Genomic DNA, 137,488 nt, shown 5'->3' with positions numbered 1-137,488 from the left:
GAATGGATGCATCTGTGTGTCTAACCACCCTGGGGCGCTACACGCTCCCCAACGTCAGAGGGGCCTCCTCTGGACCTGGCCCTGTCCAGAGGCGGCTCTTCTGCACAGAGCATGTTCGGGGTGGGGGCGGGGGGCGGGGAGGTGGAGGGGTGTCAGGAATGACTGCACGCCTCCCTCCAGAGCTGGCCGAACAGACCCGGGTTGACTTTGGGTCCCTCACCTGGGCCTGTCCTCAAGGACAGCAGGGGGTGGAGAGGGGAGTGAGGAGAGAGGCTGGTTATTAATTAAAAAGCAAGTCATGTGTAGGTCCTGCCTCGTTCCAATAAAAAACCATCAAGGGTATTTAATTACCAGATCTAGTGATAGATGTGGGATAGGTTGACTCAGGCCAGGTAAGGATGCTGGCGGTCAGAATGTCAATGAACGCCGGGCCTCCGTGGCTCGGGCCTGGGCCAAGGCTGGGGGCTGGGAGCTGAGGGGCACCCTGGGTGGACGTTGGTGATGAAAATAACCCCCCACTGCCAGTTCCCTCCTGCCAAGGTTCCCGAGTTCCAGGCGGGGCCCACATGACCGCTTTTATGTGCTTTCTGTCATTTCACTCCCTCCAGCCTCGTGAGATGGGTTCTATTTTTATCTCCCTTTTTCAGCTGGGACCATTCGGGCACAGAGAGGTCTTGTAACTTGACAAGGTCACACAGCTAGCAAGTGGCCACGTGAGGACGCCAGTCTGGACTCTTAAGCATGGTGATTCGAGGACCTAGCATACCCCTGTGATGCTGGCTAGGGTCATCAAGAGGCCTTGTCACACAGGTGGGAAACTGAGGCAGGAGAGGGCATCACTTGCCAAAATCATACTGCACATTGGTGGGATCAAAACCTTGTCCCTGAATGCTCCGTCCAGGAGTCTCTCTCCTCCTCAACAGCTAAGTGCGTGTGGTGGGGGATCCAGCCAGGATGGAGGGGCTCCAGGGTCTGGGGGCCAGGGCCGCCTGTCCAGTCCTGTCTCCCTCCACACCTCCCGGCTCCTCCCCTCGCCACCTCCCAAAACCCTCAGCAGCCCAGTTGGACTGAACCAGCCCAGTACTTCTCTGGGTCAGGCCTGAAAGGCGGTCTCAGCCCAGCCCTGGTCCCAGTGGAATTAAAATAGGCCTGACCTAAATACAAGCACAATGCCAGTGCTGAAAATACAGTGGTGTCAGCAGAAACTCCAACTGGTAGGAAACCAATGTACTTGGGGATGAACGTCCCCAACCCCACCCCAGGAAGGGGGCCTGGCCGCCTGACCTGACCATCAACACTGATAGTTCTTTAAAAGCGTCCCCACATCTGACAAAGAGGTGGGCAATAGAGAAGGACGCTCCCCCCCGCGCCAGCCTTGCTGATGGCAAGTCCAGGAAGCAGCCATGTCATCGCGGCTCTCAGCTCTCATCTCACCCCAGGGAAAACGAGACCCAGAGAGAGGAGGTACCCTATTCAAGGATGCACAGCTCATGAGCAGCTGAGGCGGGGAGGCAGGTCTCTGGTTTCTGGGAAGGAGGACCAGCCTGGGGGCATGGGGAGGGTGAAGAGAGCAGAAAACAGGCTCCTGAAACCAAAGTTTGGGGTCCATGAGGAGGATCCAGTTAGAGATGATGCCTTTGACCAGCCTTGGGGTGGGGGCTTCAGGCAAACCCCCAGGGTTCTGCAGACTCCCTTTGGACACCAAAATGAACTTCAGGTGGGCACAGATGATATGTAACAGGCATAGGACCCAAACCTGCTCCCTTTGGCAGGACCCACATCCTGGGCCACGCGGGGCCCTGAGCTCAGAAGGGTTCCTCGCTCAGTTACACAATGCTCTGTTGTTGCCATCTTGAAATTCTTAATAATTCTATCTTTGGATGTGTGCGTGTGTTGTAAGTGAAGTCCAACAGGAAAATGAGCATGAGCGGGAACAGAGCGGGTACCCCTTCCACTTGGGTGTGAAATTCCAGTGGATCCACCAAGAGCAGGAGACTCGAAGCAAGTGCAAGGTGAGCATGCCAGTTGAGGGGGCTGCTGACAACCTGGAGAAGCCCTGCCTTCTGTTCAAAGCAGAACTTGTTTCAAATGCAAAAAGAAGACAATGACTTTTTTTTCCCCCCAGTTACTTATTGATTTATGGCTGTGCCGCGTCTGCACAGGTTTAGTTGCCCCGAGGCGTGTGAAATCTTCCTGGACCAGGAATCGAACCCGTGTCCCCTGCCTTGGCAGGCAGATTCTTAACCACTGGACCATCAGAGAAGTCCAAAGGCAATGATGTTCTAAGAATCACAAAGAACCAGGGAACCCTAACATACCCTTTCTTACTTCCCTGCATGAGCCAACCGCACATGCTAAAAATGATGACAGAAAAGATAGGGCAACTCAGAGTTTCTTTTCCTTTTGGTCCTTCCTTACACATCATAAAGCCGAAGGTCAAGGGAGTCGGTTGAATGTGCGTGTATCGAAAATTAAGAGAGTTGAGTTGGTTTTGCACTGTGTTTCCACTACTGGAGTCAGGATAAAATACACAAGCATGTGCCAAGCATGATATAAATTGTGTAACTGCAAGGAGATTCCACATATGAGCTAAATGTTCTCACAGCTGCATTTAAAGTTTTATTTACTTATTCTTTAATTTTTTGGCCATGCCTCCCAGCACGCAACATCTGAGTTCCCTGACCAGGGATCGAACCTGAGTACCCCGCAGAGGAAGCACAGAGTCTTAACCACTGGACCACCAGGAGATTCTCCCTTTCAGCTGCATTTAAAACTGGCATTGAACAAGATAAAGACGAATGGTAAAGAATGAAGTGGCACAATGCTGATCATTTAACGTTTTCTTAGAATGACATTAAAGAGCAAATGTTTTTAAACACCATGATAAGTTGAAAGAGAGACTGTGGAAGAAAGGAAAAAGTTTCATATTTTAGAACTCTTAAGGACACATTTTTTCCTGCTTGTTGAACAGCACACACCACCCCACTCCTCTGTCTTCATTCTGAAATTCTGTCACTGGCCCCAGCCCTAGGTGAGGTAGGAAGACAGGTATGTGCTGTGTGGCTTTCTTTTTCTTTATTCAAGTCTCTGCAAACCTTACTGAGCAGGGTCAGAGTGTTGTGGGTCCATGGGGGCCCAGAGAGGCCACTGACCAACTTGAGATCAGGGACTCCTTCCTGGAGGTAGTGACATGAGAGCTGAGCCAGGAGAGGTGAACAGAAGGCTGGCAGGCGGACAAGGGGCTTTGAGGATGCCAAGTGGCCACCCACCTTGGAGCCTTGGGGGTCTCTGAGTGCCTGGCTCTGGCACGTGTGCCCACCTGAGTGGGAGCTGCAGACAGGCTGGCACTGACCCCTGAGGACCCATCATAAGGCAAGCTGGAAGATGGTGTCCCAGGGACGGGGGCCCCAGCCCTGCAGGTCCATGCCCTACCATGGCTTCATCCACTCCTCATTCAAGGAATGTACATCTACTGCACTTCTGGCAGCGTTCCGGGCGCAGAACACAGAGCAGACTAGAGTCCTAGATGCGTGGGGACAGCTGATTGGAAATGATCAAGAGCCTGGGCAGGGCTTCCATGGTGGCTCAGTGGTTAAAGAATCCGCCCGCCAATGCAGGAGACCCGGGTTTGATCCCTGGTCTGGAAAGATCCCACATGCCACAGAGCAACTAGGCCTATGTACCACACTGCTGAGCCCAGAAACTGCAACTACTGAAGCCCACACGCCCTAGAGCGCTCAGCCACAAGAAAAGGGACCGCAACGAGAGGCCCTGGTACTGCAACTCCACTCACAACTAGAGAGAAGCCTGTGCACAGCAGCAAAGACTGAGTATAGCCAATAAATAAATAAATAAATTTATTTTTTTAAAAGAGAGAGAGCTTAGGGAAAGATGGTCTCAGCCATCGGTGGCAACAGGAAGCTCCAGGTCCATGCCTGGATGAGCTGGATCTCAGAATAGAAAGCTGTGGGAGTTCTCTGATGGTCCAGTGGTTAAGACCCTAGGCTCCCAATGCAGGTTTGATCCCTGGTCAAGAAAGATCCCACATGCTGCATAGCATGACCATAAAAAGAACCAGACATTGTTTTCCAGGAGCTTGGGCAGGTGACCCAGATTCCACAGGTGTCAAGGGTTGCCTCTCAGGAGGGCCCAGAGGGCAGGGACCGGTTGCCTCCAAACACGTGAGACCATGGCTCTGCTTCGGGCAGATGCTGTGCTGGGCGCTAAGCGTGATGAGTTGGCCGTGGAAGCAATCTCACACCACTGAGCCCGGGTGAGCTGAGGGCATCAGCCCCGGTCACCTGCTCGTAGCCTGTCCAGCCACCAGGCCTGGCTCGGTGGGTGTGGACCTCTGGTGTGTCTGTCCTACCAGGTCCCTGGCCTGCCTCCCCCAGAGGGCCCTTCAGAGGTGAAGGTGGGGGCGCTTGCAGATGATGCCATGGAGGCTTATGCATGCCAGACAGAGTGCTGACCACTCAGAGGCACTGACTCCTTGCCCTCCCTCCTACGGCACCACCTCGCGGTGGGCAAGCTCCTCATCCCCATTTGATCCGTTTGGTCACTGATGCACAGAGAGGTGAGGTCATTTGCCCAAAGACACACAGCTAGCAAGGGCCGCAGCTGGGATTTGCACTGTTAACCATCAGTCTGAACAATCTCTTTCTCTTTATCTCTTGGCTCCCTTAGGTTCTGGCTTAGATGGCCCTTTTTAGATCATTTCAGATGAAGCCCAGGGGAATGAATCCATTCGAGTGTTAAATAACTTCTCCTATTTTGAAAAAAAAGAAAGCAGGTTCAGAGAGGGAAAGGAACTTGCCTGCAGTTGCACAGCAATTCCTGACTCCCTACTCCAGAGTAGGGCCAACAGTCCCATGCTGGCAGCCAAAGGATGCTTCCCTATTGAGATCTCAAAGGGTCCCTCGGCCTCCTGGGACCTGGGAGGCGAGAACTCCAAGACTGGGCAGTTTGTGCTGACGGGGAGGAGGAGGCTGAGATCTCACCCTCACTCAGCTTGTTGGCAGCAGGACGCAGCCCTGGAGTGGGACCCTGGTTATGGGGATGCGAGAGGGAGGCTCTGAGGGTGAGACCCTGGCTCCCTGGGTCTGTGTATCCCCCTCGTCTCCTGAACAACAAGAACACATGTTTCGCCCACAGCTCTGCCTTCCTTGGGGGCCAGAGCTGATGAATTTGTTGAATGTATTCCTTCGAGTTTACTCCCCAGATGGCTTTGCCCTGCCCTCCCTCGTCCATCAGCCCAGCCCTGAAGATACAGCTCCTGCAGGTCTCCAACCATGCAAGGTCTGTACTTGAACTTCAAATGGGCAGTGCTCCATTTGCCCCCTTGCTGCTGAAGCCAAGTCCATTTTCTGTAACCTTGGCCTAGAGCACCGACCTCCTTTTCTTAATTACCATTGACGTGGGTTGAATCGAATTAACATTGCCATCTTCGATGCACTTTCTGGGAAGGGTCCACCCTGAGGTCTGGGCCCAGGGCCTCCTGGGTGACATTCTTTTCCTGAGGGGATGGTGGGGAAGGGCAGAGGAAACTTGCGGGGTCGGGGGAGTGCGGGAGCATCTTCCAGGCGGTGGAGACAGGAGGAGAGCGCTGCGTCTTTTTATTTATTCTTCAGGCCACAAAAGCAGCAGTTAAGTGTGTGTTCAGCCTGACCCTGGCAACAGGCCAAGGTAGTTCCTCTGGGTTGGGCCAGCTTCCAGTCCCTGGAGGATCCCAAGACTGTGCCAAGTGCCTGGGACCCAAGAAGTGCCAAGGACCAGAGAGTTACCTGGGTCATCTGGATTGGGGGCGGGGTGGACTCTCCCTGGGCTGGGGCAGGCAAAGTGGGCAGAGAGGGACCTCTGGCCTCAGACGCTCCTCTGGGCTCGACCCAGCTTCCCAAGTGTGTGGGTCTAGGGCCTTCCAGTCAGGGGCCCCGAGTGAGGCGACAGAAACAGGCCATCTGTGAGCTTTCCCAGGGCACAAAGGAGTCTCGGCCCACGGCCTCCGTGTGCGCTGGCATTCTCTGCTCATTTATTTATTTTCAGAGCAGGAAAGTGGATTTGCAATGCTCCTTCTGAATGTTTATCCCCGGGGGAATGTGGGACTCATGAATAACACAGCACACAGGGGGCGGGGGGCTGGGGGCCGGGCGGCTCTGTCCTGTCCGGGAAGGCTCCAAGTTGCCACAGATGGCAGGCCCAGGGCACCTCCTGGCTGTGCCCCCTGGCTGCCCTGTGCATTTGGAAAGTGTCTTTGAGCCTCCGAGGCCCCAGCTATAAGACAGGAGACTGGTCTGTTCTTGCCACCACCCTGGCCCTCTCCTGGGTCACCGCTGTGCTCACTCACAGCCTCACTCTGACTCTCAGAGCCCACTTGTCTTTCCTAGTGAAAGATGCTCAGTCATGTCCGTGAATTCTCCTGGACAGAATACTGGAGTGGGTAGCCTCCCCCTTCTCCAGGGGATCTTCCCAACCCATGAATCGAACCCAGGTCTCCTGCATTGCAGGCAGATTATTTCACAGCTGAGCCACCAGGGAATCCCTGTCTTTTCTAACCACGCACTTAATAGTGTCAGAGACGGACGGTCATTCCACGCTGCTGGAGGCTGTAGGCTTAGGGAGAGCCTGGCCCACTGAGACCAAGTGGGCTCAGCTCAGACTGGACCGCTGGGTGACTGCGGTGGGCACAACTCCTCCCTGTCCTTAGATGATCCGGGTGGGCTCCTTAAAATGGCTGTTCTTACGTCGAAGGCAGGAGGCATTTCCTGTTCTTGTTCCCACCCTGAGCCTCCGGCCTCATTTCCCCTGGGTAGAAAGGTGGTCCTCTGGATGCCAGAAATGTCCCCTGCCCCCGAGGACTGTGCTTGGGGCGGTGGCTCTGTCTTGCCCCTCAACCCTCTGGCAAGACCCCTTAGATCACCCCCAAGTCCTGTGAGACTGTCGCCAGTCAAACCCAACTTGGGAGTGGAAGGACCATCCTTCCTGTCTCCCCTCACCTCCCAAGGGCTTCCCTGGTGGCTCAGATGGTAAAGAATCGGCCTGCAGTGCAGGAGACCCAGTTGGATCCCTGGGTCAGGAAGACCCCTGGAGAAGGAAATGGCTACCTACTCCAGTCTTCTTGCCCAGAGAATCCCATGGACAGAGGAGCCGGGCAGGCTACAGTCCATAGGGTCACAAAGCGTCAGACACAACTGAGCGACTAACCCTTAACGCTCACCTCCCAGGTGAGAGCTCTGCAGCGCCCTCTACTGGTGGGGCGACACCTGCAGGCTTCTAAATGGTTACCACTGAGCCCAAAGCAGGAATGATTTAAGGCAGGTATGGGGAGGATCGCTGGGCTTAAAATAGATCAGCAAATGGCCGAGCAGAAGTTGTCTGGGGAGGGGCAGGTCGGTTTGGCTGGGAGCGGCCGGCGGGTAGCGACCACCTAACCCCTTGTGACTCCCCGTCCCCCACCCCTTCCTCACGCTCTGGGAGGCAGTGACCTCATGCTACTCTCTAGCATAATATTTACCAACAGTGCTGCAATCGAGCCAGGCAGCTCAGCAATTATAATCATGTTATCATTATTGCTGATAATTCCGATCATAAGCATAAATTATAAACAGGAGCAGGGCCCCGCGGGAGGCGCAGGGAGGCAGGGACACCTCTGAGCCAGGGCGTGTGGGAGCTCAGATTGGCCTTCCTCCCCACTCACCCACTCCTCTCTCGTTTCTGGCCAAGGCCGAGGATCCCCTCCGTAGCCTGGCCCTGTGGTACTGGTCGCTGCAGGTGGCCCTTTCCCGCCAGCGTCCCCGACCATCCTGGCCACCTCACTCCAAGCCCCACTTTGTCTCCCAGAAACTATTACAGTGCAATTATTACAGAGACGGTTGTTCCAAATTGATCTTTCAGTTACTCCACAGCTGCAACCATGGAGACGGCCCCAGCTCAATTACATGCCTCTCTCTGTTCTTGAAAGATTCCAGCGGAGGAGAGTCGGAGGAGGAGGCAGAGAGCAGAGACGGCAGAGACCGAGGTGCAAGGAGAGCTGCAGAGAGCAAGAGACACGAGGACCCCCAGAGACAGAGAGAGACAGAGACACAGAGACGCAGAGACAGAGAGAAACGACTGACCCCAGGAGAGCTGGGAGAGACACAGGCTCGGGGAGAGACAGAGAGGCCAGGGAGCATCCCACGAAGGAGCGATGCGCACAGAGAGATGGACACAGAGGCGGAGAGAGATGGAGATGATGAGGGAGAAGGAGAGACTGAGGCCAGGGCAGGCACAGGACGTAGAAACAGACTCACACGCACATTTTGCTGGAGAGAACTTCACGAAAAGACAGCAACGAACAGACGGAGAGTGAGCGAGAGAGCGAGAGAGAGAAAAGACCAGCAAGTCACGTAACAACACACAGATGAGACCCTTTTCATTCATTCATTCATTCAGCGAACGTTTGTAGAGCTCTACAGTGGCAGCTTGGGTGTGGGGGACCCCGGAGGCACACCAGGACCCTCCCCACGTCCACCCTCACATGAGTTTAATGGGTGAATCAGGCAGGGCTCCAACCATTACTCACCCAACGTACAATCCCAACTGGAGCCAGGGCTCAGAGTTTCCCTTTGCTCTTTCCTGAGGGGCTCCGAGAGTCTTGGTGGGGTGGGGCCCAGGTCAGTGTGGATAGGAAGACTGAGATCTAGAGGAGGGCGAGCTGACCTGGTGGGGCAGGCAGGGCGCTGGGTTTAGAAGGACTGTGTGTGCAAAGACCCAGTTGCACGCGCTGATGCACAAGCAAAGACTTGGCTTCAAGGCCTGGACCAGACCTCCCCCCGGAGGAGGGGGCGGTATGGAAGGGTGGTGGGCAAGACAGGGAGACCCTGTGTGATGCCTTTTCCTGGAGTTGAGGGGATGCAGCAGAAAATCCTGGGGCAAAAAGTACTATTTTAGCACCTGCTGAGGCCCTGGACCAGTGGGCCCATGGAGTGGAGGCCAGAGGGGGCTGTGCTCTTGGTTCACTATTTCCCATAGGGCCGGAGGACACGGCCTCAGCAACCCATTCCTCTTCAGGCTGAGCTGGGTGACCCTCTGGCTCCAGTGCCCAGGGCCGCTTCATTGCTTCACAGCCCACACTGTGCTCATGCCTGGCCCAGAGCTCCCAGGGGCCGGTGGCAACTGGGTCTACAGGATGCCTGCTACACGGAGGGTGTTTTCGTGTGGAATCCCCCATCACAGGCCTGATATGGCCCAACCAGATGTCAGGCCTGCCTGGCTGCTGGGCTGGGCACTGGCAGCCTGTGACAGAGGAGCCAGTGCGGAGTGCCATGTGGCACAAGGGACGTGGCTCTGGACTGGAACCGACGGGCTGAGAGTGGTTAAACCACAGATGCCGGAGCCCAGACGACCCTTCAGTTCAGTTCAGTTCAGTTGCTCAGTCATGTCCGACTCTTTGCAACCCCATGGACTGCAGCACACCAGGCCTCTCTGTCCATCACCAACTCCCGGAGTTTACTCAAACTCATGTCCTTTGGGTCGGTGATGCCATCCAACCATATCATCTTCTGTCATCCCCTTCTCCTCCTGCCTTCAATGTTTCCCAGCATCAGGATCTTTTCAAATGAGTCAGATCTTTGCATCAGGTGGCCAAAGTATGGGAGTCATTGGAAGGACTATTCAGGACTGATTTCCTTTAGGATGGACTGGTTGGATCTCCTTGCTGTCCAAGGGATTCTCAAGAGTCTTCTCCAACACCACAATTCCAAAGCAAAAGACAACCCTTGGAGAACATGAAAGCTGCTGCTGCTGCTAAGTCGCTTCAGTCGTGTCTGAATCTGTGCAACCCCATAGACGGCAGCCCACCAGGCTCCCCCGTCCCTGGGATTCTCCAGGCAAGAACACTGGAGTGGGTTGCCATTTCCTTCTCCAATGCATGAAAGTGAAAAGTGAAAGTCGCTCAGCCGTGTCCGACTCTTAGTGACCCCATGGACTGCAGCCTACCAAGCTCCTCCATCCATGTGATTTTCCAGGCAAGAGTACTGGAGTTGGGTGCCATTGCCTTCTTCGACATGAAAGCTAGTGCTCCTCAAACTTGAATGTGTTTCAGAAAGAGCTGGGGACTGGGTACTAAAGTACAAAATTCTGACCCCTCCAGTGTCTGAGCCAACCCACCTCTGGAAAAGGTCTAAGCCTGCGCTTTAAAAATATATATATTTATTTATTCATTTGGCTGCATCGGATTTTAGTCGTGGCGTGCGGGATCTTTGGCTGCAGTGCGCCGTCTTCTCTAGCTGTGGTGTGTGAGCACTAGAGCACTCGCAGTTGCGTTGCAACGGCTTAGGTGCCCCCACGGCTTGTGGGATCTCAGTTGCTCCATCAGGGATGGAACCCGCATCTCCTGCATTGGAAGGTGGATTCTTAACCACCAGGCCTCCAGGGAAGCCCCTGGACCTGCACTTTTAACAAGACTCAAGAGGGAAATTGAGGCCGAAGCCCCGCCATCCATCTGATCTGAGCTCAAACGGAAGATGCCACACACCAACCCCTAGTTCCAGCTGGTCCACTTGCCGCACCTGGGCCCGGCCCTTGTGTCAAGCACGGGCCTGGGGCTGAACTCACCGAAGGCCTTGGGCTGTGGTAGAAACCCCTTCTGCAGATGAGAAAACTGAAGCTTGGAGAGAAGAAACTACCCAAATGATGCAGCTGAGTTTCTGATCTTGCTGTGATCAAGACTTCCAGCGTGGGGTGGGGGTGGGGTGGAGAGCCCATTGGCTGCTCAGAGTCCCTCTCCCCACTGCCCTCCATGGACACATGTGCAGAGCGGAAGTCCCCCTGAAGCTTTTCTACTGACTTTGCTCTTTTCCTATAGTGTGTGGGGAAGTTGCTTTGAAGTGTGTTTTCCCCTTGTTTTTTCCTCTTCTGGCCCTGAAGTTGTTCTAAATCTTCACTAATTTATAACTCTAAATTTACTTAGCAGAGCAGCGGCCTGGTACTGCTGTTTCCTGCTGGGGGTCGAGGTCTGGGTGGGGTGGGGAGGCTGGCAGGCCAGGACCTAAGAAGCAGGGGCCCGTTGTGGGGGATGACATGAGGGGCAAAGGCTTTGCACCCTCCTTGTTCCAGCTCCTTCAAATTGGGATCACGGAAGACTGGCTTCTGGGTGGGAGGGTGGAATCCTAAACTTGACTGTGTTTCTCAGGGACCTCCCTGAGCCTGTGTTTCCCATGGAATGGGCATGATGGAAGATGTTCAGCACCATGCCTGGCTTGCTGTGGGCTTCCCAGGTGGTCCTAGTGGTAAAGAACCTGCCTACTCATGTAGGCATTATAAAAGATGCAGATTCGATCCCTGGGTCAGGAAGATTCCCTGGAGGAGGGCATGGCAACCCGCTCCAGGATTCTTGCCTGGAGAATCCCATGGAGGGGCCTGGAGGGCTGTATAGGTTGCAAAGCGTCAGACATGACTGCAACGACTTAGCGCACATACCGGCTTCCAGTAAGCATTCAGTAAATCAAAGTTACTGGTTTCTGTTTTTGTTTTTTTTGGTTTACAGGATCTTGGTTCCCTGACCAGGGGTTGAACCCAGGCCCATGGCAGTGAAAGCACCGAGTCCCAGCCACTGGATTGCCAGTATAAGTGTGAAATCGACACTGATTTCAAAGACTTTGGTAGAAGAAAAAGAATAAAAAATGTCTCCAAAAAAAGTCTCAATTTTAAAAAATATTATTACATGTTGAAATGAACACATTTTGGGTTGTCATTGTTGTTTAGTTGCTAAGTCACGTCTGACTCTTTGCGACCCCATGGACTGTAGCCCACCAGGCTCCTCAGTCCATGGAATTCTCCAGGCAAGAATACTCGAGTGGGTTGCCATTTCCTTCTTCCAGGGATCTTCCCGACCCAGGGATCGAACTCTCATCTCCTGCATTGGCAGGCAGATTCTTTATCACTGAGCCACCGGGAATCACTGGGTTAAATCAAATATATGACTAAAATGAATTTCACCTAGTTCTTTTATTCTTTTAACGCAGCTACTAGGAAATTTAAAATTTCCTCCGGGGTGTGTGTTTGTGGCTCACGTCCTATTTCTGTTGGCCTGGGCTGCCATAGACTATACACCAGAGCCAAACCCTGGGGCCTAGGAGCTGGGGTTGCAGATCTACCTGTTTGTGTTGTGAACAGAAGACCTCCTTGCATCCCAGGTGTCCATCCCAGCTTGCCAGGGTGCCTGAAATCCCAGGACTAGGGTTTTGCTTCTGGGGGTCTGTAAGATTCTAGTAGGTTCCTCTTCTGATCAGATGCCCCAGTGAGGGAAATGGTTTCTACCCTGAGCAGTCTGGGTGAGCCAGGGAACAAAAATCTGGGAGGATTGGGCCCAGGCAGGGGATGAAGGGAGATCCCCGGAGGCCTGGGGAATGGTCCTTTGTCGGTGGAGGGAGTTGGAAATCTGGGTCACAAACTTGGGAGCCTCAAGCAAGCCCATCACCAACCCTTTGTTCCTTCACAGCCCTCAAACCATCTGAGCACCCTAGCTGTGTGAGTGCTCAGTCGCTTCAGTTGTGTCCAACTCTTTGCGACCCTATGGACTGTAGCCTGCCAGGCTCCTCTGTCCATGGGATTCTCCAGGTAAAAATACTGAAGTGGGTTGCCATGGCCTCCTCCAAGGGATCTTGCTGACCCAGGGATCAAACCCACATCTCCTGAATTTCCTCTGTCCCCTGCACTGCAGGCAGATTTTTTACTGCTGAGCCACAGGGGAAGCCCCCCTAGCTGGTAGGGATAACATTCAACATCTAGACTTACAGATTCTCTGCTCACCTTGCTTGACCTTGGTTCATGGATCCTGCATGCTGCCTTGAAAGCACATTTCCATGCATTGAATCTCTTTTCCCTTTGGTTTCCAAGATGGAATAAGAGATAGGTGACTCTGAAGAGAAATTGGAGTAGTTAAATCCAGAAACCATTCAAGTCTCACTTTTAAAGGCTAAATAGTAATTATCAGATAAAATCATCATCCTGGAAATCCAAAGAAAGCCAAGGAGATGGCAGAAAAGAATGGCAGGTGGGGGACTGGGAGACCTTGAAGTCCACCCTGTCACTTACCGCAGGGCTGCTGTGGGTCAGTGCTGCCCGGCTCGGTACTGAGGGATGCTTACCTGTATGATGAGGGCATTGAGCTCACCGTCCTCACCTTTGATCCCTGTAGTCACATCCAGGGCAGCCAAGCCCCTGGCTTCCTCTGGGTTTGCCCCAGTGTCAAAGAAGATGGAGATGGCTGGGCTGACCTTCTATCCACATCCCCTCCTACCCCAGAGAGTCTCCATTTCAAGGAACAAGGAGCCAGAAGTGGCCCAAAATGATGGGAAAGGAAACTGTGCAAGAAGGTAGGGATCCAGGCTGGGCCCAAACCCCAGGGGAGCAGAGGGCAGAGTTCACACGGCAGTTCACTCTGGTGGCCTGTCTGCTGGTCAGAGACCCTGCACCACACATGCTGGGCCTGGGAGCTCCTGGGCTAATGGGGGGACAGGATGCCCAGACCCCCTGTCACTTCCACACATGACCCACCGTTCTATATTCCCATCTGTGAAAAGCAGGCCCACCTGGTTAAGTGAAAGAAAGTGTAGAAGGGCCTTGTAATGAGAGTAGTCTTGGGGGTTTTTTTGTTGCTGCTTTTTAAAGATTTTTTGATGTGGACCATTTTAATGGTCTTTACTGAATTTGTTACAATATTGCTTCTATTTTCTGTTTTGGTTTTTTGGCCAGGAGGCATGTGGGATCTCAGCTCCTTGACCAGGGATCGAACCTCCACCCCCTGAACTGGAAGGTGAAGTCTTAACCATTGGACCGCCAAGGAAGTCCCAACTCTGTGGCTGTGATGGAGTTAGGAGGAAGGAGGAGAGACGAACCTTGGTTTCCACATCTACATACATAGAAGGGGGACCTGACAGGGCAAGGATGGGGCAGGGCCAGGGCAAATGAGCTTCATAAAGCTGGCAGGAGATGTTCCTGTAGGTGGGAGGTAGCCACTGGCAAGGACTTCTCAAACAAACTCCCCTCTCTGCTTAAACAGCTGTTGCTGCCCTTCCCAGGAGAAGGAATTGAACTTGACAGAAATGTGAATGTCCATGACCTTGTTCTTAGAATCCCACCTCCTCATGAAGAACAGTTCAGCAAAAACTCCAAGTCTGACTTTGCCCCTAGATGAAACCAACAAATTTTAAAAATGAGAACTGTCTTTGGAAATTTCCTGGCAGTCCAGGGGTTAAGACTCTGCGCTTCCACTGCAGGGGGTACCAGTTTGATCCCTTGTCAGGGAACTGAGATCCTGCAAACTGATGGTGCTGCCAAAAAAAGAAAAAGAGGGGGGAATCGCCCTTTACTGAGCACCTACTACACACCAGCCTCTTTGATAAACTTTTCCTGTATAATATGTCATTAACCCTCATAGCAACCTATGAAGAAAGGACTCCCTTGGCTCCATTTTACAGGTGAGGAAGCTGAGGCCCAGAGAGGGCAACCGACTGGGCCTAGGTCACGTGGCCAGTGAATGTGGAGCCAACGGTCATACCCCAGTCACACCCAACTGAGTGGGATCTGGACATGGTAGGCCAAGGCCTTCTGCTGTATCACACTGCCCCCAGTCTCGGCCTGGGTGAGCTTGGGGGCAGGCAGGCTGTTGCCCCTGGGAGGAGGAGCCCAGAGGCCAGAGGCAGGAGGGCACCTTTCCCTCCCAGCGCTCCACTTACATGTCCGCCGCTCCCGATTCTGCCTGCAGAGGGCAGTCCTGAGCATGCACCAGGCTTCAGTTCCTTTAAGCCCTGGGGTCCAGAGGCTTCTGGCACTCTGCTCCTGGACTTCAGGTCCAGGAAGCGTTCTGTCCAGAAACCAACAGCCCAACCAGCCAGCCCTTCCTTCCTGGGACCAGCTTCCCCCAGCTGGGCGCACTGAAGCCATGCCTAACCCCCAAATCCTCATGGTAATGGAGGGAGCGTAAGTCAGTGGGACAAACAAGGGCTAAGGAACCAGACGCAGCAATGACACTCACATGCTGTATGTCCGGAAACAATCACTTCAGCTTATTGTGAAACGAGGCCAATAGGACAGCCCTTGCAGGGTTCAGGTCAGGAACAGACACCTAGGTAACATGCCTAGTAGACCCTTAACTAGCAAGCCCTTTGAAAGGTTGTTGCTGAACCACGAGAAGACGCTGGGATTCTTGGCCTCCGGAGGAGAGGAATTTAATCCGGGGCCAGAGATGAGGCTTGATCGCTCAGAGCTTTTGTGTAATAAAGTTTTATTAAAGCATAAAGGACATAGAGAAAGCTTCTGACATAGGCATCAGAAGGGGGCAGAAAGAATATCCCCTTGCTAGTGTTAACAGTGGAGTAACATACTCTCCAATGAATCAAAAGAATGTCTGGAGGTTGTAAAGACCTCACCAGACCTACTCCCATAATTTACATTTTAAGATAACAGGATTAGCCAGAAGGTTTAATCCAGAGTCTGTCCTCAGGCAGGATACTTTATTGTTATATAATCCTTGTAAAGACCTCACCAGACCTACTCCCATAATTTACATTTTAAGATAACAGGTTCAGCCAGAAGGTTTAATCCAAAGACTGTCCTCAGGCAGGATACATTATTGTTATATAACCCTAAGGAATGTAGAGAGAAAAAAAAGTTTGTCCTTTCTTCCTCCTTGAGAATTCCAGACCCCTCTCTCCTTGGGGACCCCTAGACTTCTTATCAACCTGCCTAGGAAGTGACTCTCTCACCATCATCACTGTTATCCATCGAGGCAACTCTGTGGTTGACTCAGGGGCTGCGGGAAGGGGAGAAAACCGAGGCTCTGAGGAGTGAACTGCCTTGCCCAAGGGCACAGGTGGTAAGAGGAAGAGCCAGGATTTGAGCCCACACGGTTAGGCTCCAGACCCTGGCCCTTCCCCTTAGACACTCTGCCACACCAGGGCCAGCACAGGGTGGATAGGGATGTGCATCTGAGGGGGACCACAAGACAGGGTGCCTGGAAGTGTCCCCAGGCGTCAGGGTGACAAGGGGGACGGCGGGTGTCCCCAGGAGGGCAGGGGTGACGTGGGATGGAGGGGTGTCTGTGGCCTCATTCCCAATCCCCTGCTATGGCCAATCCCCTCTGTGGGCAAAGTGTTCGGTGGGCACAAGGGCCCCTCTTGGCTTGGCTCTTATGGACTTCGCTGGTGGCTCAGACAGTAAAGCATCTGTCTACAATGCGGGAGACCCAGGTTCAATCCCTGGGTTGGGAAGATCTCCTGGAAAAGGAAATGGCAACCCACTCCAGTATTCTTGCCTGGAAAATCCCAAGGACGGAGGAGCCTGGTGGGCTACAGTCCATGGTATCGCAAAGAGTCGAACACGACTGAGCGACTTTACTTTCTTTTACTTTGGGTTGGGCACAGTGGATATGGGCCTGCCAGGGAGAAGCTCTATCTGGTGGGCTGGCCAGGGGGAAACCAGACCAGCCAAGGTCAGCCTTTACCAAGAGCCAGTTGTGTGCCCAGAAGGGCGGGTGGGCTTTGCTAGGACCTAGTAGATTCTCAGTCTGGCTCTCTCCCTGTAGACCAGGTGCTCCCTGGGGTGGCGGCCTGCCTGTCCCCCTCCACAGTGTCCAGCATAGCCAGGGTCTAGCACAGGACTCAGGACACTGTGGTGAATCTCCAGGCTCCTCCCAATGATTTAAGATGCATGCTCTGCAGAAGATGGGAGGTGTGCTTCTGACTCCGTAGGGAGGCTGGTATGGAGGGGAAGGGGGTGGCAGAAGCCTGGGTCCGGCGATCAGAAGGAGCGCTGCCCAGACAAGATGGGACCTGGCATGTCCAATCGGATCAGCTGCGACCTTGGGCTTGTCACTGCTTTCCTTCCCATCCCAGGGGACAAAGGCTGAAAGAAGCACCCGGGCCATGCCACGGGGGGAAATAACCTGGGCACGGCAGAGGTGACCAGCCGCTGCCACTTCAGTTTCCCCAGCGCGCGGGCCCCGGCACCTCCGGGGATCCTCCCGGCGCCCGCTGAGTGACCTTGACCCTCCGGGCCCGGCTCCCGCGCCCAGGGCGGGAGTGAGGGGGGGGGTCTCCGGGGACGAGTCCTGGCTTTCTAATCCGTCGGGGCGGCAGGGCGCTGAGGAGGCGGAGGGGCGCCGCGGGCAGCCAGGGGGCGCCGGGGCCGCCCCTCCCGCGGACCCCCCTGGCGGCGGGCGCTGGGGCGGCGCGCGCTCGGGGCGCCCGGCGCGGGGCGGGGGGCGCGGCGCTCCCCCCGCGGTGCCCAGGCCGGGGCGCGGGGCGGGCTAATCCCGTATGTAAATGGCAGCCAATGGAGGGTGGTGTTGCGCGGGGCTGGGATTAGGGCCGGGGCGAATGGCTGGCAATCTTACTGGGATTACAGAACAAAGAGCCTCCCTGCGCTCCCGCTCTCGGCTCGGCTCCCCGCGCCGCGCCCCGCCCTCCGCCGCAGCCCGCGCCGGGGGTGGGGGCCGCCGAGCGCCAGCCCCCCGGCCGGCCCGAGAGCCCCCGCCGGGCCCCCTCCCCGCCCCGCGCCCCGCTCGCCTCCCGCCCGCCCCCGCCGCCGCTCCGCGCCTCCCTCCGCCTCTCCTTCCCCCATTCTCCCGGATTAATTAAGGAGGCAGCGGCAGGAGGCTGAGTCCTGGCCGCGGGCCGGGGCCGGGGCGCCGCTGGCAGGAGCGCTTGAGGATCCTCCAAGGTAGGAGAAACTTTTGCGGGGGGTGGAGGGGAGGGCGGGCGCCGAGGCCCTTCTCCCCTTCTCCTCCCACCCTCGAGGGGGGGGGGGACCGCCCCTCCCCCTCCAGGTGTTCAGAATCTGGGTCCGGCTTTTGGGTGCCTCGGGAGGCACGTGACCGGGATTATAATTCGGGCCGGGGGCGGGGAGGGACGGCTGCCCCCACCTGCCGAGAGGGGGAGCCGGGAGCTGTCACCGCCGCCGCCCCCGCCCCCCCACCTCCGACTCCGGGGCCCTTCGGGAGGTGGGGGGCCACTCCGGACGGGCAGCGGGCGCCCGCAGGCTGCTGCAGTTGGCGAATGAGGTCAGTTGTGCTACCCGGGCGGCGGCGGGCGCCAGTGTGGGAGCTGAGGGGGGCTGGGCAGGCCGCGGCCCCCGCCCCCCCAACTCTCCCCCACCTCCGCCTTGCTGGGGCCGAGCAGATCTCCTGGCCGGTGCCCCCCCAACCCACTCACAGGCTGAGTTCCATACAGCCAGTACTGCTCCAACACAGTGGTTCCTGCTGGGGTCCCTGGGGAGGGGGGGCTGGCCTGAGTGGTGGCCGCTGGGCTCCTGATCGAGTGCAAGGGAAGGAGGCTCAGAGGATGGCAGTAGGAGGTCACAAAGGTTTCAGAGGAGCAAGTTGGGGATGCCCTGTCTGTGGGTGGTCTCTGAGTTCCCGCAGATGGGTGGGGAGGCCCCTGGAGCCGGCTAGATGCCTCCCACCACCACCACCACCATCCTGAGTCTCTGGGAATGAAGGGTCCTGGGTGCCCCAGCCTGTGGCCAGGAAGAGGGAAGGTTCCCTGGCCTGGGCCCAGGATAGAGAGGGACCGTGCCTCTGAGAGTTCTGCCCTCCTGGCCTTGCTGGAGAGGGGCTCAAGCCCTGGACATCTGGCCCTGTGACCCAGGCTCCCAGGACTAGACCTGAGGTGGGAGGCTCCTGGGTCCCGGTCACAGCCCGAGTGAGGGGGCCCGGCATGTAGGGGTCCCCTCGCCAGGTCACGCATGGATTATGCTGCTGATGAGGTGGGCAGGCCCGGACAGCTTCTCTAGGAGTGGGCATTTGCGGGGGCTCCTCTTCCTGCTCACAGCAGAAGGAAGGGGTGGCCAGAAGCCGCCCCGACCCCGCTGGCCCTCGTCTCCCTCATGTGTTGGGTTGCACCCCTGGGGGGGGACTGCTGCCCCCCGCTACTGACCCGGGGCCTCGGGACTGGGGAGGTGCCTTGGAGCAACCCATTTATTTCAGCAGCGTCATTCCCAAAGGGAAAGGGCATAAGCATCGATTATTTATTCAGCGAGAGAGGGAGGCAGTGGTGGCAGGCAGGCTGGTGGCTGCTGGCAGGGAGGGGCCGGGCACAAGGGCAGCAAGGATGGGCGCCGTCAGGTCAGGAGTGGGGGCCCAGGAGGGTGGAAGTCACCCTCTGCCTTCTTCTGAACAGAGACCTGTGGACCCAAGGGACAGGCCTGGCCGCGAGAGGACGGGATGTCAGAAGCCCCAACCTGCTTTGGGGATGTGGGGAGCTTCAGACCACACCCCATCCCGTAGCCTGCTCTGAGGGTGACCTAGAAAGTTGTAGCTCTGACTCAGAGGGTCCCAGAGGACCCCAGCGGAGGAGACGTGGGTGCCAGCTCGTTCAAAATGTGGGAGGACCTGGGGAGAAAGGTTGCAAAACTGGGTCTGGAAGATAGCACTGGAGGGGCAGGCTTAACCTACTTAGGAGGACTGTTTTCTGGATGCTGGAGGAAGGGTCATGTATTTGCAAGTGTGCTTCATTTGTTCATTTCAGGCAGCCTCTGCGAGCTGCCAGTTGTCGGTATCTGATGCTTGCAAATAGTCGGGAAGGCAGACGTCATGATAGGGGTCCGGGAGGCACCTGTTTGTGCAGCCTCCCCGTCTCCCCGACAGCCGGGGTGTCCCCAGTTTGGTAACGGCCTGTTGTTGGAGACCCCAGGTGATGTGGTGGGTGACAGCTTGGGGCTCTTGTGTCCTCAGCCTGACCTTGGAACCGAAGACCGTATCTGCCGGTCCATCCTCATTCTGGGTTCTGGTTCGAGTCCTCCGGCTCTCCTCTGGCCCCCACTGCCTCCTGGGCCCACTCTTTGAAAACTGCACCTTTCCTGAAAGGTCTTTGCTCCTGCTATTCCTCTAAACCTCAGGGCTTCCTCCCACCTGAGGGGGCGGGACTTCCTTGAATGGCCCTCCCTGCTTAGGATGAAGGTGGGTAGGGGCTGTAGAATTTGCCTTTCTCCCCTTCTCTGTCAGGACTCAGCTGGCTGTCCTGTCCTTGGGCTGGAAACCTGCCCAGGAACGTCCCCAGGACTGGCCAAGGTGCTACCTCTGTGTCCCCATGACATCCTGTCCTTCCCCATCCCGGTATTGATCTCACTTGAGAGTTACACGTCCCCGATTGTACTGGGGATTGGACGGGGACCGAGGCTTGCTTTTGGTTGCATGGTGCCCTGGGCTGCTGTTCAGTCGCTAAGTCGGTGTCTGATGCTGTGACCCCACGGACTGCAGCACTGCCAAGCTCCCCTCTCCACCGTCTCCCGGAGTTTGCTCAGATTCATGTGCGTTGAGTCAGTGACACTAACCATCTCATCCTCTGCCACTCCCTTCTCTTTTTGCCTTCACTCTTTCCCAGCATCAGGGTGTTTTCCAATGAGTCGGCTTTTCGCATCAGGTGGCCAAAGTGTTGGAGCTCCAGGGCTGCTCCCCAAATACTTACTGAGTGAATGAATGAATGAATGAATGAAATCTTGCCCCAGGGTCTGAATAGCTAAGCAGGCTCTCTCGTGTTGTTCTGAATTCCCATCTCTGGGGTAGGTCCCCACAATGGTGGGAAGTTTCCCTAAGCTTCCTGTCCCACATCCTCTGGGAGGTTCCTCCCCTCATTACCCCAGACCTGAGCCTGGGGCTCTGCTCCCCGAGTGTCATCCATGCAGTTTCTCTCGGTCCATGCCATCTGTGGGCATCTCTTTGATGCCCAGCAACCAGGGACACAGCCACATTCCTTGGGACAGACCAGCAGTGTGCGCCCAGCTCCGGGGGGCCTGTGGAGGCCTCGGGGGGCCTGTGGAGGCCTCGGGGGGCACCGGGAACAGGACCTGTAGGGTTAATTCACTAGTCCTGGCCAGCAGAATGGGACTGAGGACCTAGGGCTCAGGATCTCCTGGGGGTGTGTGTGGGGCCCGTGAGATACAAACGCTTATGGAGACCGGAAGGTGGAAGGATTGTTTTCTGTGGGAGAGGTGAAGGAGAGGGACCTGGTCAGAACACAGAGGCGGGTCACCCCGTTGGTGACAGGGTGACAAGAAGGACTCCTGGGTATAAGTGTTGAGTTGCCCAGCTGAGTCCCAAGGGGAGCCAGCCTCGATGGGCACCCAGGTTCCTCACTGGCAGGGATGTCTGGCTGGGACCATCTCACTGGGGTCAATAGTTTGTCATTTCAAGTGGTTTTTTTGCATTTGTGGTTTTCCCACATAGCGTGTGGGATCTTAGTTTCCCGACCAGGGATCCGACTCTTGCTCTTTGCATTGGACACCCAGAGTCTTAACCACTGGACCTGCAGGGAACTCCTGATATTTTGTCCCTTCAGCTGCAGTGCCATGGGTTATGTCTGACGACCGCAAAGGGGCTCAGAGCCCTGGGGAGGATGGCATCCAGGGCACCGCCGTTCTTCACTTTGGGGTGGGTTAGGTGTCCTGAGTGAGCTGGGGGAGGCTGTGCTTTGTCCAGGCGCTGGCTGGGGGTGACCGCTGGGGTGTGTCAGGCCGGGAACAAAACTCTCATTCCAGACACCCTTCCTCTTGGTCCCGAGCTGGGCCTGGCTGCCCCAGAGCTATTTGTGTGCCCACCTGTCTCCCTCCTTCAGGACCACCTGCTCCGGGTGGCCCGATTTAGCCAGTTAAAATAGGGATGTCCGGTTAAATTTGGATTTTGGTTAACTGACGGATAATTCGGTATGGGGGTTATGTGTATCCGTACTAAATCACTTCAGTCATGTCTGAGTGTTTGTGACCCTATGGATCATAGCCTGCCAGGCTCCTCTTGTCCATGGGATTCTCCAGGCAAGAATACTGGAGTGGGTTGCCATGCCCTCCTCCAGGGGATCTTCCCAACCCAGGGATCGAACTCGTGTCTCTTACATCTCCTACATTGGCTCCTCCTGGGAAGCCTGTGGGGATTATAAATGACACTACAGATTTACTTGTTTAGCTGAAGTGTAGACTGAACTGGAGATCTTGTGTTTCATCTGGTAACTCTGCCCCTGCAGCCTCTGGGCAGTGAGACGATTGGGGTTCGGGGGGAACTCGGGTGTGGTTGGGGCCTAGGCCGGGGTCAGGATTCAACCTGCGGCTCCGGGGATGGTCTAGAGTGAGATTGAATCAGGTGGTGCTGTGTGTGAGTTCCTCAGTTCTCCAGTCTGGGGTTCAAGCATCCAGATCTATTAGACCTGGGTGGTGTGGCAGGGGGAGCTCAGGGAACCCCAGTCTGGGAGGCCTTGTGTTTCAGAATCTTCTGTGCCACTGTGGTCCATGCTGCTGCTGCTGCTAAGTCGCTTCAGTCGTGTCTGACTCTGTGTGACCCCTTAGACACAGCCCACCAGGCTCCTCTGTCCACAGGATTCTCTAGGCAAGAGTACTGGAGTGGGGTGCTGTTTCCTTCTCCAGAACTGTGGTCCATACGGGGTATTAAGAGGAGTTTGCTATGTAGCACAGGGAACTCTGCTGAGCGTTACATGGCAGCCTAGATGGGAGGGGAGTTTGAGAAAGAATGGATGCACCTCTGTGTGTGGTGAATCACTTTGCTGCACACCGAGGCTAACACGGCATTGTTAATCAACATCGACCCCATGGATGTGAGTTTGAGCAAGCTCCGGGAGATGGTGAAGGACAGGGAAGCCTGGCATGCTGTAGTCCATGGGGTCGTGAAGAGTTGGGCGCACCTTAGCGACTAAACAACAACTCCAATATTAAATAAAAAGTTTGAAGAAAGAGAGTTTGTTGGGAGGAGCAGGAACTTGCTGGGGACACCCTCTCAGACACCAAATTAGGATTTGTGGTCCCAAGATTCACAGAGCCAACCCCCAGCACTGGGGGCTGTTTCTCTGATGCTCCCCCGTTGAGGCTGGGGTTATTGTCTCTGGGGGGGGGCCCCTGCCACCTGTCTGGGCTGTGTGCTCATACATAAGATGGCAGTGATGCCCCCGCTTCTGCTGAAGCCCCAGGCTGGCCCTGTGGGTTGGACCAGGAGCTTGGTGGTACATGCTGGGGGCTCTCCATTGAGGTGGGTGGGTCACCCCAGTGCAGGTCTGAAGTGGGGATGGGGTAGGAAGCTGGATGTGAGAGGCCCCAGCCTGAGGGGTTGGGGTCCTGGGCAGCTTGTAGATGCCTGGCCAGGCTGTGTGGCTGGGGGAGGAGGGCCAGCTCTGAGCTGGGGACAGCCAGGGCCATGTCCCTTCCTGGCCTGCAGCTAGAAGAGACCCTCCAGGCTGCTTCTCTCCTGGAGGCTTGGGCAGGGCCAGGCCTATTTGCTGGTGGGGTCTCAAGGTACGTTTTCCGACGCCTGGCAAGACTACTACCATATGGGGTGTGTGTATCTGTCCATCCGTTCATCGGTCTCTCCGAAGGCTGGTGAGAAACTTGGAAAAGCATATAGCTCAGGTCCTGGCATTGAGCCCCAGGCTAGCACATAGGAAGGGCTCACCCCACGTGTTACCATATATATTGTTGAGGGGTGAGGAATAGCTGGTGAAAGGCCCAGGTCTCAAGTGTGCCGTCCAAGGAGCTTGACCAGTGTCTGCATTCACATCGCCCAGCGCCTGTCAAGACATGGAACATTCCATCACCCCCCAAAAGTCCCCTCAAGCCTGTACACAGTCAGCTCGCTCCTTTTTGCCAGCCCCTGGCAACCACTGGTATGCAGCCCACGTCTAGCTTCTTTCACTCTGCATGATGCCTGGTCCGGGCACCTGGAACTGCTTTTTGGTGACTGAGTAGTATTCCACAGCACGGTTGGAGCACAGAGCCCTGCTGCTCTCGTGACGGAGATCAGGCCCTCCCAGCTTGCCGAGCCCTTACCTGGCTTGGGGCCGCCCAGCGGAAGGCGTGCCTTTTCCATCGTGTTCACAGAAGTACCCCGTCTCTGTCCCCACCTCCACTGAGAGCCGACCCTGAGCCAGGATCGCTGCACCTCTGTGTCCGCAGAGCTGGAATTTCATCCTCCGTTTCTGGTGACTTGCACAGACGGGAGGCTCCTGATGAAATTACACCTGCCTGAGGCCGCCCTCAGGGCTGCGGTCCTCCACCTGCCCGTAGTGCAGGTGGGCTCCGGGAACAGCGGATGCTCTGGGTGGGGGCAGAGGGCAGGCCTGGAGGTGTCTCAGCCATCTCCATGTGCCCCCCTCCCCGAGGAGCCTGGGAGTCCCTGGCCATGAGTCCCTGATCTCCACTTCTGTGGCTGTATGGTTTGGGATACATATTCTGTGTTTTCCTGAAACAAGGGGGTAGGGAAGGAGGGCAAACGGGAGCATGATTTAGGGTCAAACAATGGGGCTGTGCAGGAGACCCCGGTTCGATTCCTGGGTCGAGAAAATCCCTTGCAGAAGGGATAGGCTACCCACTCCAGTATTCTTGGGCTTCCCTGGTGGCTCAGCTGATAAAGAATCCGCCTGCAATGCGGGAGACCTGGGTTTGAACCCTGGGTTGGGAAGATCCCCTGGAAGAGGAAAGGCTACCTACTCCAGTATTCTGGCCTGGAGAATTCCATAGACTGTATAGTCCACGGGCATGCAAAGAGTTGGACACGACTAAGCGACTTTCACTTTCACTTCACTTTCACTTTCAACCGGGCTGTGTGACCTCCAGTGAGCTACAGTGTGTCTCTGTGCTTTGGCGTGGTCATCTGTGAACAAGAGAACAGCATGTGGTTTCCAGGGCGAGTGTGAGAGTCAGCTGGGGTCCCACAAACCCCTGGACTTCCCCAGAGCCCTGGAGGGCACGAGACCCCATCCAGGGGACAGAGGTGGGGCCGTGTGGGCCTCCAGTGACCGGTGTCCACCTCTACGCTGGGGCCACTTCTGTTCGAGTTACCTGTTGAAAAGTTTGAAAAATTCAGTTTCAAAAAACTGAAATTGCTCAGTCGCATCCAATTCTTTGTGACCCCATGGACTGCCCGCCAGGCCTCTCTGTCCATGGGATTCTCCAGGCAAGAATACTGGAGTGGGTTGCTATTTCCTCCTCCAGGAGATCTTCCCGACCCAGGTGAAGAGTTACCTGTCAGGGCCCTAAAGAAAACTTGGTTGACAAACAGCTGAGGTCCATGGCTGGCCGTGGCCGCTCTCCTGCATGTGCGCGTGGGCAGCGGCGCTGAGACTGAGGTCCATGGCTGGCCGTGGCTGCTCTCCTGAATGCGCGCATGGGCAGCGGCGCCAAGACTCTGGTTGGTCACAGACTAGTCAGGCCGATTCCAGGTCTGCTGCCTACCCACTGTGCGTGGCTTGGACGGCTGCATAACCGGCCGAGCCTCAGTTTGTCCCTCTAGGGAGTGGACACAGCTCTGCCTGTGGGCTCACGAATGGCAGCACCTGAGTGAAGCAAGTACCCAGTAGGCCCTTGGGGGTGCGCCAGGGGTTATGGCTTCCTAAGGGAACGGAGCACCGTGGGAGGCAGCAGCATGAGATTGGAGGTTTTAACGTCGTTTCTTGTGAGGATCGTGGACTTTTCCTGATGAGCTGGCTGCCCTCGCCTTTCTGCCATTGCCCCCTCCCCCGTGTCCTCAAAGGCCAGAGGCACCCTTGGGCTGTACTTGGTGGAGGGCCTGTGCAGAAGGGCTCTCAGGTGCCCCTGGGTGGCTCCCTGGAGCAGGCAGGACCCCTGCCTGCCCACCCAGCCAGCCAGCTCCAAGGTGGTCCCTTCGGGCTCCAAGGGGGTCTTGTGACGAGGCCGGGTGGTGTTTCACGTTGATCCAGGAGCTGGTTTTTCAGGTGTGGCCGCTTTCAGCAGAGAGGCCCAGCTCCGGAGAGGTAGGGCCTTTGGGACGGAGCTGGTTGCCCCTGTTCTCCACGGGTACCTGGCTTCCAGCTGGGGGTGCAGCCCTCCGGGCATGTGAGCTAACCACATCTCCCCTTTGATCCTGGTCCACTGCCCACCCGCCTGGGGCCAGTCACTGCCTGAGACACTCTGTTCTCAGCCCATCCGGGAGAGAGATGCTCTTGGTTGCCCTGGGTGGGAGACCAGTGCCCCTCCTTGGGGGTGGGCTCCTTTCGCTATGCCAGAGCTTCCCCGCTTTCCAGCAGGGTGCCTTTCAAACCAGACAGGCAAGGGTTTGAGGCCCACTTCTACCACCAGCCAGCTGTGTAGCTTCAGGAAAGTGACTTTACCTCTCTGAGCCTCATCTGAACAAAGGAGCGTGGTTGGGGTTTGGGAGGATCTGCGTGTTCAGTTGGGAGAAGCTGGTCCTCATCCCAGAGAAGAATGTTTTCTCCACTTGGTCAGATGCTGGTCCCAAAGGCTGGCCCTTGGAGAGCCCCAGGCCTGCCCCGAGAGGAGCTGGACACCACTGTCCTGTTCTGCTCTTAGCTACTGTGCTCACGGAGCATGGGTGGTGTAGTGCCTGAGTTTATGCAAGCTGGGAAAAGCCCAGAGGCCAAAGCGCTTAGTCCCAGCAGCCTGTCCACCCCTCAGCTCCTTGGAGTGGGTGATCAGGCTTCCCAGATGCCAAGCCCTACCTCGGTGCCGGGCTGTGGGCCCTGTGGCTGGGTTTTGGAGACACACCTACTCCCCCACTTGCTGAGGGCAGCCTGCAGGAGGTGGCTGGAGGGCGGGTGCGATTCTGACCCAGGAGAAGGCTGGCGTGGGCATCAGGAGTGGGGAATGAGCAATGTAAGAAAGGGTCTAGAGACGGGAAGTGGGACTCCAGATGTGGCAAGACCTTCCATGGGGACCCGTGGGACCTCATTTCAGGCCCAGGCAAGGACCTTCATCCATCCTACTGCCTCCCTCCCTGCCAGGCCCTGCCTCTTTCTGTGACAGCCATGCTGAGCTTCATCGTTTTCTAGAACATATTGCATTCCAGCTTGCTTCCCAGCGTGCTGTTGCTTCTCCTTGGAACAGGTTTTTCTGCTGCCCGTCCATCTCTCTCGGCTCATTCTTGCAGGTCTCAGCTTGGGTGTCACCTCCCTCTGGAAGCCCTCCCTGATAACCTCCTCCCAGGTCTGTGTTAGCCCCTGCGCTGCATTCCTACCGCCCAGTCTTCCTTACTTGCTGTCTTCCAGCTGCCCTTGTACTTGTCTGTCTCCCTTCAAGGGGTTGGGGCCATGCTGGCTTGTCCCCCCCACACCCCTGCCCCCGGTTCCCCCTGCTTGACACAGCGAGTGTCCTGGACCAACTTGTTAAGTGAATTAGAAGCAAGCTGAGTGCTGGGACATTCAGGGCAGGGCCTTGGAAGGGCAAGGGGCTTTCCCACCCTTCGATCACAACTCTCACTGGCCCACCCCACCATCCCCAGTTGCTGCCTCTCCTGGCCTGGCTGTGATTCTCAGAGGCATCTAGAGGGTGATGGTGGTGGGGGGCACCTTGTCTCCCTGGGCCGGGTGCAGCCCAGTTTGGGGGGTTCCCCCCTCCATGAAGGGCAGGTGGTGTGTGTGGAGAGCGCACAAGTGTGAAGCCTCAGAACAGTTAATCCCCTGGGCTATTTAGACACACGCTTTTGTGCGTGCACGTGTGTGTGTGTGTGTGCACGGCTGTGCGGTGATCCAGAGGCTGCGGCTGGTAGACCTCGCCCAGTAACTCGATGTTTGGCTGAATCCTGACCCCCAGCCTTGGACACCGACTGCCAAGTGTGTGGGGCCCCTCTAGTTGGTGGGTGGCACAGGGGACAGAACATCAGTTAGGAGCATGTTTGGCCCCACATAATAGAAGACCCGAGTGTAGAGGCATAAACCCCCGAAGGAGGGGTTTGGGCCTTCCCTGGTGGTCCAGTGGCTAAGACTCCACACTCCCAATGCAAGGGGCCTGGGTTCGATCCCTGATCAGGGAACCTGATCCCACGTGCTGCAGTGAAGGTTGGAGATCTCATGTCTCCCAGCTACGATCTGGTGCAGTCAGATAAAGAGATAAAAATAAATAGTTTTTTAAAAAATGAGTTTATGTACTCTCCCCAGGAAAAAGCCTGTAGGTTGGTCCCCAGAGCCTTAAGTAGGGGCTCGGCATGCCTTCGGGGACTTTGTTCTTTTCTTCTCTAGCATTGTTGGGTTTTTCTTTTAGTTTATTTGAAAATTATTTCCTTTAACACGTCCACTTCAGGACGTCCTTAGTAGTCCAGTGGGTAAGACTCTGAGCTTCTAGCACTGGGGGCACCGGTTTGATCCCTGATGGGGGAACTAAGAGCCCACGTGCCACATGGCATGGCCGATAAAAAGTAAAATGTACACTTCAGTGTGTTTTCGTATATTCCCAAAGTTGTGCAGTGTTCTTGTTCACCACTGTCTAATTTCAGAGCATTTCATCACCCAAAAAGAAGTTCTGACCCATTAAGTAGACGCACACACACAGACACTCACATACACACACCCATCCCCTGGCAGCTGGTTGGGGTCTGTCTGTCAGGATGGCTGATGTGACTTCTGCCTGGGGCTGGGGCCCAGGGCTTCTGTGGGGGTCCCCCTGGCACCTCCCTCAGGCACCCTTCTCCACTCCTGAGCCTCCTGGGTTGGGGGGTACCTAGGAGTACGTTGACCTCTTTTCCTTTTCAGATGGGGAAGCTGAGACCCAGAGCTGGGAAGACACATGGCTAAGGTCCCAGAGTTACAAAAATCAGGATGTGAAACCACATCTCATGACCCTCGGTCTGGGGCTCCCTGCCCTGCTGCAGGTGCCCGGGAGCCTCCCCTGGCTGCCTGATCCAGGAGGCTGGGCGGGAACTTGGAAGCAGAACAGCTGGTGGGAGGTTTGGGAGCAGACCATGGTGAATCGGGGGGCAGTAGAGGGGTGAGAGTGATCAGGGCTTTGGAAACACCCCCAGATGAGAGGAGGGAGAGTCCCCAGTGGGACTCGGTGACTGTAGATTCTGCCTGGAGGCGAGAGGCTGCTCAGTAAGTTGATGCAATGGACTGTAGGCTGATGGCCCCTGGGACCAGGCAGGAGAGAGGGGCTCCGGTTTCTGCCCCCTGGGAGCCCGTGGCGTCACCTCAGGGAACCCTCAAGCGTCATTACGTGCCCAGGTATATCCCAGGAGAGGCAGTCCTTGGGGTCTGTAGGGTGGGGCTGACGAACTGGAAGAACCACCTACAGGAGAGCCCCCTGGAGCCCGGGGTAGGGGGTGGGCAGATGGGGTGTTGGGGGTGGTGAGGCTCCCAGGGGAGGGGGACCTAGTCTTGGTGAAATGGGCCCTGCATTTATCTGGTGTGATGTTGAGTCATTGCCTGTGTGGGCCATGCTCATCCTCATGGCGCTGCTCAGAGCTCTGGAGGTGGTGGGCAGGTGGGCGTGGCATCGAGCTGGCTCACATCCAGGTGCCCGCCACCCACCTCGGGGAGCCAGTTCAGAACTATGTCAGCCCCACCAGGAGGGTTCTCTGCAGGCCTTGGGGTGGGGGGTACCTGGGAGCCCAGTGGGAGGGGACATACGGTTGCCAGGGGCACTGTCTGGGACGCTGACCTGCCCCATTGCAGGGACCAGAGAGGAGTGGTTTTCTCATGCCAGGCTCCAGACAGGTTGCTTTTAGAGCGTGAACCAGTGCCTCCTCGCTCTCTTTTCTTGGCTCGGCATCTCCTGCTTCAGACATGAGGACGCAGACTGGGTGACCCAGAGCCTGGGGACCACGTGGAGGGCTGGCAGCTCCCAGAATTCTCTGCTTTCTCCACCCTCCCTGCCCCCAACATCCTGGAAGCCCTGTGACCTTGGCAGCACCCTCTGCCCTGTTTTTGGCTCAGAGGATGACATCTCTGTATCTCTGGGGTCCCTTCTGGTGGTCAGGACCCCCAACAACTCCAGGAAGCCCACCCTGGGCCTCCCTGTGACCCCAGAAAGGAGGCCCAGCCCCTGTCCCGAAGCCCCTTGCTCTCTGAAGGGAGGCAGAAAAGACAGCTTGGAATGTTGAACCCTGGGAGAACCACTCAGCCCTTTCTGCAAACATCTACACAAGTCACTGGGCAGTGGGCTGTGCTGGGGGCTCTGCTCAGGGGAAGGGTTGGGGGGAGTCAGGCGAATGTTTGCTCCTCTGACAGGCTTTGCTTTGAAGTTGGCCCCTAAAGCTTCTGCTGTGTGCCCAGCATCACTTTCCTGGTGGGTGGGGAGCCTCAGCTGGACCCAGATCTCCCAGGGGCTGGACCCCTGCACACTCCTGAGATCATGGGCTGATGGGGGTCTGCCCATCAGCAGCGATCAGGACCTACGGAGGGAATGGTGTGACCTGGGCTGGGCTCCTCCAGGCTCTCCCTGAGTCTGGGGTTGGGCGAGGACAGCCATGGGTCACTTTATTGGATCACATCACCTGGCTAGAGCTTGAGGGGAGTCCTGGGTTGTCCCTGGTGGATCAAGGTAGCCAGGCTCACCTCACCTTACCTGAGTGAGGGTAGAGGTGGGGGTGATGAGTTTGGAGAAGGAAGTGGTGTCTGCATGAGTCTGAGTATACTCAGGAGGAGGGCCAGGGAGAGGAGCCAGAAGGAGGCTGGGAGCCCTGGCTCTCGCTGGCTTGTGTGATGGAGGGCAGGTCACCTACACACTGGGCCTCAGCCGTCCAGCATAGGGCGGATGATGGTCTAGATCCTGCCTCCCTCCATGGTGCTGGGGCCTCAGATGTGATGGTGTGTGAAAGCTTTGGCTGGAGAAGGGTGGTGGGTGTGCACTGGACCCAGTGAGCATCCAGCCTGTGAGCATCCAGCCACAAGATGCATGTCACCCCCCTGGGGACCTGGTTATTCCCAGATGGCTCGGTGGTAAAAGCTCCACAGGAGACACACGAGACGTGGATTCGATCCCTGTGTCGGGAAGATCCCTTGGAGGAGGAGATGGCAACCCACTCCAGTATTCTTGTCTGGAGAATCTCATGGACAGAGGAGCCTGGCGGGCTACAGTCCATGGGGTCCCAAAGAGTGGGACACGACTGAGTGAGCAACCCGCTGATCACCAGGACACCCCTGTGTCTCTGTCATGTTTGGTGGCCTTCCTCATCTAGAGACACCGTGGGTGTGCAGGTGGTACTTAAATAATTGTGAAAGGAATGGATGGGACTTGGGGCGTTGGCAAGTGTCGGCTAAGATGTGTGTGCGTGTAGACAGGGTGTGTGTACACACACTGGGGAGGTGGCAGGTGAAGTTAACATACCTGTTAAACGGACATCTAGATGGTGGTCACCTCCTCTCATGTGTGGGTCACCACTTACAACCTTTGGCTTCTCTTTCTTCACCTGGGAGCTCTGGGGCGGGAACTGGGCCTGATCCATCCCAGTTCTGGGTCCCGCTCACAGCAATTGCCATGAAGATACTGTGCAGTCAGAGTCCCAGGGCTTCCCGGGTAGCTCAGTGGTAAAGAACCCACCTGCTGATGCAGGAGCGCGGCTTCGATCCCTTGTCGGGAAAATCCCTGGAGAAGGAAATGGCAACCCACTCCAGTATTCTTGCCTGAAAAATCCAATGGACAGAGGAGCCCGGTAGGCTACAGTCCACAGGGTTGCAAAGAGTGGAACATGACTGAGAACACCCGTATCAGTCAGAATCCCACGGTATCCTTTTGGTGGATGAGAGGCTCAGGAGAGTGGACCGGAATGGGACTAGGGGGGCCCCCGGAATGGGGAGGTCAACGAGAAAGGGTCCTGGGGGCAGGGTGTAGTGTCAGGATTTAAAAGAGCATGAACAGGGACTTCCCTGGTGGTAAGCTTCCAGTGAACGGATCCTGAGTTCAAACGTGGTCTGAGAACTAGATCCTGCATGCCACATCTAAGAGTTAGCAGGCTGCAACTGAAGATACCGCATGCTGCAACGAAGATTGAAGAGCCCATGTCACGACTAAGATGCGGCACAGCCAAATAAAATATTTTTTAAAAATAAGTAAAATAAAGGAGCAGGAACAAGAGGGCTGGAGAGCATCCAAATTGGGGGGGTTGAGGCCTGTGGACAGGCCAGCAGTGAGGAGCCAGTGACTCTGGTGTGTGCTCTGGGGCAGATCGGAGCAGGTATAGAGGGCGGATGGCTGGGCAGGGCGGTGGTGCACCTTCCATCTGGACCTGAGAACTTCACACCCAAGGACTCGCCTTCCCAATGGGGAAACTGAGGCTCAGGGAGGGGGGTGGTGCCCAGGCTCCACTTCAGGGTGTCATCAAGAGTTAGAAGCCAGGTCCCTTCCCTGGGACCTTAGCCCTCCACCCCTGCTGGCTCAGAGGTCAGGGCAGTGGGTGGAGTGGGAGCCATAAAGAGGAGGAAGGAGGGAGCCGGCGGGCGGGGCCAGGTTGCCAGTGGAGGGTGGGAGCCTGGGTGCCAGCCCAGTGCCTGGGGGATTAGCTCACCCACAAGTGATTAGCTTTTTTTTTTTGGCTTAGTCTTTTCCTAACAAGAAAAGGCCTGAGGCTCTTCGTCCACATCCTTCTGAGAAGTCCCGTTTACGTCTGGTGAGGGAGCTCTCGGGAGATGCGGTCGCCGTGGGGGCTGGCACCACCCCAGTGCTGGCTTCTCCCCACCGTCTCCAGACACCCAGCCCCCCAGCTCTACACATGCCCGAGAACCAGTGCATATGGTACACAGCTGAGCTGCCCAGGGGCAGCTGAGTGCCAGGCCTTCGTTTCCCTCCCGCCCAGCACTTAGGGGAACAGAAGGGCCCTTGTGCTGCCTGTCAGGAGCCCCAGGTGAGCTCACCTGGAGTTGATGAGACAGGTGATGTCAGGAGAGACAGCCACTCAGCAGGTGACGTCAACGTGAAGTCATCCCGGCTGCTGCTTCAAAGAGCCTGAATGATCTCCAGGCTGGAGGCAGACACTTTCACATCTTATCTCACACATGGTCCTTACGATGCTAAGACCAGCAGATTTGGTGGCGCCGTTCTGCTCAGGAGGAAACAGGAATGGAGAGTTTGGGTGCCCAGTGGGAGTCATAGGCCGGTGATAGCTGGGTGGATACCAGACCCCAGCTTTGGTGCACCCTAAAGCCCCGGAGAAGGCACTGGCACCCCACTCCAGTACTCTTGCCTGGAAAATCCCATGGATGGAGGAGCCTGGTGGGCTGCAGTCCATGGGGTCACTAAGAGTCGGACACGACTGAGCGACTTCACTTTCACTTTTCACTTTCATGCATTGGAGAAGGAAATGGCAACCCACTCCAGTGTTCTTGCCTGGAGAATCCCAGGGACGGGGGAGCCTGGTGGGCTCCCGTCTATGGGGTCGCACAGAGTTGGACACGACTGAAGTGACTTAGTAGCAGCAGCAGCAAAGCCTAGGCATTTGCCCCCCCGCCTCCTCACACTGAGAGGGGCAGACAGGACAGCATGGGGACTCAGGCCAGCCAGCTGGATGCACATGGGACGTGCCGGGGGAGGGCCTCGGATGCCAAGGGTAGCGGAGTTTGGCTCAGCCTGGTTTTTGCCTTTCCCTCACTCTCAGACTTCTGCTTCCTTTTTGCAACTCATTCATCCACCCAGCATGTATTATGGACTGCCTGCTGTGGTTCTGGGGGACAGCCATGGGCAAACCAAAATCCCCTCCTTGGGACTTCCCTGGCAGTCCAGTGACTAAGACTTCACGCTCCCAAGGCAAGGGACCCAGGTTCAATCCCTGGTCAGGGAACTAGATCTCACATGCTGCATCTGTCCTGCTGCAACTAAACAGATCCTGCATGCCTCAACGAAGATCCCGTGTGCCAGAACTAAGACCCACGTGTGCATGTCCTGTTTGAGAGACTGGCAAAACCACTTTCTCTGCCTCCCGGGCTGGCCTTCCGATCCAGCCTCCGCCAGTTCGCACACACCTTCCCGTCCAATGGAATGAAGCGGCTGTGGGATCGGGACGCTTCGTTGTCCTGGATTGGTGGAGGGCTTGGCGTAAGGGTTCTTCTATCTGGCTCCAGAACTTAAAGGGTTTGGGTCCATCTGGAAGGACCCGGGAGGCTTGGGCCGCAGCAGAGACTGTGTTTCCTTCCAGCCGCACTGGTTCTGTCTGGGTTGCTGCTGCTCTCTGGTTGTCCAGTCGTGTCCAACTCTTTGCAGCCCTGTGGACTGTAGCCTGCCAGGCTCCTCTGTCCATGGGGATTCTCCAGGCAAGAATACTGGAGTGGGTTGCTATGCCCTCCTCCAGGGGAATCTTCCTGACCTAGGGATCAAACCTGTGTCTCGAGTCTTCTGCTTAGCAAGTGGATTCTTTACCAGTGAGCCACCTGGGAAGCCTCTATCTTGCTGTTACCTGAGCCTTGAGAGTCCTTTCCTCCCCTTTGGATTACCTGGTTCTGGGTTATCTCATCCTAAAGAAGGAAGCCCTGGGAGTTCCCTGGTGGTCCAGTGGCTAAGATTCCGCACTCCCAATGCAGGGGGCTGGGGTTTGATCCTTGGTCAGGGAACTAGATCCAATATGCCTCAACTGAGATCCTGCATGCTGAGACTAAAGATCCCACGTGCTTCGACTGAAAGATCTCACGTGCCTCAGCTTAAGATCCTGTGTGCCTCAACTAAGACCCAGCACAGCCAAATAAATTAAGAAAAAAAAGAATGAAGCCTTTTTGAGCCCACCCCACTTTCCGTTGGAGAAGGCAATGGCACCCCACTCCAGTGCTCTTGCCTGGAAAATCCCATGGGTGGAGGAGCCTGGTGGGCTGCAGTCCATGGGGTCTCGAAGAGTCGGACATGACTGAGCGACTTCACTTTCACTTTTCACTTTCATGCATTGGAGAAGGAAATGGCAACCCACTCCAGTGTTCTTGCCTGGAGAATCCCAGGGACGGGGGAGCCTGGTGGGCTGCCGTCTATGGGGTCACACAGAGTCAGACACGACTGAAGTGACTCAGCAGCAGCAGCAGCACTTTCCATACCTCCTTTCTCACATGGACCCCAGCAGCCTCCACCCACTTCCACTCAGCTCTTTGCCTCCACTCCCCTCAGCCCACCCATTTGCTGTCCGCCTTCCTTGTGTTCCTCTAGGCTCCTTGCCCAGCCCCCTGACCTCTGACCTCTGCCCTTCTCCCCTCCCCTGACTCTCTGACTCTCTGAGTCCCAGGTTTCCCTGATTTCTCCCACTGTGTTCTCCCAGGCACGCCAGTCCATGCACAGCCTTGGCTGCCACCCTACCTACCCCATATCAGATCTTGTCCCTCCCGCCTAGGGCTCCCAGTCAAGCCCTGATCATCCCTGGGGACGCCAGGCCTGCCCTCTTGGCCTCCTGTCCAGCCTTTTCCTTCTGTTCCCTGCTCAGCTGGGGGCACCGTCATCTACTCCATCAGCAGGATTAGAAACCTGGATGTCACTCCAGGTGTCTCCTTAGGCTTCCTCAGCCCCACCGCTTCCCCCAACCACTCAATCATGGAGCTCTGCCTTGCTTGCTGGTCAAATCACATCCATCCACTCCTTCACCAACCACCCCCACCCCCCCGCCTAGCCCTGAGATGTGGCCATCTGAGGCCTGGACTGTTGCAGAAGCCGGACAGCTGCCACTTCCCCATCTCTGGTCCTGCCCCCTAAAGTTCACCTGCCAGGACCCCCTAAACTTCCCAACCCATTGGTGGTTCCCATGCCCTGGAGCCGGATCCCCAACCCATGGTACCCGTCCGTGGAACTTAAGAACTGGGCTGCACAGCAGGTGAGCGAGTGAAGCTTTGTCTGCTGCTCCCCATCGCTTGCATTTCCGCCTGAACCATCCTCACCCCTGTCCATGGAAAAATTGTCTTCCACGAAACCAGTGCCCCGTGCCAAAAAGGTTGGGGACTGCTGCCCTAAAGGATGATGATCTGAGGTCCTTGACCTGACCCCAGTGGCCGTGCCCATATCTTCACCCACCACTTCCTGCCCAGCCATGGGGAGCCTGGCGGTTCCCCACCCCATTCACTGCTCTGCTCGGGCTCGACTGAGACCGAGACACGTGGGTGGCCCGGGCTGGTGGTTGGGTTTCCCGGGCAGCGGGTGATTTGGCTCTCCTTCAAACAGTCCTGCCTTATTTGCTCAGCATTTGATTCTAAGGAGGTGGGCCCAGCAGGGGGCAGGGCAGTGGTCCCCCTTGTTGATGAACAGTGCCTGGGTATTGCTCCCCTGGCTCTGCCCCTCCCCCGCAAACCCCTGCTCCCCCGTGACATGACCCCGCACTCGGGTTGGGTGTCACCTCCTCCAAGGAGCCTTCCCTGATTCCACCCCCTGCTACCCCGTACTTCTTACATGTCACTCATTTTTACCTTTGATGAAAGTATAATTTCCTTACAGCAAAATGCATGAATCTTAAGTATCCAGTGATGAATTTTCACCTGTGTATGTGTGTTAGTCACTCAGTCATGTCCTACTCGTTCCAGCCCCATGGACAGTAGCCCACCAGGCTCCTCTGTCCATGGAATTCTCCAGGCAAGAATAGTGGAGTAGGTAGCCAGTCCCTCTTTCAGGGGATCTTCCCAACTCAGGAATCGAACCCGGGTCTCCCACATTGCAGGTGTATTCTTTACTATCAGAGCCACCAGGGAAGCCCTTAACCTATGTATATAACCCCACGTAGTATGTGTTAGTCATTCAGTCATGTCCAAGTCATTTCAACCGCGTGGACTATAGTCCACCAAGCTCCTCTGGCCATGGAATTCTCCAGTACCCCATGTAACCAGCACTCAAATCAAGAAGTGTTATCTGAACCTATTTTAACTGTCCTTTCAACTCCCAGCCTGGGACTGTCTTCCAGAGCAGGAGCGCCTGCTGTCTGTCTCTCTACTCTATGGAAGGAAGTGTAATGGTTCTGGTGTGTGTGTGCGTGTGGTCACGTCCCCACGTGCGTGATCATGCCTTAGGGGTGGAGCACGGCAGGGGCTGTGGCCGTGGGAACCTGTGCATTTAGAGCCTGGCCCTGCTGCAAGGCCAGATGCCCCATCCTTGGCTAGGAGAGGGCCCGATCCTGCTCCCCGGCCCGGGGCCTCCGCAGGGAGCCGCCGCTCCGCCCGGAGAGGCCCCTACCGGCTGGCAGCCTGGAGATTAGTCTCCAAGGCCACAAGGCCAGTTGCCATAGGCACGCGGGCCCGAGTCAGGATCGCGATTGCTCATCCTGGTCACGCAGGCGGTGGCTGCCCCTGCCCGCCCGCCAGGAGCCGGAGCCGGGCTTTAAATAACGAAGTGGAAACCTGACCCTGGGGAGCTGTCTGCCCACGAGAGCCCGGCCTCCCCTCCTGCTGGGGCAGGCCCGAGGGTGACCCAGACACTCGACGCTGCCAACAGCACCCGCCCCGTCTCCTCTGGGGCACAGCCTGGGTTTCAGGGTTTCCCTTCCTTGTCTTAGCGCCCAGAGCACAGGCATGGCCCTAGCCTGGTCCTGGGGGCCCCCATCTGAGAAGAGAACACCATCATGAGCCCCCTTCCCCACCTGGGAGGGGTAAAGCCCTGTCTTCCAGGACCCAGGGCTCATCAGCGACGGGGCTTTGCTTGGCCAGGCCCCATCTCCTCCTCCAGGAACAGGGAAGGCCTCTGTGGTTTTCCCAGGAAGTGGCATGATGCACGTGTATCCCTGAGTCTGCCCTTTGCCCTGGCCTGGGCTGCTTTCCTGTGCTGGGCGTGGGTGGCAAGTGGGTTGGTTCTTTAAAAAAAAAAAAAACTTTTAAGAATATGGTTTCTGTTACTTCTTTCCAAATGGCAAAAAGTCATACTCCTCATCTCAGACCACAAAACTGCAGAACAGTAGAGGGGAGAAAGCCATTTGTGGATGCCGCCTGTTGGAGATAAAACGTCTAGAATCTCCATCTAGGCTTTTCCGTGAGATCGTCTGTCTATACGAAGCTGGTTTTCAGCCCCCGTGGGGCACTTAGGTTGCCTGCCATTTCTCATTCTTGTGTGCTGGTGTGTTTATTTACGGAGGTCCTGCTTGGGTGAAACAACTTGTACATAAATCTTTGTGTTTTGCGTAATTTTCTCGGGATACATTGATAGGGAATTCCCTGATGGTCCAGGGGTTAGAACTGTGAGCTTTCACTGTCGAGCCTGGGTTCAGTCCCTGGTCAGGGAGACAAGATCCTACAAGCTGTGTGACCAGGAAAAAAAATGACTAAATTGAGAAAAGGAACTGGGTCAAAGGATTGTTGTTCAATCTCTCAATTGTGTCTGACTCTGGGACCCTGTGGACTGCTGCACACCAGGCTTCCCTGTCCTTCACCATCTTCCAGAGCTTGCTCAAACTCGTGTCCAATGAGTCGGTGATGCCATCCAACCGTCCCATCCTTGGTCGTCCACTTCTCCCGCCGTCAATCTTTCGCAGCATCAGGGTCTTTTCCAATGAGTCGGCTTTTTGAATCAGGTGGCCAGAGTATTGGAGCTTCATCCTCAGCATCAGTCTTTCCAGTGAATATTCAGCATTCGGTCAAAGGGTGGCAACTCGGTTAAAGCTCTGGAGACTTACCCAGACAACTTTCTTTTTTTCTGGTTTTTTTTCTTAAGGTGTTTAAGAAATTATTTATGTTTATTTGGGGCTGTGCTGGGTCCTCGTTGCTGCGCATGGGCTTTCTCTAGTCGTGGTGAGCAGGGCTACTCTCGTGGTGCGTGGGCCTCTCATTGTAGTAGCTTCTGTTGCAGATCAGAGGCTCCAGAGCGTGGATAGTAGTACTCCAGAGCAGTAGTTGCGGCACTTGGGCTTAGTTACCCCTTGGCATGTGGACTCTTCCCAGACCAGGGGTTAAACCCGTGTCCTCTGTATTGGCACGTGGATTCTTAATCACTGAACCACCAGGGAAGTCCAAGACAACTTTGCTGTGTAACTGGGGATCCCAAATCTGTCTTTTTAAAAGCTTATTATTAAGGGGAAAAATAAAAACTATTTAAAAATCAGCAACTTGATGAATGTTAGAAACCAAGTCACCCAGATAACCACCCAGACCAAGGTCAGAGCATGCCCAGCCCCGCAGAAGCCTCTATCACGCCCCCTTCCATCAATCACCCTACCCTGCCTTCCTGCCAACATGACCACCATCCTGACCTGTAACATCAGAGTTCAGCCTGTGTTTGAAACGAACATAAAGGGGCTCCTACAGCCTGATCTTTCGCGCCTGGATTCCTTCATCATATTGGAGAGATTTCAGCCGTGGCGTGGCCTGTGGCTGTGGTTAGTTCATACGTCTGATGTCTTTTTCAACAGACCAGGCAACAGAGAGAACGCAGTGAAGGCAAGCACGTGATCAGTATGCTGAAAACAAGATACCATCTGAAGTATTGACCGTTTTCAAAGACATAAAGTATGTTTCCATAAAGGCCTTGCTCTGATGAATAGGAAGGACTCTGCAACCAGTGCAGCACTTAAGCTCATGGGAGAGCATGCCATGCTCTGGGGCAACCATGCGCTGGGTGTGCAGGGATCGAGGTACAGTCTGTGCCCTCTGGATCTTGGTTTCCCCAGAGACACATGGAGGTCGTAGGATGAGGGTCCCTCCTGCCCTGAATGCTTGGACTCTATACACTTAGGGACACTAAGAGAGCTTTTCTTAAGTGGGTGAAGTTTGCTCCTGCGATCCTATTTACCAGCTTGCTTCACTTTAAAAAAAAAAAATTTATTTGTCTGCACTGGGTCTTAGTTGCATAGGGATCTTCAGTCTTCATTTGGCTGCACAGGATCTAGTTCCCTGACCAGGGATCAAACCCGGACGCCCTGTATTAGGAGCATGAAGTGTTAGCCACTGGACCACCAGGGAAGTCCCACTTGCTTCACTTTCTACATAAAGTGGACGAGAACGGTCCTTGATCTCTGCCCTCGTTACCCCCAGGCCAGGTGACTTGACAGAAGGATCTTTGCAGGTGGTGCCCATCTGTTCTTTAAAAACATCCACAGACCCGAGTCTCTAAGAGGCCTTGGTAAGTGGGCAGCTTTCCCTTGAAAACCCCCAGGGATGGGGAAGCCCCAGGCCCACCATTTGGGAACAGCCCTCCCCGTGGGGAAGCATTTCCTGTATAGAGTCAAAGCCTGTGTCCCTGTACCCTCTACCAGAGTGACGTCAGTGCACCTGGACTAGTGTGGGGCTTCAGGAGCCAGCCACAGAACCAAGGACTGGGGGGACGATGGGCATCACCAGGCGCGCATCACGGGCTCCCTTGCTAGTGCTCGGTAAATGGTAGCTGCTGCTGTTAATCTTCTTACTTTTTTCTTAGTTGAGGAGATGTTTGTTGTGTGCGTGTGTGTGGTTCTTTTTTTTTTTTTTTTTTGGGCTTCACTGGGTCTTAGTTGTGGCATGTGAGATCTTTAGTTGTATCTTGCAAACTCTGAGTTGCAGCATGTGGGATCTAGTTCCCTGACCAGGGATCGAACCTGGGCCTGCCGCATTGGAAGCAAGGTTTGGGGAGGTGAAATAACTTACTTCCTGCAAGGCAGGGCTTTTCTCTCCTGGAGCAGTGCCCGGCACCAGGGCTTTCTAAAAGTTATTGGGGGACTTCCCTCGTGGTCCAGTGGTTGAGAATCCGCCTTGCAGTGCAGAGGACGCTGGCTTGATCCCTTGTCGGGGAACTAAGATCCCACGAGCCTCAGAGCAACTAAAGCCACACATCTCAACTAGAGAAGCCACCCATGCCGCAACTAGAGAAAGTCCACGCACCACAATGAAGAACTCACGCAGCCAAAGAAACAAAAGGATTAATGGATGGTTTTATTTTCATTGCTTTATATTCCACCTTATTTCAGAAGTGATTTGAAAGACTGATAAAGAAACATAAACTATACAGGAAGATGGTAGAAAGAAGACAGTAACACGAGAGTTGTATCCTAACGCGGAAGCAGAAGTGAATCTGAATTTGATGAAAATGCATGCCATGGAATCTGTTTCCGTCAGCATTGTGATTGGTTGTAGGTAATCTGATAAACAGAGACTTGAGAAGTGAGGGGTTTGTTTTCTCCTGTAATGAGGAGTCTGGAGGCGGGTGGCCCAGCCCTGGGGCGCGGCCTTCTGCGACTTCAGGGAGAGCAGTGCCTTCCCTGCCCTGGCTCTTCCATCCTAGGTGGTGGCTTTGGTCATCCTGGTCTCAAGGGAGTGCGGGCCACCAGGCAGCAGGGGTACGGGTGCGCCAGTCAGTGCCTGCTCCGTGGGTGGGAGAGAAGAGCATCAGGTAGGGGCTGAGTGAGCCGGCTGCACCAGTGGCCCCAGAACCCTAGATTCTTTCTGTTCGTTAATCACCAATGGGATGGCCACTCTCTAGTCACCAGTTGGAAAGGGAGTGTTGGTATGTTATATGATACACCAGGAGACAAAAACAAATGGATGATTTTTTTTTTTTTTTGGCTGTGACTTGTAGGATCTTAGTTCCTCCACTGGGACTCGAACGTGGGGTCCCGGCAGTGAAAGCACCAAGTCCTAACCACTGGACTGCCAGATAATTCAGTGAGTGTTTTTTTCTTTTTATTTTTTAATCACTGGTAAAGGTTGATTGAGCAATCCCATAGAAAGAGGAAGGAGCCTGGCAGGCTACAGTCCACAGGATCAGAAAGAGTCAAGCATGACTTACCGACTAAACAACAGAAAGTAAAGATTGACTTAACTAGGATGCTTTTAGCTGCAAGGAAGAGAAACTTCCATTGAACGCAGCTTACAAAACACAGACTTTTATCAGCCAGCTTGAAGCCCGGAGGTGGTGCATCCTGAGTCACGGGGGTCCCGGTTTTCCTACCAGTGAACTCTGCCGTCCTCTGCGTGATGGCTCCACCTCCTGGGTGGCCCCCCTCGTGGTCCTCAGATGGCTGTCATGGTTGGAGGTATCACTTTCAGACCATCCAGACATCCTCACTTCAGTCCCTTTCTAAGAGCAGGGGAAACTTTGCTACATGCTTCGTGTCTCAGTGGCCAGAAGTGGGTTCTGTGCTTCTCTTTAAACCAGTCCCAGGAGAGGGATTGGGATCGCTTTGATCTAAGCCTCAGAGCATCACCAAAATTCCCTGCCCTGGGCACCTGCCTTTAGCTGGCAGGACACAGTGGACACTCTCTTAGCAGGGAGGAGGGAAAGGACTAGGGGTCAGAGGGGGGATTGTGATTCAGGTGTCTAAGCCAGAAATCTGGGCTGGACATCCCTGGTGGTCCAGTGGTTAGGAATCCGCCTGCCAGTGCAGGAGACACGGGTTCCATCTCTACTCTGGGAAGATCCCATGTGCCTCAGGGCAACTAAGCCCGTGCGCCACAACTTGAGAGCCTGCGAGCCACAACTTCTGAAGCCCGTGCTCTGCAACAAGAGAAGCCACTGTGATGAGACACCCGCGTACTGCAAGCAAGAGTAGCCCCCCACTCAGTGCAGCTAGAGAAAGCCCGCGTGTAGCAACGAAGACCCGGTGCAGCCATAAATAAATACAATTAATTAAATTTACAAAGTCCAGACTGTCTTTCATAGTACAGCAGCCATTGTAAGACCCCTGGCTCCAGCTGTCCGAGTCGAGCCAGCCTGGGCAGACGGGAGTGGAAGTCAGGGCCGTGGCCTCTCTTGTTCTTTGCCAGCTGCAGCGATGTGTGGGCAGTGGGGAGGGGGCGAGAATTCAGGGCCCCGGGTAATTCCTTCCCCACTGGGGAGCCCCTGGGACAGGATATGCAGTGGAGAGTAGGGCTGCTGGGGGAGGGGGACAGGGATGCCCCCCCCACCTCAGGAAGGGAGAAAATACTTTTTGTTTGTTCTCTCAAGCTTCTTTTTCAAGAAACACAGGCATATGGCAGCGGATGGTGCGGGGGCCGTGTTTGGGTGGTGTATCTGCTCTTGCCTTTGCCTTTTGCGTGGTGATAGTATTTTTTTTTCCCACGGGCTCTAGTGCCCAGCTGGTGCATCGGGCAGTGAGACTTCAGTCAGGTGCTCCCCGGCATCCAGAAGAATTTTAGCTCTTCCCAGCAGTGGCTTCTGGCATTTCCCATAGGGAAGGGATGGGATAAGTTTCCAGCAAACCCAGGTCTGAGCTTTTTAGAGGTCTGAGCTGAGGAATGTGTCCAGGAGGTCAAGGATGGGGGCCAGAATTTGTGAGGGGGGATGTGGTGGCTCAGTGGTAAAGAAGCTGCCTGTAATGCAGGAGACACGGGTTCAGTCCCTTAGGAAGATCCCCTGGAGAAGGGAATGGCAACCCACTCCAGTATTCTTGCCTGGAGAATCCCATGGACAGAGGAGCCTGGCGGGCTACAGCCCATGGGGTTGCGAAGAGTCAGTTGCTCAGTCGCGTCCGACTCTTTGCAACTAACACACACTTCCCTGATAGGTCAGTTGGTAAAGAATCTGCCTGCAATGCAGGAGACCTTAGCTGGATTCCTGGGTCAGGAAGAGCCACCGGAGAAGGGATAAGCTACCCACTCCAGTATTCTTGGGCTTCCCTGGTGGCTCAGCTGGTAAAGAATCTGCCTGCAATGCGGGAGACCTGGGTTCGATCCCTGGGTTGGGAAGATTCCCTGGAGAAGGGAAAGGCTACCCACTCCGGTATTCTGGCCTGGAGAATCCCATGAACTGTATAGTCCATGGGGTTGCAAAGAGTCCGACACGACTCAGTGACTTTCACTTTCCTGGTGAGTGAAGGGTCCTGGATTCATTCCAGAGGGTCCTGTAATGGATTACTTTAAACTTGGTGCCTTGAAACAACCCGAATTTATTCTCTCGCCATTCTGGAGAACAGAACTGAATCAACACCACTCAGCCAAAACCCGTGCTCCCTTTAGCGGCTCTCGGGGAGCATCTGTTACTTGCCTTCTGGTTTCTGGTGGCTGCTGGCGTGTCACGGCTTGTGGCTGCATCACTCTGGTCCTCAAGGCCAGCATCTTCCCATCTCTCTGCTTTGTCTTCATGTGACCTTCTGTGTTTGTCACACCTCCTTATGTCTCTGTGTCGAGATACATGGGGACTTCCCTGGTGGTCCAGTGGCTAAGACTCCACGCTACCAAACACAGGGTGCCTGGGTTCGATCCCTGGTCAGGGAAGTAGATCCCATACGCTTCAACTAAGAGTTTGAGTGCTGCAACTGTAAGATCTTAGGTCTTCCCTGGTAGCTCAGACGGTGAGGAATCTGCCTACAATGCAGGAGACACAGGTTCCACCCCTCAGTGGGGAAGATCCCCTGGAGAGGGGAATGGCTACCCACTCCAGTATTCTTACTCTGAGAATCCCATGGACAGAGGAGCCTGGTGGGCTATAGTCGATGGGGTCACAAAGAATCGGACATGACTGAGCAACTTTAACTATAAACTATCCTCCACGCCCAAACTAAAAACAAAAAGATCCTTCGTGCTGCAACTAAGCTCTGGAGCAGCCAAATTAAATAAATAAATAAATATTTTTCAAATTAATTTAAAAAAAGTTTACATGTAATGGCATTTAGGGCCCACCCAGATAATCCAGGATAATCCCTGCATCTCAAGGTCATTAACTTAATCATATCTGCAAAAAATGATTTTTCCATATAAAGTGACATTTCAGGCTTCAGACATGACTGTTTTGGGGACCTACCACAGGTCCTTAAGGGCAAATTTGAGCAGCCATTCTTATAGAAGGACTCTCTGGTAATATATACCAACTAGGAAGAAGGAGTCGGACACGACTGAGAGACTTCACTTTCACTTTTCACTTTCATGCACTGGAGAAGGAAATGGCAACCCACTCCAGTGTTCTTGCCTGGAGAATCCCAGGGATGGGGGAGCCTGGTGGGCTGCCGTCTATGGGGTTGCACAGAGTCGGACACAACTGAAGCGACTTAGCAGCAGCAGCAGGAAGAAGGAGGGGGTGGAAATTCCCAGCAACCTCTCTTCTCCTCCCAGCTCAGCTCTGCCCCACACTGGCGTGGCCTTGCCCACGTGCCTGTGGACATTGTAAGTATATATTCAAGTTCTGTTCATTCTCCCAAACAGCTGCCCCCTGCGGATGCACCTAGAGCTTCATACTCTGCCCTCGGGCGTGTCAGTTACCTGTCACTGCATAACAAATAGCCGCAAACTTAGCAATATCAAGCAACAGTCATTTCTCACCTTAGTTTCACACAATGTGGGTTTTGACTAGACTCAGCAAGATGGCTCTTGTTTGGAGTTTCTCCTGCAATTATGGTCAAAAGATAGTTGGGGGGACTTCCCTGGTGGTCCAGTGCTAAGACTGTGCTTCCAGTGTGGGGGGCCCAGGTTCGATTGCTGGTCAGAGCACTAAATCCCACGTGCCACCCCTGAGAGTTTGCATGCCACAACTAAAAAGATCCTGCATGCTGCAGTTAAAACCCGGCACAGCCAAATAAATGAACAAACCAACCAATCCCAAACACTTCCCCTGACTCATAGAATGAGGGTTGTATATCTCCAAGCCAAGCTTCCTGCCTCTGCCTCTCTCCACAAAAGTGAAAATACCGTCTATCCAGAGTTCTCAGAGAACTCGTACTCACCCTTCAAAATCCTTTCAACAGGCATCAACTCAGGGAAACCTTGTTTGGAAACCCTGACTCCCCAAAGGCTAAACAAACAGAAAGTATTTAAATGAAAGAGAGATAGTCCTTTTTTCCTCGTGTCAAACCCTGTTGTCTGGGCCAGCAGGGAGGTTTTTCTAGGAGCTGTGGAGTAAATGAATGGGGGTGAAGGGAGGGCCAGGAAGCATCTCCCCTGGGGCCTCCCCGCAGGTAGCCAGCCCTCCAGCTTCTGTCATGCTGCTGCAGGCTGCCCCTGATTCCCCAAGAGCGCACTGCCTGGGTACTGCGTCCCAACTGATGGCTGGGTGGGTATGCTCTCTGTTCTCTCCCACTGTGGCTTCGCTGCGTGGCCGCCGAGCACCCAATGTAGCCCTTGGAGTTTAACAACTGTATGGAAGGGAAGGGGGGCGCCCACCACATGTGCCCCTGATATGGGGGGACCCGGACATGTAGGCATGTGGGAGGAGGGCTTCGGCTGCTGCACACCCAGCCCGTGGGTGGCTCGTCTCTCATCAGCGCCCCAGACAGGCTGTTTGCAGGAGGGCCGGTGGCGTTTGTATCTTGGTTCACTCCTAAGCCAGAGGGACAGGTGACCGTCCCCAGCCTGGTGGGGTCCAGCCTCTTGGTCTCACTCTGGCTGGGGGCTGCTCTTGTTCTGTGTGTGTTACATACACACTCTCTCTCTCTCTCTTTTTTCTTTTAACCCATCCCCTTTCGAACGCAAATGCTCACTCACCTCCACCCTTTTAAGGACACACTTTTCAACCTCTGGGGTGACTTTGAAGGTCTGGGGATTCCCAGTTGGGCCACTGGCCAGGGATGGCCTCTGCCAAAGTGGCCCTGGGTTCTGGGGACAAGCTCTCTTCCTGCAAGCCCAGGAAGGAGAAACAGATCGTCCTCTCAGATGTCTCCTCACCTGCGCCTGTGCTGGGGTCTCACAGATAAGGAAGCAGGGTGCCGGGTGGGCCCCCCTCTTTGCCAGCCAGCCAAGGCCACCGATCTTTTTCACTGCTCCAGGGGGAAGTGAGTTGAAGGCTCAGTCGTGGGGTGGAAGGAACCGGGCTTAGCTGGCGTGATCTGGACTCAGGCCCTGGCTTTGCTGCATCCTGGCTTTGGGACGCTCAAGCCTTGAAATCCTTCTCTGTGGAATGAGGACGGTTATACTGCTGTATTTAGAGTGGATCACCAACAAGGACCTTCTGTAGAGCGCAGGGAACTCTGCTCGGTGTACACGGCAGCCTGGATGGGAGGTGGGTTTGGGGGAGAATGTGTGCGTGCTCAGTTGCTCAGTCGTGTCTGACTCTGCGACCCCACAGACTGTCGCCCACCAGGCTCCTCTGTCCATGGAATTCTCCAGGCAAGAATACTGGAGTGGGTAGCCATTCCCTTTTCCAGGGGATCTTCCTGATCAAACACAGGTCTCCTGCATAGCAGGCGGGTGCTTTACTGGCTTCCCCTTTGGGGGAGAATGGATCCATGTGTGTGTGTGGCTGAGTCCCTTCACCTTTGACCTGAAACTATCACAGCATTGTTAATCAGCTGTTCCCCAATATGGGCTTCCCAAGTGATGCTAGTGGTAAAGAACCCGCCTGCCAGTGCTAGAGACGTAACAGACGGGTTCAGTCCCCGGATCGGAAAGATCCTCTGGAGGGGGGAATGGCTACTCACTCAAGTATTCGTGCCTGGAGAATCTTCATGGACAGAGGAGCCTGGCGGGCTTCAGTCCGTAGTGTCGCAAAGAGTCAGACACGACTGAAGCGACTTAGCATATACCCCAATACAAACTAAAAAGCTCCAAAAAAGATGAAAATAGTATAAGGACTGAGAAAAAAAGAAAAGGGGAAAATAAAAATGAGGATGGTTGTCAGAATTAAGTGCTTTGGGGTCTAACCCAGTCCTGGGACCTGAGAAGCAGCCCTGTGGCTCTCCCCCTCCCCCCGGGGCACCCCCTGCCCTGACTCTGGCCCCCTCTGTGTGTCCCCTGCTGGTGCCTCAGGTCCCTCATGGCATGGAGGACTGGCACCCGGGCTCCTGCAGTAAAGTTCATAAGCCCTGACCTGGTTCCCGCCTGCCTGCCTCCAGCCAGGGGCAGGGCCAGCCCACCGGTCTCATCAGCCAGCCACCCAGCTGGGCTGTCCCTGTGCCTGGGGTTCCTCTGAGTTAGGGGTCTTGCCCCAGGGAGGCACAGAAAGATGTGTGTCAGATGTCCCGAATCTCATCCTGACTTCACCACTCACTTTGAGCAAAAATGTCATCCCTCTGGGGCTTGGTTTTCTTCCACCTTTAAGATGGGCCCAGGGGACTTCCCTAGTAGTCCTGTAGCTAAGACTCCATGCTTCTAATACAGGGGGCCCGGGTTCAATCCCCAGTCAGGGAATTAGACGCCACAACTAAAGATCCCACCATACCCAAACCAAGACCTGGCACAGCCAAATAAATAAATATTAAAGGGCTTCCCTGGTGGCTCAGCAGTAAAGAATCCACCTGCCAGTGCCAGAGACACAGGTTCGATCCCTGGTCCAGGAAGATCCCACATGCCTCGGAGCAACTGAGCCCAACGTGCCACAGCTAGTGAGCCTGTGCTCTAAACCCCGGGAACCGCAACTAAGGAGCCCACGTGGCACAAATACCGAAGCCCGTGCACCCTAGTGCCCGTGCTCCGCAGCAAAGAGGAGCCACTGAAGTAAAAAGCCCAGGCACCGCCATCAGACAGTAACCCCTGCTCGCTGCAGCTACGGAAAAGCCTACATAGCAACGAAGACCCAGCACAGCCAAAAATAAATAAAATGTTTTAAAAGTGGCTAATTTAAGAAAGAATGGGCCCTGTTACACTCCAGGGATAGAGGTCATAGCTGTCAGCATGCTGGTAAACGGGCACTCCCAGGGGAGGTGGACAAAGAGAGGAGGAGGGAGCTGGAGGGGGAAGCAGGGCAAGGAGGGTTCAGTTCAGTTCAGCCGCTCAGTTGTGTCCGACTCTTTGCGACCCCATGAACTGCAGCACGCCAGGGCTCCCTGTCCATCACCAACTCCTGGAGTTTACCCAAACTCATGGGCATTGAGTCGGTGATGCCATCCAACCATCTCATCCTCTGTTGTCCCCTTCTCCTCCTGTCCTCAATCTTTCCCAGCATCAGGGTCTTTTCAAATGAATATGCTCTTCGCATCAGGTGGCCAATGTATTGGGGTGTTGAACCCCTGGACAAAGGGGCCACCCGTTGCTGGAGAAGGTCCGGTTCCCATCAGAGTGAGGTCTTCCCAAGCACCCAGGCCATGCACAACAGTAAGGACAAGTTCAAGAACAGCCCCCCACCCCCAGCCTTCCAGCTGGCCCTGAGCGCCCAGTGTGGGGCCTTTAGGACTGGAAACCCCTGCCAGAGTGCCGTCTCCTTGCCCTCGCCCTAGCCCCAGTGCCGGACAGAGTGGTCTTTCTGGGCCCGGCTCCCGTGGGGGCCTCCCTCCCAGGGGCAAGTCTGCCTTGAATCAGGGCAGCCGTGACTCAGCCGTGGACACAGCACTCAGCTAAGCTTTGGCTCTGACACCGGGCAGGCCTCCAGCTGTCGGCGGCCAGCAAAGCTGCCACTGTCTGGGCCAGGAATCCCGAGCAAGTGTGGGAGGCGGGCAGTGGGCAGGAAAAGCCAAGATGCTTGGAAACTTCCCCGGAGATTATCCAGGCCCAATACCCGATTGCCTGTCAGAATCCTTGGGACACTGAAACGTACAGTGTCCTGAGTTCAAGGCAGACCCCGGGACTTCTGGGGGGCGGGGCCTAGGAAGCTGGACTGGCAGGTGTGGGTGGCAGCTGGGCTGCCTGCCCTCCTCACTCACAGGTGGGCAGAGCAAGGCTGGGAAGCCGGGTGACGGGGACAGTGTCACACAGCAGTGTCCCTGCAGACCAGGGACCCAGGGTCTGCCCTCCACCTCCCCCAACTCCACCTTCTGTTGTCTCCCCGTGGACTGTAGCCCGCCAGGCTCCTCTGTCCATGACGTTTTCCAGGCAAGAATACGGGAGTGGGCTGCCATGTCCTTCTCCTTTCCCCACCCAGGGATTGAACCCAAGTCTCCTGCATTGGCAAGTGGATTCTTTACTGCTGAGCCACCAGGGAAGCCCGATCTGCTCTTAGGGGCTTCATAAAAGCCCCAAAGGTTGACCTGTCTGCTACCCGTGTGCCCTTCAAGCACATCAGGAGAGTGGCTTCCTCCCCGCTGCTGTGATCTCCTGGGTGAAGCAGCGCCCCGCTCCTCTGGGAGACCCCCTTTTTGTCCCCCTCCCCTGAGGAGCTCCCAAGACCATCTCTCGTCTCTAGGTGAAATTGGGTATTTTGGACCCAAAGGCAGGACCTATTGTCTGTGGCTTTGTGTCCCTTATTTGGTGTCTGTCCTTGTTCTCAGTGGCCAAGAGGGGTGTCTGGGCTCCTGGTCCTCCTGATGCCTGTGTCCTGGGGAGACCGTTCTGCCTGGGACTAAGGGGATTCTGTGCTAAAACCAGGACAGTCCCAGGCAAACCAGGGCGAGTTGGTCAGTCTGGCTGAGCATCAGCTGTCGATTTCATCAGGTGATCTTCCTGCTTCCTGCACCCTGGCAGGTGTGAGCAGTACAGTCCTCACGGCGCACGTCGAGGGGAAAGGACCAGGTTTGGGGTCAGAGAGACAGATGGACAGACCTCATCCTCACTACCCACTGACTGGGGCCTTAGGCGAGTCTCTGTGATGGAAGGATGATGTAGCAAGGAAGGATGCTCACGTGCAGATGCGCCACTCTGGACGTTCTGACAAGCTTTGAGGTGGTGCTGATGCTGCCAGTCCTGGGACCGCACTTGCAGGAGCACCTGTACAGGACACCTGTTGGATCCCTCACTTCAGTTCCGGGACCGTTCCTCCTCCATGATCCAAATACGTTCAAAATTGCAATCCCCCAGATTACCCGTTGGGAGCCAGGCAAGCCCGTCGTTGCCAGACAATAGCTTTTGAACATCCTGGCTCCCAGCCAAAGTGGCTGACCATCACATTTATTATTACCCCGTGCGCTTTGCTGGATCTTAGTTCCCCAGCTGGGGATCGAACTCATGTAGTGGGAGCTCAGAGTCCTAAACCCTGGACCCTGGAGCTAGGGAAGTCCCTAACTCCCCTAATATTCATTGAGTGTCCTTGAAAACTCAAGCAGGCATTTGAGGCAGTGAAAATACAGTAAAGCAGACACCCTCTGGTCTCCCGGAGCTGAATTCCAGTTGGGGAAATCTGGCAGGAAGCACATGAGCAGGTCGCTTCAGACACTATGAAGGAAATGAATGAAGAGATGGGGGTGGGCTGCCATGTGGCTGCCGGGTCAGGGAGCTGATGGAGTGAAGGGGGCAACGGGAGAAGATAGAGACCTGCCAGAACCTTCTCTTCCAGAGGAGCCGAGTCCACGGCCCCCGAGGGGCGCACACGGTGTGTCTGGGCAACGGAAAGAGGGTGGCGCTGGAGCCCAGTACAGTGGGGCTGGAGCGCCAAGGAAAGGGGCAGACGGGCCTGGGCCCATGGGCCTACCGCTCGGGGAGGCGACCTCCTGCCAGCGGTGGGAACCCCCTGGAAGCTTCTTACGGGAAGCCACGTGAGATGATGTAGCTGCTGTTTGCAGGGAGCCCGTGGGGGCAGGAGGAGGTCAGAGAGACCCGTGAGAGGCCATTGCCATGGAGTGGGTGAGCGAGGAGGGCAGCCTGGACGGGGAGGTGGCGAGAAGTGGGCAGACCTGGGTGCGTTCCGGAGCTGAGCTCATGGGACTCCCCCCCACCCCGGATTGTTTCAGGGGTGAGAGAGGTGGGACCCGGGGATGAGGTCCCTCGGTCCTCCTGCACCTGAGCTGATGGCGGGAGAGGAGAGGATCTGAGTGGGGAATGTGGGCCGTGTTGTGTTTGGATTGCTTGTTGGGCACTGAACAGTTGACGTGGAGGAGGCAGCATCCCAGGAGAGGAGGGAGAGAGGTGGAGAAGCACCAGCGAATAGATGATGTGTAAGCCAAAAGAAAGTGAAAGTTGCTCAGTCATGTCCCACTCTTTGTGACCCCATGGACTACACAGTCCATGGAATTCTCTAGGCCAGAATACTGGAGTGGGTAGCCTATCCCTTCTCCAGGGGATTCTTTACCAGTTGCCTGGAGAAGGAAATGGCAACCCACTCCAGTATTCTTGCCTGGAAAATACCATGGATGAAGGAGCCTGGTAGGCTACTGTCCATGGGGTTGCAAAGAGTCGGACACAACTGAGCGACTTCTCTGTAATTACCGCTCTTTACCAGTCGAGCAACAAGGGAATGGGCTTCCCTGATAGTTCAGCTGGTAAAGAATCCGCCTGCGATGTGGGAGACCCGGGTTCGATTCCTAGATTGGGAAGATCTGCTGGAGATGGTATAAGCTACCCACCCCAGTATTCTTGGGCTTCCCTGTTGACTTAGCTGGTAAAGAATCTGCCTGCAGTGTGGGAGACCTGGGTTCAATCCCTGGGTTGGGAAGATCCCCTGGAGAAGGGAAAGGCTACCCACTCCAGTATTCTGGCCTGGAGAATTCCATGGACTCTGTAGTCCATGGTGTTGCAAAGAGTCAGACCGGACTGAGCGACTTTCCCTTTCAAGGGAGAGATTGCCTCCCGGCCAGGGAGGGAGTGGGACAGGGGCAGGGAGAGGGCCTTGGACCCTCAGCCGGCAGCACCAGGAGGGTGGGGAAGCCAGGTGTGTGGCCCTGGTGCCCTTGGGAGAAATGTTTGCGGTGGGATGCTCACGGCCCCACTGCTGCCTCTCGGCCCCCGCTGACCTTGTCCCCCGAGGAACTGGGGCGTGAGTGGAAGTCCCTTGTCACTCAGGGCTTCCTTGCTACTTGTGCCCCAGGTTGGGAGCCGGTCACCCGTGATGTCACTTCTGATGGCCTCTCTGGGTGACACAGAGCAGCCCTTAGCTGCCCCAGCCTCACCCTGTCCCCATCCTCGCTGGCGTGTGACCTGTGTCGTGGCTCAGGCAGTGGCCTCCCATCCGTTCCCCCCAGGGACCGTCTCCTGTACTTTCGTCTCCTGTACTTTCTGAGTCACTTGCCTCCTGCTCAGCTAGCATATTCATGCTCTCTGTTCTGTGAAGTCTGTTGGTCTTATTGGGTGGTTTTCTTCTGCCTCATTTTCAGATTAGAAGTAGCCCCACCTGGCACATTTCTCACCTTATACCTTACATTGGGATTCCCTGGTGGCTCAGACGGTAAAGAGTTTTGCCTGCAATGCAGGAGACCTGGGTTCGATCCCTGGGTCGGGAAGATCCCCTGGAGAAGGGAATGTCAACCCACTCCAGTATTCTTGCCTGGAGAATCCCATGGACGGAGGAGCCTGGTGGGCTATAATCCATGGGGTTGCAAAGAGTGGGACACGACTGAGCGACTTCACTTTCACTTTTCCCATCTTGCACATGAGAAAATAGGGGGTCTAGGTGGTTGACCCCGTGTGGTCCTGGCAGCCCCAGGCCTGGGTCTCACCACATATGCATGATTCCCAGCTCATAGCTCCTGGCCCGTTCCAGCACTCTGGACCCTGCCTCTTCCACTGGCAGCAGCTCAAGCCGCAGGAACCTGCCCCTCTCAGGGGCTCAGGAGGATCTTCTCTGTCCTGCGAGCACGATGGACAAGAAATCAGGGGACGGCCCACAGCCCAGCCCCCTCCACACTCCCCTCCTCTTTCCCTAAGTCCCTGGCTCCTTCCTAAACGGATTAGGACCTTTGCCGGAAGGAGCCGGCAGCCGTCTGGGGCGACCTGGAGGCCAGGCCTGGAGCACTGTCTGGTGCCTCCTGCTTTGCCCTGATTTGATTTGCGCCCCAGCAGCTGGGAGGCTGGCAGCCTGAGGCCTTTCTGGAAGTGGCTCAAGGGACTGGGGAGAGCAGGGGGGTGGCTGAGAGGAGGGGGCAAGGCTCCATGCACCCCAGTCAGGCCAGCCTCTCAGCTGCTCTCGCAACACCCCCACGATTAGGCTTCGTGTCGCAGAAAACCCCTGGTTGCTTTCGTGACCATTCCCATGTCCTATCCAGGGCCCGGCATAACCCTCAGCATCCCTTAATGCTGCCAGTTTCAAGCTTTTATTGAAAAATAAGGCAAGAACTTGTCCAGTGGTTAAGATGCCTCGCATCTACTGCAAGGGGTGTGAGTGTGATCCCTGCTTGGGGAACTAAGATCCTACATGCCATGCGGCCAAAAAAAAAAGATGGTTGATAGTGTATTTCAGGTGTTCCATAGCTTTCCTGTCTGCTTGTTATCAAAGTTACTGAGAATGGGGTATTAAAACATTTGACTGTAATTGTGGATTTCCCCCCCCCCGCCTTAGGTAAGACAACCTAGGAGAATAAATACATTTTAAAACATTTATAAGTGAACCCATACTCACTTGGGGCAACTGCCGACCTGGCCAGTTATTAAAATTAATATTTATATACAACTAAGCAGCCAGCTTGGGCCAGGACAGCGTCCAGAGCCAAGCTCTTGTTGTTCCGTCACTAAATCCTGTCTGACTCTTTGTGACCCCCATGGACTGCAGCACACCAGGCTTCCCCGTCCTTCACTTTCTCCCAGAGTTTTCTCAAACTCAAGTCCATTGAGTTGATGACATCCAACCATCTCATCCGCTGTCACTGCTTTCTCTTCCTGCCTTCAGTCTTTGCCAACATCAGTATCTTTTCCAGTGAGTCGGGTCTTCGCATCAGGTGGCCAGAGTATTGGAGCTTCAGCTTCAGCATCAGTGCTTCCGATAAATATTCAGGGCTGCTTTCCTTTAGGATGGACTGGTTTGATCTCTTTGTAGTCCAAGGGACTCTCAAGAGTCTTCTCCAACACCATAATTCAAAAGCATCCATTCTTCAGCACTCAGCCTTCTTTATGGTCCAGCTCTCACATCTGTACATGAGTACTGGAAAAACCATAGCTTTGACTGTATGGACCTCTGTCAGCAAAGTGATGTCTATGCTTTTTAATACGGTGTCTAGGTTTGTCATAGCTTTTCTTCCAAGGAGCAAGCGTCTTTTAATTTCATGAGAAAAGCTCTAGCGCATCCCTGATTCCTTTGAATGTTTCCGTCACTGAAGTTGGACACGTCTCACCACGTCACGTGTGACAGGCTCTGATATCTGCTGTTCTGTGTCATCGATTTCATGACCCACTAAAAGGCCGCAGCCTGTGGTTTGGACCACGCTGAGCTGGGCCCTTGGGGTGCAGCGGGAATTGGCCGACCAGTCCCTGCCCTCATAGAGTTTATGGTCTGGTGGGGGGCAGCTCCGGTGGCAGAAGACACTCTGGACTTAGCACCAAGGCAGCAGGCCCAGCTGTCACTGCCGGGGCTCTCCAACCCCTGGCCCCAGTTTTGTGCACAGACTCCTTCCCCGCCAGGAAGCCAAGCGGGCAGGACTCACAGAATCCCTCTGACGCTTGCAGCTCTGCTCCCTGCTCCCTGGCCAGAACTGGCCACCTGGGGCCTCTGTACAGAGCACTAGAAGGCCTGAGCCTGGGGAGGGGATCGAAGGTCCCTGTCTCTGCTCTCTGCTCTCCGCCCTCTCCTTTGCTTGGACTGGTGAGGGGGCAGGTCGCCAATAGGAAGATGCTGGCACTGGGGCATTTTGGAGGAGGGATCCCTGGACCTGATTCCTGGGGTCAGGAAAGGGAGGGGCAGGATGGATCGCGGCAGGGGGCAAGGGAGGCTGACGTTTGTTATCCAGTGGGGCCCTGGCCCGGCCGGGTGATGTAGGGCCAGCAGGCCTGTCCCCGCCAGGCGCAGCCCCGATACGGGGCCCTGATCTGAGGACGTCCCAGCTCTGTCCTCCGGGAGTCTCATGACAAGGGGCAAAGTCCTGTCTTGGGGAAACCTCGTCTGGGATGAAGGGGCCTCTGCCCTCTGTATCTCTCTGCACCCCTGAGACTCAGTCCTGACAGCCAGGAAGTAGACTGCAGCTCCCAGCCTTGGGGCAGCAGCAGCCTTGCCCCTGGGAACTGTGATGGGGTCGGTCAGGGACAGAGGGGAGGCCAGTGGTGCCTGACCCATCCTGCGAAGGAAAGGGTAGGAGAGGGGGCAATCCAGGGAGCCTTCCCAGCAGAGGTGACAATTGAAAGCTAAGGGGGCAGGGGTTTTCCTGATGGTCCAGTGGTTAAAACTCTGCCTTCCAATTCAGGGGACAGGGGTTCAATCCATGGTTGGAGATCTAAGACACACACACCCCCACCCCCACCCCCGCCATGCTGTGCAGTGTGGCCAAATACTAAAAATAAAAATTGTTTTCTTTTAAAGCTAAGAAAGCAGTCAGTAAATGCCGAAGGGGCCAGGGAGGGTATTCGGAGAATAGAACCTGTGACAGCTGAGGACCCATAAAGGGTGGTCATATGTCTGGGGGATGGTGACTTTTAGAGGACTCAGAGCATGGGGGTATAAGGAGGAGCTGGGGCAAGGGACAAGTCTGGAACCTGGAATACCGAGCTGAGGAGTCGAGAGCTAATGTGGGCAGTAGGGAGCTATGGAGGGTGTGTGAGCAAGGGAGGGCCATGCCAGAGCAGTGTGTGGGGGGAGAGCTGGCATTTAGGGCCTGCCAGGCAGACTGCTCGTGACACTGGGCTTGGCTCCGGGGTGCAGACTTGGAGAGACAGGCCCTCAGTTACTCCGCCACACACCTGTAATGCTCTGTGCAGGCTGCAGCGGCTCCAGGCCTTTAGAGTTCAGAGTCCTTCATGCATGGAAGACTCTTGGGGGAGGAGGAGACCAGTCCTTGACTCGTCCCACCTGGGAGGTGGAGGTGGTCTCTGGGGCTCGGCGGATTATGGTGGGGACAGACGCTACATGTGCCCCGCCCCACCCACCTCCGCCTGCTCCCCGCTCCTCCTCCATCCAGGCGACCATGGCCTTGCTGGGAAAGCGCTGTGACATCCCCGCCAACGGCTGCGGGCCTGACCGCTGGACCTCCGCCTTCACGCGCAAAGACGAGATCATCACCAGCCTCGTGTCTGCCTTAGATTCCATGGTGAGTGCCCCGGGGGCAGTGGGACAGCTGGCCTTCGTAACTCTGGTGCTCACAGGAGCCCCGCCGATCTAGGCCTCAGTGTCCCCCGCCTGTCCCAAGGCCTCTGCCCTCACCAGCATGAGAGCAAGCCTGTGAAACCTCAGCCCTCGTCCCCTCACCCCTTGTCTTCATTTCGTCACCTCTCAGAGTTCAAGTCCCATCCCTGGGATGGTCACAAGTCTCCCTCCCTGGGGCTTCCCTAGTGGTCCAGTGGATAGGACTCTATGCTCCCAATGCAGGGGGCCCAGGTTCGATCCCTGGTCAGGGAACTAAAGATCCCACACGCCGCAGCCAAGATCACAGATCCCTTGTGCCGTAGCTAAGACCTGGAGCAGCCAAATAAATGTTTATGAATAACCAGATAAACTATTTCAGTGATTCCGTTACACTAAGCATCGTTTCTGGAGCTTGGGGGGCCACATGTGGCTAGTGGTCATGTTATCAGACAGTGTAGAAATAGAACATCTCCGTCACTGCAGAAATTCTAGGGGACCATCTCCGATGGCTCAGCAGCAAAGAATCCACCTGCAGTGCAGGAGACCTGGGTTGGAAAGATCCCCTGGAGAAGGGAATGGCAACCTGCTGCGGTATTCTTGCCTGGAGAATCCCATGGACAGAGGAGCCTGGCGGGCTACAGTCCATAGGGTCGCAAAGAGTGGGACATGACTGAGTACGGCTGGCAGTGCTGCTGTGGAGAGTGTTTCAGAGGCTCCCTGGAGGAACTGATGGCCCTCTGTCCTCGTGCCATGATCAGGACAGACTCCCCCGGGCTCCCCCAGGCCCTGCAACGAGGCCTTTACAGGTGTCCTGAGGGACCGTCGTGGATGACAGCAGCACTTGATTGACACTGCCTTAGCTCTGCTGGCACCCTCCAGGCCTTGGGCCGGGTCCTCGGGAGTCTTCAGTGGAGGGGGAGAGGGGGCAAAGTGCTGTCTGCTCATCACCTCCCCGCATCCAGTCTGCGACCCTTTTCCAGAAGCTTCCTTGTGACCCCCATTCTCTGTGCCTCTGGGCAAATCCACTCCCTGCTGTGACCTTAGCTTCTTCGGCTGTTGAAGTGACCACATAACAGAGGCTCACCTCCAGCCCTGGTGGCCTCCCCTTCAGTTCCATTCAGTTCAGTTCAGTCGCTCAGTCTGTGTCCAACTCTTTGCGACCCCATGAATCGCAGCACGCCAGGCTTCCCTGTCCATCACCAGCTCCCGGAGTTCACTCAGACTCACGTCCATCGAGTTGGTGATGCCATCCAGCCATCTCATCCTCTGTCGTCCCCTTCTCCTCCTGCCCCCAATCCCTCCCAGCATCAGTCTTTTCCAAGGAGTCAACTCTTCTCACGAGGTGGCCAAACTACTGGAGTTTCAGCTTTAGCATCATTCCTTCCAAAGAAATCCCAGGGCTGATCTCCTTCAGAATGGGCTGGTTGGATCTCCTTGCAGTCCAAGGGACTCTCAAGAGTCTTCTCCAACACCACAGTTCAAAAGCATCAATTCTTCGGCGCTCAGCCTTCTTCACAGTCCAACTCTCACATCCATACATGACCACAGGAAAAACCATAGCCTTGACTAGATGGACCTTTGTTGGCAAAGTAATGTCTCTGCTTTTGAATATGCTATCTAGGTTGGTCATAACTTTCCTTCCAAGGAGTAAGTGTCTTTTAATTTCATGGCTGCAGTCACCATCTGCAGTGATTTTGGAGCCCCAAAAATAAATTCTGACACTGTTTCCACTGTTTCCCCATCTATTTCCCATGAAGTGATGGGACCAGATGCCATGATCTTCATTTTCTGAATGTTGAGCTTTAAGCCAATTTTTTCACTCTCCTCTTTCACTTTCATCAAGAGGCTTTTTAGTTCCTCTTCACTTTCTGCCATAAGGGTGCTGTCATCTGCATATTCTGAGGTTATTGATATTTATCCCGGCAATCTTGATTCCAGCTTGTGCTTCTTCCAGCCCAGCGTTTCTCATGATGTACTCTGCATATAAGTTAAATAAGCAGGGTGACAATATACAGCCTTGACGTACTCCTTTTCCTATTTGGAACCAGTCTGTTGTTCCATGGCCAGTTCTAACTGTTGCTTCCTGACCTGTATATAGGTTTCTCAAGACGCAGGTCAGGTGGTCTGGTATTCCCATCTCTTTCAGAATTTTCCACACTTTATTGTGATCCACACAGTCAAAGGCTTTGGCATAGTCAATAAAGCAGAAATAGATGTTTTTCTGGAACTCTCTTGCTTTTTTGATGATCCAGCGGATATTGGCAATTTGATCTCTGGTTCCTCTGCCTTTTCTAAAACCAGCTTGAACATCAGGAAGTTCACGGTTCACATATTGCTGAAGCCTAGCTTGGAGAATTTTGAGCATTACTTTACTAGCATGTGAGATGAGTGCAATTGTGCAGTAGTTTGAGCATTCTTTGGCATTGCCTTTTTTTGGGATTGGAATGAAAACTGACCTTTTCCAGTCCTGTGGCCACTGCTGAGTTTTCCAAATTTTCTGGCATATTGAGTGCAGCACTTTCACAGCATCATCTTTCAGGATTTGAAATAGCTCCACTGGAATTCCATCACCTCCACTAGCTTTGTTCGTAGAGATGCTTTCTTTTTTTTTTTTTTTTTCGTAGAGATGCTTTCTAAGGCCCACTTGACTTCACATTCCAGGATGTCTGGCTCTAGGTCAGTGATCACACCATCGTGATTATCTGGGTCGTGAAGCTCTTTTTTGTACAGTTCTTCTATGTATTCATGCCACCTCTTTTTAATATCTTCTGCTCCTGTTAGGTCCATACCATTTCTGTCCTTTATCGAGCCCATCTTTGCATGAAATGTTCCCTTGGTATCTCTAATTTTCTTGAAGAGATCTCTAGTCTTTCCCATTCTGTTATTTTCCTCTATTTCTTTGCATTGATCACTGAGGAAGGCTTTCTTATCTCTTCTTGCTATTCTTTGGAACTCTGCATTCAGATGCTTATATCTTTCCTTTTCTCCTTTGCTTTTTGCTTCTCTTCTTTTCACAGCTATTTGTAAGGCCTCCCCAGACAGCCATTTTGCTTTTTTGCATTTCTTTTCCAAGAGGATGGTCTTGATCCCTGTCTTCTGTACAATGTCATGAACCTCAGTCCATAGTTCATCAGACACTCTATCTATCAGATCTAGTCCCTTAAATCTATTTCTCACTTCCACTGTATAATCATAAGGGATTTGATTTAGGTCATACCTGAATGGTCTAGTGGTTTTCCCTACTTTCTTTGATTTAAGTCTGAATTTAGTGATAAGGAGCTCATGATCTGAGCCACAGTCAGCTCCTGGTCTTGTTTTTGCTAACTGTATAGAGCTTCTCCATCTTTGGCTGCAAAGAATATAATCCATCTGATTTCGGTGTTGACCATCTGGTGATGTCCATATGTAGAGTCTTCTCTTGTGTTGTTGGAAGAGAGTGTTTGCTATTACCAGTGCGTTCTTTTGGCAAAACTCTATTAGCCTTTGCCCTGCTTCATTCCATATTCCAAGGCCAAATTTGCCTGTTACTCCAGGTGTTTCTTGACTTCCTACTTTTGCATTCCAGTCCCCTATAATGAAAAAGACATCTTTTTTTGGTGTTAGTTCTAAAAGGTCTTGTAGGTCTTCATGGAACCATTCAACTTCAGCTTCTTCAGCGTTACTGATTGAGGCATAGACTTGGATTACCGTGATATTGAATGGTTTGCCTTGGAAACGAACAGAGATCATTCTGTCGTTTTTGAGATTGCATCCAAGTACTGCATTTTGGACTCTTTTGTTGACCATGATCTCTACTCCATTTCTTCTGAGGGATTCCTGCCCGCAGTAGTAGATATAATGGTCATCTGAGTTAAATTCACCCGTTCCAGTCCATTTTAGTTCGCTGATTCCTAGACTGTCAACGTTCACTCTTGCCATCTCCTGTTTGACCTCTTCCAATTTGCCTTGATTCATGGACCTGACATTCCAGGTTCCTATGCAATATTGCTCTTTACCGCATCGGACCTTGCTTCTATCACCAGGCACATCCACAGCTGGGTATTGTTTTTGCTTTGGCTCCATCCCTTCATTCTTTCTGGAGTTATTTCTCCACTGATCTCCAGTAGCATACTGGGCACCTACTGACCTGGGGAGTTCCTCTTTCTGTATCCTATCATTTTGCCTTTTCATACTGTTCATGGGGTTCTCAAGGCAAGAATACTGAAGTGGTTTGCCATTCCCTTCTCCAGTGGACCACATTCTGTCAGACCTCTCCACCATGACCCACCCGTCTTGGGTGGCCCCACGGGCATGGCTTAGTTTCATTGAATTAGACAAGGCTGTGGTTCTAGTGTGATTAGATTGACTAGTTTTCTATGATTATGGTTTCAGTGTGTCTGCCCTCTGATGCCCTCTTGCAACACCTACCGTCTTACTTGGGTAACTCTTACCTTAGACGTGGGGTATCTCTTCATGGCTGTTCCAGCAAAGCGCAGCCGCTGCTCCTTACCTTGGACGAGGGGTATCTCCTCACCGCCGCCCCTCCTGACCTTGAACGTGGAGGAGCTCCTCTAGGCCCTCCTGCTCCCACGCAGCCACAGCTCCTTGGACGTGGGGTTGCTCCTCCCCTTGGAGACAGCTGAATCTGTTTGTTTGTTTGTTTTACCATGTTAACCTCGGGGAAAAGGATCGGCAGGGTTTGAGAGAGGAAATGAACACCATCCCCGCCCCAGGGGACAGTCTTGCTGGCCCTGAGATGTCTCCAGCTTCCTTACCAGGGCTACTCGTGGCCAGAGCTGCCACTCAAGGCTTGATCATGGCCCAGAGAGAGTGTAGAACCTGGCCTATATCACATTCCTAGCAGCGGAATTGTGATTAGAAGCCAGACTTCTGACTGTCCACAGAGCGCTAAATCAGATAAAAACCAGCACTTATCAGACACTGACTTCATGCCTAAAGGAAATCAGTCCTAAATATTCATTGGAGGGACTGATGCTGAAGCTAAAGCTCCAGTACTTTGGCCATCTGATGCAAAGAACTGACTCATTGGAAAAGACCCGGATGCTGGGAAAGATTGAGGGCAGAAGGAGAAGGGGATGACCAAGGATGAGATGGTTGGATGGCACCACCGACTCAATGGACATGAGTTTGAGCAAGCTCCGGGAGTTGGTGATGACAGGGAAGCCTGGCGTGGTGCAGTCCATGGGGTCGCAAAGAGTCAGACGCGACGGAGCGACTGAACTGACTGACTGACTGTACTGCACGCCACGAGCTTTGCAGGCAGGTTTCCCAGTGAGGTAGGTCAGAGGCCTGAGATGCTGGCGGTCTTGGTTGCAGGGCCCCCATGTTAGGACTTCCTATGCCGTCGGCCCACCAGTCTCAACTCTGGGGCTGCAGAAAGAACCTCTTTGCCTCATCCCTGCTCTGGCTGGCCTGATTTAGAGATTCTTTCCCACCAGCCAGGCCCCATTGAGTCCCCAGAACAAGGCCATTGCACCTCTGGGAGCTGGACGGTTTGTCTCCATTTTACAGACTGAGAAACTGAGGCCCAGAGGAGGGCATGACTTTTAGGAAGAAGCTGGTGCAGAATTAAAGCCTAAGTCTGTCCGAGCCTTGATTCTCCTAGGACCCATCCCACCTCCTCATCTGGGACTTAGAGCCCAGGACAGGGGCCTCTCATCCTGGCCCCTCATCTGGGACCAGGCCTGAGGCCAGAAGCCCACCAGGAGCAGCAGGGCCTGGGGGTGGGACACAGACCTTGTGCGCCTTTGTCCTCCTCCAGAACCATAACCTTGTCCTCTTCCCCTGGCCTTGGCCAAGCTCTGTGGGGGTCATTCATTCATTCCCACTGCAGCATCTAAGAACCAAGACGTTGAGCTGCCGGGGGGATCTCGGGCAGCTGGGGCCTCAGCTCTCACCCGCCAAAGCTGGCCCCGGGGGTGTCCGGAGTGGGGGGCCCTTTCCTGGGCTCACATCCCTGCTCCCCGCGCAGTGCTCAGCGCTCTCCAAGCTGAACGCCGAGGTGGCCTGCGTCGCTGTGCATGATGAGAGCGCCTTCGTGGTCGGCACCGAGAAGGGGAGAATGTTCCTGAACGCACGCAAGGAGCTGCAGTCAGACTTCCTCAGGTTCTGCCGTGAGTACTCGGGGCTCCAGAGGGCCAGGGCCCGCAGTCCTGGAGGACAGGAGAGCTGGCACCTCCCTGGGTCCCTGGAGCAACACCAGGTGGCCGGCCCTGTGTCGGGGGAGACACGGGGCAAGCAGGGTGGGTGCAGGCTTCCCAACGTGGCATTTTCGGGGTGGAATCACACCACAGTCCCTCGGCCAAGAGAGATGAGCCGACCCAACCCTGGGCGGTCCAGATGCGGCCACCTCCATCCGCTGAGGGACAGAAATGGACACTGAGGCCCAGCACTGTGGCCCCATTCCTGCGCATCCCTGACGCAGGGACCGAGTCCACGTGCTTGGCTGATAATTATTGAGCGCCTGCTGCGTGCTACACCCCTGAAGCACTAACTCCCTCATCCTGACGTCAGCCCTGGGAGGCTGGTGCTGACCCCGTCACGGTAAAAGAATCTTGGAGCCACCTACTGGAGGCCCCTGGGGATGAAGTGACTGAGGACTTGTCCAGCACGTAGGGAACGCTCTAGAAACGGGAGCAGTTAGGGATGAAGTGATGAAGAGGGCTGGGCACTGGCGCTCTTTGCTGTTCCCAGCAGGCCCAGGGGACAGTCGTCCCCGATATACAGATGAGAACATGAGATGCAGTGAGCATAACCGCGGGCCGGGGGAGGTGTGAAACGCAGCCGACAGGTGATGGAGGCAGGGTCTACCCTTTCTAAATGGGGGGTGCAGCCTCTGTGCACCCCCTGGGACCCCTACCAAGGACTCCTGGTCGCTCCCAGAAGAGATGAGCCCTCCAAGCTGTAAGCCAGTAGCCCCGATCCAGAGGGGTCACTCTGAAGCCCCCAACTCTTCAGTGCTACCTGGGCCTACAGGGCTCCTTGGAAGCAGGCCGGGCCTCTGCGTTCTCTCCTCCCCGCATTCCTGGTGCCCAAGCACACACCCCCGGCTCCGTGTGTGTCCCTGCTCACTGCCGCCTCCATCCCTGCTGTTCCCCTCTCCTGACAGGCCTTCCCGCCCCCCTGTGCCTGGCAGACGCCCCCCCAGCCTTCAGACTCACACCCCTCCCGGCCTCATCCATGCCCCTCCGCCCCAGCGCCCAGACTGTGGCTGCCCACCGCCCACTCCATGCACTCCTCCTGTGCCCACAACTTCCATCTGCACGCCTGGTGCCCCAGCTTGGCGGTGAGCTCCCCAGGAAGGGGGTTGGCTTCCCCTCTGTGGGAGGTTAGAGCCCAGGTGGGCATGCAAGCCCATGGTTTGGGGGACTCAGAGCTCTTGGGGGCTAAAAGCGGGCCCTGGAGCCAGACGCCTGGGGCCTCATCCCGGCTCTGCCACCTGCTGGGCCTCAGTCTCCTCATCTGTGAAAGGGGACCGTGGTGCTACCCTCTCCTGGGTCAAGCTGAGGATTAAACGGATTAATACATGGCGAGCACCTAAAACTGCTGGGCACGTAGTTCATGCTCCATAAACGCCAGCCATTGTTTTCCTCGCTGTTAGTAGCCCTTTCATTACCCCACCCCGGGTCCTGGACTCTGGGATTAGCCATTTTTGGGAAGGCTGACCCCCGGTGCTGGGACACACCATTGTATCCTTACTAGGGTCCAGCTGCTTCCTCAGCCAAACCCCTCCACCACCCAGCTCTCGGAACCTGTCTGCTCTCCAAGCTTGGGCAGGAGACCTGGACCTGGGTAGGGTGGGCAGTGGCGGGGGTCTGTGGCCCTAGTGGGCCAGCCTGGGAGCCAGCCCAGAGCCTGGGGAAGGTGCACCTGGCTTCCCAGAGCCAGGCAGAGCCGCTATTTATAGCGCCGGGAACTTGGCTGGTTTATTTCAAGCTTCACAGGTCCCCAAGGAGAGCAGACTCCAAGCTGAGATGGGGGGGCCCCCGGGCCCTCCTCTCATTCTCTTTCCAACGAAGTTTCTAGCATCTTCCCCACTCTCCCAGGCCCCCACCCTGGCCCAGCCTGGCATGAAGCACTTCACAGCCCCCTTCAGCCTCCTGCTGGAGTCCCTATCATCTCCCCATTTGGCATAGCAGAGAGGTAGGACCTCGATTGGTTAAGACAGAAAGGGGTGCTGGACCGGACATTCGTTGAACCCCAGTTCTGCCCCAGGCCAGCTAGTCTCCTGGTTGAGAGCTCACAGGCTGAGGCCCGGAGAGGGAAGGGACTTACCCAGGGTCAGCCGGTGAGTTAGAGGTAAGCAGGGATGAGTGCCCTGTGCTGGGCACTGGGCACTCAGATGACCAGCCTGGCCCTAGGCAGGGTGGCTGGGGCAGACCTCACTCACTCATTAATCCTTCCTTCATTCCTCCGTGGGCACTCTGTGTTGCGTGCCCAGCTGCAGGACTCGACCCAAGCCAGGGACATCCCCGCTCACTGGGCTGGTGGTGAGGTGAGAACTCACCACGGCCTCACATGCTCTGTGTCCCGCAGGAGGGGCCCCGTGGAAGGAGCCGGAGGCAGAGCACCCCAAGAAGGTGCCACGGGGTGAGGGTGGCGGCCGGAACGTCCCACGGTCAGCCCTGGAACATGGCTCGGACGTGTACCTTCTGCGGAAGATGGTAGAGGAGGTGTTTGATGTTCTTTATAGTAAGATCCTTCCTCATTCCATTTGGGGCCCCCAGGTGGGTGGGAGCCCCCGGCCCCACCCTCCCCAGCTGAGGAGGCCCTGCTCCCGCCACTGCAGGCCGTGGGCAAAACCTCAAGGCATGGGGGCCTTCTCCCCCTCACCCCCCAGCTCTCCCCCATTCTGCATCCCCAGGCATGGCTCCCCCATCCCAGCCCCATTTCCTTGAACCACCATCCCTGCCCTGATCTCCTAGCCTCCAGCTCCCTGTGCCAGGCATCTTCCTAAAACACAGGTCTGACCACAGAGCTCTTTCCTCCGCTCCCTTCTTGGGCTCCCTGTCACCCTGGGCGTGGCATCAGCCCCCACCCCAGCCCACCAACCCCGCCTCTAGCCCTTCTGACCCCCTTCCTCTTCTCCCACTCACTGCGGCTTCATTTCACACCTCCTCACCTTTGCTCTGCTGCGCCTGTCAGGCTGGCCCTCCCCTCTGTCTGGTGGGCACAACATTGCTCTCTGAGGCTCAGCTTCAGGAAGCCCCCAGTTCCGAGTTGGGTTAGGGTCCCCTGTGGGCACCGCTGTGCCCTGTGGCTTCACCCAGTTGCTCTTCAGGATCCGGGACCTGCCTGCACTTTCTGCTGTTCTTAGCCTGCAGTTTCAGAACCCAGCAAAAGCAGGAGCCCAGAGGGTGTTTGTTGAATGACTGAATGAAGGCTACCTGGCCATCCAAGTCTTTCCCCTGGAGTAGGAGAAGGGGCAGGGATGAGCAGGCCTGGCCTCCCTCGGGAAATGTCAGGTTGCCGCCAGGTCTCTGGCCCAGTGGTGACCTCCACGCTCCCTGGGTGACCTCAGGCAGGTCCCCTCCATCCCTAAGGGGCCCCCCATTATTTCTCATTTGCTTTATTCCTTCCCCTCCTGCAGCCTTTGGCTCTCTGGAGCAGAGGTCTGGGTGAGTGGGGAAACCCTGCTGGAGTCTAGATGTCAGTAGAAGGAAGCCAAGAGGAGTTGGGGTCTGGAGGCCCTGGTGGGCAGGCTGGCCCCCTGGGATGGGAGGACTGGTCACGCGTGGTGGGCTGTGTCACTGCAGACAGTTTTGCCAGATACAGGGCACATGCCCAGAGCCCCTGCGCCCCTGCTCACTGTACCCCGACTCTGCCTGCCTGCCTCGGGCAGAATCAGATGTGGCTACTGGGGCGGAGCTTCCTTCTGGCTCCTGGTGCGTGGATGCTTAGTCGCTTCGGCCCTGTCTGACTCTTTGCAACCCCATAGACCTTAGCCCCCTGGGCTTCCCAGGTGGCACTAGTGATAAAGAACCCGCATGCAATGCAAGAGACGTAGGAGATTCAGGTTCGATCCCTGAGTTGGGAAGATCCCCTGGAGGAGGTCAGGGCAACCCACTCCAGTATTCCTGCCTAGAGAATCCCAAGGACATAGAAGCCTGGCAGGCCATAGTCCACAAGGTTGCAAAGAGTCGGACCTAGCTGAAGTGACTTAGCACACACACGCACAGACTGTAGCCCACCAGGCTCCTCCGTCCATGGGATCCTCCAGGCGGGAATACTGGAGTGGGCTGCCATTTCCTTCTCCAGGGGATTTTCCCGAGCCAGGAATCGAGCCTGCACCTCTTACGTCTCCTGCACTGGCAGGCGGGTTCTTTACCGCCAGCGCCACCTGGGAAGCCCTCTGGCCCCTGGTGGGGGGTGGCAGAAGTCCGTGAGCCCAGGCCCCTCGGCCACCCCTTCTGTCCCCCCTTCCCTCGTGCTCGCCATCTTTTTTTTTTGGCCACAGCATGTGGAGTGTGGGGTCTTACTTAGCACCCCAGCCAGGGTAGGGGGGTACTTGCGCCCCTGCATGGGGAGTGCGGAGTCTTAACCATGGGCCCACCAGGGAAGCCCTTCCCCGTCTTCTCAGCCTGTCTGTTCTGCCTCTCGCTTCCTCTCCATCCCTCTCTCCCTCCCCTGCCCTACCCTCTCTCATCCTTTCTCCTTCCTCCCTGTGGCAGTTGCCTTTCCCCTGTGTGTCCTCCGTCTCTCGCCGCCCCCTCCTCCCCTCCTGCCTGAGCCCCCGGCCCTGCTTTCCCTTCCACCCAGATGCCTGGAGAAGAGAGTGGCAGGGAAGCCAGGGGACCCTGTTGATGGGCAGCCGTGGCCCTTGACCGCAGCAGGGCCGTCCACAGCCCCCGCCTGCTCTACCTGCAGGGGGGTCAGTCTCTGTGAGGTTTGCAGGCTAAAGGGCCTGTGGGGTCCATCTCCTGGGGGCCTGGCACCGTAGGGAGTGGCTCAGCACGGCCCCAGCTCTGGGGCGCACCCGGCCCCCGCCCCGGCCTGGCTTCCCTCTCATCAGGCCTCTCTCCTCCACCCCCCGTGCCCGCAGGCGAGGCCCTGGGCAGGGCCAGCGTGGTGCCGCTGCCCTACGAGCGGCTGCTCCGGGAGCCGGGGCTGCTGGCCGTGCAGGGGCTACCTGAGGGCCTGGCCTTCCGGAGGCCGGCCGAATACGACCCCAAGGCCCTCATGGCCATCCTGGAGCACAGCCACCGGATCCGCTTCAAGCTTAAGAGGTGAGTGAGGCTGCTGGCCAGGGAGTGGCCGAGAGCCAGTGCCGGATGGTGGGGGCTGGGCCGGGTGATGACCTGCTTCCGTGCTATGGCCGCTGGCCCGGCCGGAGGGGAGGGGACTTTAGCATCCCTACCGGGGACCCTGCTTGTAAGAGCTCCCAGTCTGATGCCAGGAGTGAGGCAGAAACGCAAGCACAGAGCATGCTCCGAGCCAGGTGTGGTCACAGAAGTCTTCCCTGGGGACTTCTGTGTGCAGAGAGGCTCGGCTGGGGAAGAAATAGCACCAGCAGCCCCGCAGGTACCAGGAACAGCCTGTGTGGAGGCGGGAAGCCACATCGTGCTGCTCCTTGGGGTTGTCAAGCAAGGCTTCCATTAGGGGCTGGTGGGCGGGGGAGGGTACCGATCGCCCGGTCAGCCGGGAAGCAGCCTGAGTCACCCATCGGGGTTAGGCGAGGCCAGGACACGAGCCCGGGAAGGAGGGATGCATTAGGAGATGAAAGCCGATTGGCTGCAGCTGAAAGGATGCGATGGGTGGTCCTTGGGGAGAGCCCAGGTGTGGGGCCCTGCACGTCACACCCCCTCCCCGGGCCTGCACCCCCACCTGTAAACGAGGACTAGCTCCTGTCCCGTGTGCCTCACAGGCTCTCTGCAGGGATGGCTGGGGGCAGACATAGCCCTGGCTGGACGGGGGTGCACAGCCATCACGCGTCCTTTGCTTCACCCAGGCCGCTCGAGGATGGCGGACGGGACTCGAAGGCCCTGGTGGAGCTGAATGGCGTCTCTCTGCTAGCCAAGGGGGCTCGGGACTGTGGCCTACACGGCCAGACCCCCAAGGGGCCACCTCAGGACCTGCCTCCCCCTGCCACCTCCTCGTCTGTGGCCAGCTTCCTGTACAGCACGGCCCTCCCCAACCACGCCGTGCGGGAGCTCAAGCAGGAGGCGCCTGCCTGCCCGCTCGGCCCCAATGACCTGGGCCTTGGCCGGCCCGGGCCGGAGCCCAAGGCCCCCGCTGCCCAGGACTTCCCAGACTGCTGTGGTAAGCTGCTTCCGGGGCCCCTGAGTCTGGGAGTGGGAAAGAGATCACTCCTGCAGGGGCAGCTTCCCAGGGGAGGTTGGGGTGCTCAGGGCTGCAGGAGGCGTCTCGGAGCCAGGGGCTGGGGTGGGGCAGCTGGCGTCCTAGCTTGGACTCCGTCAGACCCCAGCCTCCCCCCAGTCATCTGTGACCTGGGACAAGAGATGCCCAAGAGGATCCCCGGGGGAGTCTCTGGAGGTGGGGAGTAAGCATACTAATCAGGTCCATGCATTTAATGAGCACCTACTGCATACCCAGCATGGAATTAGGGATACCGGAAACATAAGGAAAAACTGGGCATGAGAAAGACCTGTATCCTTATTTTGGCCCCTCTACAAAGTGGCTGTGTGTCCCAGGGCAAATCTCTCTACCTCTCTGAGCCTGTTTCCTCCTCTGTAAAATGGAGATATGGAGAGTACCTGTCTAGCTGGGTTGTCATCATGATGAAATGACAGGGCACGTTAGCAGTGCACGTTCTCGGGCCCAGCCACCTGCAAACTGACAAGTGTGCCGAGTGGTTCCAGTGGGTGCTCAAGTCTGAGAACCACTGTACTACAGCCCTGAGTGCAATGCTCGGCACAGAGTAGGTGCTTATTATAAGTTACGAGAAGGAGAAAAAGGGAGCCCACCCTCCCCTCCACAGACGTGTGGGCTGAGCTGGAGGACAGGGCTTATATGCCTGAAACAAGTGTCCCCCCCTGTAAAAGGTGACCTGGGATTGTGCCATCCAGAGAGCAGACTCCGCTACAGAATGTCTCAGGCCTCTGGTCAGCGAAGCTGCCTTGAGTTCCTGATCACGGAGCTCAGTTCTGGGTTCTTGCTGGTGGGGGAAATGTTACCCCAGAGCCCCGACCTGTGCACCCAGGCCAGATTTAGGGGAGCCCCTCTTAGGGCCCACCTTGAACCTGTACCTTTCTGCTCCCTTGTCCAGGACAGAAGCCCACTGGTCCTGGCGGTCCTCTCATTCAGAATGTCCATGCCTCTAAGCGGATCCTCTTCTCCATCGTCCATGACAAGTCAGGTAGGACAGTGCCCGTGGCAGCACCCTGTCCAGAGTGGGGATCCAGGACTGGGGTGCTGCTTCCCAACGTGCATGTGTGTCCCCTGAGTCTTTGTGAGAGGTAGGAGGACCAGCACTGCACAAGGGGCTTGTGCGTAAAACCAACATGTAATAGTTACACCGTGCTGCGTAACAAATTGCCCCAAAACTTAAAACGCCAAGCATCAATGCCTTATGGTTTCCGTGGGTCAGGAATTCAGGAGCAGTGTAGCCAGCTGCCTGTGGTTTTGGTATCTCTCATGAGGCCATTGATCAAGATGTCAGCTGGGGCTGTGATCATCTGAAGGCTCAGTTGGGGCTGGAGGATCCACCTCAAGCTCGCCCATGTGGCTGTTGGCAGGATTCATATTCCTTACTACGTGGGCCTCTACAGGGCTGCTTGAGTACCCTCACAATGTGGCAGCTGGCTTCCTGGAATTAGTGATCTGAGAGAGTAAGGAGGAAGCCACATGTCTTTTATGACCCAGCCTCAGAAATTACTTGTCCCTTCTGCCATGTTCTACCCATTAGAAGCCAGGGATTTGGGACTTTCCTGGGGGTCCAGTGGTTAGGACTCCATGCTTCCGCTGCAGGGGGCACAGACAGGGTCAGTCCCTGCTCAGGGAACTAAGATCCTGCAAGCTGCATGGCATGGCCATAAAAAATAATGAAGCCAAGAACTCGATCCAGTTCATACTCAAAACGGAGAGAGAGGAATTAAACTCCACCTTGTGAAAAAACAGGTGTCCAAGAAATATGTGGCCAGATGGATAGATGTTTTTTGTTTTAATTTCAGGCCTTTCAAGCAAGGGAGAGGCTTCTTAAGAATATATTTGTTTGTTTGTTTGGATCTGCCAGTCCTTGTTGCAACGCTCAGGGTCTTTACTTGGGGCTCCTGAACTCTTAGCTGTAGCTTGTGGGATCTAGTTCCCCGACCAGGGATCAACCCCAGGCCCCCCGCCCCCCCCCCGCTTTGGGAGTCCAGAGTCTCAGCCCCTGGACCACCAGGGAAGTCCTGTGGACACATTTTTAAAGTACCAGGCAGTATAGGGGACAGGAAAATGTGGAATTCATTTATACCAAAAAAGGATGAAGTGAGACTTTGCAGCAGCTTTGCCTTGTGGAGGTCTCAGCCTCACTTTGATGAGAGGTTCGTTAAGAAACCAGGTGCTAGCTGGGTGATCTCAGGCAAGTTACTCAGCCTCTCTAAGACTCAGTTTTCCCACATATAAAATGGAAATAATGCTGCATTTGCTATCTATGTTTACAAATTGTTCTGAGGGATTCATTAGGATACTGCGTGCTAAATTGCTTCTGTCATGTCCAACTCTTTGCAACCCCGTGGGCTGTAGCCTGCCAGGCTCCTCTGTCCATGGGATTCTCCAGGCAAGAATACTGGAGTGGGTTGCCATGCCCTCCTCCAGGGGATCTTCCCAATCCAGGAATTGAACCCGCATCTCCTACATCTCCTACACTGGCAGGCAGGTTCTTTACCAAGAGGAACACCTGGGAAGCCCCAACCAGGACGTTACATATGGATAAAGTACTTAGCCCAGATAGCTACTTAATACATTAAAGATGTTCCTTTTATCATTTTAATGAACCAAATGATCTCTTTAGTGATTCACGCTAAATTGAGGGAGAGACTTTGGATCTGTGGGAGAGGCCAGCAGGGCTGAGGGTTTGAGGGGCCAAAGCTGAGTGAGAACCAGACATGACGGTTAGGTTTTGAAAGTCGAGACTCAGGAGAGGCCCAGGATGGACTGGCTGCGCCTGCATGATACGCACTGCCCATGGGGCGGACCGGGGGCTTCCCAGGTGGCTCCGTGGGTAAAGAATCCACCTGCAATGTGGGAGACACGAGTTCGATCCCTGGGTCGGGACGACCCCTGGAGGAGGAGGGCGTGGCGACCCCCTCCAGTATTCTTGCCTGGAGAATCCTGTGGACGGAGGAGCCTGGGGGGCTGCAGTCCATGGGGTCACACAGAGTCAGGCAGGACCGCAGAAAACTGAGTACACCCATGCGGTGGGTGGACAGAGGCCAGCGGCCTCCAGACCGCGGGGTCCCTGCTCAGACAGGCCTCACTTGTCCCTCCTGTGTTTTGATAGAGAAATGGGACGCCTTCATAAAGGAAACTGAGGACATCAACACTCTGCGGGAGTGCGTGCAGATCCTGTTTAACAGCAGATATGGTGAGTGGGTGGCGCGGGCCGCGGGGTGGCCCCGGCAGCGTGCTGAGCAGCTCATTATGTGGCAATCACTCGTGTTCCCCGACATGACAGCAGGAGCCATATGCTGGTTCCCGCGCACCGTCAACGCGAATGTCATCTCCTGTCTGGGGAGGGGGTGGTTGTGTCAATATTTCCCTTCCAGATTTCCCGGGTGGGGGCGGGGGGACTGATGGCAAAGCCCCAGACTGACTCACCTGTGGGAGGCGGGCCGGAAGCATGGTGGGGCGACTGCCCATCTAGGGGACCATCCAGAGAAATGTTTGTCGGCCTGGCATGCCCGCAAGTTCCCCGTTGCACCGTGCCATATCCCGTCACCTCATTTCTGCCCCCGTCCTGGCGTGCCGCCTGCCCAGGGAGCCCTTTGCAGGTTTTTCGGACCAGACTCCTTACTTGTTCTTCAAAACTCAGTCTGGGCCCTCCAAACCCTGATGGTTTCCTCTCTGTTCCGTGTCGCATGCTTGATGCACCATGTCTGTATCTGTCCCCGTGAGGGGCCCGGGCAGCCCTGGCCCCTCGGTATACCCGGCACCCAGGCCAGAGCTGGGCTCAGAGCACATGTCAGCTCATAGTATTCCGGGCAACAGACACAGGTGGTAACCGGGGCTAGGGTGGGGGGTCTCCCACATGATGGTGCTTCAGCCAAGCGTGCAGGGCAGCCACTGGTTGGCTCGGAGGCAGGGGCCAGACCTGTAAACTCACGCTGAGTCCTGGGATCCCCAAGTCCCCTCCCCCACCTGGTCCCCTTTGTCCCATCAGCAGTCCTGTATCACCCTCACTGATGGACTCAGCCTCCCTGGAGCTCTGCCTGTGAGCCCCACGCTGATCAGATGCAGTGTGGCCCTGGCCAGGTTGGGATGAGGTGACGCACGTACCCCCAGATCACTCGGCTTGCAGCTGTGGTGTCACTGAACTCACCGGCATCGTGCAGCCGCCTGGGGGGTGGTCCCTCTGCATGAGGAGACTGGGGGAGGGGGCACCACCCAGAGCCACAGGGACAGAGAGGAGGGTCCGGGGCCTGGGGAACTGCTGCACCTGTGGGGTCGGGGAGAGCACTGCCCTGGGAGTCCACAGCCACTTGCCAGGTGCCCTGGAGTTGCCCAGTCCTCCCTAACCTTGACCTCACCATAACCAGACCAGCCCCAAATCAAGACGGCTCCACTGCCCTCCCTCCCCTCCTTGCTGTTGTTCAGTCACTAAGTCGTGTCCGACTCTTTTGCGGCCCCACGGACGGTAGCCCTCCAGGCTCCTCTGTCCATGGGATTCTCCAGGCAAGAATACTGGAGTAGGTTGCCATTTCCTTCTCCAGGGGATCTTCCTGACCCAGGGATCAAACCCGAGTCTCCTTCTGGCAGGTGGATTCATGACCACTGAGCCACCTGGCTGGCTCCTCTCCCCCGCTGCTTGGCTGAAAAAAAAAAACCCTCTTTCTCTGCTCACAACACTTCTGACAACAGAAATCAGTGTTTTCCATGCCACGCAACCCTGCAGTTCTCTGTGAATACCAGCTGGGGGCCCTACATCTTGTTTTAATTCTGACCCTAACTCCCCATAGTTACAGACGCAACCCCCCACCGCAGGTTAAGGGCTCAGTCCCCTTAAGACCGCACCCCTACTTCAGACACCATTCACAAGTAATGGGTCCCCAGCGTACCCACACTTCTGTCCAACTTGTCTACCCATCTGCAGTTCCCACGACCCCCTCCAGGGATTTGGCAGTTTGCCAGAAGGATTCCCAGGTGGCTCAGCGGTGAGGCATCCACCTGCCAGTACAGGAGGCGCAGGAGATACGGGTTTGATCCCTGGGTCGGGGAGATCCCCTGGAGGAGAAATGGGAGCACTCCAGTATTATCACAGAGAAGCCTGGTGGGCTATAGTCCATGTGATCTCAAAGAGTCGGACACAACTGAAGCGACTAAGTATACACACACACACACACACACACACACACGCACACATATACACGCACACCAGAGTTGAAGATCACATGTGTCCTTACTATATCACATATCGCACTTGCTTCTTCTCTTTTTTAAAAAAATTCGGTTTTATTTGTTTTGTCTGTGCTGGGTCTTTGTTGCTGCACAGGCTTTTCTGTAGTTGCGAGGCTTGGGGGCTGCTCTCTAGATGTGGTGTGTGGGCTTCTCATTGTGGTGGCTTCTCTTGTTGCGGAGCACAGGCTCTAGGACACCAGTAGTGGGGCATGGGCTTAGTTGCCCCAAGGCGTGTGGGATCTTCCCACATCAAGGACTGAACCCATGTCTCCTGCATTGGCAGGTGGATTCTTCACCAGTGAACCATCAGGGAAGCCCCCTTTCTTCCCTTCATTTTTGTTCCCACTCACTGACCTGTTGGCTCACTTCTCAGTAATGCGTTTTGAGCCCCCGACCTTGTGTCGGGCACTCAGACCAGCTCTGGTCTCAAGGTGCTTCAGCACGTGTCTGCGGTGGTACGCGGTGGTATACTGTAGTACGTGCTGGAGTGTAGTAGCATGCAGGGGTGGGGGGCCTTAGAAAGGGAGGATGACTCAGAGCCAGGCTTGGGGAGTCAGGGGTGGCTTCCTGGAGGAGGTGTTCTTTGATCCACCCTGGGGCTGGGGAGACTTGAGTCACGTGGGCTTGGTGGGCTGGTGGGTTGGGGTGGGGCTGAGCGAGGCCGGGTACTGCAGAGGGCTCTCAGCAACTGAATTTCCCCCCTTCCTCCCCAGGCAGGTGTGAGCTGGATGGGGGAGCAGGGAGAGGATAGCTGGTGAAGGCTGGCTCCATCTGCAGTGGGTGGGTTCTGCCCTCACCACATGGGCACAGCCGCTGCCAGTCTTTAGCCTGTTGTGTGTGCTGGATGTTTCCAGAATGTTGCGCCTGTCCCCAAGGCCAGTACCTGGGCCCACCACCATGGCCAAACCCAAGGAGGAGTGTTGGGGTTGAAGTGGTTGAGACCTTGCCCCCGCTCAGGCCAGGGCTCCCTCTGAGCTGTCCCTTTGGCTCCCCAGGGGAGAAGCTGCCCCCTGTGAGTATTGGGAGACCCTCTGGGTGGGTGGGGACGTTGTCTGGATGCCTGAAGCATCCCACAGACCCAGGACTTGCAGATCTTGCTCCTGGTTCTCGCCCCTGCCATTTCAGCTTCCAACTCTGGGCGAAGTGGGCCAGTGATGGGGCTGGGGGTGCAAAGAGAAAAAAACAAAAGGAATGAGGGGACCCCAGCCTTCAGGAAGCCTCAACGTCTCTACCACTGAGGAGAGGTTGAAGCAACACAAGGGTTCAAGGACTGTACGTGGGGGCTCCATCCTCCCCTTCCAAGCAGTCAGCAGCTGGGGCTTCTGCGAACCAGGTCTCTGTCCAGGCTGGTGGCAGGACAGGCCCAGTAAGTCAGATGAACCCGAGCGGAGTTGGATTCACATGGACTCGAAAAACCCAAGAACCCATCACTCAAGTACCAAGGCTGGGGGGTGGCTGGTGATGCTCGGGAACCAGTGGCAATGGGGGGAGAGAGAGAAATGGTTTGACAGCTGCTGAGATTTCGAGGGTTTAATTAGACAACGAGCCAAGTGTGATCTTCACAGTGGGATCTGGCTGCCAAAGCCGCCAACGCAGACCTGGGCCGCGTCAACAGAGAAACAGTCTTGGCGGCGCCCCAGGGAGCGTCCCGGACGGGGACTCTGTCCTGCCCGGGTCCCGGCGTTTCTGACGGCAGGGAAGGCAGCCCAGGTCTGGGCTGGCACTTGTCTGGATGCAGATGAAGCCTGGCGTGACCCGAGGAGCCAGGCCAGGATGGCGGGCGGCCTGAGGGGCAGAGGGCAGCTGGCAGGGCCTTGGGACAGGCTGGAGACACCCTTGGGCAAGGCACGAGTGAAGTGGACAGCCGGCCCAGCTTTGTCTTCCAGGCTTTGGGGCCCCATGATAGCACCATCAAGCACATACTAGGCATTCAAAACTACTGGGTGAGAGAATAAATGCAAAGGAGGAGCTAAGGGACTTCCCTGATGGCCCAGTGGTTAAGAATCCACCTTGCAATTCAGGGAACATGGGTTTGATCCCTGGTTGGGGAACTAAGGTCCCACATGCCATGGAGCAGCTAAGCCCGCACATGTCAACTACTGAGCCCACGCATCACAAGGAAAGATCCTGCTTGCCACAACTGAGACCTGATGCCGTCAAATTAATTAATTAATTTTTAAAAATACTAAAAAAGAGCAGAAAGGAGAAGCTGGGGTGTGTGAATGACCGAAATGGCAGGACCACACCAAACAGTCTGAAAGAAAAGAACAAGGAACCGCTTCCCAAGCTCAGATTCCATCTACACTGCTGTTGGCAAAGCTGTCAGCTTCCAGCGGCATCTCATCTATGTCACTGACGAGTGAGCAGCGTACTGGGCCCCTCCCTGGAGGAAAGGGCATACCTGTATGACCGGAAGCATCTTGCCAAGAGCCCAGCATGAGCCTGGAAGCTTCCTGAAGCCGCTCATTGACTCCCAGATACACAGGGAGCAGCTACTGTGTGCCCTGCCCTAGACAGTGAACCAACGCGCAGATAAATGTGTTTGTAACGTCAGGTTATGATAAATGTGGGATGAAAAACAAAGGGTGGGCTAGGGAGGGATGGGAGGGCTGCTCTAGGCTGGTAAGGTGACAGCTGAGAGGACGCTTTAGTGGGGAGAGGGAGGGAAGGAAGGCTATTGTGATCCAGGAGAAGAGTGTCTGAGGAGACAGAAGAGCAGGTGCAAAGGCCCTGGGGTGAGTGTGTGCCTGGCGCGTTAGGGAAGCAACAGGGAGGCTGGAGAGGGACTTCCCTGGTGGTCCAGTGATTAGGACTCTGCCCTCCAATTCAGGGGACACGGGTTCAGTCCCTGATCGGGGAACTAAGATCTCACATGGCGAAAAAAAGAGAAAGCTGGGGAGACTGGGGCGAGCAAGCAGAGAGCGGTGAAAGGAGGGAGATCAGGTCAGAGGTTCTGGTCACACAGGGCTTTGTGGGACTTTGGCTGCTGCTGAGTGAGATGGGAGACTATGGGCATTTTTTAAAGGGCAGAGTGACGTATTTCAGGAGGATCCCCTCTGGCTGCTGTGTGGCCAGAGTGGTTGGTACGCCTGGGAGGTGGGAGGTGGTGATGACCAGGCCCTGGGGCCCCGCACGTCCCACAGCCTCCATCCCGCGTTCAGCCTTGACGTTGCCCTTCCAGCGGAAGCCCTGGGCCTGGACCACATGGTCCCCGTCCCCTACAGGAAGATCGCCTGCGACCCGGAGGCCGTGGAGATCGTGGGCATCCCAGACAAGATCCCCTTCAAGCGCCCCTGCACCTACGGAGTCCCCAAGCTGAAGCGGATCCTGGAGGAGCGGCACAGCATCCACTTTGTCATTAAGAGGTAGGGGTCGGGGAGCAGGGGAGCCTGGGCTCGGGGTACCGGGGTGGCAGACCTGGGCAGGGGGGAACAACAGGCATGAAGCGGGGCCCTCGGGTGGTGACAAGGGGGTGGGGTGATTGAAGGGATTCCCTGACAGTTGTGTGGCCTCCTCCTCCTGGCCTCTTCTGAGAATGAAGTGGAAAAATGGAGCCACAGTGCTTGGCCCAAGTGGGCACTTGCTAAGTTTTTAGAGGTGTTTTCCTGCCCCTAAAGAAGACCCGAGGGTTTCATGGTGGTGCAGTGGTGAAGAATCCAACTGCCGATGCAGGAGACGCAGGTTCCATCCCTGGGTCAGGAAGATATCCTGGAGGAGAAAATGGCAACCCACTCCAGTATTCTTGCCTGGGAAATCCCATGGACAGAGGAGCCTGGCGGGCTACAGTCTGTGGGGTCACAGAAGAGATGGACCCGACTGTGTCTCTAAACAGCAGCAATGAAGACAAGCTGAGGCCTTTGCCCTTAACTGCCTTCAGAGGGGAGCCCCCCCTGAGCTCGGGTGGGATGGACCAGCCTCGCCTTCTGCGCCTCCCATTGGGTGGCCCTGCCTGCTGGTACTTTGTCTGCCTTTCCTGCTCTTCCACGGGATCAGTTTCCCTGGTTTAGATGGGTGGGAGAGGGCAGGCACGATGGACTCCAGAACGGCAGCCCCTGCCTCCTAGACCTAGACCTACCCCTCACCCCTCCACCCCCGATCCCTGCCTTGTCTCCCAAATCCCGCAGAGGACCCCGCCCTCACACCCGGCTCAACTCACTGCCGAGCCAGCGTCTCCAGGCAAGGCCAGCCTTCCTGGGATGCTTCCTCCTAAATAGTTAGAGATGATAGGGAGGGGGCCAGAGGCCATTCTGTCCAGCCCCTTGCCTCCAGCGGCACTGATTGCATTGGCCCCCTCCCAGGCGTCTGTTCCGGGAGCTCTCTGGGGGCGCGCTCCCACCATGCGTGTGGACTCATGTGCCTGCTTGCACGTTTGACGCGCTAGACTGTAAGCTGGGGCTATGGCTCATTGCCGAATCCCCAGCACCCACAGCAGTCCCTGGTATGTGCGAGATGCCAGTACCTATCTGTGGAACAGATGGATGGATGGATGGAAGTGCTTGTTCAAATTTGGACTCGTGCCATCTGATTTCTTAGAGCGTAGGAAATAAAGAGTCATGGGAGAAAGGAAAAATGGTGGTGGAGGGGGGCTGAATACCTGTTGAAGGTGGTCAGGGGGCCTCTGAAGGTCCCATAGGTTAAGCCAGACCTGGAGGCTGAGAATGGCCACCCGCACCCAGCTGGGCAGTATCTGGGCATAAGAATTGACCTCAGTGAGCAGCCCAGACACCCGGGGTTCCAGAGGGTGGGGATTGTCTTTGAGAGCATGGAATTGTTCTGGAACTTTGGGAAAGACCTCTGTAGGGTTGCTGGATGCCAGCCTGGCTGCTGGGGGAGACTAGTGTGAGTTGGTGGCTGTGGCCTCAGGCTTGGTTGGCATGACACGCGGAGGGAGAGAAGTGGTTGGATTGGGGATCAAATCTGAGCGGTGATGCCGATGGCGTGTGCTGGTGGGTGGACCATGGAAATGAGATGGGGGGCAGGAAAGAAGGATCACCCCCACATGGCTGCTTGAGTTCATCTTGGAGATGCTCAGGAGATGAAATTTTCAGAAGCCCCACTGAGAGGTCAGAAGCTCAGGTCTGAGTTGGAGACAAAAATCTGAGAGTTGCAGACTTCCCTGATGGTCCAGTGGTTAAGACTTCACGCTCCCAGTGCAGGGGGCTTGGGTTCAATCCCTGGTGAGGGAACTAAGATCCCTCATACCGCGCAGCATGGCCAAAAAAAAAAACTATAAGAAATCTCGAGAGTTGGCAGTGTGGTCCAGGAAGGGATCACAGGGCAGAGGAGAGAAATAGAAGTGAGACGAGAAGAGGGCCCACATTGGACCCTGGGATCCCCATGTTAGAGGCTGGGGTTGGGAAGAGGAGGGGTCACCAGCAGAGGAGGCTGAGCATGGCCCAGAGCTGGGCAGGCATCTCGCTGCCACTGGGGGTGGTGACTCTGAAAGCCAGCTCTAACGGTGGGGGACCCCCTCTCAGAACCCTTCACCATGTGACCGCTCCCAAGGTGCCACGCTGTCGTCTGTCAGCCACCTCCATGCACACCTCAGTTTCTCTCCACCTTCGTTCCTGGTTCTCTGAGCTCCTGCCACCTCACCTGTCTCCATCCTTTGCTGAAACCCTTCCCTCTGCCTGGTGCTGCTCCCCACCCTCCTTCCCACCTGTCTTGTCTTTCAAGGCTCCCTTTCCTGCCTGGAAGCCGTCCCCTGTCCTCACTCAGAAAGAACTTACCCCTCCGGCAGCAGGTGGCTTCTTCCCCCCATCAGCGCCCCCACCACCTGCCATCACACGGTGGCAGGGGGACCACCTCTGAGCTGCCTCTTGTGCCCTTTGAACCCCTTCCCTGGGGCGGGGATCCCACTTGATAAATCACTCTGGAGGTGAATTGAAATCAAGCACCCTTCTTTCAGGAAGTGCCTACTGTTGTCTAGCTTAAATCTCTCTTGCTGCTGCCTGGGTCCTTTGCCTTCAGTTGACTCCTGGTAGCGAGGGAGGAAATGGCAACCCACTCCAGTGTTCTTGCCTGGAGAATCCCAGGGACAGGGGAGCCTGGTGGGCTGCCGTCTATGGGATTGCACAGAGTTGGACACGACTGAAGCAACATAGCAGCAGCAGCAGCAGCAGCAGCGAGGGAGGTGGGGCAGAAAGCAGCAAGGTCATCCCTGTGACCCCTTACATGCCTGACCGTGGTATTTGCGTCCTCGCTGTGACACAAATAACTCACCTTCATCTCCCTCTATCCAAACTGTAGTTCGTTTAATCCTTCACTAGTATTTGCCAGGCGCCTCCTGAAGGCCGAGCCCTTCACTGAGCTCTACTGAGGACCTCATGAAACAACAGGCACAGTCCTCACCTGCCCCCAGGAGTGATGGTCACTCCTGTGATGAGTCCTGGGAGAATCAAAACAACATGTTTCCAGGTACAGACTTGGTGGCATCAGAGCAGCAAGCCTGTGGGACTTCCTGGAGGAGGAGGCTTGGAATCAGGCAGACCGGGTTTGAAATCACATGCTGTGTGATAACCTTGAATAGCACTTCTCCTCTAAGCCTCAGTGTCTTCATTTGTAAAAACAGAGATAATGGTGCCCGCACCCCCCACTGACATAGTCCAGTGGCTAAGACTGCGCTCCCAACACAGGGGGCCCGGGTTTGATCCTTGGTCAGGGAACTAGATCCCACATGCCACAAGTAAGAATTTGCTTGTACAACTAAAGATCCCACATGCTGCTAATAAGTCCCGGCCCAGCCAAATAAATATTTTTTTTAAAAAGTGATGCCCCACCTTTCAGGTTCTTCTCATCCTAAAATGAGGAGATGGACCTAACGTACCTGGCCTGTAGTAGCTGCTCAGCAAACACAAGGCCTTTCCCTTGACCTCATCTCCCTCCATATAAAAGAGTACTTGAGCGTATCAGTGCCGACAGCCTAAGTTTGAATGGCCCTACCGTTTCCCAGCTGTGTGTCCTTGGGCAAGTTCCTGAACTGCTCCATGCCTCACTTGCCTCATCTGTAAAATGGGGCCGATGATTGTTCAAGCCTCATAACACTGACTGGAGACTAAATGGATGTGAGTAAGGGGCTTAGGGGCTTCCCACGTCAGACCTTCTCCCTGTCATCTGCCCGCTGCCTCCAGTTCTACCAGGAACTGCAGGCCGAGGTCTCAAGCCCCCTCCCCTGTGCTCCCTGATAAGTAAATGTGACCATAGATCATAAAATCGCCATTAATGCTGGCGGCCTCCCATTGCCGGGTGGGGCTGAGGAAGTGGTTCGGAGAAGAAGGCAGGTGTCCCCAGAATTCCTCCCTGCAGCTGCTGCTCAGCCTCGGGGGCCCCGACAAGCATGAGCCTCCAGAGGCATCGGAGGAGCCGAGGCCTCTCAGAATAAGAGAAGGCATCTTGCTTGGGGGCTCACTGCCCCAGCCATCCAGGCTCTGCCCTGTGTCACCAACCTTTTTGTCTCTGTTTGAATTTCCCTCTGGGTCCACCTTGGGCACTGTTGGGTCCCATGGTATTTCGACTCATACATCTGTTCCTTTTTGGGGCTTCCCTGGTGGCTCAGAGGGTAAAGAATCCACCTGCAATGCAGGAGACCCGGGTTCGACCCCTGGGTCGGGAAGATTCCCCTGTAGAGGGGCATGGCAACCCACTCCAGTGTTCTTTTTTTTTTTGATAGTGAAAATATATTTTATTTTCTAATACAGTAGCTGCCAGCAATATACTGGTTCCAGAGAGAGAAAAGAAAATACAAGCATTCTACAATAAGCTTTCATTTTCCTTTTCAAGTAATTTAAAAAAATGCTTCAATTCTGTTCAAGTTTATGATTTGGGGGAGTTGAAATTTTTTTCCATAATAAAAGTATAATTTTGAAAGCCCCAACCTTGGTAGTTTGTAAAGGATGGGATAAAAATGATGATACAGTATAATAATGAATGTTTCCCTCTCTCTGAATCAAATACTGATTATAACCAGTGTAAGAAATTGGTTAATCAATAAATTTGATGAAATGTGTATCAAAATGTTCATGAAAAAATACATTTCTATTTCTTCTCATTTTTACCATGTAGATATTTTCTAAATGGATTATTTTAAATGCACAGAAATAAAAGCTATCTACACGCAGCTCTGAAGAGATTCAAAACAATAGAAGTAAATGTGCCTAAATTCTAAAGTCAAACAAATGAGTGTAAGAATAAATGTCAGAAACCTCTTCATTGTATACAGATTGCTCAAGGGTTTAAAGATAGTTGTATAAGCCAAAGTTACCAAGAAATAAAATCTTGTATGAATTTTATCACAAAAGTCAACAATCTTGGTAAAAGGAAATAACAGAACTATACAGAAAATCCACATCTATATTTTTTTTAAAAGGGAGAAGTTATATCAACTGAAATAGTAGACAGCCTTCCAAATGTTGAACACAAAAATTTCTCAGAATCCCTTGGAAACTATAAGATCTTCCATTCAGACTCTTATCTTGTTTAAGTTTTCATGGTAGTTCATGTAGTGTATGGGTTGTATTAGAAATAATCTGATATTATTTCTACAACTACTGAATCATTCCCCCCTTCATTTAAACCCCTTTTGTTTCACTCCAGTGTTCTTGCCTGGAGAATCCCATGGACGGAGGAGCCTGGCGGGCTATACAGTCCGTGGGGCTGCAAAGAGTCAGATACGACTGAGCCCCTAACATACACACACGTCCCTTCATTTGTCCCATGTCGCCTCTGCAGCCTGAGTTTAGTACCCAAAGCCCTGGCCCCTTGTCCAGCCACTCCATGGCACACAGGCTGTACTGCAGCCGCCCCCTGCCCCCCGACCAGCTGCGTGAAGCTCCTCAGCCTGCTGGGGGCCACTCTGGTAGGGGCTGGGAGCAAAGCAGACAGAACAGCAGCCCGGGAGGCAGGCAGCTAGCCTTGCCGACCTTTACTCCATCCTGTTTCCTGGAATAAGAATTCCAGGTGTCTTATCAGAATGACTCAGGTGTCCCTGCGTGGCCCCTGGGCCATCAGCCATCCCCGCTGCAGTCCGCTCTCTGTGTGCTGATGGAGTGATCTAAGGGTGCCGTGCCCTCCTGGAGGCTCCCTTTGCCCATGGGGTAGAGACCACCTGCCTGGGCACAGCGCTGCAGGCTGGTCACCTTCCACAGAACACCTCCAGCTGGCCACGTGGAACTGCCAGCCCTCCCCCATGTCTCTACCTGGCCCACCTCTCTGGCCTCTCACCTGAGCTCCTCATCCTCAACTCCAGGAAGTCTTTTCCGACCCCCTCCCTGCTTGGGTCCTGTAGGCTTCTGAGACACCCCTGAAAGGTCCCATGTGTCACCCTACGAGGCTACAATCTGGGACAAGCCCAGCCTGTGCTGGGGGATCGGGATCTCCCGTCGCTGAGACGTGGGTGTTGGTGGGTAAAGGGTGTGGAGCCCTGGGGGAAAGAGGTGTGAGTTATCCAGCAACTGTGGCCAAGGAGAACTGGGGTCTGTAGGAAGCCCCCCCATGCCCCCGGGTGTTGCGATGAATAGGTTGGACCCTCTGGGACCCCCAGGGCCTGGCCAATCGATGCCTCCCCTGACTGTGGAGAAATGGTTTGGGGTGTTTGGCTGTTGGCGGTTATCTGGCTCCTCTGGACCGTGCCCTCTCCTGGCCCCATACGCAGCCAACCTGGTGCCCAGGTCTGCAGCTGCAGCCTGCATGTGGGACTAGAGTGACCGTCACAGAGGGGGCCTGAGCCCGGCTCCCCTCTCATGCCCGTCTCTCCTCTCTCCCCAGGATGTTCGACGAGCGAATTTTCACAGGTATGTGTGGGGACTGTCCAGTTTGTTCTAAAGCCACCAAGCTGATGCCCCTGAGTGCCTGAGCTGCCATCACACCAGACCTTGGTGTGGGAAGGAAGCCTGGGGGTGGCTTCTGCATTCTGGGGCAGACATGGGGGCCCCCAGCTCCCAGGTGCAAACAGACCATCAGGACACCCAGCCCCAGATATTGTCAAATGCGAACATGTGAGAGGTACTCTCCTCAGCTGTTAGCATTTTTAACTTTTAGTTTTCAATAGTCTCTTAAGTGGGTTCTGTTCTTTTCCCTGAAGTCCAGCTAGTGAACTCCGGGGTCTGGATGCAAACCCAAGTGCCCAGGCCTTGAGCAGTGGGCGGGCCGCCTCTCACGAAAAAGAGGTGGGCTCTGCTGGGTACTGCAAAGGGAGCTCGCATCTTGGGGTGCAATATATCTGGGTCCCTACCTCCCCCCAGCTTTGTGACCTTGGGCAAGGTCAGATGGGCCTCAGTTTCCACATCCGTGAAATGGTAAGAGCTCCATCCTCTGGGTTGGTGCTCTGGGTTCCTGGGATAACTAAATGTAGAGGGTGGTCCTGGGGTACAGCCTTGGGAAGACTCAGCCCCTTTGCCAAGGGCTCCCTGAGCCCCAGTAGCACATGTGCGGTCAGGGTGGTCATTTCCAGCTTCTCCTTCCTGCCCAGTCCTCTGAGATCCTTGCCATCCTTACTCCTCGTCCCAGGAGGGGTCTCTCTCCCTGGACCCCTTCCCAGCTTGGCTGGATACGGAGACCACAGGGAGGGGCGGAGGCCAGGCCACACATGAGGGGTGCCCCCCAGCAACTGCCCCCAGGCGCCCCCCCCCCAGGCCGAGAAGGCTGGCGAGCCTCCTGCCTGACCACCCTGCCCCTCCCTGGCTCTCCCCACCAGGGAACAAGTTTACCAAAGACCCCACGAAGCTGGAGCCGGCCAGCCCGCCAGAGGACGCCTCTACGGAGGTGGCCCGTGCTGCCGTCCTGGATCTGGCTGGGACCACCCGGTAAGGCCGTCCGCCGTCCCCACCCCACCTCTGCGGGGAGGAGCAGGGACAGGCCGGCTCCCTCCACCTGGACACCCCACACAGGGCCGTTCCACATAGACACCGTGTGCCCCGCCCCACTGCGGGCCCGGGAGACTCTTAAAAGGACCCAGAAGGAGCAGAGACTCTGCCGATTTTCTTTCACCCAGAGGACTCTTGTCAACCCTTGGGATCTAAGAAACCTTCCCTGCCACCCAGACTAGACCGGTGTCTGCCCTGCGTGGCCACAAGGCCCTGCACTCTGCTCCTGGCCTGGTCACCCTTCACCAATGTCCGCACGGAGGCCCTGGGCTCCTGGGCGCCAGGGATGGGCCATCTGTCCCGGAGTCCCCTTGTCTGGTCTGGTTCTGCCCTGACGGTGCTCTGTGAATGAACTGAATCATCCAACCCAGGGCCCTCCTCAGCTTCACTTCCCGCCCCCGCCAGAGCCCCCAACCCCCTCCAGGCTGGTGGTCCCTACAGCTCAGTCCCCCCCAGCAAGCCCTGATCACACCCCCACCCCGTGCTAAGCTGTGGGGCTCCCAGACTGGCCATACCCAGGCCCCAGGAGCTGCCAGCAGGTGGGCAAGGTGGGCGCCTGGTAGGTCACCCCAGGAGAGGGAGCAGGGCCTTGGCCGGGGCAGCCAGGAGACTGTTGTCCTGGGCGACCGGGCCCTGGGAGTCTTCCTGGGGTGGGAGCCGGTGCGATCAGGGGTGTGTTCTGGATTGGCAGCCACTGAGGCCCCCTGACTGCTCAAAGGGCGAGAACAGGGGGTGATGCCATGTCGTTTCTCGACTTCCTTCCCACAGGTCAGACAAGAGCAGTCTCTCCGAAGACTGCGGGCCAGGTGAGGAGCTGGAACCCACTGCATGTGTCCGGAGCGGTGGGTGCCTTGGGCAGGAAGCAGGCTCAGACTATGAGCCCGGTTCAGTTCAGTTCAGTCGCTCAGTCATGTCCGACTCTTTGCGACCCCATGGACTGCAGCACGCCAGGCTTCCCTGTCCATCACCAACTCCCGGAGTTTACTCAAACTCATGTCCGTCAAGTCAGTGATGCCATCCAGCCATCTCATCCTCTGTCGTCCCCTTCTCCTCCCCCCATCAGTCTTTCCCGGAGGACTAAGGAATTTCCTCTGCTCACCACTGTCCCCCCTTCCCAGCTGCAGAGCAGGCTGGGGGCCACGGAGGGGCACGTGGGATGTGGTGGCTTTGTGTAGGATTCTACCACTGCCTCCTCATCCTTGGCAATTCCAGTCTCAGTGGCCAGGTGTATATGCTGCATCTGCCTATAGATCAGACACCAGAGCTGACTTGACTTTCTCTGGCGCTACTAACGAGTCCCAGACAGGGGAGTGTTCAGGAGTGACCTACCTTACCGGGCCAAGTTCGTGCCCCCACATGACCGGATTCCTCATCTCCTCCTCATTTCGCAGGAACCTCTGGGGAGCTGGGTGGGCTGAGACCCATCAAAATCGAGCCAGAGGATCCAGATATCATCCAGGTCACCGTCCCAGGTAAGGGCTGATCCTGCCGCCCACACCTGAACCTTCAGAGATGGAGCAGCTCCCAAAACGGGGGCCCTGGGACCGCTGCAACCAACACGTCCCCTCCTGGGCTGACCCACTCTGTCTCTCTAGCACCTGCCCTGGCCAAGAAGGTGTCTCCAGGCCACTGTTTCTCGGTCTGGTCTGACCGTGAAAGGGTGCAGCATTCTGGGTGCTTTCTGCAGCCATCCCTGCCCTCTGGGCTGGGAGTCAGGTCTCTGCTCCGACCTTCCTTAAGGTCCCCACAGCCATCACGTCTCTGGCCTGGATTCCCTGGGATTTGCGAGGCAGAGTGGGGAGAAGCAAAGGTCATCAGAGGGACTTCCCTGGTGGCCCAGTGGTTACAACTCCACACTGCCAGTGCAGGGGACACAGGTTCAATCCCTGGTCAGGAAACTATGGTCCTATATGCCACACAGCCAAAAAGTAAATAGAATGGAAAGAATTTTTTAAAAAAAAAGAAAATAGAGAAGGTCGTTGAAATAAGATTTGAGTTTGACTCCAGACCTGGATCCCTCTGGGCCTCAGTTTCCACGTCTGTGAAGTGGGGCATATCCTTGGCCTCTGGAGGGTCAGTATGGGGTAAATCCAGGGCTCCGGGCCCCTTGGGCTCCCGCTGACCCCTGGCACAGCTACCCTCCCAGAGTCCAAGGGGAGGTTTCCTGTAGGGTCCTGCTCTAGGGGTGTGCAGGGCTGGGGGTCCCTGGGGACCACGGTAGGGTGGGACAGACAGAAGATGCTCTCACCATGTGGAGTTTTGCCTCCAGACCCTTCCCCAGCCTCTGAGGAAATGACAGACTCGATGCCTGGACATCTGCCCTCAGAAGATTCTGGTTACGGGATGGAGATGCTGACTGGTAAGAGACGGGCTGGGCTCCTCTGGTGGCTCACACAGTAAAGAATCCGCCTGCAGCGTGGGAGACCCAGATTCGATCCCTGGGTGGGGAAGATCCCCTGGAGAAGGGAATGGGAACCCACTCCGGTATTCTTGCCTGGGAAATCCCATGGACATTGGAGCCTGGCAGGCTATGGTCCATGGGGTCACAATGAATCAGACACGACTGAGCAACTAACAGGAACAGAAAAGAGATGGGCTGGAACCCCCCTCCCTGGGATTTTTCTGGGTATTGACTGCCCCCCTTAGAAGAAACTCAGTATATGCCTGACTCCCCCAGCCAGGCTAGGTTCCTTTCTGAAAACTTGAACTAGGCTCTGAGTTATATTCAGCTTGGTTACTCTGTCTTTCCCAGGAGCTCCCATGTGGATAAATTTGTTCATTTATTCAGTAGCTACTTATCGAGCACCTATTATGTACCAGGTCCCATGCAAAGTGCTGGGGACAGAGCAGTGAACCCAACAGACCGCAAAGCCCCCGCCCTTGTGCTGACATGCCAGTGCAGGAAGACAGACAGTAAGCAAAGCAATAGGAAAATAGGGAAATGCCCTGGCGGTCTAGTGTTTACGGGGCTTCCCTGGTGGCTCCAACAGTAAAGAGTCTGCCTGCAGTGTGGGAGACCCTGGTTCGATCCCTGGGTCAGGAAGATCCCTTGGAGGAGGGAATGGGAACCCACTCCCTTGCCTGGAGAATTCCACGCATAGAGGAACCTGTCGGGCTACAGGCCATGGGGTCGAGAAAAGTCGGACGTGACTGAGCACGCACACTTACCCACTCTGACCGTGGGAGCTGAGAATAGATGCTAGAGGGCGAGAGAGAAAGACAGACACTTGTGATAATTTAGACAAGAGGAATGATTGGGCAGGTGGAGATTAGCAGGGGGAGGGTGGAGTTCTCCATGTTTTGTTTTTCGGAAATGTTCAAAACCACAAAAAGTTGAGAATAATTTAATGAATCTCACACGCTCGGCTCCAACCATTATCAACAGATGTTATCATAGGTAATAAGGAATAAGAATTTGAACTTCCTTAGTGGTGCAGTGGTTAAAACTGCACACTTCCAATTGTGTAGGCTGTGGGTTCAATCCCTGGTCAGGGAACTAAGATCCCATGTGCCATGAGGTATAACCAAAATTTTTTTAATTAAAAAAAAAGAATTACACATAGTTAACATTTTTGAAAAGTAAGTCATTAGAAAGACAAATAGTAAATTATACGAGGTTTCCAGATATGGTGGAAAATTATATTAGTCCTTAAATGATTTGAGTTTGGAAAACTCTGTAACAAGGGCTGCTGGGTCAGGGCAGGAAACTTTAGGAAGAGGGCTGGAGTTTGTTACCCTTGCGTGTGATGTCAAGTGTGGGCTTGATGGGGGGATGGGGACTGGTGGGGTGGGGGGGGGTGTTATTAAGGACACTGTGCAAAAGCATAGTAGGTGTATTTCAATGAACAGTGCAAAAAAAAGCTCATCATGTTCAGTGTGAGAAGCAAGTGCAAAAAGATATGGACAATATAGCATTTTTCCAAATTTGAAATGTAAAAATAGTATCGCTAATGTTTTATTAATGTTTTAAAAAATCGTGTGCAAATATGACAAAATGCTCACATATATTCATTCCGGTTGGTGGGTCCATGAGGGTTGGTTACCATGCTCTGTATGCCTTGCTGCACTTTTTAATTTTCCCCTACCAAAAAGAAACAAATGACTAGAAAAATAAATAAGAAGGCTTCCTACGGGCCCAGATGGGTGGTGACAGAATAAAGGCAGAGCGTCTCTGCTGCTCGTCTGCTTCCGTCTTCCCTGTCAGGAAAAACGGGCTGGAAAACAGGAGAGTGACCTGGACCTGGGAGTCCAGAGCAGGAGGAGGTATCGAGGGTCCCCAGGTCTGCTGTGGGTGAATGGGTCTCCAGGTAATACCTTCGATCCGCTGTCTATAGGATGTGAAAAGTCACGGCGGAAAAAGATGAGCTGACGACAGACTTGGAGATGAGGTTTTGCCCAAAGCAAAGACAGGTGGACTATGCCTCAGTCCCAGGCACAGTTCTGGGACGGATGTCTACATGTGCGACTGTGAGCCCTCAGAAAGGACCCCGTGTGGGGTCAGCCACAGGAGTGGGTCGACTCATTATGCCATCAACATTTCCAACTGACCCTGGGCTGGCTGGAGAAGCTCCTTATGACTTTTATAAACAAAAGGGTTTCGACTCTAAACACAGTTTTAAGTAGTGTTTTCAGTTTAAATGAAAGGTAGTTGAGGACTTCCGTGGCAGTTCAGTAGTTAAGACGCCCCACTCCCAATGCAAGGGGCAAGGGGTTTGACCCCTGATCGGGGAACTGAGATCCCACATGCTACTCAGCACTGCCAAGAAAAAAGAAAAAAGTTATTTGAATTTCAAGCAAGAAAAGGGGGCTCTAGGGGGATCCCAGCCTCCACTGGGGGAAGATTTCCCCCAGTGTCCTGGAGGGCTCGGTCCCTCCTTGAACATGTATTGGTGAGACCTTAGGCAGCAAGATTATGCAGATTGCAGATCCCTGGGGAGGAATGGTCCATCCGTCCAAGAAGGATGTTCCCCATGGCCTTGACAGACTGGAACACTGCGCTGAAACGCACAGGAGAAAGTCACAACCCCAGGATGTGTGTTGTGGGTTGCGTTCGCTGGGGACCAGTCTCTGAGATGGAGCCTAGCGTGTGGGGTGTTTTTTAGGGGCTGCCCTGGGGATCAGCACCTGGGTAAGGCTGGGGACAGAAGCAGGGGAGGGGACAAGGGAGAAGACAGGAAGCGGGGAGCTGTGTGTGTGGAGCTGGGGGCTGGGCTGGTGATCCGCCTGGTCACCCTCCATCACTGTTTCCAGGAACTGATGTCGGCCCTCGGAACTGCCTGTCTAGGCGGAGTCAGGTGGGCCCAGCATCCACTGCCCACAACGTACCTGTTTCCCTGACGAAAGTTTAGTCCTAAAGCTCTGGCCCTTTTAAAGTCAGGGGCTGAGCAGAGATGAAACCTTCCAGAACCTTCGGGGTTGAGCCCCAAGGCTCCAGCTCGTCTGGTGATCTGAAAAGCAGGCTCCCTTTTTCCCGCACAAAGAGAGCGGGGCCTTGACCACGTCATGGGAGCTCTCCCTGTCACGGGAGTCCCTGCGTCCCTTCTCATCGAGCATCCTCTCCACCAGCTGGCCGAGAGCAGACCCGGGCTCCGCCTGCTCCACCCCTCCTCCTCGGCCCAGCCTTGTGGGCTGAAAAGGGGCCGTCCAAGGGTTGGCCCCGCGTGGGACAGCACCTGGCAACACAGGGCAAGCTTCCTAAGCCGCGGTTCCCTTCCGGTTGTTTCAAGCGTTGAAAATCCCTGTGCCTTCCTCCAGTGCTGGCACCAAAGAGTCGCTGCTGATGAAGGTCCCGCCCTGGCACCCGACTCCTGTCTGCACTTGTATCTCATCTTGCTGCCAAAATCTGTCGTTCTCTTGAGTTTGCAGCCATCCTTCCCACAGGAACAGCTCCCCTCTCCCTGCCTGTGTCCCTCTCCTTCCTGGACACTTGGATCCGACCCACGTATTCCTCTCCCCATGTCTCCTCCAGTAGACATGTTCAGTCTCAGGAACATGGCTCATTCCCAGCTTGCAAAGAGTGGGAGTAGGACAGTGGTGCCCCCCAAGGCCAGTCTCCCCCATCCCGTTTACAGCCTAAGCCCTAACCTCCCGTGTTTTTCCCTGTGCCATGTCTTTGCTGCCGGTTGGACCCACATCTGGGGACAAGGTTGAGTCCTTGCCAGGGCCAAGTCACCTTGTCAGAGGCCCCGGAACCTTATGACCTTAGATAGGTTCACATCCCCATCCCCTTATCCGTCTCCATTTTTAAGATTTTTTTTTATTTGTATACAGATCATTTTAAAACTTTATTGAACTTGTTATAATATTGCTACTGTTTTATGTTTTGGATTTTTGGCCATGAGCCGTGTGGGCGTGCTGATCCAGGATCGAACCCACAACCCCTGCATTGGAAGGCAAAGTCTTAACCACTGGACCCCCAGGGAAGTCCTGTGCCTCTGTCTGTCTTTATGGCGTCACTGCCATCTGACATCACGTGCTGTGTCTGGCGTCACGCCAGGAGGACAGGCGTTGTCTTGTTGCTGCGTTTCCTCTGTTCCTGGAGCAGAGCCTGGAGGCAGTGGAAGGAAGGATGGGGTGGCGTGGGGCTGGTCTCCAGGCCACGCATCCCAAAGGTGTCCGGTCTCGAAAGCTCACGTGGAGGCGAGGGTGGGTGCTTGTACAAAACTGGGGTCCCTGATCCCGTCTCGGGGTCACTGTGCCGTGCTCCGGTCTTGGCCTGCACTCCCTGCCTGTCCGACCTCACTTTGGAGGTGCAGAGATGGTGAATGTGGCTGCATGGCTCCCTCTTCTCTTTCAGACAAAGGCGCCAGCGAGGACCCTCGGCCCGAGGAAAGGCCAGTGGAGGGTGAGGCACTGTCCGCTTCCCACTTCTCTCTCCCTCCCTACCCAGGCCTCCTCCCCTCCCGTGTCCCACAACTCCCTTTTGTCTCTCTCCAGACACCGGGTTTGGGAGTGGGTGTCCTATAGGCTACTTGAATTGGGAGGTTTATAGACCTGTTTTCTAGAACTAGGAGGTATGTGGTCAGAGGTAGGAGCAGCTGTTCCTGGTAAGAGAAATTGTAAGACTTTCTTATTTTGTTTTATATACACCCTACTTCTTTCCAGAAAACTTTTAAGGCTGAGGTCTGAGCTTAGTCTTCCTGAACAAGTCGAACTGAGGCCTGAAAGCACAAAATTGGCTTTGGGTCCAGTAGACATGTTCAGTCTCAGGAACATGGCTCATTCCCAGCTTGCAAAGAGTGGGAGTAGGACAGGCAGGGAGGTCAAGGTGAGGATGGGGCTGTGTCTGCCCCTGGAATGGAATGAGTGGGTGTCAGAGGAGGGGAGTGTCTCTTTCCCAATCCCAAAAGTGGGGAGTGTAACTCTGAAATTTTAACAGATGTCTACTGCCATCTGGTGGCAGCACACTCAATTTGCAGGCTTAGTATACACACACTAGTTAAGTCACTGTGCTTGACTAGACTTTCCCGGTGGCTCAGTGGTAAAGAATCCACCTGCCAATGCAGGAGATGCAGGTTCAATCCCTGGGTCAGGAAGGTCCCCTGGAGAGGAAATGGCAACCCACTTCAGTATTCTTGCCTGAAACATCCCATGGACAGAGGAACCTGGTGGACTACAGCCCAGGGGGTTACAAAGAGTTGGACATGACTGAGCACACGTACATACATACATACATAAGTCACTGTGCTCGTCGAGAGTGACATTCACATAGAAAGTCCCATGGTCATCCTTAGGCCTCAGAACCTTCCATTCAGGCCTGGTGATGCCCTAGACCCGATTTCGCAAGCAGGAACTGTGGACCTGTCTGCAGAGAGGCCACTTCTGAGGAAAGAGGTTATCTGCCATCACCACCCTTCCCCTTTCCAAGGTCTCAGTGTAGGGCATCCTTGGTGGCAGCAGAGCTGGGACACGAGCTGAGAAGCAGGGTCCTGCTGCCTCTGGGGAGGCTCAGCAAACTGCCCTTTGCCTTCCAGACAGTCACGGCGATGTGATCCGGCCTCTGCGGAAGCAGGTGGAGCTGCTTTTCAACACGCGATACGGTGAGCAAGGAGCCGGGCAGGGTTGGGGGTATCTGGGTGTCCCTCCAGCTGCCCTGTTATCAGAGGGACTGACCCCCCCGGCCCCCGGCCCAGCTGCTCCCTGAACAGGGAGGAGCCGGGGGGGCTGGGGCACTGTAGGGGCTGCTGCCCAGCCCCCTCCTCAGCTCCAGACATCCCGCTTGGGGAGACTGAGGCACTGCTGGAGAACCCCACCCTCTGAAACACAGCACTGCTGTCTCCTCCATCAACACACTCACACTCATGGTCTGCCTTAGCCTCAGTTGGGAGAGGCCGCTGTGTCAGCTGTAACTGCCCCTCTGTCCCCCACAGACACCCTCATTCAGGGTCCTCAGGAGGATGCACGCATGGCAAGATCTTTCCTACTAGAAAGGCAGGGGAGAAGCCTACTCTTCATTCAGCCTCTGTGGTTGGCCAGGCGCTGGCAAGGTGCTTCACACACCTTCTCCCATCCCGTCTCACAAAAATCCCTGTGTCCTAATACCCATTTTACAGATGAGGGAAATCGAGGCCTGGGGAAGTGCCATGGCTTGTCTGAGGCCCCCCGACTAGTGAGTGGTAGTGCCTGGCCTGGCCCTCAGATCTCTCCAGTTCACGAGGCATGGCGTTGGGCCACACAGGGGGTTGGGGTTATTTATGGTGGCAGAGGGACCTTCCAGAGGGCCTTTCTGGCAGCACGGGGACGAGTGGACTTGGGTGGAGCCGATACCAGGTTTCACCAGCTGTCAGTGGTTTCTCCTGCGCTGCCAGGGCATGAGGGCGTGGACTGAACGTAAGATTGAGGGTCCCGCTGACTTGGATTCCCATCCCTGGGACCTGAGGGATCCTGGGACCTGAGACAAGTCACATCCCCTCTGGGCTCTGGGCTGCTTACCCACAAGACTGAGGCTGACAGTACTTAACCTCTCAGGAGGGTCAGGAAGGTTCAGCTGAGAGCTAAGTTTCAAAAGGGCTCCGGCCCCCCCATGCAGACATGGGAGGTGGGAATCGAGGCTCGTGGCCCCGTAGATCTGGATGGCCCTACAGCAGCCGTATCTCTGCAGCCAAGGCCATTGGCATCTCGGAGCCTGTCAAGGTGCCCTACTCCAAGTTCCTGATGTACCCAGAGGAGCTGTTTGTGGTGGGGCTGCCTGAAGGCATCTCCCTCCGCAGGCCCAACTGCTTTGGGATCGCCAAGCTCCGGAAGATCCTGGAAGCCAGCAACAGCATCCAGTTTGTCATCAAGAGGTAAGGCCCAGCAGGGTCCACAGGAGCCGCTTCAGGCTTGCCCAGCACCAAGGAGAAGTGCCAAGTAGCTGTTTTCCTCTTTAGATTGGGGAAGGCGTTTTTTTTTTTTTTTTTTTTTGATGATAGGGCACTAGATGAAGTTTGGCCTCAATCGTGCAGGTACAAGTTTGCCCAGCCCCAGCCGAGGCCTGAAGGACCTAAAGCAACCAGATTGATGCCTCTCAGTCCCCAGGAGAGCAGTCCCCAGCTTGCCTGGATGTAAGACAGGAATACGCCTACTGGCTCATTCTGAGCATCCTCTGGGGGTTGGAGGCATCAGAACTGACAATACCCCATTTTCCCTGGATTAGAAAATCGGGCATTGACATTTCAGGTGTCTTCTCTTTCCTCAAGCATCTAGTTTTCATCAGCGAGGACCCAAGGAGCTCCATTGTATCCAGCCTGTGTGCCCAACTGAGATATAAAGTCCCTCTGGAGGAGATGGAGGCAGCTATTGAATTTTTAAAAGAGGAGGGAGGGCCTGGGGGTGACCTGTTTCGCTCTTCTCTGTGTTCCTGGGATGTCTTGTAAACTTAGGTTTGGTTTGGTTGAAAGTAACAAGAAAGGGGATATTTAAAGGTTTGCTCTGCCCATGGGAGTAGATGGCCCCCAAATTGGGAGACTCGGGGTGTCCTTCACGCCTAGAGTGGCAGGTTGGCATTGGGGTGCAGGGCAGGGAGCTCTTGTGGAGCCTGGCTTGCATCAGATTAAGCAGGGAGGGTGGTATTCCACGTACAGATAGTGGATACGTGATTCTTTCCTTCCACAAATGCACCTTGAGTGCCCACCATGTGCCAGCAGTGATGCATCAATGAATGCCACTGAGTCCTGCTGTTGAGTTGGCTGACCTCATCAAATAAAATCCCAATATAATATCAGGTAGAGATAAATGCTGTAACGCAGGTTAAAGGGGCAGAGAGGGGCAGGAGGAACCTCTCGATGGAGGGGACATCAGAGCAGAGACCTAATGATGCAAGCCTTGCAGATATCTGGTGGAAGAGCACTGAAGCAGTGGGAATGACAGGTGCCAAGGCCCTGAGGCAGGGACATGCTTGTGCCTCTCAAGTCTAGCAAGGTGCCAGTGTAACTGGTGCGGATTGAGCGAGAGAAGAGTGTGAGTGGCGAGACACAAAAGGTAGAAGGAGCTGGATTATACAGGGTCTTGGGCTGGCGTAAAGGGTTTGGATTTTGTTTCACATGTAATGAGAACTCACTGGACGGTTTTGAGAAGGGTGGGACCAGTAAGAAGGCTGTACCTGGCCCTGAAGACACAGTGGCATCTTGGACTCAGTAAAGGTGCGGTGGTGAGAAGTCATCAGATTCAGGCAATGTTTTGAAGATGGAGCTGGTAGAATTTGCCAATGTATACGATGTGGGTGTGAGAGGAAGAGGGGCTGAATGACTGAAGGTTGGGGACTGAGCAGCTAGGATGGTGGTGATGCCATTTTCCAAGATGCCGATGATGAGGTTGGAGGTCAAAGTCAAGAGCTGAGGGACTTTCCCTGCAGTCCAGTGGTTGAGACTCCACACTTCTGATGCAGGGGGCACCGGTTTGATCACTGGTCTGGGAACTAAGATTCCATATGCTGCACAGTATGGCCAAAACATAAAAAAAAAAAAACAATGTAAGAGTTGGCTCTGACTTTTGTTATGTTTGCGGTGTGGGGGAACCTTGCAGAGAGGGATGGCAGGTGGATTACGGGGCTCAGACACAAGGGAGCGGTCGGGGGGGCAGACAGAACGTGGGAAGCTGTCAGCGTCCAGGAGGAACATAACACGTGGGGGCCACTGGCCTCATCCATCTCCTCAGACTGAGAACTGGAAGTACTTGGGTGGCTCCCAGACTCGTGGATCTGAGTCTGGCTCTTCCTGTTCCTCCCCTTGACCTTGGGCAGGCTGCTCAGGTGTCAGGTGGGGCACACTGTACTGTTTATAGGGTGGCCCTGAAGGTCAAGGCTTAGCAAAGGGCTTGTCACACTCAGTCAAGATGGTTTGGAGTTCTTTGTGGTTTTTTTAGTATCAGGTTTATTGAAGTTTAATGTTACCCTTTTTAAATGTGCAGCTCTTTGATTTTTGGCGAGCTCGTACAGTCACATGACTACCTTCAAAATACAAAGCAGGACTTCCCTGGTGGTCCAGTGGTTAAGACTCCGTGCTGCCAACACAGAGGGCGCAGGTTCGAGCCCTGGTTGGGAAACTAAGATCCCACATGCTCTGTGGCATAAGCAAAAGATTTAAAAAACAAATAAAAAATTTTAAAAAGATACAGAAGCTTCCCTTGTGCCCCTTTGCCGGCTACCCCAGCTCCCGGCAACCATTGATCAGTTTTCTGTCATTTTGCCTTTTCCAGAATGTCATATAAATGGCATCATGCACTGTGCATCTCACTGGGTCTGACTTCTTTCACTTGGCTTTTGAGACTCATCCATGTGGTTGCCAGTATCAGGAGTTCATTTCTTAAAATAAATGTATATATACACACCAGATTTTTAAATGAATTTAAGTAATCCCAGTTTCCTGAATGCCAAGCGGAAAAAATAATTCAAGTAGAAAAGAGTGATTAACTCTGTCCAATGGGACCTTTGGGATGTTAAGATTAAGGACTAGTTGGGGTGATTGTAGGAGATAATTGGAAGAGAGAGATTGAGCACTTGAATATATTTATTTTATTTTGGTATTCCTCCTTTTAAAAAGTTAGCTAAAAATACTATTGAGAATATTAGTAAAAAAAAAAAATAGCCACTTCTTACTAATTTTACTTTTAAAAAGGGTACATTTTTTATTTTTTTTTTTAAAGGGTACATTTTGGATGGAGATGTAAATGTTCTGAAATTAGCTTCCCCGATGGTGCTCGTGGTAAAGAAACCCCCTGCCGATGCAGGAGACCTAAGAGATGTGGGTTCAGTCCCTGGGTCGGGAAGATCCCCTGGAGAAGGAGATGGCAATCCACTCCAGTATTCTTGCCTGGAAAAAACCGTAGACACCAGAGGAGCCTGGTGGGCTAGTCCATGGGGTCACAAGGAGTCGGACAGGACTGAAGCGACTTAGCATGCACCCAAGCATGGCTGCATGAACAACTTCGTTGAATATACTAAAACCTGGGACTTCCAGTGGTCCCCTGGTTAAGACTCTGAACTTCCCATGCAGGGGGCACGGGTTCAACTCCTGGTTGGGGAACCAAGATCTCGCTCCTGGCTGGATCCTCACAGCTGCCGGATCTCACACCCCCAGATCTGTCGGCAGGACCCTGCCTGGGGCACGGGGACCCCAGACCTGGACTGTCCGGAATCAGGAGGGCCCATTGCACAGATGTGCAGACTGAGGCCCAGAGGGCAGAGCTGGGAAGGCCTCGAGGGGCCTTAGTGATAGCCCCTCTTGTGTTTTGCAGGCCTGAGCTGCTCACAGAAGGAGTCAAAGAGCCCCTCTCGGACAGCCAAGGTACCCTGCCCAGGGTCACGGGCTGGGCTTGGGAAGGGTCCCAGGCGTCTGCCACCGCCCCTCCTCCTGCTTCCTCCTTCCTGGTTCCGTCTCCCCTGGCATTCCCCCACCACCCTCCCCACCAAGTTTGTCCCCACCAGATGCCAACCTCTGTCCCGGGTCCCAGGAGCTACCCGCTCACCCTGGCTTCTCTCCCCTCCCCCAACGCCCCCAGAGAGGGATTCCGGGGACCCTCTTGTGGACGAGAGCCTGAAGAGACAGGGCTTTCAAGGTAAGGTTGCAGCTCAGGATGGGGTCCCCTGTCCCAGTGCCATGACCTTGACCTGGCCTTGGAGGGCCAGGCTGGGGGTGGGAGGGGCTGGCTGCCAACCTCAGGGCCCCCCGAGGAGGGTGGTCTAAGCCATGTGGGCAGGCAGCCAAGCAGGGCTGTAGTGTATTAGCTCTAAGGAGAATCTCCGCCAGGCATCTAGGGGTTCAGGGGACAGTGGGGTGTGGGGTGAAGGAGCCACTTGCTGTCAGTCTGGGGAGGCAGCTGACCTGCCCGCTTCGTGTCAGGCAGCCGGCCATGCTTCTTCGTGCTTTGAAATCAGAGGAGAGGAGTTGCCGAGGGCAAGGAGGATTCTCCTGAAAGGGAGGACTGTGGCCAGGCCGAGGAGGGGTGGAAGGACGTGAGTGTGGAGGGAGAGGGGTGGAGGATGGGGCAAAGCCTGAGCTCAGGGCTGAAGGGGGGACCCTGGGTAAGAAACAGAGGGCCAGGGAGGCTCTGTCCCATCCCTCCCGATGGTGGGGGCTGGTAGGACTGCTCTGCCTTTTGGTTGAGATCAGATCATTGGGCTGCCCAGGTGGCTCAGTGGTAAAGACTGCCTGTCAACGCAGTGGACGCAGCTTCGCTCTCTGGTCAGGAAGATCCCCTGGAGGAGGAAACGGCAACCCACTCCAGTTTTCTTGCCTGGGAGATCCCATGGACAGAGGAGCCTGGTGGGCTACGTACAGTCCACAGGGTCTCAAAGAGTTGAACGTGACTGAGCATGCGTGTGTGTGTGCGTAGCATCAGTGGGGGCTGCCGTGACTGAGAGCAGCTGTCCACGTGCACGTCAGAGCAGCTCTGGACAGTGGCTAGAAGTCCCGCAGGGTGGGTCTTCCCCAGGTGGGCCCTGCGACTCTAAGGAGAAAGTGAGGTCAGCCAGACCAGAGACAAGAAGGGCCAGCCCCTGGGGGTGGAGGAGCATGGGGTCCTGGGTCCCAGATCCCAGAAGGGCACCTGCTTAGCACCAAGCCTCTCACTCCTCCCCAGGCCAGAACTTTCTATGATGGGAGAGTCGAGTCTCTCACCTTACCCCGTGGCTGTTCATACTCGGCCCTTTTAGCAAACTGGGGTCCAACTACCCAGAGACCCATCCCCTCCCTCCAGCCTCCCCCCACCTCTCTTTGCCCACAAGGCAGTGTCAGGCTCTAATGTCCCCCAACATCCGGGGGCCTCATGGCAGGTGGACTCATGGGCTTCTTAGCAAACACCCTCTGGGTGAGTGAGCGAGTGACCGTGGGAACTGCCAGGCTGGCTCCCTGGCTCCACGGGGTCGTGGTCAGTGACCTCAGCTCCCTGCTTAGCCTCCCGCCTCCCTGCTGACCCTGACTGAGGCCCCGTTCCACTCTTCGTGATGCAGGGCTGCTCCCTTTCGTGGGGTCTCGCCCCTCCAGGTCTGGCTATTGGTGTGGTTTTCGAATGTCAACAATTAACTTAATTTCCAACTCATTGCTGTCGTCGCAACAGTGTGAGTCCTTCCGGAGCAAACACACGTCCCCGTCAAGATGTTAGTGCTGGAGTTCTCCGAGGGGCCCCTCCAAGGAGCTGATAATTGCCCGAGAAGGAGTTCCCCATAATTAGAAAATCATATTCTGTGAAAGTCATCAAGTGCCTTTTCATTTAACAGCCCAAATCCGTAATTGTTTTTCACTTGGCAGAAAATTATGACGCCAGACTCTCACGGATCGACATTGCCAACACACTGAGGGAGCAAGTTCAGGATCTGTTCAATAAGAAATATGGTGAGCCCCAGGGTGCCCCGGCCGGAAGGGAAGAGAGGTGGGGCCATGGTCTCCTCTGGAAAGACCACTCAACCCGCATGCAAACATTTCTTGAGCACTGGGACTTCCCTGGTGATCCAGTGGTTAAGACTCCACACTTCCAATGCAGGGGCTGCAGGTTCAATCCCTGGTCAGGGAACTAAGACCACACATGCCATGGATGTAGCCAAAAAACATTACTGCTGCTGCTACTACTACTACTAATAAAACCACTGGATTATTTAAGATGGTAAATGTTATGATATGTGAATTATGTCTCAGTAACACTGAACAGACAAGCTGAAGCAAAGGCACAAACCAGGGGTGCCATGAAGACTCAGCAGTTCTATACTTAATGAATGTGGGGCTCTGAGTTTCCTAGGAGCCAGAGCAAAAAGGGAAATGAGACCAGTTATACCATTCTGATGCAAAGAGCTGACTCATTTGAAAAGACCCTGATGCTGGGAAAGATTGAGAGCAGGAGGAGAAGGGGACGACAGGGGATGAGATGGTTGAATGGCATCACCGACTCAATGGACATGGGTTTGGGTAGACTCTGGGAGTTGGTGATGGACAGGGAGGCCTGGCGTGCTACGGTTCATGGGGTCGCAAAGAGTCAGATGTGACCGAGCGACTGAATTGGAACTGGATACCATTCTCAGTATCCATGAGATAAAAATTAGTTTATTGCCCAGAAAAAGTTCAGCTGTTTCTCCTTGTCCAAGACGTGGGAGATTTCCGCAGGCTTGTCTTCGTAAGCGGGCTACCCGGGACACTGAGGGGTGTCCAACCCTTGGTCCAGGAGGATGCTTCCGTGGTGCACCCTGCCTAGGCAGGGAGCCATGGATGTTCATGTCAGCCTGACAGTGGGTCAGCAGTGGCCTCAGGACAGCCCCCAGGCTGTCAGCACAGGCCCTGGGATGGACATGCCACTGCTCTCTGCAGAAGGTGGGCAGTAGAAGTGAGGCCAAGCCCCAGATATGGAAAGAAGGCCCTGAGGTCTGAGCCACACCCTGGCTGGCTTCCCTGCTCCCACATGCAATCTGCCCTCTCTGGCCAGGCCAGTCCAGAGCCAGGGTGAGGCGGAACCTCACTGAGGGAGGAGGGTCAAGTGTTGTAGGGAAGGACCAGGTGTGCCCACAAGGTACCATCTGCAAGATGGCTTTCAGATTCTCGAGCTGTGAGGCTGACACGTTAGGAGCAGTCTTCTCCCCAGCAACTATAGCCACACATCCCCCGCCTGCTCCTCAGCCCGGCTCAGGCACAGACCCACTCCACAGCCCCCTAGGCCCCCCACTTCCCAGTCCCCTACTGATTGTGCCTGTCTGTAGCGCTACATGATACCTCCCATTCCCCCATGTACAGGGGTGTATCACACTCATATATGCAGAGCACCCCTGGCTGCTGACAGCACACCAGCCCTGCCTGTGGCTCCCGACAACACTTCTCCGTCCCTCTTGTCCGCAGGGGAGGCCTTGGGTATCAAGTACCCAGTCCAGGTGCCCTACAAGCGGATCAAGAGTAACCCTGGCTCAGTCATCATCGAGGGGCTGCCCCCGGGGATCCCGTTCCGAAAGCCCTGCACCTTTGGCTCCCAGAACCTGGAGAGGATCCTCGCGGTGGCTGACAAGATCAAGTTCACTGTCACCAGGTACTCAGGGAATGGGGGAAGAGAGAGGAGGCAAGGGCCAGGAGGGGCCTCACGTCGCGGACCCTTGGCCTGGCCTTCGGGTGATCCTGCCCTTCCGGCGGGACAAGGTGGCTTTCCCAGCACCACATGGATCCTGGGGGTTGGAGGAGGGGGCCCCGCAGGCCAGCTGGGGTGCACAGAGCCCCAAAGAGATGAGACTAGGTCCCCCGCACCCCCATACACCATAGCAGGGGCAGCCTTCATGGGCCCCGTCTCCCTGCCTTGGTGGCTGCTCACTGCACTCCTATTCCCCTGGGAGAGAGGCCTTTGTCCCATGTCAGAGGGGAGGAGACCGAGACAAGTGATGTGCATGGCGCTGCGGAGCTGGCAGGGCGGTGCCAGCAGGAGACCCTGCTCCACCTGGTACACAGAAGCCCTGCCGACCGTCCCAGCGTCCCAGGGTCCCAAGGTCCCGTGCACACAGAGCCCCAGACATCCTGTTAAATGCAGTTTCTGGGGAATTCCCTGGCTGTCTGGGAATTAGGACTCGGTGTTCTCACTGCCAGAGTCCCGGGTTTGATCCCAGGTCAGGGAACTAAGATCCCACAGGCCACACCATGCAGCCCACTCCCCCTCCCCCCCCGAAAATTGCAGATACTGGTTTAGCTGGTCCGGGGCAGGCCCCACACATTCCTTGCAAGCTCCCAGGCTCTCGCCTGACACTCCTGTCTCTGTTTCTTTTCCAGGCCTTTCCAAGGACTCATCCCGAAGCCTGGTAAGAGGTGCTGGCTATGGGAGGGCCACTTGGCGTAGAGGGGCAGGGGCGGGCCATGGTGCTAGGGGCAGCGGCCAGAGCAGAGCTCACCATGGGGCGCAGCTTCTGGGGCCCTGGAGCAGGAGCCCCGCCATGTCTGCCCTGGGAACTGGCCCCGGGGTTGGGGAAGCGGGAAGTAAGGTCAAGTTAGAACCAGGACCCGGTTCCTGCAACGCAGAAAGGGATGATGGTGGGCCACAGGTGACTTTTAAGCTTCACCCAGCCAGGATTCAGGAGAGAAGGGCCCGGCTGGGTCAGTGACCCCCAACTTCCCCCATGAGGGTCCTTGCTGAGTGGATAAGGTTGATGGCAGGTGGGTTCCTAACTTCAGAGAGAGGAGTGTCTGCGTGGGAACCTGCGAGCTTGGTTGTGAGATGTGGGTAAGCGTTTACCCACTTTGTAAAACGCCTCTCCTGGCCCTTCTCAAGACATCCACTTCCGTCCATCCTCCCCCACGCTATGTCCTGGCCCTCCCAAACCCTGAATGAGCAGAGGCTGTCCCCGCGCAGGTGACATGATCACCCGATCAGCACCTAGGGATGGCCCAGGCCTCCGAGGAGGTGGCTGCCTGTGCTGAGCCCAGAGCCTTGCTGCCTCTCCTCTCCTACCCAGAGCCACTGACAGCCCCAGGCCCTTGGGGAGGCTGTGCTGGGAACATAAAGAGCCTGCAGTACAGGAATCTGAGGGCTTCTCGGGTGGCTCAGTGATAAAGAACCCGCCTGCAATGCAGGAGATGTGGGTTCAATTCCTGGGCCAGGAAGATCCCCTGGAAAAGGGACTGGCTACCCACTCCAGTATTCTTGCCTGGAGAATTCCACGGACAGAGGAACCTGGTGGGTTACAGTCTGTGGGGTCGCAAAAGAGTCAGACAAGACTTAGTGACTAAACAACAACAGGAATTTGATGTTATGGCCCCGGCCACGTCACTCACCACCTGTCTCTGTGCACCCTGACCCTCCTGCCTGGACCTGCTCCCTGCGCCCTGGCCTGGCTTGGTGGGCTTCTGGGTGGGTGTGACCTGGAGGGGTCAGACTCACCAAGGCGTATAGTGATGCGGCAGCTGCCGTTGGCTGCAGGGACCCCCAGGAGGAGAAGCAGAGGGAGGGGTGCTCAGAGAGGGTTTCAGGAGAGGAAGGCTTTGATGGGGCCTTGGGAGAGCTGGACTGGAGAGCCAGGAGAGGGAAGGAGAAGCAGGTGGTCAGATGGGTGAGTAGGAGAGGTCCAAGGTCCACACCCAAGGTGTTTTTCTAGAACTCTCAGAGGTGCCATCGGATGATGTCAGTAAGGTAGAGACAGTGGCCCTGGAGGAAACCTTGCCAAGACGTTTCTGGGCATCAGACCCAGTGCAGACCGCTTCACCTGGGTCCGTTTTACATGTGTTTCTGGAGGTCCTTCCTGCCATCGCCAGACAGTGTTCTGGGTACCATGGTTACAGCAATGGACACACACAGGAGGCATCTCGTTTACTCCTTCGATCTGGGAGTTTGGCACGAAAGTCCAACTTTCAGGGGGAAACTGAGACTCGCATCTCAGCGATGTGCCTGCATCACACAGCCAGCAGGTGGCCTGGCTGGCCTCTGGGCCTATGATCTGCAGCCGGTCGCCCCCATGGGGAGGTGGGGCCTGCGGCTGCCGGGGTCTGCAGGACAGAACACGGAAAGGAGGGCCCAGGTGCTCGTGAGGACATCACAGGCCCATGGATCCCCTTCTCATCGCATTCCCGGGCCCATCCCTGCCCTGTGACTGTGGCTGGGCTATGGACCTGCCTGGCTCCAGGGCCATGGCCAGTGGCCTCTGGTCCACTCGCCTATCCCGAAGCAGGGGCCCCGTGACCCCGTCAGCACTTGTACTGAATCAGCTTCAAGCTGCTGCCCGCCCCGACTTCTGTTTCTGCCCGGTAGGTGTCCGTGCTGGGCAGTGTCCATCCTGCTCCTACGAGCGGTGGCCATGGGAGCAGACAGGCCTCCCTCTGCTGGAGAAACACAGCGAGGCGGTCCAACGGCCTCCCCCCTACACGCCCTGTGCTGCCCAGGGCTTCCTACCCAGGCCCTGTAGAGGCCTGAAAATACAGCAGCTCCCGGAGCGGGCATGTGTGTTAATGAGTTGGAAAATGGAGCAAGAAAACGTCATTTCTGACCCCTGATGTGTGCTGGGCTATGAGTTCAGCGCTTGGCCCTGTTACCTTTTTCTGTCCCTTGCCCGCCCCCCGCCTTTTTTTTTATTGCGCTGGGTCTTCACGGCTGCGCACGGGGTTTCTCTAGTTGCGGCGAACAGGGGCTCTGTGGTGCGCAGGCTTCTCATTGCGGTGGCTTCTCTTGTGGAGCACAGCCTCTAGGGCTCATAGGCTTCAGTACTTGCAGCGTGCAGGCTCTGGAGTTGTGGCACACAGGCTTGGTTGCTCCGCAGCGTGTGGAATTTTCCCCGACCAGGGATTGAACCTGTGTCCCCCGCATTGGCAGGCAGATTTTATCCACTGTACCACCAGGAAAATCCTTCTGTCCCTTTTTATGGGTGAAGAAATAGGCCGAGGGAACTTCAGTGATTTTCTCAGGATGCCCAACCCTTAGTGGAGGAAGCATTGACCCTACACCTGGCTCCCTGCTCCATCTGATGCCAGGCAGGTGGCACGTCATTTAGAGCAGCCACCAAATAGTGGCAAGTCGGGCTTTGGGGAGAAATGCCGGGGGCAGAGAGGCAGCCAGCAGCCTTCACCTCTTTCTGGGGGTGACCTGTTCCATTGGTCACGGCTTGCCCTCCTGCAAGGGGTTTTGATGGTGCATCTTCCTGTTTGAGCAGCTTCTTGAATCCCAGCCTTTACCCCATGGCGGCCACCTGCCCCCCATTTCTCTGTGCCAGTCTGCCCACGCACCCATCAGCCTTCCCCGTAGCCCCTGTGTATGTAAAGAAAATGAAAATGTTAGTCACTCAGTTGTGTCCGACTCTTTGCAATGCCGTGGACTGTAGTCCGCCAAGCTCCTCTGTCCATGGAATTTTCCAGGCAAGAATACTGGAGTGGGTTGCCATTTCCTTCTCCAAGGGTATCTTCTCAACCCAGGATCAAACTCGGGTCTTCTGCATTGCAGACAGATTCTTTACCGTCTGAGCCACCAGGGAAGCCCCTTGGAAATGCTTTCTCTGCCCACATGGTACAGGAGAGGATGGCAGACTGCCTGGAAGAGGAGACGGAAATGTGGCCCTGGCCCCGGGCCTCGGAGAGGGAACTGCCAGTGCCTTTCCAGGCATTGACTTCCAGGCCAGGTGTCAGCCTGGAGGGGCTGGAGCTGGCCAGCTCTGCGCTTACTCATGCCACTTGTCACACTGGGCTGGGAAGGCGTCCAGGCTCCCAGGGGCCTCCAAGGGTTCACCAGAGGTCACTGAGTGCCGCTCCTGCCCCAGAAATGGCTGTTCCCAGACTGTCGGACAGTCACGGAAGCCTGATATGGACCAGCTCCTGGGGTTCCCAGGAGAATGGGAACAGGAGATCAGGTCTCAAGGGAAGGCGGTACGGCCGCAAGCGCCAGAGCCTGGAGGAACGGGTGCTGTACTGGAGGCGGGAGCCCTGGGCACATGGAGGGGTGGCAGATAATGTATTTTGGGGTTGGGGGCGAGGCGGTGTGGAGGCTGTGGGAGAGCACAGGCTGGCGCACATGCAGACCCAGACTGAGAGCCCTGACCCTTCTTACTAACCTTGTGACCCTGGGATCCTTATTTCTCATCTCCAAGCCTCCACTTCCTCTTCGATGAGATGGAGCTGGTCATACCTGCTTCCCCAGGTGATCTGGGTAGCTGAGTGGTGGGCAGCGGTGGGTCAGCCGTGGAGGACGGTTCCCCCTGCTGATGATTCAGAGACGTATTTGTAAAGCTGTGAGTTCTGGACCAGCTGTGATGGGAAGGGCTCAGCCAGTGGGGTTGGCAGGCAATTTTGTTATTCCAGGGGGTCAGGAAGGCTTCCTGGAGGAGGTTCTCTCTCTCTCTCTCTTTTTTGCTGTGCTGGATCTCTATTTGCTTCGCGTGGGCTTTCTCTATTTGTGGCGAGCAGAGGCTCCTCTTCATTGAGCTGTGGTGGCTTCTCCTGTGGAGCACGGGCTCTAGGCGAACGGGCTTCAGCAGCTGTGTCTCGAGGGTCCATCTCGGGCTCAGTCACCTTGTGGTTCGCGGACTCGGTTGCCCTGCAGCATGTGGGATCTTCCCGGACCAGGAATAGAACCCGTGTCCCCTGCATTGACAGGCGGATTCTTAACCACTGGACCACCAGAGACGTCCATAAATGGCTATTCACTTTTATGATGATAATTTCTTCCAGATTTCCCCCGAGGCTTATTAATTGTATATCTTATGCTTTCTCTAAACTTACAAACACGTATGCTTAAAGCATAAGCATTTTCCCATGTCTTTAAATCACTTTATAATGCTCTGTCATCGGAGTGCATTGTAGTTAAATGACAACCCTCTCCCCCAGGAGTGGACAGCAGGGCAACTCCTCACACCATGGACACCTAACATCTGCTCATCCGATGGTCTGCCAGCTACCAAGCCTTCCCATACTGACACATATGATCTCCTGCCCACCCCCCATAACCAGCCCTACAGGAGGAAACAGGCTCAGAGAGGTTAAGGAGCTCACTGGAGGTCACACAGCCCGCTCCCAGGCTCTTCCCACCACAACCGCCTATCCACACTAGATAGGTCTTTGCTGCCCCCTTCTGGCTATCAGCATCTATAACATTGCTACTGCTACTGCTAAGTCGTTTCAGTCGTGTCCAACTCTGTGCGACCCCATAGACGGCAACCCACCAGGCTCCCCCGTCCCTGGGATTCTCCAGGCAAGAACACTGGAGTGGGTTGCCATTTCCTTCTCCAATGCATGAAAGTGAAAAGTGAAAGTGAAGTCGCTCAGTCGTATCCGACTCTTCGCGACACCATGGACTGCAGCCCACCAGGTTCCTCTGCCCATGGGATTTTCCAGGCAAGAGTACTGGAGTGGGGTGCCATTGCCTTCTCCAATCTATAACATTAGTCCTGTCTAACCCTTTAGGCTCACAGTCCTCTGAGCTCACTTCTTTGCACAACAACAAAACGTTATTGAATGTCTGCCTTCTCTATGCCAAGCGATATCTGGGAATACAAAATAGAAAAAAAAAAAAAAACTCTGCCATCATGGTGCTTATATTCTAGTCAGGGAGGCAGATAAATAAGAACAAATAATATATTCAATAGTGATGAGTACCATGGAGACAAATGCAAAATTAGGACTTTCTTTCAAGAGCACAGTTTTAGAGGCTACCAGGAGTAAAGGCCTGAATGAAGAGAGGGTATAAGCCATGTAGAAATCTAGGTCAAGACATCCAGGGAGAAGAGTCCATCAGTGCAAAGGCCCTGGGGCCCTGGACATATTTTGAAAATAGGGTCAACAGGATTGCTTTTTATTTTTTTGGTCAAGCCTCATGGTATGTGGGATTTTAGTTCCAGGGATTAGACCAGGGATTGAACCTGTGCCCCCTGCAATGGAAGTGCGAAGTCTTAATTATTGGACCACCAGGGAAGTCCCCCAGCAGGATTTCTGAGTGTGGATGAGGGGTATGGGAAAGAAAGATCAAAGATGTCATCAAGACTTTGGAGGAGGAGGGGAGGTAGGATCTGAATGGTGGGCAGATTTGACACCCAAGTGGATAGCTTGGGAAGGCAGCTGGATCTGTAAACAAGAGAGAGTCCCATTTGGGGGAGACTGTGACTCAGGGGCAGAGCATTCAGCTGCAGAGAGCCCCACTGGAGACACGTGTATATCAGTCATGAAAATGGATCATAGTGGTGTTGGGCATGGACAGTCACGAGGGGTCCAAGGATGAACCCTGGGGCCCTTTGAGAGCAGAGGAGAGATAAGTGAATCCCCCCAGAGGGAGTGATGTCCTGGAAACTCAGTGACAAACTGTTGGAAAAGGAAACAGATCGCCCAGGCCCAGTGCTGCAGGGTCAGGTGCAGACCCAAGATGGGGCCGTGGGATGGAGCAGCCCAGGCGTCCAGGGTCGGCGCGGTCAAGAGCAGTTTCAAGGAGGCAAGGGACCTGATTGGAATCGTGAGCTCGGGGGGAGAACGAGAGGAAAGACATGGAACTCAGCAGGGTCAAGGGAGAAATGGGGTAGGAGCTGCAGGGTGGAATGGGCTTTAGCAGAGGGGTTTGGACATTGAATAGTGATGGTGTGATTTTTAGAGAAATGAGTGACCTAGTGGCAGAGTGGATGGGGAGGTGGCCAGAGGAGGGGCGTCCCCCTGAGAATAGGAGGTTTATGGGGGATGCTGAGACCATGTGCCAGATAGAGCCCCTCTGCCCAGAGAGGGACAGGGGAAAGGTGATAAGGACAGAAGACTGTGTGTCCTGGGGTGGAGGGGTGTGGGAGGAAGGATTATTGGAGTCAGGGTCCTAGGGGAAGGACTGGGAAGATGGGAAGGAACAGTCCCAGAAGAATGTATGACCTGGACACTGTGGAGAGGCCACCACTGTTGATGACCAAGAGGTTTAGACGTGGCTGGAGGGAGGAGAGGTCGTCAGGACAGGGAGGGTCAGGGGCTTGGAAGGTGTGTCTGCCAGCAGGTTGATCCCCGGGAAGTAGGACGGGAGCAGCCTGGGTTTCCAGAGCCCCGTGCAAGTTCAGTGCCTCGCTGAGCGCCCACAGCATACCTGGCCCTGGGCCTTTGACCCGAGGCTCGTGGTGTCTTCACAGCAAACCTGCAATGTCGGTACTCTCTTCGTTCCCATTTTTGCCGCTGAGCACACTGAGGCTGAAGGAAGCAGTCAGGTAGTTAACACAGGGCCGCAGTCGTGCTCAGGGCCATTCCATTCTGGAGACTGGGCCAGTGGCGTTGGGCAGCGGGGGTGGATGGCAGCACCAGGGTGAGGCCGGAATCATACCTGGCCTTGACGTAAACACTGGTGACTCAAGCTCTCTCCCATAATATTGGAAGCTTTTTCTGTCAAGGAAATGATAGGGTTGGGTTTGTCTTGTCTTATCATTACCATGGTAACCACTCTTCTACCCACCGAGGTAGATGAGAGAAGGCAAAACTGGGGCAGCATGGGCGGCAGGACCCAGGGGTAGGTGGAATTAGGATCTAGAGGTGGCAGTGGGGAGTGAGGAGGGAGGGCAGAAGGTTCCAGCAGGGTGATGGTGGTATCCATCTTCAGGGCTGGATCTGTAGGCCTGCGAGAAACCCAGGAGCATGTGTGCAGTTGACAGGACCCAAGTGGTGCCCAGAGCCTGTAGGGTGGCACTGGGGCTGGGCCCAGCCTGGTGAAGGTGGCAGCTGCAACCACAAACTCTGGATAGTGTGGAGCAGGCAGAGAGGTCCCAGGGCAGAGCCCAGGAGCTCACTGCCCTCCACGGGACCTTGAGGATGAGGAGCCTGTGAAGGAACAGAGGAGGTGGAGCCCGAGGGAAGGAGGTGGAGGGATTTGCAGGTCCGAAGAGCTGAGTCAGGCAGCTCTTTGCAGATCTCAGATGACAGCAGAGGCCTAGGCAACACCAGCGAGATCAAGGAAATGAATATTCTAGAACCGATCTTGAAGCGCAGCAGTTTAAAAAAAAAAAAAAAAAAAGTCTTGTTAGGTAGTGAGTTCTCTGTCACTGGAAGCATCCAAGTGGCCACTCACCTCGGGTCGCTGCAGGAGATGGAGGAAGGCTTTACCCATTGCAGCTACCTTTGGCTTGTGCGTGCCATGCCTGTCTGCCCAGAGTCCCAGCCCTTTAGAACCAGGAAGGGTGCAGACCCAGGGGCCTCCCCACCCTCTGACAACCCTGCTGCCCTGCTCACAGCTGTCTGCCCTGGTTGTCTTCTGGCCAAACACACAGTTCCCCTAGGCCTCAGCCAGCTTCCTCTTCTTTTGGTTGGATTCTTTGGTCTCCAGCAGCTCATCCTCCCTGCCAGCTTGAGAAAACTCAGTGGTGAGCAGCCAGGCACCCCCCTACTCCCACTTACCACCCGAGAAAAGGGGCTAGGGACCCCATAGTCAGAGCAGAGCTGCCGACTTCCTCTGTGAGACTAGCAAGTCCGATTTTGCCCTTGACCTGCACCACCCCCAGCCAAACCAGGGCTGTCTTGGGTGCCCCAGCGAGGCAAGAAGAAGAGGAATAAATAGCCTGTCGTGTTCGGGGGGGCGGGCAAGGCCAAGAGGCCGGCTAGGCCCGAGCGTGGAGGGCCTGGAAGGCCTGGCTTTGCAGCGTGGACTGGACCCTGCAGACCCGGCCTTGGCAAGCCCTTCCGCTGACGTCTCCACGGCCGGAGCCCGAGCACCCCCGCAGGCCAGGGTCCAAGCTCTGCTGGGCCCCAGCTTTACCTCAGAAGGGCCCCGCTCCATAAACCCTCCACTTGGCTTTTCATTTAAGGAACTCTGTCGGATTATATCCTGCTAAGAAAATATGACTTGCTGGCATCCCATCTGACCTACTTCCCACCCCAGTGTTGCCTGAGGCCCAGTTTGAGAAGCTCAGCTCTGGGTGAAGGGTCGGCCAAGGGGAGGGCTGTGATCCCTTTTGCGGGGAGGGTCCCTGTGGCTCAGACGGGAAAGAATCTGCCTGCCAATGCAGGAGATGCAGGTTCCATCCCCTCCATGGGGAAGATCCCCTGGAGGAGCGCATGGCAACCCACTCCAGTATTCTTGCCTGGAGAATCCCATAGACAGAGGAGCCTGGTGGGCTGCAGTCTGTGGGGTTGCAAAGAGTAAGACACGACTGAGCAACTAAAACTTCCATTTTTCATGAGAAAGGAATGTTCCCAGCCCCACATGGCACCTCTTGTCATTGTCCCCACTGGGGCCTCTTCTAGGTCTCCTGTCACTCACTGGGTGCTGGGAGGGGTGGGCTTTCTGGAAAAGGGGCTGACGTTGACCTCAGCAGAGGGCATTGGGGAAGGGACTGAATAGGAACAGGGGAAAGTCCCCTGCTGGCCCCACTCAGGAGCTAGGTGACCTTGGATGAATTAACGTACTGTCTCTGACCTGGGAAAGTAACCTTGCTATCTCTCGGCCTTGAGGTCACACGGAGCAGGGACAGCCTCCGTGGTCCACCCTCTAGCCTTGTCACACACACACCCCCCCTTTCTCTCTTCCCTACCCCACCCCCTCTCCACCCTTCCAACTCCGTCAGGCTCTCGAGAGCTCAAAATAAGATCGTCCTTTCTCAAGTTTCTAAAGATATCGCAATTCCAGCGCCAGCCACATGTTTCTCCACTTAATTATCTCTGCTTTTCTTTGTTAATTAGGCTCCAGTAATGATCTCCCTTCTGCCATCCCGGGAGGAGCTGGCATCTGCTGGGCGGGGCCCGGAGGCCTTTGTGGGCAGATGACTGGCTGCCAGGCCCAGAATTGGCTGGCTGCCTCCTTTCTTCCAGGCGAGGCGGCCCCGTGGGCCGTGGAACAATGTGGTGTCAGGAGGCCCCGCCCTTTCCTGGCCTGTGGGGGCCCAGCGGGGGTCGAAGGCTGCCCCCCACCCTGCCCCTGGGGTGGTCGGTGGTGGTCCCAGCCCTGTCCTCCCCCAGCTCTGCCAGGGGAGGGGAGGGCTACCCCAAGATTCCCAGCAGTTGTTAGGCAGGGGGCTCAGGCCCCAGAAGGGAACAGTGAGGGGCTTCAAACTCTTCTGTAGCATTCCAGAAAACCTCACCGAAACTAGTTCCCCAGCTGGGACCACCCAAGCCGACAGGAATAACCAACGCCTTTATTTGGACTGGAATGGGATCAGCTCTGGGGTCACCAGGCACCTCGTGCCCAACCGAAGCTCTCTGGCTGATAAATCCGTCTTTGAGCCACAGAAAGTGGAGGCCTGGTGGGGAGTGGGGCACAAAGGATGGCTCAGCACACGTTGTTTCCTGGGTGGGCTGGATCTTGCCAACCTCCAGGGAAAGAAAGTAAAAAGCGTTAGTCCCTTAGTCATGTCCAACTCATTGCGATTCCATGGACTATAGCCCACCAGGCTCCTCTGTCCATGGATTCTCCTCACAAGAACACTGGAGTGTGTTGCCATTTCCTCCTCCAGAAGATCTTCCTAAACCAGGGATCGAACCCAGGTCTCCTATATTGCAGGCAGATTCTTTACCGTCTGAGCCACCTCCAGGGTCTGGTGGCAAAAGAGACCTTGCGGTGGTGGGAGGTGGGGATGGGGACACAGCCCTAGCCCTCTGCAGTCCCTCTGCAGGCTTGGGGACAGGACAGCACAGCCTGCAGAAGGGACCCTTCAAGTTTGGGAGCAAAGGGCCAGTTACTTAGTCGGTGAACAGTCTCGAAGTGTCTGCTGGACCGGGCACTGGGCTGAGGGCTTCCCTGGTGGCTCAGATGGTAAAGAATCTGCCTGCAGTGTAGGAGACCGGGGCTTGATCCCTGGGTAGGGAAGATCTCCTGGAGAAGGGAATGGCAACCCACTCCAGTATTCTTGCCTGGAGAATCCCTTGGGCAGAGGAGCCTGGAGGGCTGCAGTCCATGGGGCTGCAAAGAGTCGGACACAACTGAGTGACTGATGCTTTCACTTTCTTCACACTGCCTCATGGGATTTACATTCTGGTGTGGTTGCAGAGAACAGACGATGTGCGAAGGATCAAGGGTACCAGGTGTTGAGGGCTGAGAAGCAGATGGGAGAGGTTGTGTTTATTTTTAGGGAGTCGCAGTGGGTTGATATGGGGTGGCCAGGGAAAGCCTGTGAGCAAAAGCCTGAAGGAGGCAGTAGAGCCAGAGGGTGCGCAGGGAAGAACCTTGCAGGCCAAGTACAGACTGCAGAGACCCTGAGGTCCCCTGCCAGGGTGGGAGGTGGGGTGGAAATGGGAGAGAAGGCCGATTGTGGGCGCTGGATCAGGATGCCGACCCTTATTCCAAGGGAGCTGGGAGCCAGTGCAGGCTTCGGAGCAGAGGAGAAACAGAATCCAGTTTAGGATCTAACAGGACCCTTCAGGCTGCTGGGTGAGGACACGCAGGGAGGCAGCAGGGGGCGATGTAAGGAGGTGGTCATAGCAACACATGCGAGGCCCCGGGGGTGGCTGCAGCCATGGTGAGTTTTTGACTCTGGGCAGAGTTTGTAGCTAAAACCAACAATTTGCTTGCTGGTAGGGGCTGTGAGCAAGAGGATAGGTAGGGGGAGTCGAGCTTGACCTCAGGGATTTGGAGTGAGCTTCTGCAAGGATGGAGGTGCTGGTAGGTAGCTGAGATTCGGAAGATGCAGGAAGAGGTGCCGGGGTGGGGAGTGGGGGAGGTCTCAGGCATGTTTGTGGCTTATTAAGTCTGGGGGCTTCCCAGGTGGCTCAGCGGTAAGGAATCTGCCTGCCAGCGCAGGAGATACAGGAGATGTGGGTTTGATCCCGGGGTCAGGAAGATCCCCTGGAGGGGAAATGGCAACCCACTCCAGTGATCTTGCCTGGAGAATCCCAAGGACAGAGGACCTGGCGGGCTGCAGTTCTTGGGGTCACAAAGAGTCGGACAGGACTAAGCATGCACACACATCTCCAAGAGCAGTTTGACGTACAAGCAGGGGGCTCAGGGGAGCGGTCCAGACTTGATATGTCATTTGGAGAATCACAAGCGCATTGCTGGTAATATTTGAAGCCCAAACGGGGACTTCCCTGGTGGTCCAATGGTTAAGACTCCGCACTTCCAATTCAGTGGGGCACATCCATCGTCCGGGAACGAAGATCCCACACGCCGCCTAGTGAGGCCAAAAAATAAAAATACATAAATAAAGCCCAAACAGAATGAGATCATCAGAAATGAGTGGACTCAGCAGGTCAGGACCCCGGTACCTTCAGTCTTTGTAGGTCAGGAAGAAACCGGGAGGAGCCAGGAGCAGGTGGTGTCCTGGGGGTGAGTGGAAGAACCCCCTTCTCCCTGGGAGGAGGCCCTTCTCCCCTTGTGACCCTGAGGGTCCCACGGCCCAGAGACGTGGCTGAGCATCTTGCAAGGAAATCAGACGTCAGGCCTTGAGCGACAATGGCTTTTCAACAGGCCCCAGTCCCCACAGCTTAGGATTATAGATGCCCCACAAGGTGAGGGGGAAGAGGCTTCCTCTCCGCCCCACAAAGTAGAGGAGCCCCGGATTTCCGTTGTCTGTTTCATGAAACAGCAGGTTCCCTATGACTTCTCAAGTGGGGACCTGGGGAGTGCAGGGCTGGGTGAAAACTCCAGCAGAGGGTCTTGTTCACCAGGGGAAGGAGGATGGATTTGCCCCACAAACAACAGAAGCCCTCAGCGAGTTTAAAGCAACAGAAGGACATGGTCAGACGGACAGTTTAGATAAGTCTGAGCGGCTTGCAGAGCAGAGGGTGGAATCGGGGAGGCCAGCCGAGAAGTTCTCGCCGCATCAAAGGTGACGAGATGTACCTGGATTTTGTTGTTGTTTGGTCACTAAGTCACGTCTGATTCTTCCCAACCTCATGGACTGTAACCCGCCAGGCTCCTCCGTCCTCCATTATCTTCCGGAGTTTGCTCAAACTCATGTCCATTGAATCAGTGACACTATCTAACCATCTCATCCTCCACCGGCCCCCCTCTCCTTTCGCCTTCGGTCTTTCCCAGCATCAGGATCTTTTCCAGTGAATCAACTGTTCGCATCAGGTGGCCAAAGTATTGGAGCTTCCGCTTCAGCATCAGTCCTTCCAAAGAATATTCAGGACTGATCTCCTTTAGGATGCACTGGTTTGATCTCCTTGCTGTCCAAGGGACTCTCAAGAGTCTTCTCCAATACCACAGTGTGAAAGCATCGATTCTTTGGCCCTCAGCCTTCTTTACGGTCCATCTCTCACATCCGTACATGTTTACTTGAAAAACCATGTGTGTTAAGTCGCTTCAGTTGTGTCTGACTCTTTGCAACCCTATAGACTGTAGCCTGCCAGGCTCCTCTGCCCAAGGGATTCTCCAGGCAAGAATACTGGAGTGGGTTGCCATTTCTTCCTCCAGGAGATCTTCCCAACCCAGGGATCGAACCCACATCTCTTATGTCTCCTGTATTGGCAGATGGGTTCTTTACCACCTGGGACACCCTGAAAAAAATATAGCTGGAGGCAAAGGGGCGCAGAGGGGTGGAGTTTCCTGTGGCTGCAGTAACTCAGTGGCTGAAAGCAGCCCGGGTTCATCTCCTTACAGGAGTAGTCAGGGTGTCCACATGGCGGGTTCCTTCCAAGGGCTCTTCGGGGGAATCTGTTTCTGCGTCTTTTCCATCTTCTTGAAACTGCCTACCTTCCTTGGCTTGTGGCCCCTCCATCTTCAGAGCGTGTCCATCCAACCTCTGTTGTCCCCTCTCCTGCTTTTGACCTTGCCTCCCTTTTCTAGGGACTCTTGTGATTACATTTGGGGTCCACTCGAATAATCCCGCATCAACCCCCCATCTCAAGATCCTTAAGACAAGGATCCTTAAGGACAAGGCAGCATAGTCCTTCTGCCATGTGAAGAAACAGGCTCCAGGGATTAGGGGACGGTCAGCTTTGGGGACCACTATTCAGCCGAGGTTTCCCTCCTGAGTGACCGTGTGGGAGGGTGGGGTCAGGGACCCACGAGATGGGAGGAGGGACAGGTTTGAGGGAGGCTTGGGCAGAGACTGGGCGGGGTGTGCAGAACAAAGGTGCTCGGGGAGGCAGGTGGAAACATGGGTTTGAGGTTATGGGTGCAGAGAGAGCTGGACGGGGTACAAGGAAGATCTGGTTCCTCCCCACGTGCAGAAACTGAGTTGTGATTAGCCTTCAGTATGATTTCAGACCCTCTACCTGTCCTCGCAGCCTCGACGGAGAGGCTTACTGCCAGGTGGTCAGTGATCTGGGATGAATCGTGGCTCTCCTGCTTACTCCCTGTGTCACCAGAGCAGGTGGCTTTCTCTCTGTGCCTCAGTCCCCCCATCTGCAGGAGGGAGATGCTCCTAGGACCGACTTCCTAGTGTTGTCGGAAGGATTAAGTGAATGCATGCCGAGGTCTAAGAAGAGTGCCTGGCACGTGGGAGTTTAATTTCTTGGACAGTTATTTGCCGAGTGCTTGTGATGCGTCGGGCGTTGCTGTGGGTGCTGGGGCTGTAATCGTGAACACGTGCAGACAGACCACACGGTCGGCCCACAGGAACATCTGTTCTCAGGTCCCTGGCTGCAGAGTTCACCGATGTTGTAGGGTAAGGATCGTGGCCTCAAAATACTTCCTTTCTCCCTGGCCCCTGGCACAGCGGAGCCCCAGCCTATGTGGGTCAGCTGACTGCCTCTGCCCATCTTGTCCAAGTTGGGCGCTGATGCTCTGCCAGTCACACTTAGTGGGCAGCCTTCTGCACCTGGCCAGTTGTGCCCACATGTCACAGTTCAGCCTAGGCCTTGTTGGCCTTGGGACCATGGAGGAGGGAAGGGGAGGGGAGAAGGAAGGAAGTAACTTCCCTTGGGAAAGACCATGAGTATGTCCGCTCCCAGGACCGTCCATCCAGGATAGACGCCCCCCGCCACCACCCCAAGAAAACCTGATGTTTGCTCTGCCCAGCCTGGCTTGCAGGTTCAGGCTGCAAGCGAATTTTTAATTTACAATTAAAAGGAGCTGCAAGAGAATTTGGGAGGAAGCCCTCTGTCAAGCTGCTGGTCTGTTTTCAGGTGGGAAAATGGCACCAAGGGGTCAGACAGACCTGGGTTTGAGCCTTAGTGCCACCGTTAGCCGGTGGAGGGCTTGCATCCTAGTGTTTGGCGGAGGGGAGGGCCTGGAGGAGCCCCAGAAGGGGAGGCCCCGGCCAAACAGCCCTCCGTTGCCCATCGTTTCAGGCTCTTGTTGCAGTGGGTCAGCTGGAGGCCAGGCAGCTGGGCTCCAGGAGGAAGCTGGATCACCTGCCCAGGCAGGCTGTGGTCCACCCACCACCCACCTCCATCCCGGGGAAGGGAGATGGATTGATGGAGGCACAGAGCCCGGCCCTAGAGAACTCTGGGCGAGAAGGCATGCCTTCTTCCCTCCCTCCACCCAGGGAACCCCGTGCACTGATCAGCTCCATCATGGTCCCCAGCACACGATTCACTGTGCCATATCCCTGCATGTAACGAGCGAGCGATTGATTGATGGCTGTAACTTTTTATTTTGAAATAATTTTTAATTTACAAATACTTGCAAAGATAGTACAGAGTTCCGAAGTACGGTCTGACCCATGTAGGACGCGAACATCCTGTAGAACCATGGTCCACTTGTCAAAACTCGACATCAGGTGGCGCCTGCAATGGACTAAGCTCAGGCTAGATTTCTTCAGCTGTTCCATTGATATCCTCTTCACATTCCAGACTCCAATGCAGGATACCACACTGCATTTGTATTCATTTATTTTTATTCTTTCATTCATATGCATGCATACTTGTTTGGGCGCTTGTTAATAAATACTACAGTGAACGCCTGTGAACCCACCACCCATCTAAGAATCAGAACAGAGCCAGTAACATACCCACCCACACGCTCTCCTTCGTTTTGTCTGCCTCTCTCCCTGGAACAAATATTCTGAATTTTATGTGTCTCTTTCTCTTGGGGTTTTTTTTTTCCTGCAAAATTGCAAAACTACAGGAAAAAAAGAATAGAATAGTATAATGCCTGTCAGTATATTCTTTCGCTGAATTCACTAATTCTTTTTTTTTTTTGGCCAAGACTCTCATCTTACAGGATCTTAGTTCCCCAAACCAGGGGTTCAACCTGGGCCTTCTGCAGTGAAAGAGCGGAGTCCTAACCACTGGACTGCCAGGGAATTCCCTGGAGTCATTGGGAGCTGGTGGTTCACACAGTAAAGAATCCACCTGCAATGCAGGAGACCTGGGTTTGATCCCTGGGTCAGGAAGATCCCCAGGAGGAGGGCATGACAACCCACTCCAGTATTCTTGCCTGGAGAATCCCATGGACAGAGGAGCCTGGCGGGCTACAGTCCATGGGCTCCCAAAGAGTCGGACACGACTGAGCGACTAAGCACAGCACATTAATTCTTAACATTTTGCCAAATTCCTTCCCTCCCTCCCTCCTTGTCTCTCTCCCACCCACAGACCCCACCCCCATTGGTTTCTGTCTCTGCCTCTTTCTCCATCAAAGTAACTTGCAGGCACGTCTTGACTCTTTACACTTAAATATTTCAACACACATCTCTCCAGAACAATGCTCGTCTTTTTTGCAGACCCATAATACCATTGTCACACTTATGAAACTTGCTAACTCCCTCTCATCTAGTATACAGTTTATATTCAGATTCCCAAAAATGTCTTTGATTGTGTCATCCCCTGTAATTTAATCACTGCTCACACATTTTTTTTTAAATGTCTATTGCATAAAATACTTGCTTAAACCAAAATTGTTTCATTTTGCTTATTTTTTTAACTTCTATAACCAAGGTGTCTTATTTTTTAGAGTTTTTTTTTTTTAATGTATCTATTTTTGGCTGCATAGGGTCTTAGTTGTGGCATTCGGGCTCCTCATTGCCAGCTTAGTTGCTCAGCGGCATATGGGGTCTTGTCACATGTGGGATCTTAGTTCCCTGACCAGGGATCAAACCTGCGTCCCCTGCACTGGAAGGCAGATTCTTAACCTCCGGACCACCGGGGAAGTCCCCAAGGTATCCTATTATAGAAAGTCTGGAATTTGCTTCTGTCACTTAACAAGACGTAACATAGCGTTAAAATGTTTCGCCATAGCTGTTTTTTTCAGGGCTCTGTAATATTCCACTGCGTTGACTATACCACGATTGATTCATTCATTCTCCTGTCCTAGGCTGTCTGGGTCTTGGTGTTACTTGCTGTTACTAAGAGTGCTCTTTAGCCCAGCTGAGCATGTTTCCTTTGGCACACATACGAAAGATTCTCTTGGGTACATGAGATCACGGGCGAGGGCGAGGGCTTCCACCCCACTGCAGCATGGCTGTGCCCTCTCTGAGTCTCAGTTTGTCCATCTGCAAAACAGATGATGGAACTCCTGCTGCCCCTACACACAGATCCTGGAAAGGGTTAAGAGGTGAACTGAGTGTATCCTTTCATCCTGGCGAAGGCCTGGTGCCAGGAAAGTGCAGTATCCTACAAGTCACAGGGGCCCAGGGAAGGATGTGGCTTGTCCCCTATCTGAGTGACCCCTGCTGCCTGCACACGGCAGCTATTCCACCAAGGTGGGGTGCCCATGGATATTTAATCTTCTGGTCTCTTGAGAGCCAGGCCCACCTGGCTCTACTTTTTTACTTTAAATTATTATTATCATTCTGTGTGTGTGTGCTCTTTGCAACCCCATGAACTGTAGCCCACCAGGCTCCTCTGTTCATGGGATTCTCCAGGCAAGAATACTGGAGTGGGTTGCCATTTTCTTCTCCAGGGAATCTTCCCGACCCAGGGATCAAACCTGCATCTCTTGCGTCTCCTGTATCAGCAGATGGATTCTTTACCACTAGCGCCAGCTGGGAAGCCAGGTGACAATCAAAAATAACAAAAACAATTGTTATTATTTTAGTGAATTTATTTTTGACTGCCCTGGGTCTTCGTTGCTGTGCATGGGCTTTCTCTAGTTGCAGTCTGCAGGCTTCTCATTTCAGTTGTTTCTCTTGTTTCAGGATTTAAGGCACATGGACTTAGTTGCCCCGCCACATATTAGATCTTCCTGGAGCAGGGATTGAACCTGGGTCACCGGCATTGGCAGGCAGATTCTTCTTAAGCACTGGACCACCAGGGGAGTCCGTGGGTCTGGTTTATGGCTGGATCGCCCAGTCCAAGCCCGGCAGAGAGGAGAGACTGCTTCGAGAGGAGAGAGGAGAAATAGTTATTATATTCTTCCCCCAGAGACTGGCCTCTCCCCTCTCTCGCTGCCGCTGCCTCTGTGTCATTCTGGAACGTGATTCCCAGCACACAGTTATCAACCCGAGCTGGGCACCTCAGACTAGGCGCAGAAAGGCCAGGCTGCTCCGGGCTCTTGTACTTTGCCCCCCGGAGAGCGCTGTGGGGCCACCCCAGGCGTCCCCCTGAGCTGCCTGGCTTAAAACTGTGTACCCAGTGTGGCTGTGATTTAATGAGCTTGGTTGCTTGCTTTCCCCAGGCAAAATTCAGTTAATCCTTGGGCTAACAGACAGCCGATTAGAAAGGACAAGAGGAGAGCTCCTGGGGCAGACCATAGAGAGAGAAACCAGAAAACTGGAAAAAGCAAAAAAAGGGCAGGAGAAATGCCAGCCCGGGGCAGTGGGGGACAGGTCATTGCAGCCAGGGCAAGTTCAGCAGCACTTTCTGGATGGTACTGGGGTTCAGGTCACGAGGGTGACCTCCCCTACCCCCAAATTGTGTGCTCAATTAGAAAAGGGGTATTTGGTGTGGGTTGTTTTATGTTTATTTGTATTCATTTCTGGCTGTGCTGGATCTTCGTTGCTGTGCAGGCTTTTCTCTGGTTGTGGCGAGAGGGGGCTACTCTCTCGTGGCGCACGACCTTCTCGTTATGGTGGCCTCTCGTCGTGAGCACGGGCTCTAGGGCATGCGGGCTCAGTCGTTGCAGCTTCCGGGCCCCAGAGCGCAGGCTCAGTAGTTGTGGCACACGGGCTTAGTTGCCCCAAAGTACGTGGGATCTTCCTGGATCAGGGATCGAAATCAGGTCTCCTGCATTGGCCAGCGGATTCTTTACCCCTGAGTCACCGAGGAAGCCTGCTCGATGAGTTTTAGAAAATGTCCTCCCCTAAATGAGTCAAGCAAACCCAGAGACTTAAAAGAAATAAACTTCCATCTTCTGGAAGAGTTTTCTGTGTAAGATTTCATTTCCTGAGACTGTGTGAGATGACTGAGACAGTGGTCTGCTAATCATGTCAATGATAACTGGACATTGATGGCATAAGACCTTACTTTTTTTTTTTTTTTTAATGTAGTATCATTAAATCCCTCCCTAACACGTCAGGATTCCCATTAGAGGGATGTCAGAACTGACTCAGAGAGGTTGAGTGCTTTTCCAGACACCACACAGCATTAGGGGTATGGTCAAGATTGCCTTGGAATCTGCTGTCGCTGGCCCCGGGGATGCCCTTTCTCCCCACTGTCTGCAGGCATTCAAGCAGGTACCTGGAGGCTACACAGCCTCCGCATGGAGCCCTGTGATGTTTCCAAATGGAGAACATTCTGAAACGTTTGCAACTGTTGGAGTCCTTATAGCCAGCCTGGGTTTGCAGACACTCCGTCAGGTCCCCCCAGGGAAGAACAGTAATGACAACTAGCCTGAGACTGCGCCAGGCACGGGCAGGACGTCCTCAGCTCCGTGCGGTCATTGTTGCAACTTTCCAAACAAGGAAATGCAGTGGTGACCCAAGATCATGAGCTAATAACAGCCGAGACTTGAGACCAGGCAGTCAAGCTTCAGAGCGTGTGGTCTTCATCGGTCTTAAATTCCGGCAACAGGGCTGTACCTCAGTCTACGAAAGACCATGGGGCTTCTGGCCGAGACTCCACGGGCCCCAGGGATTGTGCCTCACCACCACCACACACAACACACACACACGCTCTCTCTCTCGTGTTCTCTGACCCTCGTTTTGCTCATTAGCAGACCAGACTCAGCGGTGATGGTTGCCAGGGCCCCCCGCCCTGCCCACAGCCGTCCTTGGGGAGGTCCCTGGTGACCACCGGCCTGGCTGCCGCCTCTCCAGGCAGTGGGCATATGATGGTGGTGGTAGGAGCCTGGCAGTGTCAGGAAGGAGGTGACCGACCCACAGCCTGCCAAGAGGCCCATTGGGCTGAGCCATGCAGGCTAGGAGGAAGCATGGCCTTCCTCCCCCATGTCCAGGGCTTGCCAGGACTTGTGGGGGCCAGCTGGGGACAGTGACCACAATCCACGTCATAGCAGGCCAGCTCTGTCCTAGGCATCTCTGAGCCTGGACCTGAGTGTGTTCATCCCTCCCCCTGCAAGGCTGGAGGTAAAGTGAGGGCACCTGTGGTTCAAGTTCAACCTCCCAAATACTGGGTCCCTCCTTGGCCCTCATCCCACAAGGGCTTCCCTCCTTTTTCGTCCAAGTACACAGAGTCCCTTGGAGGAAATCAAACCAGGGACTTGGAGAGTCCCTGCAAGGAGATCAAACCAGTCAATCCTAAAGGAAATCAACCCTGAATATTCATTGGAAAGACTGATGCTGAAGCTGAAGCTCCAATACTTTGGCCACCTGATGCAAAGAACTGACTCATTGGAAAAGACCCTGATGCTGGGAAAGATTGAAGGCAGGAGGAGACAGGGATGACAGAGGATAAGATGGTTGGATGGCATCACTGACTCAATGGACATGAGTTTGAGCAAACTGGGAGATAATGAAGGACAGAGGAGCCTGGTGGGCTACAATCCGTGGGGTTGCAAAAGGTCGGACACAACTGAGCACGCGCACACACACACACTCACAAAACATTTGTTGAGCACTTGTGAAGTGCCTGGAGCCCCGACGTGTGCCGATCAGGCCGAACGCCACAGGGCCTGGGGGGGCACAGCTGTCACCCCCTCCGAGAAGCCCTCCATGCTCCCCAGCTGGGTTGGGGGGTCCCCCTCGCCCCCCATGCTTCCACCAGGCTCTCACTGACAGTTCTCAAGCCCGATGGGTCACCCCGTGTCCCTCACTGTTGACTGCCTCATCTCGGACTTTTTCTGTACTCTGACGCAAGGTCAGCACTGCATCCCCACGGGACCACGCTTGTGAAATATTTGTCCAAGACAAATATTGTTTCAGGACAGTGAGCAGAAATGCTGAGAGGTGACACAACCCACCCGTGACTGAACCAACACAAGCCTAGGTTTTCGACTCCAAGTTCTTCGCCCTCCCAGAGCCTGGCATTGCCTCTCCCCCAAGGCGAGGACAGTGTGAGGCTCAGGGCCGCCCTGTGTCTCTCTCCACCCACTGACAGTGGAGTAGCAGGGGTCTTCAGGGGAAGGCAGGGTGGATGAGTGAGTCCCACGCTCCCAGACACACCCATGTGCCCAGGTGATAGTCACATCCAGCAACCACGAGAACCTGAGCTTGCGGGCTTGTCTTTGAGGTACTGTCAACTTCCTTTTGTTAGTTATTTATGGCTGCGCTGAGCCTTTGTAGCTGCACGCAGGCTTTCTCTAGTTGCAGCCAGCGGGGACGACCTTGCTGCAGTGCCAGGCTTCTCATTGTGGTGGCTTCTCTCGGGCTTCAGTAGTGGTGGCGCACCAGCTTAGCTGCCCTGCAGCACCTGGGATCTTCCCCGACCAGGGATCGAACCTACGTCCCCTCCATTGGCAGGCGGATTCTTAACCACTGGACCACCAGGGAAGTCCGCTGTCTACTTCCTTTTAATCCAGAAGGCTTTGTCATATACCGACTGAGTCCCAGCCCTGCCCTGGGCTTGAGAGGAGACAAAGAGGTGGAACTATGAGCTGATAGAACGAGAGATTTAGTGGAAACGCCTTAAAGATCAACTCTTCTTTCTAGAGATGGGAAACTGAAAATTCAGGAAACCCAGTGTGCCTGGTAGAGCGAAAGACCCGGACCTCTGGGTCAAATAGGGTATTCCTGGCCCTGCAGGGCTGTGTGACCTTGGGCGGGTTACTTAACCTTTCTCTGAACCTTTGTGGACTGTGGTGAGCAGCGGCCACGACCATGTCTGGGAAGGCTGCCGGCGGAGTCTCCAGTGCACATTGGGTGGATCCAGGTTGATCTTTCCCTGGCCTCTGTGGCGCTGCCATGTCCGGGCAGAGTCCCGGAGCCATCCCTGGTGGCAGGGGGAGTAGCTGGATAGAAAGTGTCTTCCACCTCCCCGCAGGCTCGAGGTGGCCCCGGGGCCCAGGACTTGTCTTAGTTGACTGCTGACGTGGGCGGAGGTCAGGTTGATGCTGCCACCTCTGGGGTCCTGAAGACCATGGGGAAGGGCTGTGATGGGGTGTGTGGGAAGGTGGGAGGGCTCCCGGGTGCCGAGTTCGGGGTCTCAGTGTGCCCAGGGGCAACCATCACCCCCCGAGATGGGGACGCAGGAGGAAGATGTTATCTGGGATGCCTGACACTGGCAGTGCCCCCTGGCACCTGGGTGGCTGGTTGGTTGTGCTTGAAGAGAGAGAGATCCCGGAACTCTGAGATTTGGATATCTGGATGCTAGAATTAGGAGCGTGGGCATGAATGGGACCAGACAGGGCTACAGTGGGTGGGTGGAGGGGGAGGGGGTACTGGGAGGGCAGCGGGTGACGCAGGAGGGGTGCCAGGCAGTGTGGGAAGCTCTCTGCCCTGCAGGGCTGGGCGGGCAAGGCCCCTCCCTGGCGGTGGAGCCAGGGGAAGGCTGGGCCTCATGCCCGGGGTGTGAAGTGCAGGCGGGGGGCAGCAGACAGTCTGAGTGGCACAGAGCCCTGGGCCTCCCAAATGGAACTGAGTTCTGTGAGATTTTTCCAGATTAGAACAGGAGTTGTTTTTCTTTGCCGACCCATTCTGTCTGCTCTGCCCCTCACCTCTCAGGCCCTGGCTCCCTGCCGGCTTCTAGCTCCCTGCCCCCGCCCCCCGAGGCCCAGCCCATGTGGTGAACTGTGCCACGGTGCCCCGGGGCCCTTCCTGGAACGCCCGCTCCTGGGACACATGCCCATGACTGCTCTGCCAGGACCTCCTCTATGCCATCCATGCCCCGCTTCTCCCTGGCCCAGCCCAGGCCTGTCTCTGGGGGCTCCACTGACCCCAGCTGCTCTTCCAGGCCAAGGAGAGAGCTGAGGGAGGGGAGCACAGGGTCCGGGCAGAAGGTGCCCCCTCAAGGGCCCCCCTGGTCACAAGCTTTGGGCTCTGGGTCTTCGAGGCAGCCAGGTGACTTCCTGCAAGCCCAGCTCAGTCAGGCGGCACAAGACCCCCACCTCCCTGCCCCCCCGACCCACCCCATCCACTTCCCCTGGCCCCACCCTGTGCTTCAGCCCCAGCCAGCACACTGTGACCTTTCACCTTTCGATGCCCGTGCAGGGGGGCTGATCCTACACCTGGGGTGTCTTTCCCCACCCCCACTCCATCCTGCCTTCTCTTGAACACGCCCCCTCTCCCATCTCCTCGGGGGTGTCCCCGGTCACACTTCTGGGTGGGTGCGCGGCCTGGCCGTCACCCCCACTAGGCTGTGAGTCCCTGGGAGGAGGCTTCTGGCCTCCTTCTCCTCGGGGTGCTGTGTGCCTGATGCGGGGCCTGTGCAGGGGAAGCTGTTCAGAGAATGCAGGATGTGTGGATGGATGTACGGACAGACGGCTGAGGCCAGCAACAGGTTGCAGGGGAGTGGGCGGGCCCTGGAGCGCCTGTGCCAGCCAGTGGTGGTCTGGGCCACCACGTGGGAGAAGGAGCAGGTCCCGGGGCCGAGCCTGTGGGGACCCTCACGCCCCCTTGCCTTCCTCTCATAGACGAAGATGATGCCAACAGGCTCGGGGAGAAGGTGATCCTCCGGGAGCAGGTGAAGGAGCTCTTCAACGAGAAATACGGTCAGTGCATAGTGAGGGAGGGAGGGCAGGGCTGCAGGGCAGCCTTCCTTGGGGTCCCCCTTCTTCTGCAGCCAACCTGGCATCCAGTTGTCCCCAGCTGACCTGTATGCTCCCTGGGGACATAGTTGCACTGTGACTGATGAGAGCTGACTCCTCATTCTGTCCCCCAACCAAGAAAGTGGGGGGGAAAGGAAACAATCAGCGGTGCACACAGCTGGGACAGCGGTCAGCCTTAAGCGCCTCTAGGGCTGGGCTGTGTGGCAGAGGCCGTGGCCCACGGCCGAGTGCCTGTTCATGCAGACGCTTGTCTGCCCAGCACACACTCAGCCCTGAGAATCTAGAGGAAGGAGTCTGATCCCGCCATCAGGGGGGCTCAATGTGGTGAGGGCATTGGCCATGGAATAGATGCAAAGTGCCAAGTCCCCTGCAGAAGGCATCCAGGTGGTAGGGAAGAACCCAGGATGGTACAGTTGATAATACAGCCACCACCAATGGAGCAGTTTCTAGATTACTGAGTGTCAGGCAGCACTAGGTGCTCTGTATACATTTTTTTTTCCCACCACTTTTTTATTTTGCAAAACTGAAACTCATACCCATTAAATAACAGCTCACCGTTTCCCCTCCTACTTTCTGTTTCTCTGAATTTGACTACTCTCATACCTCACATCGGAGAAGGCGATGGCACCCCACTCCAGTACTCTTGCCTGGAAAATCCCAGGGATGGAGGAGCCTGGTGGGCTGCAGTCCATGGGGTCGTGAAGAGTCGGACATGACTGAACGACTTCACTTTCACTTTTCACTTTCATTCATTGGAGAAGGAAATGGCAACCCACTCCAGTGTTCTTGCCTGAAGAATCCCAGGGATGGGGGAGCCTGGTGGGCTGCCGTCTGTGGGGTTGCACAGAGTCGGACACAACTGAAATGACTTAGCAGCAGCAGCAGCAGCAGCAGCATACCTCACATAAGTGAAAAGATACAGTGTTTGTGGCTCATCCATGTTGCAGCTTGTGTCAGAATTTTCTGGCTCTTGAAGGTTGAATAAGATTCCCTCATATATGCTGTCTATGGGGTCGCACAGAGTCAGACACGACTGAAGCAACTTAGCAGCAGCAGCAGCAGCAGTGTGTATTAGGTTTTGTTTGTCCATTCATCCACCGAAAGACACCTGTTGCTTGCACCTCTTGCCTCTTGGGCAGCTCTGTATGTATTTTGTTTGTGATGAATTTAGCAGTATTACCTACTTTGTATTGTAGTTGAGAGTTAGAAGACTTTTCTTTTTTTTTTTTAAGAATTTCAGAGAGGGACAAAGGAAAACAGGAAAGTATAGAAGTGTGATGAGGAGGCAGGGGTAATGGGCGCCTAGCCATGGCTGGATCCGTGAACAAGAAAGCTCCTTAGAAGAAGGGACGTTTGAGCAGGAACTTGCACATCAGGGGGGACAAACAGAGGGACGCTTGCCAGGTGTAGGGAACAGCTCAGTGACTGCGGAGCAGCGAGGAGGCAGGTGGGCCAGGAGTGGGAGGGTGCGGGGGCAGAGGTTCTCGATGAGTGCAGAGAGGGGGGCAGCCAGGAGTGGGAAGGGGGAGAGGTTCTCGATGATGCAGAGAGGGGGGCAGCCCAGGACTTGGGGTTTCGTTTTGACAGTAACAGGAAGCGACTCTGCTGTGTGGTTTGCTGTGGCTTTTTCACTTTTTATTTTGAAATCAGTTTTCAAAGCAGAGAGAATGACTCAGTGACCCACCGTGTAATCCACAGACCTGGCTTCTGTGCTTATATCTTATATCTAAGCCCAGTTCATTGGGCTTCCTGGGTGGTGCTAGTGGTGAAGAACCCACCTGCCAATGTGGGAGACTTAGGTTCAGTCGCTAGGTTGGGAAGATCCCCTGGTGGAGGGCATGGCAATCCACTCCAGTATTCTTGCTTAGAGACTTCTCCATAGAGAATTCTAGTATTCTCCACATAGAATCCCATGAACAGAATTCGATAGGCATGGTTTGATAGCTTTAGTACTTTAAAACAAACCTAAGACATCCCGTCATTTAGTCCATAAATACCTAAGTAAGGACTTTTATTTTTTCCAACAAAACAGGAGTAGATTTTACATCTATATATGTTTTTTTTTGGCCTTGCAGGATGTTAGTTCCCCAACCAGGGATCAAAACCATGCCCCCTGCAGTGGAAGCAAGGAGTCCTAAGCACTGGACCTCCAGGGAATTCCTTGGATTTTTTTTTTTTTAATTTATTGAAGTATAGTTGATTTACAATGCTGTGTTAATTTCTGCTGTACACGGTGACTCAGTTTTATAAATATATATATATTCTTTTTCATATTCTTCTCCATTCTGGTTTATCACAGGATATTAAATACAGTTCCCTGTGCTACACAGTAGGACCTTGGTGTTTATCCATCCTGTACATATAATAGCTTGTACCTGCTAATCCCAGACTCCCAGTCCTTCCCTCCTCATCCCCCACCCCTGGATTTTTAGTTTTGCTAATTGGGTTAAAACAAACAAACCAGTGGTGTGTATTGACTTACAAACTCTCTGGGGCACAGTGGCTACCAGGTGGGCCATGCTAAGTCCCAGCCCTTCCCCAGAGAGCTCGCCTGAGACCGGGGAATCTTTTCCTCACCCTGACCCCCTGTGCGCTCTAGGTGAGGCTCTGGGTCTGAACCGGCCCGTGCTGGTCCCTTATAAACTGATCCGGGACAGCCCAGATGCCGTTGAGGTCACGGGCCTGCCTGATGACATCCCTTTCCGGAACCCCAACACATACGACATCCACCGGCTGGAGAAGATCCTGAAGGCCCGCGAGCATGTCCGCATGGTCATCATCAACCAGCTCCAGTGAGTGCCCCCGGCACCTGCCCCAGCGGGTTGGGGGTGCATGGGGGAGGGAGGGTGCTGTCTGGATCTGGGAGGGGAACCCCCAGAGCTTTCCCAGCCAGGAGTCCAAAACAGAAACAGCGAGAAAAGGAGAGAGAGGAAACTCTCACTTGCACAGAATCCGGTAGACAGCCTAGCTGTCTTTCATCTTTTTTTTTTTTTTTTGATGTGGACCATTTTAAAAGTCTTTATTGAATTTGTTACAGTATTGCTTCTGTTTTATGTTTTGGTTTTTTGGCCTCGAGGTGTTTGGGATCTTAACTCCCCTGACAAGGGCTTGAACCCACACCTGTTGCACTGGAAGGCCACATGCTAACCACTAGACTGCCAGGGAAGTCCCAGCAGTCTCCTCTTAAAAGATGAAGAAACAGATATCCAGAGTGAGAAAGGGACAGTGTAAGTCACAGTGGGTTAGCTGGGCTCCAGACCCAGCCATCTCAGTCTGTGCAGGCTGCTGTAACAGAGCACCATGCACCAGGCAGCTTAAGCAACAGAACTTCATTTCTCACTGTCATGGAGGCTGAGAAGCGCAAGATCAACATGTCAGCAGATTTGGGCCCTGGTGAGGCTCTTCCAGGTTCACAGTGAGCGTCTTCTCACTATGTCCTCACAGGGTGGAAGGGATGAGGGAGCAATCTGGAACCTCTTATATAAAGGCACTAATCCTATTCATGAGGGCTCCACCCTCCATATCTAATCACTTCTCAAAGGTGCCACCAACAAATACCATCACACTGGGGATTAGGTTTTTTTTCAACATGTGACTTCTTCAGGGACACAAGCACTTAGGCTATAGTGCCAGATGTCCTGATTCTAACCCCTTTCAACTGAAACACATGGCCTCAGCATTCATAGGTATTTATTTTTTCAATGTTAATTAAATTTGATGTTTTTTTTACTATACCACTCATTTTTACCTGTTTTACTATATTTAGAAAATAACACTAATTCAGTACCCCCAACCCTAGAAATAGCCTCTGTCTGTATTTTACTGTATATCCCTATATACTTGTTTAAATACAATAGTTTATTTGATTATTTTTCGGATTTAAAAAAAATACACACAACAAACCTAGAAAATACAAAAAGGTAGAAGGAAGGAAGATAACCCATAACCCTCCTATTTAGAGTTAACACTGGTGGTGCCTTTCTTTGACTTTCTCTTCTACCCACATTTTCTTTCCAATTTTACACTCCATGTTTTTGAGGGTTTTTTAAGTTTTTATGTATTTATTCACTCATTCATTTATTTTGGCTATGCTGGGTCTTCACTGCAGCTCCCAGGCTCAGTAGCTGAAGTCCTTGTACAAAGTTTCAGCATATGAGATCTAGTTCCCCAACCAGGGATCAAACCCACACTGCCTGCAGTGGAAGCGCAGAGTCTCAACCTTCCTGGCGGTTCAGTGATTAGGATTCAGCGTTTTCACTGCAGTGGCCTGGGTTTGATCCCTGGTCAGGGAGCTAAGATTCCATAAGCCACACGTATTGTGGCTTTTCTATTTAAAAAATACAACTTTTTTTTGGAGGGGAGCAGCCAAAACTTATTTTTTAATAAAATAATATAAAGTAAAATAATTGTGTCCAAAAAATTGTATCATTCAATTGATCTGAGTTGTCCAGCTACAGAAATAGCAGTGTGCCAGAGGATTGTTTGGACTCGTGATACTTTAAAGATGCAATAAAATATCTATAGATCTGGGGGGAGAAATCACATTATGCAGTGAAAGTGAAAGTCGCTCAGTCATGTCTGACTCTTTGTGACCCCATGGACTATATAGTCCATGGAATTCTCTAGGCCAGAATACTGGAGTGGGTAGCCTTCCCCTTCTCCAGGCGATCTTCCCAACCCAGGGATGGAACCCAGGTCTCCCGCATGGCAGGCAGATTCTTTACCAGCTAAGCCACCAGGGAAGCCCCACATTATTCAGCGGGGCCTCAGATGAAAAGTAGAGGTTTCCCTCTCTTCCCATGTATGTTCACCCCTTGAAGTAATTTCTGGCAAATAGAAGAAAATGCACACCCACCCCCAATAGGTGTACCTCCCAGAGAGAAGACATTCTGGGCTTTTCCTTCCATGTTTCCACTTTTCTTTTTTCTTTTAATACCCATTATATATATATATATATAATTAGGTTACATCTAATTTGGGGGGTTCTTATAATAATGCTGCAAGTAAAATAATCATTAAAATAAAAAGTAAAAGACATATTAGGGCTTCCCTGGTGACTCAGTGGTAAAGAAACCACCTGCTAATGCAGGAGACAAGAGTTCGATCCCTGATCCAGGAAGATCCCACATGTCGCGTGGCAACTAAGCCCGTGTGCCACAACTGCTAAGCTTGTGCTCTAGAGCCTGGGAGCCACAAGTACTGAAGCCCGTGTGCCCTAGAGCCTATGCTTTGAAACAAGAGAAGCCACCACAGTGAGAAGCCCTGGAACTGCAGCTAGAGGGTAGCCCCCACGTTCCGCAACTAGAGAGAGCAACGAAGACCCAGCACAGCCAAAACTAAATAAATAAAAATAAACATTAAAAGAAAAAAAAAGAATCCAGGTTCCTTTTTAAAATATATATATATTTAAAAAATAGTGCTATCTCGTATATCCATTTACATAAATGTAGGCACACACTTCAGATCACTTGGTCAGACGACACCCTCACTTTCTAGAGGAAACCAGTCCAAGGGGCGACCTACCTGGCTGGGCACTGACAGTGCCAGGCTTGCCATCACCCCGCCTGCTCCGGGCGGGGACACTGACTGCTTTCATCTGGGTCTTTCCTGGCTAATGTTCCAGCATTGGTGGCAGCTTCTTCATCTTACAATGTCGCCCACATTCAGGGAGCAGGTGAGGAGGGGGAGGGGCAACTTGGTGTTCTGACTGCCACCTCATTTCTCTCTTTTTCAGACCTTTTGCAGAAATCTGTAGTGACGCCAAGGTGCCAGGTAAGTCTGAAGAGGCCACCCTTCTGCTTCTTGGGGACCAGACACAGCTGAGCCAGGGGGCACGAGATACAGGAAAGTGTAGTCGTCCTGCCTGGAACTTCCCAGGGAGCCTGAGACCTTCTGCAAGGCCAGTATCCCCAGAAGGCCCCAGGAAGCCTGCAGGTGCCCTTCAGAGAGGCCCTGCCATGGAGAGCTGAGCCTGGCAGATCAGCTAGAGAGAAGGAGGGACAGGCAGGAGCCAGCAGGAGGGGGCGTCAGATAGGATGGGGAAGTCACCTGAGGTGGGGAGAGGGGGTGACCTATGCCCTGCAGGGGTGAGGCATGTGGGCGCTGCCCAAGACTGGCTGGGCCCCTGGACTCTGCCTGCATTTTCAGGGCAACACCTGCAGTAGACCCTAGTCTTCTAGAACCTTTCGGGGTCCTGGAACCTGGGAAACTCTCGGATTCTGATCAAGCAGGTGTGTCACAGGACTCGAGAGGCTGGAGCCCCAGGGATTGGGAGGTGCACCTCTGGTTAAGAAACACTGATTTACAGGGAATTCCCCAGCAGTCCAGCGGTTAGGACTTTGCACTCTCACTACTGAGGGTCCAGGTTCAATCCCTGGTTGGGGAACTAAGATCTCCCAGGCCGCTTGCCACGGCCAAACAACAACAACAACACTGATCTAGTCCCACCTCTCATGGTACAGTTGGGAAACTGAGGCCCGGCGGGGGGCGGGGGGGGGGAAGGGACTTAGCAAGGCCACACAGTGAGCTGGAGGCCTCCTCGAGCCTGGTGTGCTGACCATCCATCTGAACCACAGGCCACGATGGACTGTAGGCCCCAACATGGCTGTTCAGTGGGGACAGTGACAGGATTCAATGAGGCTACCCCACCCCAGCCTGAGACATAAGGTCCTAACTCCAAATGGTCAGGGTTCCCCTGGAATGCCACAGCCTTCTAGCATGTGCTGATGCCAAGGGCATGGCATGGGATAGGGAGGTGACTAGGTTTGGGAGCTGCTCCCAAGTCAGAGGCAAACATGCAGAAGGCCCCATGGAGGCCTCCGGGAGGAGAGTTTGAGACAAATTATCAGAGACTTACAGGCTTCCCTGGTGGCTCAGACAGGAAAAAAAATCCGCCTGCCGATGCAGGAGACCTGGGTTCAATCCCTGGGCCTGGAAGATCCCCTGGAGAAGGGAATGGCTACCCACTCCAGTATTCTTGCCTGGAGAATCCCCATGGACGGAGAAGCCTGGTAGGCTGCAGTCCATGGGATCGCAAAGAATCAGACATGACTGAGCAACTAATACTTTCACTTTATCAGAGACATATCCGCCACCCCCCACCATGGCCATCTTTAGGGTCTTACAGTGACCCCCACGGTGGCCACTGCCCGGGGTGAGCACTTCTGAGTTGTCTGCACATGGAGCCTCCTGCAAAAATCCCTCCTCCCTGGCTCATAGCCTGGGTTCCTTCTGCCTCCACAGTCTTCTATTTCCCGGGATCTCCACTCATACTGCATCCAGACCCCAGCCTCTGGCTTTGCTTCACCAGCTAGACAGTTGCCCTCCCAGGCCCAGCACGCCGTTATCTGTGTCATTAAGACCTTTCCGTGGGCTGTGTCAATAAGCTGTATCCCCTCAGTCAAGCCCAAATCTCCACTTACGCAGCACACAGCTGCAAATATTTGAGGGGAGCCACACCGTGAAGGGAGATCTTAGTTCCCTGACCAGGGGTGGAACTTGTAGCTCCTGTAGTGGAAGCGTGGAGTCCTGACACTGGACCACCAGGGAGGTTCCCAATACACAGCTGCAAATCTTAATTTTTTTAAATTTTTGGCTGCACTAGGCCTTCATTGCTATGGGCGGCTTTCCCTAGTTGTGGCGAGCAGGGGCTCCGCTTGGTTGTGGTGCGAGGGCTCCTCATCACGGTGGCTTCTTTTGTTGGGGAGCACAGGCTCTAGGGTGTGCGGGCTTCAGTAGTTGGATACACGGGCTTCGTTGCCCCTCAGCATGTGGAATCTTCCCGGACCAGGGATCGAACCCGTGTCCCCTGCATTGTCAGGCGGATTCTTAACCCCTGGCCCATCAGGGAAGTCCCCCACACATAACTGCAAATCTTTTTGCTAAGTCTTTCATAATCACATGAACTGGATTCAGTAACAGCACAACCCTTGCTGGTCCTGCTCTGCGCTGGGCTTAGTACTGAGTTCCTTCATACTCTTAGTCTCCTTTAAGTCTTATATCATACAGTTTCCAAACCCTTTTGGCTCAGAGAGGTTCATCATTTTCCCAGGGTCACACAGCTAGTAAGTGGCAGCTGTGGAGTTTGAACTTTGGGCTTCTGGCTCTAAACCAGGCTTTCTCTCCACTGGGACACTGCCTGTCCACCAATGCCTGTGACCTGTCGTTTGTCACAGCATTGTCAGATCTGGGTCATCACACGTCGGCGGTAACAGTAGCAACCATACTGATAGCAGTTCTTAGTTGCTGAGTATTTACTGGGGACCAGGTACATTATCTCGTGAGACGCTCCCAGCAAACCTGCAGAGTCTCACTCACATTCTACCTGTGACAAAACTGAAGGTACAAGGCCATTAAGTGACTCTCCCTGAGACCCAAGGCTGTATGGCTCTGAGGCTGGGAGTTCTTCGGAGCCTGGGACTTTGGACTCTACCTGGTCCGGGAAGGGTATAAGGAAACCCTGGGCCTGAGCTGAGCCTGCTGGGGAAGCCTCACTGGAGGAGGAGGCCATAGTGTCAGCAAAGCAGACAGTGAGCGGGAGGAGGAGGGTGGGCAAGTCGGGTGTGGGGGCTGCTCAGGGAAGGCGGCTGCGGAGATGGGCCTCAGCCACTGGGGGATCAGGAGCCTTGAGTTTTGAGCAGAGGACTTCAAACCGGTGAATAAGGCCTTCTCCAAGGAAGGGTCAGGAAGCCAAGACACAGTGGCCCTGGCACCCGGCATCAGCAACCCTTTCTCCCACCAGCCAAAGACAGCAGCATTCCCAAGCGCAAGAGAAAGCGGGTCTCCGAAGGGAACTCCGTCTCCTCCTCCTCCTCCTCGTCTTCCTCTTCCTCCTCCTCTAACCCGGAGTCGGTAGCATCCACCAACCAGATCTCGCTCGTGGTAAAGTTGCGCAGAACAGGACCTGACCGCTCTTCCCTCTGGCTTTCAGCCGGCACTCGGGCAGGGTCGTCTACACTGGGGTGTGGGTCCAGGGTGCGGGGAGACGCCAGGTGCTGAGCAGGGTCTGCAGACTCTCCTGCCTGCCCCACCCATGAGCTAGTCCACCTCTCCTCTCATCAGGTGCTCACAGGCACCCGGGGGAAGGAATTCACAGGCCCACTATGCAGATGGGCAAGCTGAGGCCTCAGAGTGGGAAGGGACTTGACACCTCCTCCCACTCGATAGGACCTTGAGCAGACTCCCGGGTTCCCAGGACAGCTGGATGCTAGACTAATCTCTGTGCTCACATCACATGCTGGGAGCCACAGGGCTGTGAGGCATGGGTGTTACCCACAGTACTTAGATGAGGAAAACCTGGGACAGAAGCACATTAACTCTGCAGCCTCACGCTGGTCAGTGGTGGATGGACACCCCACCTCCAGATCACCACCTGCTCTGTCACATGGCTCCTCTCGAGAGGAGAGCCTCATTAAAGGCACAATTCAAGGGTTCTTTCTGATTTCAATAGGGAGAATATCGGAAGCCAGTTGAAAACTTTAGGGTTTGTTTATGCTCGGACCCCTTCCTGAAAAGCACAGAAGTTCAGGCTTTGCCTCTGTCCCTGCCAGGGTGCTCACAGAGGGTCCCTCAACCCTCCCGCCACCCAGAGAGACAGGAAGGCTTGCTCTGGAGCCTGAGGCCTGGAGAGGGCTGAGTTTATGGGGCTCAGGCCACCTGTTCTGAGCAATCCCCAATTTCTTCCCCACGTCTGCCCAGCGGTTGGTCCCTGGGACACAGGTGGGAACAGATCAGAAAGCTCCAGCCCTGGCCCCACGGTCACTGGTGAACCGTGAGATCTTAAGTCACAGCCCCCTCTCTGGGCCTCCCACAGCTTCAAAATAAATAGCATCCAAGGAAGTCCTTCAGAAAGCGTCCCGGGGGGCTCTCGGAGTCACCTGGAGTCCTAACCCAGGCTGTCTGTCCCCCCTCTCTCTAGCAATGGCCAATGTACATGGTGGACTATGCCGGCCTGAACGTGCAACTCCCAGGACCTCTGAATTACTAGACCTCAGTGCTGAATCAGGACCTCACTCAGAAAGACTAAAGGAAATGTAATTTATGTACAAAGTGTATATTCGAATATGTATCGATGCCTTTTAGTTTTTCCAATGATTTTTACACTATATTCCTGCCGCCAAGGCCTTTTTAAATAAGTAAAAAAAAAAAAAAAAAGAAAAAAAAAAGCATTGCCTCTGTTCCTAACTGTTACTTGTTCTCTTTTGGAATTTGTGGCTGCAGCTGCCGTCCCTGGAATGAGGTCAGGAAGTTTGGCTCAGCTGGTCTGCCCAGGCCTTCCGTCTTTGCCAAGAACAGAGGCCACGGCCCTGACCACAGGGCCCTGGGTACAGGCTTCATTCATTTTGCTGCTGCTGGGGTCACATGACCTCAGGACGCAGTACCAGAAGAAGGTGAAGTGCAGGGCCAATCCCCTGGCCTCAGGGAGCGTGCAGTGTGGTGGAGGATCGTCTTGTCCTGGGCCCAATAACAGGTGCCGTCAAGAAGGTCAGGTATGATAAGCAGACATGGAATCTCCATAGCTGGAGGGAAGACGTCTTGGAGACGGGGCCTTTGGGTTGGGCCTGGAGAGGTGACATGGCTTTTGGTTTGTTTTTTATTTTTTGGCCACGCTGTGCAGCACGTAGGATCTTAGTTCCCAGACCAGGGATTGAACCTGCACCCCTTGCTTTGAAAGCATGGAGTCTCAACCACATACTGCTCGGGAAGTCCCTGAGGCAGGTTTTGGCTACTGTGTACGTGCTCTGTCTCTCAGTCGTGTCTGACTCTTTTCAACCCCATGGGCTGTAGCCCACCAGGTGCCTCTGTCTGTGGAATCTTCCAAGCAAGAATACTGGAGTGGGTTGCCATTTCCTATTCCAAGGGAACCCTCCAACTTAAGGATCAAACCCATGTCTCCTGCATTTGCAGGCAGATTCTTTACAGCTGAACCACCTGGGAAACCCCCCAGGTTTTTGCTAGAGCTCAGGGTATTTAAGCAGAGTGGTGGGTCACAGCTACTGGTCAGAAAGACCAGTTTGGTGACAGGTGGAAAGGTGAAGGAAGTGATGAGACTGGACTTCAGAAAGACAAGTCAAAAAGGTCTGGCTTGCCATACTGGCCACTCCTTCAGTCCTGATGGGGAAGCCGGGGCAGGACAGGACGCCCTGGAAGCACACGGCAGGGTGCCTTTACCTAGCACAGACTCAAGAAACGGTCCTTGAAGCACACTATTGTTCAGTTGCTCAGTCGTGTCCAACTCTGCGACCCCATGGACTACAGCCTGCCAGGATTCCCAGTCCTTCACAATCTCCCAGAGCTTGCTCAAACTCACGTCCATTGAGTGAGTGATGCCATCCAACCACCTCGACCTCAGTCGTCCCCTTCTCCTCCTGCCTTCAATTTTTCCAGCATCAGGGTCTTAGGAGTTGGCAGGACAAAGCAGGGAGGGCTGGGGCTGGACACTGTCGTGGGGGAGAGCCACATGTGCAAAGGCAGGGAGACGAGACTGAGAACCTGGGCATTCTAGGGACGAGAAGGAGTCGCTGGAGCAGGGGAAGGGTGGCTGGAAGTGAGATGGAAAGGTAGGCAAGGGTAGTCCACAGGCTGTGCCCTGCATGTGGTACTAGATGAGGGGTGAACCCGGGCAGAAATGCAGCGTGAGCGCTGCTGGCCCAGCCTGGTGCTCAGCAGCCACACTGTATCCTTTTCCCCCTGGTCCTAGTGGAAGACCTTGTGGGCTGGGCAGAGGTGAGGAGGGATGCAGGTGAGAGCCACAGCACGGAGTGCCAGGGGAGAACCAAGACCAGGTCTGCATTTTGGAAGGGCCTGGCTTCCCCCGCAGGGAGAGAAGCCAGAGTCCACATGGGAGGCTCTTGCCGTTGTTCCAGACAGAGCTGGTGGGGGTTTGGGCCAGGTGAAGAATAACAAGGAGGTCAGCCAACAGGACTTGGAGGTCAATTAGACGCCAGTGCTGGGGCATGGAGGGGTCAGGGTGGACTGCAGCGTCCAGCCAGGGTCCAGCAGGAAGCCTACGATGCGGAGGAACTGAGTCCTGAGTCAGCTAAGTACACAATCCAAACAGGCCAGGAGCTCCTGCCAGCCCTCTGGGTCAGCCAGTGCCCAGAGCTGAGAGGCAAGGTCCT

At 55.0% G+C, this 137,488-nt stretch overlaps 1 protein-coding gene across 10 annotated transcripts; it reads left to right on the top strand.

The window, feature by feature from the left end:
* Window positions 1-17,313: 17,313 nt before the first annotated feature.
* GTF2IRD1 (GTF2I repeat domain containing 1) lies at window positions 17,314-135,445 on the top strand. Of its 10 annotated transcripts, none has more exons than XM_061401864.1 (28): window positions 34,028-39,699; window positions 39,833-41,213; window positions 56,093-56,221; window positions 62,228-62,369; window positions 64,792-64,947; window positions 67,298-67,481; window positions 68,204-68,514; window positions 69,482-69,571; window positions 71,699-71,782; window positions 76,994-77,177; window positions 83,575-83,600; window positions 84,503-84,611; window positions 85,440-85,513; window positions 86,063-86,143; window positions 86,941-87,030; window positions 91,468-91,515; window positions 92,645-92,710; window positions 93,772-93,955; window positions 97,383-97,432; window positions 97,647-97,703; window positions 99,395-99,478; window positions 100,964-101,147; window positions 101,873-101,901; window positions 125,235-125,312; window positions 127,969-128,161; window positions 131,104-131,141; window positions 134,110-134,249; window positions 135,286-135,445. In XM_061401864.1, exons 3-28 carry the CDS (start codon window positions 56,099-56,101, stop codon window positions 135,352-135,354), a joined length of 2,874 nt encoding a protein of 957 aa, XP_061257848.1. In that variant the 5' UTR covers window positions 34,028-39,699; window positions 39,833-41,213; window positions 56,093-56,098; the 3' UTR covers window positions 135,355-135,445. The 10 variants fall into 10 exon arrangements, with proteins under 10 accessions (XP_061257854.1, XP_061257851.1, XP_061257845.1 ...); XM_061401862.1 differs by having other exon boundaries at window positions 34,028-39,949; window positions 40,520-41,213; XM_061401863.1 differs by having other exon boundaries at window positions 34,028-40,685; window positions 41,128-41,213.
* Window positions 135,446-137,488: the final 2,043 nt, after the last annotated feature.

Source organism: Bos javanicus, chromosome 25, assembly GCF_032452875.1.
Source record: "Bos javanicus breed banteng chromosome 25, ARS-OSU_banteng_1.0, whole genome shotgun sequence".
Classification (NCBI taxonomy): Eukaryota; Metazoa; Chordata; class Mammalia; order Artiodactyla; family Bovidae; genus Bos; species Bos javanicus.
Note: the sequence above shows the minus strand (reverse complement) of the source record. Positions and strands in the feature narration are given on the sequence as shown.

Coding starts and splice junctions, on each gene's coding strand:
- GTF2IRD1 (XM_061401861.1), top strand. CDS start 56,099: ATGGCCTTGCTGGGAAAGCGCTGTGACATCCCCGCCAACGGCTGCGGG. Junction 62,370..64,791: donor AGACTTCCTCAGGTTCTGCC/GTGAGTACTCGG, acceptor TGTGTCCCGCAG/GAGGGGCCCCGTGGAAGGAG. Junction 87,031..91,467: donor CGGGATGGAGATGCTGACTG/GTAAGAGACGGG, acceptor CTTCTCTTTCAG/ACAAAGGCGCCAGCGAGGAC.